The sequence below is a fragment of the Lemur catta genome, chromosome 5 (genome assembly GCF_020740605.2).
Source record: "Lemur catta isolate mLemCat1 chromosome 5, mLemCat1.pri, whole genome shotgun sequence".
NCBI lineage: Eukaryota > Metazoa > Chordata > Mammalia > Primates > Lemuridae > Lemur > Lemur catta.
The window spans coordinates 25157661-25279556 of NC_059132.1; the positions used below are offsets into that span (position 1 = coordinate 25157661).

A 121896-nucleotide genomic window follows, 5' to 3' on the forward strand; every position below is an offset into this window, starting at 1 on the left:
TCTTCCAGTTGTGACTGTTGTGTAGTTTGGGAGATGGATTCCTTGTGCTTCCTACTCCACCATATTCTAATAATCCTCTCATCTTTCTTCCTAATCTCATATGAAGTCTTACAAATAATAAGTGTTCCAGAAGTGTTTCACAAAGGAATGGCATCCTAGCCTTCAAACTGTTGAAGGTCCCCAGAGATAGCACCTTCCCCAGATCCATCTCCAGTGTCCTGGGCTAAATTGTCCCCCCTCCTCTATCAAATTCATATGTTGAAGTCCTAACCCTCAGTACCTCAGAATGGCTGAATTTGGAGATAGTGTATCTAAAGAGTAACTAAGTTAAAATGAGACCATTAGAGTGTGCTCTAATCCAATATGACTGGTCTCCTTATAAGATCAGCACACAAATACACACAGACCATGGGAGAACACGCGGTGGGTGGGGGAAGATGGTCACCCACAAACCAAGAACAGAGGCCTTGGGGAAACCAACTCTGCTGACACATTGATCTTGGACTTCAAGCTCCTAGAACTGTGAGAAAATGAATTTCTGTGGTTTAAGCCACCCAGTCTGTGCTATTTGTTATGACAGCCTCCGCAAAACAATACACCCAGCCGCTGTCTTCTCTCCCATCATCAAAATGCTTCCCCTTCCTATGTGAAACCCTTCAATGTTTTGCCAGGTCCCTACTTCCCTATTTGTGCCCCAGTATCACGGCTCCCTGTGTGTCAGTGGTCCTTCTCCTGGGGGCTTTAAAAATACCTTACCATGGACTCCCATACCCTTAGCCCGGTGTTTTTCAGAGTGTGTTCCAAGAGACATGATTAGTGTTTCAAATAAAGGCATTCCCAAGGTCATGTCCATGTAGGAGACGTGGTATTAATCCGGACTGATTAGGTTCTGCAGGACTCCACAGAGCATTATGGATCTTGCAGAGGGGAAAGGGCATGGAGCGTTCCTCAAATTTATGTTTCATGGAGCCTTCTTTTCACTGAGCATCTCTCAAGACTGACAGTCCTCTAACCACTCTGGCTTAAATACATGACTCCTAATGATGGCAATTGTAGGAGGTGGTGACATAGGTTGAGAAAGATTTTGAGCATGAGAAAGGAATCAGGCCCTCAAAGGACACCAGTGGGAAATTACCTAGAATCAGGCTATCAGAGCTGGGAGGGATTAGCTTGTCTAACTTGACAGAAGAGGAAATGGCCCTAACACTCACCTTAGTGGCTGGCCTTTAGGACAGGCAGTGCTCTGTGAAGTGTGAGGCTCCCAGCATCCTTCTAGTGAACATTTCTCTTATGAGTGGGAGAGGTTCCCAGGCACCAGCCTTTCCCCTTCAGCCTGGGGACTCCTCAGCCAGCACACTGCACGGGCTCGCTCCTGATACCAGATTTTGCTCAACCTTACTGACTCAAAGCCCTGATGAAAGGTCCAGTGACCAAATACTCAAGTCTAGTTTTTGTGTTTGGCCTGGCTGATCAGTTCATTGCAGTGTGACAGCAAAAGCCCGGGCTTTGGAACTGGCTTCAAACCCCAGCTCTGTCACTTAGTAACTGTGAAAATAGACACTCTATGGCCTTCTTGTAGAATGTGGAGTATACCACAGAAAGTGGTTGTGGTTGATTAAAAGGAATGGATGGCTAGGATTCAGCATGGTGCCTGTACACATTAGGCCTCATTAAACATTAGTTCCCATTCTTTCTCTTAGAACTAGGGATGTAGTGTGCACGGTTACACTCAGTGAGACTATGGCATCACCAAGCGTAGGAACTGTCTCCTGCATCTTGCCCAGTGCAAATAATTTGCAAAGATGTAATTCCCCCCAGTGAGAAAGCAAGCTAAGCCCTTAGTTTAGAGAGTACAGACCTGCTATATTTTCATTCTCTTTCACGTTCTTTCCTTAGTCATTAGTTCTAATGTGGCCTTCCACAGATAATGAGAATCGGAATGTGACCAGGAATCAAGACCAAGTCGCTAGTTTTACTGGTCTGGAAGCAGTTTTAATGGAGATGAAAATGTTTATCAGTTCAACACAGGTACCCCCAAAATACAAATCAAAATATCATCTTCAGCTGCATAGCAAATATGATTTAAGAATTTAACATCATTATTTGATCACAAGCGTAAATATAAGTCACCATAAATAAATGTAAATTCATTGTACAAAAATTCCCAACAACTCTTAATACAAATATGGTACATTTGACGGTTTCTGAAACAGATATTTTTAAACTTTTTAAAACCTAAGCTTTTTTTTTTTTCTGGTTCTTAGACACACACAAAAAAATCAAAAGGTGGGGGTGGGGAGGCAGTAATACCAGGGAGGAAAGAATATTAAATTTGTCTGATGTTCATAAATAAGTGCTGCTGGCCAGCCAGGGAAATGAAATCTCTCTTCTGAAAGTGAAGACCTCAATTTACTGGGATCAAGTCTCCTGAGGATAATGTGACTCTGCCCAGAGGGTCAAATTCTGGGTTATGAATGCAGGGAGGGAGGGGTGGGTAGTTGCAATAGCAATCTTATCAAACAGATGATCCAAATCTCCGCAAAGCAATGGTCAAGGATTTGGGAAGAACTCTGGTCATCAGACAGAGCTAGCTACTGTCCCCAGACAGCACTGATCTGGGAGGCTCAGGAGCTTAGAGATTTTATGTGTGTTTTGGAGGCATGTTTTACTAGTAGTTCTGCCATGGGGCGTGACCTCTCTCTTTTGCCTCTGGGACACTTCTGTGGCCACCAAGAGGGAAAAAGAAATCTAAATAGGAAGTGGTAGCTCCAGACAGGAGGGTCTGCCAGCTTCCACTCTGAACCACCTTCCTTCCCTACACGTATTTCCTTTCATGGCTTAGAGGTAGCTCAAAGCCCAAGGTTAAGCAGAATGATTCCTTTACAGCAGTGGTTCTCAAACTTTGCTGCCCAACAGAATAACTCAGATAGCTTGTGGAAAATGCAGATTTCCTGGCTCTACTCCCAGAGATTCAAATTAGGCTTGAGGTGGGGCCCAGGAATCTGCACTCAAATGTGCTAATCTCAGGATCTGACGTAAGTGGCCATTGGACCACATTTGGCACCAATTCCTCACTGGAGGGAGGAGTGTATCACACAAACCTCTCGCCGTGGACACTTCCTTTGCTCTTACCATGGGGTTAGAAATGGGGCCATCTGATTAAAGGTAACCATTTCTTTATTCTTTCCATTTTCTCTTTTCTCTTCCTCCCTGGGCTGGAGGAGACATGTTAAATATCACACTTTGTATGTTCTTAAAAGCTCAGTGCTGCAGACTCCCTTTGAAGATGATGTGCTCTGTAACAAGACATTTATATTCCAAAGGCCTCTGTCCTTCTCAGTGGTCTCCCCACACTTGGCAGAAGATTTTACAGAGGAATTTTAGTTCAGTCGGGAAAATGGAAGTAAATATACCCCTGTGAGAGAAGACATACCCCAAAGTCTAACTTTAAGGAACACTGAGAACAGGAAGTTGAGAGCAAAAGATGAAATGTTCCAAGACACTTTCAGCATCTAGGACAATGAAAGTTCTGACTCACTAAAACAGGAGTCCCCTTTGGGGTTTATCTTGGTATTCAAAGCTCATTGACAAGTATTATTTTTATTTTGTACCTCTCTGTCCGCAAGATGTTTTTGGCCTCTGTTGTACAAACCCCTTAAAAACCCTTGTCATGGGGGGTTTTCCTCGATGAGAAATTCTGTGCCAAGAAGTGGTCCCTAATTTGGTCGCTGGCTAATGCTATGGGCAGTGCTGTGACTGACTTGTTCAACGCTGCATCTCCTGTGTGCCTGGTGCTAAGCGCTTGCTTAAGGAATGAAAGAACTATCTCATCGTTAGGCTGCTGTGATGGCATAAGAGTGTTCTGTCTTGGGCTGCGGAATCCTGGTTGTGAATCCTGCTTCCCCCCAGGCCTGACCATTCTCCTACCCCAACTCCACTCAGTGGGATACAGCTATGAAACCTTTTCTGATTTCTTTCTTGGACTGCCCTGGGGGGTTGGTTAGGGTGGGGTTTGGGGAGCCTACACGTGGAATCCCTGGCACCCACTGCAGGAGGAGATGCCACCTGGGGCCCTGGAGGGGAGCCAGGGAGAGAAGCAGCAGTAGGCTGACTCATGCCCTCTGGGCCGGGCTGACATTGCAGTTCTCTGAGCCTTCAGTCCTGGGGTCACACATGGGCACTGGGTAGGCAGTTGCTGTTTTGGGAGGAGTTCTAGGGAAGCAACCACAGATGGGTGGAACTAGCGGATGGAGAAAGGGTGAAACTAGGAGCTCTTAATACAGCTGAGGGAAGAAAAGAAAAAAAAGCACACACTGCCCTGTTTTCTTTTTTTTTTTTTTTTTTTTTTCATTTATGCTATGGACAAACCACCATGGAGATGTCATGGGAGAGCATGCACAGGCCCCGCCCTTGGGAATGGTGCAGATGTGTTTGGGGAGGTGCTTGTTTGCTTCCGGGTCCATCCCACACGCTGTCCGGTCGTGCCCTATGGCAGGCTGGCTGTGGCTTTCTCTCCCCTGCTCCTCCTCCTCTTCCTCTTCCTCCTGGTCAAGGGTCTGTGGGACCTTCTGCCTAGCAGGTGGTGGCCAAGGACTGGTGGATGGGCGGCTGGAAGCAGCGCACATGCTCCACGGTGGAACTGTCTGTCTCCACGGACTTCATGTACTTGTTCAGGATGGCAAAAACCTCATTGTTCAAGATCTGGTACTTCCTGATCCGGTCGGCCATCTTCTTCAGGGGCTGCAGAAGGACGGGGATGTTCCGGTTGGGGAAGCAGGGGGTGGAAGGAGGGAGGACAAGAGAAGAAGTCAGTGAAGTTGGGGTTCAGGGTCCGGAAGCTTCAATGATCATGTCACTCTCTTGCTTAAAGGCCTTCTGTGGGTTCCAGAACTCTTGCAATCAAATGTTAACTGGACCATAAAAGCCCTCTGCAAGTTTGAAAACTTACTACAGAGCTAGAGTAATCAAAACAGTGAGCCACCGTGTGACTCAGACAGACATAGAGACCAACGGAACAGAATAGAGAGCCCAGAAATACACCATGACATGTAGGTATATCAAATGATTTTTGACAAAGCTGCCAAGACCATTCAATGGGGAAAAAAAACAGTCTTCTCAACAAATGGTGCTTGGAAAATGGACATCCACGTGCATAAAGCTGGACCCTTGCCTTATACCAGATACAAAAAATTAACTCAGAATGGAAGAAACACCTAAATGTAAGAGTTAAAACTATAAAATCATTAGGAGAAAACAGGGAAAAATCTTCACAGTGTTGGATTTAGCAGTGATATCTTGGATGTGACACCAAAAGCACAGGCAAGAAAGAAGGAATAAATTGGATTACATCCAAACTGAAAACCCTTGGGTGTCAAAGAACACTATCAACAGAAAGAAAAGGCAACCCATGGAACAGGAGAAACTATTGCAAATCATATCTGGTAAGGAATTAATATCCAGAATATATTTTAAAAAGTCAACAAAAGAAAAACCCAATTAAAAAAATGAACAAATGACTTGAATAGACATTCCTGCAAAGATATACAAATGGCCAAGAACACATGATGTGACGCTCAACAGTAACAATCATTAGGGAAATGGAACTCAAAACCACAATGAGGTAACACTTCACACCCATCAGGATGGCTACTATAAAAAATGGGAAATAACCAGTGCTGATGAGGATGAGGATCAGAACACGCACTGCTGGTGGGAATGTACAATTGTGCAGCTGCTATGGAAAAGAGTACGGCCGTTCCTCAAAAAATCAAACAGACTTGCTATAGGATCTAGCAATTTCACTTCTGGATATATCCTCAAAAAACTGTAGAGCAGGAATTCGAAGAGTTATCTGTACACCCATGTTTCTTAATAGCCAGAATTAACCCTTTTCCACAATATCAAGAAGGTAGAAACCACACAAGCATCCACTGGTGGATAAATGGACAGACAAAACGTGGGGTATGTACATGATGGAATATTATACAGCCATCAAAGGGATGGAAATTCTGACATCTGCTACGTGGATGCACCCTGAGGACATTATGCTAAGTGAAATAAGTCGGTCACAAACAAATACTGCATGATTCCACTTACACGAGGCACCTAGAATAGCCAAATTCATAAAGACGGAAAGTAGAATGAATGGTGTTGCCAGGGGCTTGGGGGAGGTAAGAGTGCAGAGTTATTTTTTAATGGGCACAGAGTTTTGGCTGGGGAAAAGGAAATGTTCTGGAGATGGCTGGTGGTGACGGCTGTACAACAGTGTGAGTGCACTTGATGTCACTGAGCCGGATGCTTAAAGTTTTACGTATATTTTATCACCATTATAAAACCCTTTGTGAGGTGGCTCCTGCCTCTTTCTCCTGTCACTCTCTGATCCACCCTCATGCCTCTGCCTTTGCTGGGGCTGTTCCCTGTGTCTGGATCATCCTGGAAAGCCCCACACTCCAGTCCCGCCTGCTCTTTGCTGCCGCTGGCCGTGCAGGACTCGGCCCAAGCACCATCCTTCATGGGACCCCCTTCTCTGCCACCTGCTCCCTGCCCTGCAGCCTGGTTTTGAGGGTGCTTCTCTCCCCTCCCACGGCAGCCCCGCTCACCCCACACCAGCACCCATCCCAGCATTCGGCACGATGCCAGTGCTCAGGGACCATCTGCACAGGTGAGGAACCAGCGCCAGCAGAGTCTGGCTGGGCCCTGGAAGGTGCATTTCAGGGCTGGGGCCCAGCCCTGCCCTCTGGGGTGACCTGATTCATGGCAGTAGGTTATGAGCAAGTGACTCACAGCTTCCGCCAAGCAGGTCCCTGGCCTCGTGAGCAGCGCACCCTCCCCTGCCTTTCTGGTGAAAACCTGGCTGTCGCCACCCCCTCCCCGCCCAGGCCCAGCCACCATCCTGCTCACCACGTTCTTTATGATCTCATCCTTGCCGTCCTGCCTCTGCACCTTCAGCAGGTGGTAACAGAAGTCAAACAGGTCGAAGCGACGCTGCTGGCCCAGCAGGACGATGATGGAGCAGCCGGCCCAGTTCAAGCCGTCGCCGAAACACTGCCTGGGAGCAGGGAGAAAAGGCAGCTGGGGTGAGGGGCAGAGGAGGAGTTGGGGGGCAGGAGCCTCATGTGAGGCCAAAAGCACAGCCAGTAAGCATGCCCGTCTTGGGGCCCAGTCTCTTAATCTGTAAAATGGGTACAAGGGAAGCCGTGATGGAAGATTCATTAGTTCCAGGGACTGTGGTTATATTTTAAGCCCTTCCAACCTCAAAGAGGTGTCAGCCTGCTTGCGTCTCTGACACAAGAAAAATCAGCTCTGAAGACGACACAAATTTCCAAGGAAAGACCCCAATGGAGGGGCCCTTGAGACTTATGTGGCTGATTATTTCAGGCAGATCAAGCAGAATCTGTCTTGGCTCTGTAGAGAAGCCAGAGGGATGGCTGTGGGGTGAAGGGCCATTTCAAACCAGGGGGCCAACCGGCCAGAGCAGGCTGAGGGAAGGCCCAGGGCATGGCGGGCACACGCTGCTAGGCTTGGGAGGCCGAGTCCCCCCGGGTCTGACGTAGCTCCGACCGCAGCTCCCCAGCTTGAGAGACGTGCGCAATTTGGATGGCAGTGGGGTCAGCCCTTGGCTGCCTCTCTTGTCCTCAAGCAGTAGCCCCAGCCTGTGCTGGAAGCGTGTGGGCCCAGAGCTACCCTGAAACAGCCTCGTGCAGCGCACTTGCCTTCCCGCCCCGTCCCAGCACCCCTTCCGTGGGGAAGGCTTCTCGGCGCCCCACTCTTCTCAGCATTCTGGGCTTCTGGAGTGCCGGTCTCATCTGCCTTCCCCCTGCTGTCCTTGACACGTAGCTGGGTGACTGCAGGAAGAACCGTCTTTCCTGTTTTCTCTGAGACTCCTAGAGGCTCCTCATTTTCCAGGAGTAGAGTTTGGTGGGAGGCGAGGTAGGCGGTGAGGTTCTTACTGCCAGCCCCTCACTGGGCTCCCTCCGGCCCATGCAATCGGCCCAGCTTCTAGCCTTGGAAAGACGAGGCCCCGAGAGCTCTCGCAGCCCCATGCTGCACCCTCGTGCACAAACTCTGGTTCTGCCTCAGCCGTCTGCTGCCTTTCCTGGACTGTCCCCTTCTTCCTTCTGTTGATTTGAATGCCGGGCATTGCTCAAGGCTCAGTTCTGGTCTGTGAACTGAAGCCTGATAACCCCCTCACCTCTCTCCCCTGGCATCTGCCACCCTGCCTACCCTTGCTGCCAAGCAACCTCCTTTCATGTCCTTTACATTCACATTTCTTGTCTCCTCCTTGGCCACGTAAGCTCCGTGAGGCCAGGGACTGCCTACTTTTGCTCAGCACTGTTGAATGTCTGGCACCCAGCACAGGGACCAACAAATAAAATGAACAGCTGTCGGCTGCCCCCACCGCTGCCCACCTTTTGGGTTGAACTCTGGCAGCCTGGTGACACACAGGGGCACAAGCAGGTTGGGGTGACCCTGCCTTCCTGGGGGTACTCACTCAGCGGTGAATTCGTTGGTCCCCACGGGGATGCAGTAGACGAACTGCATGGCGCTCCACAGCCGGTGGAACTCCACGCACTCATCCACGTGCATGACGCCGTTGGTGGGTGGCGGGCCCCGCCAGATGGGGTCCTGCAGGTAGCTCCGGATGCGGGTCAGGATGACCTCGAACATGGACAGGCCACAGCACAGCCGCTCCTTGGTCAGCAGGTCACCCTCCCGAGCGATGGCGATTTGCTGGGAATGGAACGGTATGTGAAGCTTCTGTGCACATCTCAGGCCCCATCCGCCACCTCCCACCAGAGATGCCCAAACGCTGGAGCTGGCCGCACTTGGAATTCATTCATCAGAACTGATATCTTGCTCAGAGCAGGGTACTCACTTTATAAACCTGACTGCAACAGCAGGGAAGCCTGGTAGTAAATCTTATTTATGTTAAGTAAAATCCAGAGACCATCAGTAGAAGAATGATTTAAAAAAAATTATGATAGATTCAATGCAATCCCTATCAAAATGCCAATGTCATATTTTGCAGATCTAGAAAAATTAATCATAAGCTTCATTTGGAACCAAAAAAGAACCCAAATAACCAAAGCAATCTTAAGCAAGAACAAATCTAGAGGCATCACATTATCTGGCTTCAAATTATACTACAAGGCTGTAGTGACTAAAACAGCATGGTACTGTTATAAAAGTAGAGACATAGACCAATGGAACAGAATAGAGGACCCAGAAATAAAACCATCTACCTACAACCAACCGATCTTCAGCAAAGCAGACAACAACATACACTGGGGAAAGGAAGCCCTATTCAGTAAATGGTGCTGGGAAAACTGGATAGCCACATGCAGAAGAATGAAACAGGACCCCTATCTCTCACCATATACAAAAATTAATTCAAGATGGATAAAAGACTTAAATGTAAGGCATGAAACCATAAAAAATTCTAGAAGAAAATGTAGGAAAAACTAATCTAGACATTGGCCTAGGCAAAGAATTTATGACTGAGACCCCAATGGCAAATACAGCAACTACAAAAATAAACAGATGGGACCTAATTAAATTAAAAATGTTCTGCACAACAAAGGAAATAATCAACAGAGTGAATAGACAACCTACAGAATGGGAGAAAATATTTGCAAACTATACACGTGACAGAGGACTGATATTCAGAATCTACAGAGAAATCAGCAAGAAAACAACTCCATCAAACAGTGGGCAAAAGACATGAACAATTTTTTTTTAAAGAAGATAGACAACTGGCCGAAAAACATGAAAAAAAAAATGCTCAACATCACTAATCATCAGGGAAATGCAAATTAAAACTACAATGAGAACAGCACCTTATCCCTATCAGAATGGCCATAATGAAAAAGTCAAAAAACAACAGGTGCTGGTGTGGATGGAGAAAGAAAGGAACGCTTATACACTGCTGGTGGGACTGCAAATTAGTACAACCTCTATGGAAAACAGTATGGAGATTCCTCAAAGAAATAAATGCAGGCCTACCATTGGATCCAGCAATCCCACTGCTGGGTATCTACTCAAAGGGAAATGAAGTCAGTTTATTAAAAAGACATCTGCACTTGAATGTTTATCACAGCACAATTCACAACTGCAAAGATGTGGACTCAACCTAAGTGCCCATCAATTCATGAATGGATAAAGAAAATGTGGTATATATATACTACGGAATACTACTCAGCCATAAAAAGGAATAAAATAATATCGTTTGCTGTAACTTGGATAGAACTGGAGACCATTGTCCTAAGTGAAGTATCTCAGGAATGAAAAACCAAACACATGTTCTCACTAACATGTGGGAGCTAAACATGGGCACACACAACGCAAGGCAATGCAAAGGACATGAGACACCAAGGAAGGGGGGAGGTGGGGGCTGTGGGATAAAAACTTACCTATTGGATACAATGAACACCATTCTGGGGATGGGCACACCAAGAGCCCTGAATTAAGCATTATACAAGGTATCCATGTAATATTTGACCCCATTAATTAATATTTTGAAATAAAAACAAATAAAAAAACTGCAATCTACCCTATATCATTTAAAAAAAAAAAAAGAAAAACGCCGCCAGGTTGCCATTGAAAAGACTGAAGTGATACTACTAGTAGTACCACTGCAACTACTGTAACTACCACTAATTCATGCCACTGAGTGCAATACACCAGGCCTTGTGCTAAGCACTTGATAAGTATTAACTCCATTCACTCCCATGAGGTTGATGCCATTATTATCCCCACTTCACAGATGATGAAACTGAGGTTCAGAGAGGCAGCCAGTGAGTGGGAAAACTGGGATTTGGTTCCCAGTAGCGTAGATCTATGGGTTAAACTGTAAAGTGAACAAGAAAAGGATATGTACTATAATCCTAGTAAAAACCACCGACAACACACAATCCCACAGACAGAAGTATATGTGGGGTGTGTGTATGTGTGTGTAGAAATCTTTTAGAAAGATTAACATCAGTGGTGGGAACAGATGGGCTTGGAGAAGTGAGTGGGATTTTCACTTTGTACTTGAAACACTTCTAATACAGTTGAATGTGTTACAATGAGCATATGTTAATCTTTCAAAATTTGCCACTGAGTTAACAGAATTATTTCCTCTAGTTTAGAAGTCCTTCTTTGACAGTTGCAAACGATCCCTATTAATTATGTAAACTGGCTTCTCATCTGGCTCCTGCAGATCTAATAATCAGCTGACTGGATGTCAAAACACATTATTGTATGTATGCATCATGAATCAAAGCATCTAGGGCTAAAGGTCCCTCCATCTGCAAGGTAAGATGAATATTAAAATCTAAGGTCAAAGTAACGTCTCTAAGTCTGAGGACAAAGCTGAAGGGGGCTGGCTTCTGAGCCTGAGAGATCCTCAGGACCCCTGTGGGATCAGCTCCCCAGTTGACAGGACTTCCCGAAGAGCCCCTTCTGCAGGTGGCTGGGAGGCACCTGCCCGACTTCCCCCAAAAGCTCCCTTCCTGGAGGCCCCTGGGAAGAGGACGACCTCTAAGTGAATCGTGGAGGGCAATTAAGTCAGCAAACACCAATGTGGGGGCCTGTGACAAATGTGGGCCATGCATGTAGTTGTCATGACAACAGTAAGCCAAAAAAAGTCTAGGAAAAAGATGAATTGGAGAAGAAGAGTTTGCCAATGTGTGTTTTAAACACAAAGGAGAGGGAGCCCTGATGCGCGGTGACTCAGCTCGGTCCCACCGGCGGAGCCAGCTGGCAAGCAGAGGAGGATCACTCCAGCGGCTGCAGCTAGCTAGAGTAGCGAGAGCTCTTTTAAAAAATCTCCAGCCTGTGCTCATGCCTGTTCTTACTCTCTTTTTTCGGATTCTGTTCTTTTTGGTGGCTGAAAGGGCTCTGCACTTCAGAAAGACAGTGTCTGCCGCAGGGGAGATTCTCAGTAAATAAAGGGCCCCAATTTGTTCTCCAGTTGGGAATATTCTCTCTTACAAATTGCTACAGAGTTCTGGTTTACTCATCAATCTATCGTGCATTTAGTTAGTTGGAATCAATCCTCAGGGCCAGAGAGTCCTGGTGGGGGAACTAGAAGAACTGGCAATTGAGTTTATCAATCTGCAGACAGACTCTGAACTCCAGTGACCCCCACCTACCCCAATCAACGCAAAGGGCCTTGGCTACGGTTAGGGGCTTCATTCCTTTCCTTAGGAAAGTGTTCACCCTCACAGATCTTTCTGTGAACTGCAAAAGTCATACTTAATCATTGGGTAAAAACTTAGAAAAAATTTTTAAAGTTATAAGAAAAGAAAACACCCCTTAACCCCATTACCCAGAGATGAGCATTCTTAAAATATTGACGTGTGATTTGTTTGTATTTATGTATATGTGTGTGCATCTACGTATTAACAAAATGTGGATTCTATCGATATTGCTTTTTCCTCTTAATACACCAATAATTTAAAAACTCACTTCTGCAAATATTGTCATGATTTTTTAATGGCTACGTAAAATGGCCATTGATGATACACAATGATTTACTTAGCCCTCTACTTTTGTTGGTTATTTTAAATTGTTTACAAATTTTCACTATTACCAAAATGCTATGGCAACCATCCTTATAATTTTGTGAACCTATTTCTCATCATTTTATTAGGATAAATGTTTAGTCACAGAAGGGTCAGTGAGTATAAATATTTTAAAAAACTTTTGCTACACAGTGACAAACTTGTCTCAGGAGATGCTGACCCCCGTCCGTCTACCTTGGTGACGCTTGTTTCGTGACCTCTCATCAGTACTCTATTATTTTAAAAAAGTTCTTTAACAACTCGAGATATGAAAAATTGTATCTCATTCTTTGAATTTGCATTTCATTGATTACTAGTAAGGATGAATACTTTTTCTATGTTTGTTGGCATTTTATTTTTTATGTTGTAAGTTTTCTTTCATTCTATCTGTATGTCTAGCCTTTTCTTTTTGCTTTGAAAAAGTGTTTTACAGATTGTTTATTGTAAATACCCCCAGTTTGTGTGTGTGTGTGTGTGTGTGTGTGTTTGTGTGTGTGTACAACATAGATTTTATCCACTTCTTTTCTATTCCACTCAGTGGGGGAGTTTTTCTCTCTCCTTCTGCCACTCTTTTCTAAGTTAACAAGGGAACAGAGAAAACACTCGGGAAGCCACGCTGAAGTCATGCCTGCATGGGGTGCTTTGATTCCATTTAGTGTCCTTTGGAGGAGAATGATATCTTAACATTCCTTCTTTATATAATCCTTTGGTTTTTAGAATTTTCATGCTTATTTGTTCATCATAGCAATCAAGAAAGGTGGCTCAGTTCAGGAGGTAGAATAGCTCTTATCCCATTTCAAAGATGGGAAAACCAAGACTGAGAAATTCAATGGCTTGCACTAGATAATTCAGGGGCGGATCTGGGACAACGACCCCTGTCTTTTGAAACCGAGAGTCTTCCTTCCATGATAGTATGGGGCAACAAACCAGGTCATCTCGATTTTTCTCAGCAACAAATGCCAACGATGCAATACTGCTCAAACTTCCTGGCTTTAAATCTGTTGCGGAGTTCCTGTCACTGAGCTGGATGTTATATGATCATCCTGAGCCCCAGAGAGCTTGGAAGTTAATATTTTGTTAACTTTTCTTTGCTCTGTGGAATGACTAAGTTTTGGACTATTTCTTGAGGAGGGGAGACTTATAAAACTGGCATTTCCTCTCTCACGGACTGTCTAGGCTTTTGTTTGTTAAATACTCGGCAGTTGACAAATGGAGATTTCTATCAGTCCTGAGGAAGTGGCCGTTCACCAGAACAGGGATGGAATTCACAGTCCTCTAAGTGGAAACACATGCCAGACCCTGGGCACGAGAGGCTGGATTCCTGCAGGATGACACCAGCAGCGGAGCAGACATGTTTACATGTCACTGACTTGGGGGATTTCTCCCTAAAAGGAAATCATTTGAGAGGATCTCCTCTGCTCAGCCTCTGAAGGCCAAAATAGAGAACACGTGTCTTGTACAGTAACTCAGCTCTCTCTGCAGGTGAGTCAAAGAACCCAAATGTCACTTGGCTTTTAGTTACCATTTGCAGTAGGTGGTTGGTGGTATGCACGGGGCCCCGCTAGGGTGGCTTCACCAGCATGAGCCCTGTGCAGAGCGGACTCTGCATCGTGCTCCAAATACTTGCCATGCTTTTCCAAAAGAGAAGCCACCTTCTGCCCTCTGCTGAGGCTGTGGGTGCTTCTGCCCTTGGTGATAGCACCAGACAACGTGAGTCTAAGAGCAGATTTCAATCCTAAATCTTTTCTATAGTCTCACTACGGTGCCCTGTTTCCCCTCTTTCCTCAATTCTTCCCCTGCCCCCCCCCAAAAATGTGAAGCTTGCTGAAATCAAGTGGGAAGGACAGAGCACATACTTTTTGTTGCCCTTCTCTGCCCCCATTTCGTTTCCTTCCTGCTCCCTGCATAGTCCGTGAATTCTCTGCAGGTGCAGGGGTCCTGTCTGACTACAGAATGAACAGATGGACTCATTCACCTTGGAAAATATGAGAACATTACAGGCAAAGCTGAAGTTGTCTTTGATTCCCTCCCGCTCTACCCAGTCTCTGTCCCCATCTCTCTTCAGAGGTTGCCGCCTTGATAAACTACGTGTGTATCATTCCAGACATTTCCAGGAAAAGTTTTACTTATATGGTTTTGTTGTATGTATTTAAAAAAAAAAAAAAACAAATGGCATCATTCCGTGTGAATTTTAGTGCAACTTGCTTTATCTACTTACCATGTGTTTACGATCGATCCACACTTAAGTGCTTAGATCTACTTTTTCCTTTTCATTATTATGTATTCAGTGATGACTATACCATATTTTATTTAGTCAGTGCTTCACTGATAGATGTTTAGGTTGTTTCCAGTTTTTGCTTTAACAATGTTACAGTAAAGCATCTTGTGTTCCTGTGTTTCTTTAGCAAAAATATCCAGAAGTGAACTGCTGGCTCACAGGGTGCGTGAAGAGAGAACACGGCAGAATTATGATACCTGGCAGGGGAGTAGCAGATACCTGTTTAAATGAGCAGCTTCTTTTTTGGCAGGATACCTGACACAGGTAGAGAAAAAACACCCGGACCTGGGATGTAAACCTTATTCCAGACCTGCTCCTGCCGCTAACCAGCTTTATAGTATTGGACACTCTCTCTCCCTCTCTGGGCCTCAGTTTCCCTACCTGTCAAATGAAGAGGTTGGGCCAAATGCTCTCCTGCTAAAGTTCATTTTGATCACAGAGCCCATTATGCAAAGCTCATACCTGAGGAGTCCCCAGCCGCTCTATCAGAGGTACCAGGTGCAGGGGGGCGTACTTGGCTTCCAGACGCTTCATCCGGACCTCCAGGCGCTCCCCCTCTGGAAAGGAGCAGCAGACAGAGAATGAGACTCAGGGCACCCGGGGTGACTGCGGAAGGTAAGCGCTCAGAGGACTTGATGATGGGTATGTGTTCCAAAACTTGCATGGAGCAGGCAGAACTACTCTCCTCGGTTCTAGAAAGTGTGATGAGGACTCCCTACAAGGAAACATTTTCTGTGATCTCTGTCCAACAATGGAATTATCTACTTTGGGACTGGTGAGTTCTCTATCACTCAAGGAATTTCTTTTTTCTTTATTTTTATAGAGTTAGGGGGTGCAAATGCAGTTTTGTTACATGGATGTAGTGTGCAGTGCCACACTCAGGAATTTACACCAATGCTAGATAGCAATATACTATGGATATTCCAGAAGGAACAAGGCCTGGAGTGTCTTCTAATTCTGTGATTCTGTGGCTGTTCAATAGATGTCCAAAGCTCTAACCTCTTCCTTGCTGTGCAGATCTGAGTTGACCAGGTTGGGAGGTGAGAATAAGGCTATCCAGCTGCTGCCAGTGGCTTCTTACCTTTGATGTAGACTCTGGGCAAGATGTTCTGGAAGGGTGCGGCGTGGAGCAAATCGCAGACTTCCTCCTGAGACTGCAGAGACGGATGGAAAGGAAGAGAAAACAATTTTCATGTTAAACCAGGAGGACTTTTCATTCCTAAAAACTTGAGCACTGGGGTTAGCCAGACCTAGATTCAAATCTTGGCTCTTCTACTCATTAGCTGTGTGACCTTGGGTGAGTTACTCAGCCTTTTAGGGTCTTATTTGTTTATCTGCAAAATGAGGATGAGAACAGTACCTATTCTAATGGGTTGTTGTGAGGATTAAATGAGAGAACGCATAACCTCATAGCACATTCCCGGACACATGAGGAGAGCTCATAATCTTCTAAGGCATCTGTTGAAGAATCAGAATGAATAACAGAGGAATCACACAGAGATGATGGGCCTTAGACTTTGTGTCTCTTGGTCATGGGGTCTGCAGGCTTGAAGCGGGCAGCTGGGCCAATCTTCTAATCCATTAATCCAGGACAACTCTGTGCAAAGGCCCGTGTCTGATTGGTTTTTTCCACACCAGACCTCAACTAGAGAAAGAGGGACTAGAACCCAGGCCAGATTGGTTTGGATGGTGACTTGTTATGCACAAACATAGGCTTAAAAGCAAATATGCAATGGTTGGAGGAGAATGTTTGGTAAGGGTCAGATGGAAGATGCGTTCTCATGATCTTACTGTCCTGGGACCAGCTCATGATGACTGGATTTAAAAACAGAGCGGAAGAAAGGGACCCAGAGAAGCCACCCTCCACGGGGGCTTGCTTTCTCTTCTTTAAACTGTGGGCATCTGGATTAGGTAAGTCCAGGCTCCATTCAAATTGTGACACACTGGGATTCTGAGCATCTGAGAAAATCAGGACCGTGAGTACCCTTGGCTCCCTCCACCCCAGGTGTGGCTGGAACACTGCCACCCTGGGAATCTGAACGGCTGGCTGCTTGGGAGGGGACCCCCAAACTCCTGCTTTTTAACTGCAGATCTGTCTTTGAAATGAGGATACCAGAGGGATAACACGCTGGTCTGGTCCCTGCAGAGGAACCCACCGGATCTGACTGTAATTCTCAGTTTCTTAGCCAGAGGGGAAACTCCCCCTTTCTTAACTGATCTGCTTTTCCTGTTTCCAGGAAATCACACAACCTGGTCTTCATTGCTGTGTCTAAGCTTAGATCCTTTGATTCGTCATGTAACCCGAAAACCTGGCTTATTGATCCTTCGGCCTATTCTTTCATATTCACATTGTGAATTAGGTTGATGGATTTTTGAATGACAAACCACCCTTGCATTCCTGAAATAAACCCTACTTGATTATGATATCTTATCCTTTTTATGTATTGCTCAATTTTATTTGCTAATATTTTGCTGAGGATTTTTAATCCATACTCATGAAGAAGGATATTGATTTGTAGTTTTCCTTTTGAATGTCTTTGGTTTTGGTATTAGATATCTCTTGGGAATGACAGTGGATAAAAAAAAAAGAGGAAAAAAAAGATACCTCATAAGATAAGTTGGAAAGAATTCCCTTCTTTTCTGTTTTCTATAGGAGATTGTGTAGAATTGGTACTATTTCTTCCTTAAATGTTTGATAGAATTCACAAGTAAAAACCAGCTGCATCTGAAGGGTTTTCTAATTAGAAATTTTTTAATAAGTAGGAATGCTACTTCTTTAATAGATACAGAACTATTCAGCTTGCCAGTTTTTATTGAATGAGTTTTGGGGGTTTATGTCTCATATGGACCTGGCTCCTTTCATCTAAGTTTAATTTATGGGCATAGAGTCATTGGTAGTATGTATTTAATGTCCTTTTGATGTTTGTGGGGTCCGTAGTGATGTCCCTCCTTCATTCTTGGTCATTTGTGTCTTCTGTTTTTTTCTTGGCCAATCTGGCTAGAGGTTTATGCATCTTATTGATGTGTTGCCCGCCCCCCAGCAAAGAATCAGCTTTTAGTTTTATATTTCTCTATTGTTTTCCTGTGTTCAATGTTACTGATTTCTGCTCGTTGTTATTTCCTTCCTTCTGTTTGCTTTGGGTTTAATTTGCTTGTCTTTCTCTAGTTTCTCAAGGTGGAAGATTACCTATTTGACACCTTTATTCTTTTCTAAGAGAACATTCAGGCTATTCTCCCATAACGCTAGCAATCGAGGGCTCAGTTCTTCTGGAAACAGCCCAATCCATTTTTGAACAACTCTAATGGTTAGAAAGTTTGGTTTCGTATTAAGCCAAGGCTGCCTCCCAATAGTTTCTACTCTGGATCCTTGTTCTGCCCTTCAGAGCATCACTGAATGTATTTATTTTTCTAGCTAGCATCTTCTGCCACCCATCTCTCTCATTTCCTTCAGGGTCAGATACCTTCTGAGAGCTTTCTACATCTCTCTCCATTTCCTAGTCTTCACTTCCCTCCTCAGCAAACAGAAACATGCCCAGCCATACCATGCCATGGCAATGGCTCTAGCAAAGATGACCAAGGACTGCTTTGTCACCAAGTTCAATCGGTACTCTTCCTCATCTTACATGTTATCTCTAAAGTATTGGGCACTGTCCTCCTCAGCTGCTATGACGATGTGTTCTTTTGTTTCCACCATTTTGGTTTCTCCTTTTCAGTGTCTGCAGGTTTTAAATTCCATTTCTTAAATGTTGGTTTTCTTCTTACCCTATAGGCCTGGTTTATATCTCCCACTCCCATGACTTGAAATACCACTCATTGCCTGTGATTCATCAAATCTGTATTTCCACCTAGACTGTTCTCCCAAGCTCCAGATTTGGATACCCAACTCCTTGCCGCATGTCCCCAACTTGGATATTCCACAGCTCAACATTTCTAAAGATGATCTTCTCCCCTTACCACCTGGGGTTTCTTTGTCACAGTCATCTCCTCATCTGCCCCAGCCTAGAACCTGGAATACATCTTCTCTCTTCTTCACTTCCCAAGACCAATTAGTCTTTATGTCCAGTTGATTGTCATTGTCTCTTTTTTTTTTTTTGAGACAGAGTCTCACTTTGTTGCCCGGGCTAGAGTGAGTGCCGTGGCATCAGCCTAGCTCACAGCAACCTCAGACTCCTGGGCTTAAGCGATCCTACTGCCTCAGCCTCCCGAGTAGCTGGGACTACAGGCATGAGCCACCATGCCCGGCTAATTTTTTTGTATATATATTTTTAGTTGGCCAGATAATTTCTTTCTATTTTTAGTAGAGACGGGGTCTCACTCTTGCTCAGGCTGGTCTCGAACTCCTGACCTCGAGCGATCCACCCGCCTCGGCCTCCCAGAGCTAGGATTACAGGCGTGAGCCACCGCGCCCGGCCATTGTCTCTTGATTCTTTCCACATTTCTCCACACTGACTGCCATGACACTAAGAGCTCCCAAGGGCAGGGACAGTGTCTCTATTTTGCCTCTTATCCCCAGTGCCTCACATATAATAGTTTCTTAATAACTGTTGATTAAGTGATAAGTGTTACCCCATAAATGTTTCCTGGCTGAGTAAATAAATTTATTTGTCCATGTGACAGTCCTCCAAGTATGAGAATGCTGCTGTGACATCCATCCATCCATCCATCCACCCAACAAATTATTTATTGAGACCAAGCACTGTTTTAGGCTTTGCAGATATGTTGTTAAACAAGTTAGACTAGATCTTTGCCCTCAGAGAATTTACATTCTAGTTGACAGAGACAGATAAAAAAGTAAACAAGGTAGTGATAAAACATAATAGGCAATAGGCTGGAGAGTGACTGGGAGAATGGAGGGGGCTACTTCAGGTGGTTGGAAAAAAATCTTTTTGAGGGGTGACATAGGAACAGAGAATGGAATGAAGTGAGGGAGCTAGGTGTGTAGATATGAAGTAAGGGCATTCCAGTGCAAAGGCCCTGGGGCAGGGAATAAGCTGGAGTCTAGTGATGATGAGAGTTACAGTCTATACAGCAGGAGGCCCTAACGGTCTGGAGCCACCGGATCTTGCAGAGCCTTGCAGGCATGGTACTAAGTCTGGATTTTATCTGAAGTGTAATGAAGAGCTACTGAAGTTGTTCCAAGCAGAGGACTAGTTCACATAGCCCCACTGCCAACTTTTCTTGTCTTTCTCTCTTCCAAACATTTCCGCTACTTCTCAAAATGTCTTATTACTAGAAGGTTGCCCATTGTATGAACCATCAACTTTATGTTGTTAATTATGGGTAAAGTGATCTTGGGAGCCACGTTACAGGTAAAGGGAGGGAAGAAGGCTCCGGTGGCCTTCAGCAAGAGCAATGCTGCTGCTTTATACATTTTACATGGTGAGCTTCTACTGCACATTTCTTTTGGAGAGAAAGAGTGTTCCAGAGGTTCTTTGGGGGTGCTTTCTGCTCTGGGTGTTCTTCATTTTGTAATGTCATTTATGAATGAAGGTGCAGAAGAAGAGAAGGATGTGATTTCCTAACAGGTGGGAAAGCATCTGCCTGGAAGGTACCAAGAGAATGAGCTACATGACTATTTACACAATGAGGTGGCAACACCCTCTGCAACATCTTTTGTGGAAGGTATTTGTTTGGCTTTCATTAGCTGAGATCACTGTGACTGATAAAAACATCCATTTTTGAGCACACAAAGGCCTGTGTAAGGGATCCAAACAAGCTTCTACTGTCGGAGCCTCTGCTAACGCTGACTCCCTCTGGTCTGATCTTAAAGGATCCACACTAGGTCATCCACTCTGCCTAGGAACCCAGCAAGCCACGCCCTGACAGGGAAGCTCCTTGCCTTGGCCTGTGAAGCCGCCCCAGCCTGGGTCTCTCCCCACTATCCCCCTGGCTCTGTCTGCTTGTCTGTGTGCCATCATAGAATCTCTGCTTTTTCTCTGGACTCCTCCTTCATCCATCTCTTTTCCCCTACTGCTTCAGCTTAGTAAATCCCCACTCTTCTTTCAGATCTCAATTCAAGCATCATTCCTTCAAGGACCACTTCCCTGACCCCCTCAACACCTCTCTGCCCATGTACGGTCTTTTGTTAAATGTCCTAAAAAGAACCCAGTTCTTTTCCTTTTCAGCATTTGACCTTAATCTATGTTATATATTCCTACACGTGACTATTAATATCTACCTCCTTCCACTGGAATTTAACCTCCTTTAACGTAGCGGCAATGTTTATATTTGACCATATTTTATTCCCATAGTATACAGTGCGTGGTATACGAGAAATGCTCAATAACCACATAGGATAAAAGCTGAATGTCCCAACATGTAAGGGAATTGAGACTTAGAAAAGAATTTCTCCTATTTTGGGTCTGGATGTTTCTTATTAATAAGAGAAGTATTTTCCTTTCAATTTTACTGATTACTCTGTACGAATGACATGAAGTAATTTTAAGAAATGCTCTATGTAGAATTTTCAGGTGTTTTAAATTTCTATCCTAGTCTCCCTTTCTTCCTGTTTTTTCCTGCTTGTATGTATTTACTAAGTTTTCTACATGAAATATATATTACTTTAAAAATTAATTTAAAAGAAAAAACCAAAAGCACCTACTTCGTAACTTTAAAGAGCTTTTGGAGTCTTGCTGCTGGAATCAGAGGGAAGGAAATGAAATCCTAGCATGCCACTTAGTCCAGCAAGAGAAAATATTTGCTTAGGCTTCATGCAAATAGTATGTTTTTGTTTTGTTTTAGGCTAGACTTCAGGACAAATCACAGATGCAGAACAATATACAAATATTATAGAAAATATAGCTGGGATGATATAAAAGTGTAGCTGACAAGAGTAGGAGGTGGAAGTGCCAAGAGTGGTAGTTTCCTTGGTCATTTGGTCTTTCATGGAAAAGAGTTAAGATACTGAATCATGTTACCCAAAGAAGTATATCTGTGATGACAAGGGAAAACAACAGAAGCAATAAGTAATATAATCAAATATTGAGAGGAAGGTGGGGAGAGAGAAAAATGAGCTGAAATCTTATCTTTCCAAGCAGGGAGTCAGTAAGTATTGTCTAAAGTTGCTAATTAAAGCATAGAGGTTACCCTCATATTATTAGGTGTTATGAGGATAACAACTAGCAGAACTGGAAACAGACATGATTGAGATGGGCTGCCCTGGCGACTGGAATGCAGGTGGGGGGAGGTGCAGTGCTGCCACGCTAAGAGTGATGCTTTGCATCGTTAGTTCACCTGTGTCATTTGATTTGTTCTCATGTGCAATTAAGAACAATTTAAATGGAACAAAATGAAGAGGTTGGATTAAATGGTCTCTAAAGGTCCTTCCCTAGAACTGAGAGTCTATAACAATATATTCACTGTGCTCTTTTGGGAAGGAGAGGCAATGAGCATTTACTGAGTGCTAACTGTTTGCCAGGTGCATTTTATACCTGTTGTCTACTCTACATCCCTGTGAGGTGGGGCTCACTACCTGGCCTGAGGATGAGGACATTGAGGGTCTTGTGGGGTGCAGTTTCCTAACCAGGTCCACACCGCTATTAAGTAAGCAGTAAGGCTGATCCATAGGCCCAGGTCCATCTCACTGCGACACCCATTGTTTTTCCAAGATGTCTAAAAGGCAGCTAGGGATAAGGCCTGGGCCCTGCAGAGTCTGGGGCGCAGAGCTGAACTTGGGAGTCATCAGCATTCGGATGGAAACGGACCCCAGAGAATGGACATGCACAAGTGCAACGGTCTGTACGGGTGGGCGCTTCTCAAGGTGACGAGGCCCCGCCAGATATTTCATTTCCTTTGACTCTATGAGACCCAAGGAAGGAAAGGCACAAAGTGTCCCTTGTGATCAAGGGGAGACTGGTAAACTCTGGGCACTTCCATATCTACTAAGTATTAATATCACACCACCTGAACAGGGATGCAAAGCCACCATTCAAGTCAGGTGTGGGGAAGAACGCCACTCCTGTGCAGCTGGTGCTACCTCTTTATTCCTTCCTTCCAGCCACCAAACACCTGAGTGCTGGCTCTGTGACCTGGCAGACAGGCCGAAGACACAGAGACAGGACGATGTGTCCCATGGAGCTGGAGAGGGGCCTGGGTGCTGCAGGAAACACGAGGACAGGTAGGACTCTGTAAAAACTAGATTTTAGTGAAGTTTACCATCTAGTGGGGAAGAGAGCCACAGACCCCTGTGTCTGTGAAATAAAACAGAATCGACTAGGCACAGTAGGAGACGTTGCCAGAAGGGGCTTTGGAGACTGAGAGGAGAGAGAAACACTGTCGCGTTCCTTGCAGAGAAAGGCATTTGATAAAATATGCACTGAATAAAAGAACGAAAGTAAGAGAATGACAGCTGGGAGAAATGTCTGAGAGGATGGGCAGGGTTTTGACCCGCGGGAAAGGTGTAAAACCAGACAGAGGGAAGATGAGCCGGCTGCTGTGAGGGGCAGGGCATTGTCGGTGTGGGCTGTGGGGAGACGGGGGCTGTGGGTCTTGGGAACCAGGCTCTCAGCTGAGAGGACCCCCAGAAAAGGCCACTGCAGTCTGCTGTGGGAAGAGGGAGGGAGCACACGGACATCAGAAACTTAACTTGTCCAAATCTGATCTCCGCTGCCTCCTGCCTGCAAACCCACTGTGTGCCCTAACTCCTTGAATGGCTCCACTGTCTTACAGACGCTTGGCTTCGGTGTCCTTTTCTTCTCTGCCCCCACGTGCAGTCAGCGGTCAAGTCCATGGCCTCTGCCCACGCCTGTCCGTCTCCACTGCCACTACTCCTGGCTCTGCTCCCTCCTGCCTGGACCATTCCAACACCCCTTTTGCCCTTCCCCCCAATCCTCCCTCTCCCCTGCAGCCAGAACGTGAAACTGGAGATCTGATAGTGCCCAGTCTGCCCCTGCACACCGCTCCTTCCGCATCCCATATCACTGCTTCCCAGCTCTGAACGCTTCAGTCGGCCTTGGTTCTCAGCCCTGGCCCGCCATGGCCTGTCTTGCTTTGGGGCATCTGCACTGTTCCCCCTCACCTGTCCAACACTTACCCCGGTTCAGCTCCCAGCATGTCATTTCCTCCCGCAGAAAGCCTTCCCTGTCATCCTCCCCAAACATGTGGATTGGTTGCCTTGGTAGCCCCACAGACCCCAGGCATACCCCAACTGGAGCACTTACCAGAACTGCCCTTCGCATGACTCTTAGTGGTGGATAGAATTGCTCATTTACTTGTTTTATCTCATTGTCTTGCATCAGGTCTGCCTCACCGTTGTATCCCCAGCACCTTGCAGGGAGCCTTGTGTGTAGTAGATGCCAACTGTTTGTTATATGGATGGATAAATGACTTAATCTCTGCTCAGGCTCTATCCTAGTCAGAATGAATGTGTGCAGAATGTGGTACCTCCTTGCTTGATGTCTAGATCCTGTTATACCCAGTGTTCTCTGTTCTTCTCATTGGCCCTCTCATATCAGGTAAAATGCAGGTTCTGATTGTGGCTGGTCCCTCCGAAAAGACTCACTCTCACCATGTTTGCATGAGATGTGGATCACTGTCCAGCTGCCCTTGTTTCCCAGCAGAAGCTCAGACTTTAGGACCCTGGGCTGGGACTAGATTAGGCAGCTCAATCTGCAGGCAGCTTAGTGGGGGCCCTGAATAAATAAGGACTCTGATCAGTTTTTTTAAAGAAAAGGCACTATACAGTGGGACGCCGTGGCTCATGCCTGTAATCCTAGCACTCTGGGAGGCCGAGGTGGGTGGATTGCTCGAGGTCAGGAGTTCGAGACCGGCCTGAGCAACAGCAAGACCCCGTCTCTACTAAAAATAGAAAGAATTATCTGGCCAACTAAAATATATATAGAAAAAATTAGCTGGGCATGGTGGCGCATGCCTGTAGTCCCAGCTACTCGGGAGGCTGAAGCAGTAGGATCGCTTAAGCCCAGGAGTTTGAGGTTGCTGTGAGCTAGGCTGACGCCATGGCACTCACTCTAGCCAGGGCAACAAAGTGACACTCTGTCTCAAAAAAAAAAAAAAAAAAAAGGCACTATGGACTAGAAGGGCTTGGAGTCCCAGGAGGTGAAAATTGAATTTGCAGGGTAAATAAGATTGGGTGGAAAGCTTTGATTTGGGGGGAGTCAGGCAAGAAGGACTTTGTGGGTGTAAACTGACCACATGAGTGGTCCACTTCTATACTTTGGAATCACACCAGCAGATCTATAAAAATTAGTTAGCACCAAAGACGTTATTTATACAAATTCAGGATAGAGGCTACCTCTGGGGGTTGTGGATAGAAGTATCAATAATTTTTTATTTCTTTGGCTAGAAGGAGGTTCAAGGCTCTTATTCTTCTTCAAACTGCATATACTTGTCAATTTTTTAAATTTAAAGAACATTAGTTACTCTGACCAAAAACCCAGTAAATCAACAAGTGATATATATATGATCCTATCAGTTATGAGTGAGACTAAAACGTTTCTCAAGTGGTGAGATTTTAAGTGATTTTTGCAGATAACAGATGTCCCACTAATGCTGCTTATTCCCAGGATAAGACAACCACTAACATATGATCGTGAGAGAAATAATCATTAGGTGATTAATAAGAACCAAGGTCTACTGTAAAACTGTTCTTTGTTAACAGGGTAAATAATATCAAAAAGGCTTTTGGACTCAGGATGCAAAACTATTTTACAGTAAGAAACCCACATCAAAATTCTTTGTAGGATTGGTATTTTATATTTGCATTGCTTTCAGTCTTAAAATTTTCCTTTTGTAGTATACTTAATTTAAAACTGATGGACCAGGATGAGGGATTTCCATAAAATACCAAAAACCCTTGAATGTTCCCAACTCAGTCTATGAGGCTAATTGGGGACTTGATTTCTCTTGGCTAACGGACACCATAAAGATTCTGCGTATATATATAAAAAACCAGAGTCAATGTGATCCTAAAAATGGCCAATTTATGTAGATTGGCATTAGACTCTACCTTTATGCTCTGTTTCTGGGTTAAAAATGACCATTTTTAGCTGATTTCCTAAAGGGAATCATCAAACCAATCTCAAAACAATAATTTCTTAAATAACTTTTAGCTTGGATTTTGGAGGAAACAAAAAGACAACACTAATGCATTATGTTTTTGTCTTTGTCAATTAAGTGCAGAGAAATGAGCTGCAAAAATGGAGGTCGAGGCACCGCCCAGGCATCACTGCTCTGATTTTCTGGCAGGAGGGGTTTAGGGGAGGCTGGGCCTAACCAGAGAGCCCAGGGTTCCCTTATATGGGTGCACATAGTGTGCGTTTGCTGTATACTGATGTTAAGCCACAAGGATACAGGGCCTGTGGAGCTGGCAAGAAATCAGGCTTCTCACACCCACCAGGACCCTCCTTGGCACAGAAAGTACAAGCTGCAGCTTCCAGCCCCTTGGGTGGGACTCTAGGTACAGTGCAAAGCTCAAACGAGATAGGCTGCATCTGCTCCTGCTGCATTGGGCCTCCCTTCCAGCAGCTCCCTGATGCCCTGGCTAAATAAATCAGTAACTTAATCTTACCTGATTGTTGGGGGAGGGGCAGGGCAGGGTTCCCACCAATCTATGCCTCCTCCTCTCCACTGTCAAGGGGATAATAGAATTATTATTCTGGATCAGAATCATGTCTGGTCAACTGGGAAAGATCTATTAACCAAGAAACTGTGGCCTAGAAAGTGACTTTTCCTTCCTCCCAAATGTATGCCAATGTCTTCCAAGGTTAGCATTTCCTAAAGCGGGAATTGGGGATACAAGGAAAGGGTACCAATAATGGCGAGCCACACGGTGAGAAAGTTCTTTCCTTTTCCGATTCCTATCAATCTTTCTGATGATATTAAAAAGAAAGTCTCTATTTGGAACCAGCACACGTTAACACCTCTCTTAACATTCGATAGTCTTGTTTTTGACAGAGGGAGGGAGCAGGTTCAGAGGTCTGGGCAGGCTTTATTTTTATTGAATTTATTATCCCAGCTGCATTCTCATAATGGCAAGAGATAATGATTTTTTTCTTTAGGGAGGTGATAATTAGTTTCTTTTTAAAGTAAGTTTCAGTTAAAAAGTTGATTTAAATTTAAAAAGATTATATAAAGAACCAGTGGTCTGCAGATAGGGCACAAGTTGTGACAACGAAGCATCAATGCCAAAGCTTTGGCAAGTCTTGTCCAAGAAGGCTGCTTCCAGATCAGGGGCTTCTCCACTCCGGCTGCACATTAGAATGAAGTGTGGAGTTTTTAAAATATCTGGGCCCACTCCCAAAGATTCTGTTTTCCCTGGAGTGGGATGAGACTCAGAAATCAGAATTTTGGGGGGAAGCTTTCCAAGTGAGTTTAATGAGCAGCCGCAGTGGAGACCCCTGCACCACACGGTGCTGCCTCCTGGCGTTTGGAGAAGTCCGCTCTACACGACTTCTCAGCAGAACAAACTGCATTCTGATCGCCAAGCCCTCGGCTCCCAGGCACTGTGTCCATTAGGGTCTCCTCACAGGAAAATTATCAGTACAGAATTATATAACCAAGGCTCTGATTTCTTGGCAGTTACTGGCAAGACTAATAAAATCAGCAAGGACTGGGCTGGATTTGGATGAAGGTGACTGATGGCCCCTGTCTCAAATCGAGTGGTCGTATCTTGAGGATTTTAGAGGACAAGCAGGTACATTTTTGCTTATCAACTAAGACTGAGCTGAAGCGTCCCTCCCCTCATTCCTAGTTGCTGAGCCCTGTGTTAGGTGCTGAGGGTACGATAATGACCCTCACCAGGGAAACCTTTCCTGTCACTCCCCCCCCCCCTCTGTTTCTGTAGGTCAGTTCTCATTTTACGCTGTTTTTCACTCTATTCTTGTATCTCTAGGCTGGTGGTCTCCAAACTTCTTTGATTACAAACTTTCATCCGTAAAATTTTGAGCAAACACCTGAACTGACACATATTTCATCAACTCTTTATAGCTGTCATTGTCAAATGGTGTGTTAATAAACAGTAAGGCTTAGTTTCTTTCTTTTCTTTTTTTTTCTTGGTAAATAAAGAGTTAAAAGCTCTGAGATCATCTTGTCCGGCCCTGGAGGGCTAACCCCTAATGCCGACAACTGAGGGCATAGGCGGTGAGCAGTGACCTCAGGGATAGGACGCATGGCCAGATCTCAGAGCTGGGCTCTCACATCTGCAGAACCAATGACTCTTACCTCTCAGACCATTTTTGCCAGGTCTTGACATGTGGATGACCCTAGCATGTTTGTTTTTCAGATTAGGCCATGTCTGCAACTAGTAAATATACTTAAAAATTCGTAAAGGCATGCAAAGAATGGATGTTACTGGGAGTCAAGATGCCTCCATTCCACAGGTTGTGGCTCATTTTCAATCAAGAACACAATCTGGCTCCGGTCTGGGCTGGCAGAGACACTCATACAGCAAGGCCGAGGGGCACTGCCTGTGGGTGTGTGGGCGAAGGGACAGGACACACTTCGTGGGCGGCTGGAGGCGTCTTTTCTCAGAGTGATGGGCAAAATAATCCCGATCAAGTATAGGTGGGGATATGGAGTGAGGGTCTGAGAAGGGTGGTAAAAAACTTCAGCTTTTTACTTTGCTTGCATCTGGGTTGTGTACATTTAAGTATGCAAGTATTTCCTTTTAAGGAAAAGAGTAACAAATGTTTATTGCAATAAATTCCATCGGTAATTTAGAGTGTAAAGTAGAAAGTGAAAGACCTCTCTTCCCTGCCCCCATCACACCCTGTAGAGGTAACCGCTCTTCTTAGCTTGATATTACTTTTATAATTCAACTAACAACTAATTTTAGATAAGAAAAATTAATATGCTGGGACAAAACAACTGGAAGAATATCCTTTGGAATGTGAACAGTGTACCTTAGTGTGACAATGTGGTTTTGCTTTCTTCTTTCTGCTTCTCTGGGTTTTCCATCAATGAATTTATTTCAATTGTGTAATAAGCAAAACAGAATTCGAGGAAAGGGACTATAAAGTTGGAAGTAGGAGACAGAGGGTGAGATGTGGGGCTGGAACCATTAAAAAACAACACTGTAAATAAAAAACGATCTGTGAAGCTCAGCTGAGCATCTCTCTGCACCTCAGTGTGCTGATCTGAAGAATCTCTGGACTCTGAGTCACGTCTGGTTCTCATCCCAACTCCTGCACTAGCTGTAACCCTGGGAAAATCAGCTCCCTCTTGGGGCCTCAGCCTTCCCATTTACAAAATGTGGGGTTGTACTAGATCAGTGGTTCTCAACAGGGGGAGGTTTTCTCCTCCGAAGGAATAGCAGGCACTATCTGGAGACATTTTTGGTTGTTGCAACTAAAGAGGGTGCTACTGGTACACCTAGTCCAGAAATGCTGTTCAACATCCTACAAGGCACAGAACAACCTCCCACAACAAATGTTTATCTGCACCCATATGTCAGTGGTGCCGAGGTTGGGAAACTGGCCCTAGGTAGTAGTCTCTGGGGGCTTTCCCAGATCTGACCAGCATTTGAATCTGGAACACGCTCAGATGACTGGAGTGTTACTGTGGCCCACTCTACTGTAAGGAGGAGAGAAGAAATAAACAACAGGGACAAAGGCAGAGGACACTGTCCAGTCCTGGGAGGGAGGCCCTGCAGTAACAGGCAGACAGAACGGCTGTCTCCTTCCCAGGGATGCAGGCTCTCCCTCACTCACACGCACGAGCAGGGCCCTCTCCTGGCGTGTGCCGGCATAACCAACAGGGCCCGAGCTCTCGAAAACCATACAACATTTGAACAAAAACTTGGTGATTCCTATCTTCCTAATGACCACATTATGATTTCTCAGGGTAGGAAACACTAGATAACATAATTTCCTTCCAAAACATAAGACACACACACATATATACTTAACAAATGCTGATTCATTTCAGATTAGATTCAACAAACATTTATTAAGAGTCCGCTATGATCAGACCATTTACAGACACTTAATTAACCACAGACACAGCGCTGCCACGACAGATCAGGGCAAGGAGGTCTTTAGGTAGTGCTGGGAGAATGTGGGAAGAAATGAGATTGGATTTCTACACCCCATTAAATAAACACAAAGATCAATTCCAGGTGAGTAATAGACTTAAAGTGCTATTTAGCCTTGCGAGGCTAAGCTCTATAACTTTTAGAAGATAACATATCTTCATGACCACTCATATCTTCACAACTATAGATTTTCTAAAAACAGTCCAAGAGCACCCATCATAAAGGAAACAATGATAACTACACTAAAGCTTAAGAACTTCTCATCAAAAGATAAACCACGGTAATGTATTTGTAATATATATATCCATAATACATAAATAATGCCTAAAATAGCAAGAAAAATACAATTTAAGAAACAGGCAAATATGTAAACCATACTTCACTAAAGAGGATGAGCAAATGGCCAGTAACATGTGGAAAAGGGCTCAGCATCATTAGTCATTAGGGAAGTTGAGGCCATAATCCACCAGAATTGCTATGATTATCAAGATGGACAGGCCGGGCACAGTGGCTCACGCCTATAATCCTAGCACTCTGGGAGGCCAAGGCAGGTGGATCGCTTGAGGTCAGGAGTTCGAGACTAGCCTGAGCGAGAGACCCCATCTCTACTAAAAAGAGAAAGAAATTAACTGGCCAACTAAAAATATATATAGAAAAAAATTAACTGGGCATGGTGGCACATGCCTAGAGTCCCAGCTACCCGGGAGGCTGAGGCAGGAGGATCGCTTAAGCCCAGGAGTTTGAGGTTGCTGTGAGCTGGGCTGACGCCACGGCACTCACTCTAGCCCGGGCAACAAAGTGACACTCTGTCTCAAAAAAAAAAAAAAAAAAAAAGATGGATGGACAAATTCAGCTGTTCATGAGAGTATGAAGAAATTAAAACTCTCATCCATTGCCGAATGGGAGTGTAAATTGGCACAAACAATTGGTAAAACTGCTTATAAACCTACTGAAGCTAAACTACTAGGTTTAGTATATTAGGTCGACTATTTTTACCTAATAAAAATGGGACATACCCACCAAAAGACATGTACACGAATATTCATGACATTTTTATTCATAATAGCATCAAACCGAGAACCAGCCAAATGTCCACTCACAGTAAAACGGAGGATTCAGTTAGTCTATTCATGCACCGAGAATGCTACGCCGTAACACAGACAAACCTCACAGACATAATACTGGATGACAGGGGGCAGACAGGAAATGGAAAACATACTAGATAAATCCACTTATATGAAATTCAAGGGCAAGCAAAACTAATCTCTGGGAATAGAAGTCGGGTCCATGGTTCCTTTTGGAGCACTGACGGGAAGGGGCAGGAAAGAACCACCTACGATGCTGTACGTGTTCTGTATCTAGACCTTGGTGGGGGTTACATGGGTGTGTACGTTTATCAAGCCGCACACTTGGGATTTATGCATTGGACTGCATGTATATTTTAATTAAAACCACCAGAACACTCAACAAAAACCATAAAAACAACCCCACAGGTATATGGGTTTCTGTACTAATACTGAACACTGAATTCTGAGAAACATTCATAAGCACCCAACTTAATGAAGAAAATATACTTTTGTGCAATTGAACTTTTCAATGTATATTCCCTCTACTTACATATTAATGATATATTAACAATCTCTCTGTTAAAAGAAAAAGGCAAGCCACAGAATGAGAGAAGCTTTTGTAGCACATACACCGATATGGAACCCACAACCAAAACTCTGCAGATCTATTAGAAAAAGAGACAAAAAATGAAAAAGAGAAAAATAGGCAGAAGACTTCTCACTTTCCCCTTTGCACCTGCCAGTATCCTGCCAGTTTTTCTAAAACTAGCATATAACTACTTAAATTCTTAAATTTTAGGTCAATAATAATAAATATACTTTCCTTGTGAAAAATGAAGACATTCTCGTTAAAGCTCGAGGCCCTGTTGACCTCTAATCCTGGTTTCCTCTCTCATACAGAGAAAATGACTGTTAACTGCTTCGTACACTTTTTCTTCTAGATTTTTTTCAATGTGGTGTTACTTTGTGGGTTTTATTTTCTATTTGTTTACATGTGTGGCATCATAATGTGCGTCTTGTCCTAGAACTTGCTTTTTCATGCTCAACATTATGTCTTTCACCAATGTTATGTCATTACATGCAAAGCTACTTTATCACTGTGTTCTTTTTAACTGCTTCAGAGCCTTCCATAAGAATGAATGTTCCATGGTTTATAGCCCTTCCTTTGTGGATGGCCGTCAGGCATCTTTCTTTCCTTTTTTATGCCATTAGTTTTCCTCTTTTATTAGGAGCAAGTGGTATGTCACTTAAATATTTATTTTCAGCTTCCTAAACTAAAAAACTCCAGAAAGTTCATGCCTCATTTTAATCTCAGAAAGCGTGGTCTTGGCTTGGAGATCTCCCTGGTCGTTTGAATAGAGAGCGGAGAGCCCACTTTGGCCATCTCTGATCCCTGCCCTGTGTGCCCTCCCTTGCCCCCAAGGACTGGGATCAATATTGGAAACCTATGTTCAGTTCTTCCATCTCTGCTGCTGTGCTGTGTGTGACCTCAGGTGAGCTGCTCTTCTCTCTGGTTTTCTATTTCCTCACGTATGAGTAGAGGGGGTTGGAGTATGCATGCTCTAGAGCAGCGGTCCCCAACCTTTTTGGCACCAGGGACCAGTTTCATGGAAGACAATTTTTCCACAGACGTGGGTGGGGGATGGTGGAGGTCTGCAGCCCAGGGCTTGGGGACCACAGCTGTAGGGGCTCTCTCAGCTCTGAGGCCCTTTGATCCTGAGTGTCCTATAGTTCTCAGTGTCTATGCAAGCGGCCACTCAGACCATGAGTGCCTGAGAAAAGTTTTTCCTTCCCTTGCAGCCCTCAGCAACAGCCTGCCTTCCGGAGTCTGCACAGGGGAAGCTGCATGATGCTCCGAGTCCCAGCTCCTCATGAAAGAAAGACACGCAGGAGCTGAGCCTTCAGGGACCTGCCCTCCCCACCTCCACCAGCTCCTGGTGCCCCTGAAGCCACGAGCAGTTGTTCCCACTTATCCCTGTGACGTCTGAAGGCTAAGTTGCTACAGCAACCCAGGCCCACTGAACCGTGTTAAAAACCTGTTATCATAAAGGGAACAATTAGCTGTCTCCAGAGTCCATTTAAAGGGGTGACAGAGACGCAATTATTCCTTGCAGAGGAACAGCAAACAGTCCCCATTTCAGAGCCTCTCTGGCGGGGAAGGGTCTGAGACAGCAGCTGGTCCAAGTCCCCTGTTTTAGAGATGAGGACACTGAGGGGTGGAATGAGCTGGCTCGCCCGAGGTCGCACAGACAATTAGAGGCAAAGAATCCTTTCTGGCTCTGACTGGGGAGCTCTTTCTACTATTGCCGCCTTCTTATCTCTCTTCCATCATTCTGTCTCCTTCCTGTCCCTTCCCCTCTCTTCTCCACGTACCCATTGCCATTGCCTCCAAAGATGGTCCCTGGACTGCAACCAGCCTTGTTCTCTACTCGCTTTCCAGTGGGTTCTCTCAACAGCCCACAGTCACAGCTCCCAGGCCGTCCTGCGGTGGCCCGCGAAGCTCGGTGCCCTGCCGCCTGGCCGCCTCCCACCACGGCTCCAGCTGTCTCCCCTTCCCTGTCGCACCAGCTCACTCTGCGGTTCTTTCTGTTCCTTAAAGGCATCAAGCTCCATCCTCTCCAGAAACAGCATGTCCCTCCCTGACACGGCCACCCTCCCTCCATCCCGTTACCCTGTTGCTGCCTTCGCGGCTCACATCCCATCTGCAGTCATGGCTGGCTATGCGCAACGGCACTTGCCTCCCTCTCTGGGATAAAAAGGGTAACGCTTTGTCTCTTTTATTCACGGCCATTTATCCACAACCCAGAACGACGCCTGGCGACGCTGAGGGAGCCTATGGATGGATGGATGGATGGTTGGGCGCTGGGAGAGATTCCCACTGCGTCCCGGGAGTTATGCGTCCCCAGAGCGACATCCTTCTGCTGCTCCAGGCGGGACCGGTTACCCCATACCTGTGGGACTGGGCCCGCCGGGGCACCGCAAGCCGGGAACAGAGGCCTGGGAGTGCATCGGGGAAGGAGGTGCAGGACACAGCCCCTGGGGGGAGGCCACCAGAGCTGGTGGGCACAAATGGTCACGCGGGAAGAGTGGGCTGGCTCTGTGTGGTCCCGAGGTGTGGACATGCGGCAGGTGTGCTTTTTGCTCACTATGACAACTACCACCAACTGCTCAGTTCTTAGTGCATGCACTCTACACTTGTCTTCAGACTTCAAACTACCCTGCAGGGAGAAACCACCGTCTCCCATCATAAAGCATGAAGATAACACAGCATGCTCTTCCCTCAGGCTCTGGAACAGCCTCACCAGGACAATCCCTGCTCATACTCCAGGCCACCTCCTTGGGGAAGTCCCCCCTCCGCCCCGAGGCCACGGCGGGTTCTCTGTGTCATGTTCCCATGGGACCCTGCACTCATCCATCATGGCTCTTGCCGTGATGGTAGGCACAGCATTTCTGTGTAAATACAGACAGGACACAAGGCAGGGACTGGCTACTGCCACGTCCCCCAGCACAGTGCCTGGCCCCTGGTAGCCAAGGAGTAATTATTTGTTTGATAAGCGCATGGAGAACTAAGACCGAGACGCCCACAGTGAGATCTAAGTGCAGCTGGTGAATGGGGAAGCCCGGACTGGAATCCAGGTCTGACTCCAGGGCCAGTGCCCCTTCTAGGGGTCCCACGGTCACAGCTGTCTGAAGATGGATGGAGAAGCAGCGTGTGAGCCTGCACTGGGAGGGCACAGATCAATGCTGCAGGGCCTCCTGGCCAGGGGCCTCAGTGTCTGGCTGGGGCGTGGGGGGTCCCTTCTAACCTGGAGACTCCCCGATTCCTCTGGGCTCCAGACTTACCAGAGCTTGCTCTATGAGGAGGCAGAACAGGATGGCATTGCCCACTTCCCTCAGGCTCTGGAACACGTCTGTTTTGAGCTCTGCATACTCAATGATGTCCTTCAGCTGGTGGTGGAAGAACTCCAGTATCCCTGGGAGATAAAGGGGGACGGTCAGCAGGAAGTTGACACTGTCTGGCTGGGTTTATGGGAAACACCGACCGCGCAGCTCTGGGGTAGCTAAGAGCCAAGCCACACGTCCCTCTGTACGTGGGCCCAGCGGTGAGATTTCCTCCAGGGCTCAGTACTAGAAAAAGCTTGGGAAGCCGGCTCAAATCTTTTTCAGAACAAAACAAAACACACACAAATGGAGCAGCCCTGGATCTTTCCCCATCCCTCCAAAAGGTTACCTGAATTTCTAATGATAGAAATTAATATTTATAGGTGTCAGATATTGTGCTAAGCACTTTATCAGTAACATCACTTTTAATATTCATAACAGGAGCACGAACTAGGCACTATTACCCCTGTTTTCAGATGAGGCTCAGAGAGGGTAAGTGGCATGCCCAAAGTCACACAGCCAGTAAGTAGGGTAGCTGGAATTCAACACCAGAGCTTTCGGCCCCATCCCTTTCTTATTCTTGAAGCATACTGATCTCCACACCTGACATCTTGGTTTTTGGATAAAAACTCCTGTTGCCAAGCTCATGGTCTCCGTCTTTCCCTGTTCCCCAGGCCCCGTATTTAGTCCTTTCACTATTAGGAGGGGAAAGAAAGAATTATTCCTCTGCCCAGAGGTCGAATGGCAAAGATGCCCATTTCCCAGCTGACCTTAGATATGTCACTTGGCGCCACCACCTGGGGCCCCAGCCTCCTACAAATGAGCTGAGGGCGGGATTGCTCCTGGAGGTGCTGAGCTAAGGAAGACCTTTCCCAGTAAACCCTGCTATTCACTATTTAAGCACTCTCACATTTGCTGTACTCTCCCAGCTTCCCTGCAGCCTGCTGGAGATCGTATCATGGCTCAGGGGGATCAGCTAGTGGCAGGGTAGGATGCAAAGCCAGTGTTCCTCCAGCTCGCTGGCGTGTTAGAGAAGCAAACACTCCAAGGTGGATGGCCAGAGCCCCCTCCCCACCGTGGCATGGGTTTGGATTATTTTCCTATCACCAACCTGGGGAGCCATACTCGTGCCGGGGCAAGCGGCATATCTTGGGCATGACCTCTATCAGCGTTTTCACATACTGGAGAATCGTGCCTTGGAGCTGACAAGAGAGGAGAACAGATGAATGAGATCATGCACTGCTTGCACGCGTGCCTCTTGGGGTTGAATGCTGGGCTACAGGGTCTGGGGTATGGAGGTTCTGCTGCGACCTGTGGGTAAGGAGGAGCAGCTTGTTACCTAAAGGTGGGGGACAGCCCCACTGTTCTTTATAAAGGGAAATGAGTCTTTATGAGACAGAAAAGGGAAAGGGAGCTCTCATTACTCTCTTGGGCTTACAGACTTCAGGAGGGCACATTTCTAGGCATGGGGTCCTTCCTGGGGTTGGGGATGCTTATGTAATATTCACACTAACAGCTAAAATGAAATGGGGCCAGGGAACTGTGGAGATTGAGAGACATAACCCAATTTCAGCCTGGAAGATAAATGACACATTTATCCCTTCTCTGTCCAAGGCAGACATCTTTAATCAATTACCACATTTTCCTGTTTTACTCTGGATTTAGCTTTACCATCCTTAACAACCCATGGCTCCTCATAGCTGCTGCCATGGAATTGGAGTTAGCAGGTGAATCCTTTTTGCTATTCCTGAGCTGGTTCTATATTACTTTATTTCTCTTTTGTCATCTGAATTTCTCAGGAAAATCTTGGTTAAATGTTTTGGCCTTGCTTCAGCAGTGTTGCAAGGAATTGAAGCAAGCTTCAGATGACTGTACTTGGGGCAGATTCAGAATGGTAGTAAAGGGATACAGTTGTAAAGGGATACAGAATTCTCTTGAAGCCAGTGCAGTATTGGGAGCAGTGATTGGTGAGAAATCTCGAGGGGAAGAAGTGTGGTGATTGACTAGAGATGTCTGCCATGGGCATGGGCATGGACAATAGTAGCAGGTGTGTCATGGATTTGCTGTGTTCTCATTAGATAGTGCTGCAGAGGCAGGAGGAGGAGCAATCATTAGCAGGCTCTGAAGGTCAAAATCAGGATTGCTGAGTTCAGTCATCAAATCAAGGGTTAGTTCAGGGTCAGAAAATGGTAGGCACAGCTACAAGTCAAAATGTGCACGGAAATGAACGGAACAGAATGATGGGTAAGACCAACCAAGGGAAGGGCAAAAGACTGTGTGTGATCACTCTAGGCAGAGCTGGAGTGCCTGAGATTTGTCTTCACAGGCTAGGTTGAAAGTGAAAGCAAACCCCATTCATATCAACCCCACCTGAGCACACCCCAGGCGCACTGAGGCCCTTCCTCACCAAGCTCTTGACGATCTTCAGCAGCTCCTCCATGACCACGGCGATGCCCTGGTAACCCAGGAGTCTGCAGATGGTCTTGAAGTGAGGGGGCCCCACGAAGTTCCTGTAGGAGCTATAGATGTGGCTGTAGGCAATGTTGAGAGGCTGGAAAACAGAAGTTGTGGCACAGTAAGTGGCTGAGTACCGAATGGATGCTGGAGCCAGTCCCGGCAGGAGATGTCTTGCTGGTAGAAGGGATGGAAACTTGACGTCACCAGCTCTCTCACTGGGACCCCACAAATATGTTGCAAGATACTGGCCCTGGAGAGAGGTGTGGCCAGTGATCACAGGATGGAGCAAAGGTCACCAGATGGAGCAGCTGTCCCCTAGCAGAAGGGGAGAAAGGGCTTCCAGACAAACGTCCCTTTCACAGGGATTCCTGCCACCCATGGCTGTCCACACACAAACCAGTCCTTTTACACACTGAGCTATGGGCGGAAGGGTAAAACGGCTGATTTTCATTCTCTAGAGGCATTTCTGATACTAGAAATTGGCTGGAAGAACCATGTGAAAACTCAATAGCTGGTTCAACATCCTCTTCTTTCTTCTACTGTTAGTCGTTTCCATCTGTGACACAGTGGGCACCTGGGAGTCAGGAGACCTCTGCTGAGCACACGGGACAATCACTCAGGCTTCTGAGCCTCAGATTCTTCATTTAGGAAATGAGGGGGTTGGATTAAATCAGTGGTTTCACGACTTGGAGAGCATCAGTCTGCAGAAGATATTGTGGAGGTGCTTGGGCTTGGTGCTGGCTGGGGGCCCGGGGCCCTGGCCACTGACCACCTGCCACCACTGTCCCCTGGACTCCATGGGATACCCTAACTGAATTAGAGGGATCTCTTTAAGATCCCCTTCTGTCTGAGAATATATGACCAAAATACAGGCCTCCAAATTGGTCTCACTTGGTTGGTGAGAAAGTTATCATTGACTTGAATGCTGTGTTTCTGAAATGGTATCACTTACGGAGCACCTCGTGCCAGGCTCTGTGAAACTCTCCGTGTGCATTCTCATTTAATCCACACAGCAAACCTATGTGACACGTACCATTCTTAGCCCCATGTCACAGATGAGGAAACTGAGGCTCAGGGTGGTAAGTAGCTTGCTCAAGGTCACATAATTTGTAGATAACTGAGCCCCAACCTCAACCAGGTAGAGCCCGTGCCCTGCCTATAATGGTATACTTTGGAAGTTGAATTCTTAAATAAATCATCCTAAGATTTTTAGATCAGGTTTCAATTCAAAACTTAGTTCTGAGTACAGTTCTCCCACCTGGAATTGTAAAAATATTGTACATGGCACAGGCAAATCTGGCAAGACCACATCTGAGAGTCTCTTTACTGAAATTCTCTATTAAGTTGGCTAATTAGAAATTCCACATGAATTAAATAGGAATTATAGTGATGCTTTCGGAGGACTGCAAGATTCTCAACTCCCTTTGGAGCCATCCAGGGAAGATTTAATTACGTTCAGTCTAAGTTTTGAGTTAAGTATGTTTTACTACATACAAATTATTCTCAACTTTACAAAACAAGCATCGCAATTAGAGTACGTGCTAATAACAAGGATACACGAAGAACACAATTGGAGTTCCCACTAATAACAAGGATTTGTGAGGAATTAGAACACCCACTCGTTCACTGAGTGGAATGGCAGTTTGGCGAAGCTCATGACTCCACATTGGGAGGCTGGGAGTGGGAGGAAGAGCAGCGTTCCGTACACAATACTGAGTAGCTGTCACGTTAAACTCTGCCTGAACCTAGGGAGGGACATATTTTATGTAGTTTACAAATGCATGGGCCAGGAATGGTTTATGTAGGGAGGGAAAGTATAACTGACTTAAAAGTATACAGTTCACTGATGTTGATGTTCAGCAAATCCTGGAAGTGTGTGACTTGCTGAGTCTGATGTAGCCACCCATGTGGCCAGGCTGTGTCATTTTTTTTCCTGTGGGGAGAAAATCTATTTTAGTGCCCCTGTAACAGGCCACCCTATCCAACAGGGCTGGGACTAGGTGGAGGTGAGTGAGGCCTGTAGGACAAAAGATGCTAGGAGCTGCCTTCTCTCCACAGTGAGTGCGGCTCGGTTCTGGCCCTGTTATCAAAGCTCCACTCTCATGGTTCCCTCTCCAGGGCTGAGGAGCATATGGCAGACATCAGACAAACTGCAGCTTCCCTCTGGTGGGCGAGGACTGTCTGGAGGGGCATGAGAGCTTTCTTGGGTGGTAGAAAAGCTCTACATCGTGAGTTGTTGATTACATAGATGTGTTTGTTAAAACTCCTAAAACTGTTTGTGCACTAATGATCTGTGCCCATATGGACTGAATGGTTGTGTCCCTCCCAAGTCTGTGTGTTGATATCCTAACCCCCAATGTCATGGGATTAGGAGGTGGGGCCTTCAAGAGGCAGTTAGTCATGCACGTGGAGCCCCCGTAAACGGGATCAGCTCCCTCATAAGAAGACTAGAGAGCTCGCTGTCTCTCTCCTCTCCGCCACGGGAGGATACAGAAAGATGGCCATCTGCACACCAGCAGGTGGGTCCCCCTCAGTCGCCGGATCTGCTGGCACCTTGATCTTGGACTTCTCAACCTCTACAACCGTGAGAAATACATGTTCGTTGTTTGAGTCACACAGTCTATGGTATTCTTGTTCTAGCACAACAGACAAAGATAGTGCCTTTTCCCCTATAGGATTACACCTCAATAAAAAATGTGAAAACCCCACTGGGCTATGTCACAGCCTAATTAAATTCCTGACATTATTTTCAAAGACTAAAAAGCAGAACCATGCTTTGAACTTTCTCCTGAAGTGGGCCACAGCTCAGGCCTGCACAGGCATGAGGGTCATTACCTGGCTTTGCTCGCAGCCAGGGAGCAAGAGATGGAGCTCGTGGACTGTCCAAATTGCCTTGTCATCCCCACCCACACCAGGGACACTGGGCTTCCCCTGAAAACCCAGTAAAGCCCTCAGCACATTCTCCTTTGCCCCCTCTTCAAATATCCTTTGAAAGGAATTTTTTGAGTAGCAGGGAGCTTTCAAATGGATCTCTCTGGAGAGGACAAAAAGCAATCAGCTGCTTATTTTATTTTTCCTGTCTTATTCTCTTACTTCTTTTCTAGCTTTATCTGAGTTTAGAGGATGGGCTCTTGGGGTGGGTACACCTGAACTCAAACCTGGGTCCATAAATTTACTAGCTAGATGCTCTTGTCAAATTACTTAAACACTCTAACCCTTGGTTTCCCCCAAGTAAAGATAACATCAAATCTAACAGGGTTGTTAAAGGTTTAAAAGTTATATAACATATGTAAAGCAGTCAGCATGGAAGCAACCACTGAAATAACAGCCATTAATATTACTTTGTTTAGTAACTTGGTAAGTAAAGACTAAGAAAAGTCTTTGACCAGCTTCCTGGTCAAATTTCCCCCAGTGGCTTTGGCTACAGCTACAGCTATGATTCCGTGGAGAGGGAATGCATATCTAAGGTATAATTTTATATAACACAGTGTGTATCCCATGGGGGGATATGACAGACGTCAGTGCTAGGACCAGCTGATGGAAGGCACCCAAAATGCACATTTTTCTCACTATTAAGATCATAAAAATGAGAGATGCCCAGCAACAAGCTGTGCTGGGGCAGAGGCCTCCTCGCTGCAGGTGATGGAGTGGAGGTGGAGACAGATGTGTTCTCATGCTCCCTCCAGAGGCTCAAGCCCCAGTGCTCTCTCCTGGATGCTCACCCTCCTTAGCAGTCTCCTAAGCCCTCACCCCCACCCAAGGAGCGCCTAGTACAAAGCTTCCCTTAATATTTTCTGGTGAGCACAAATAAATATATGTTCCCACATATGGAAACTGTTCAACAGGTTTGCCCAGTTCTGGGCAGAGGAGGAGAGTAATTTTGCAATTGTTTTCCCACACAATGGTTTAAAAATGACCCCTACAGACCCAGAGGGTGCACTTAGGCGGCCTCCAGTTGATGTTCCTACGTCAGTCTTAGATTCTGATCTACACGGGAAGTCTAGGCCTCAGTGGATGCCCCAAGCTGCATTTCATGCAGGAAGAACTCGCATGAAATAAGGAGAACTCAAATCCTCCTTCTACGTGAACAAGCTCCCCCCACCCCTTATTCCCCCCAAATAACACCACACGCATGCAAGAGGAAACGCACACGCATGCGGAAAAACACATGCACACGCACCCCCGGAGGGCAAACTTCTGACCTGCTGGCTCAGGAGGCTTGGCCCTACTGAGAAAAGGTGGGAATAGGGGAGCCTGGGCATTTTCTGAGGTTTGGCAAAGAAAAACAGGAAGGCAACACGACTTGAGACATCGGAAACTTGCCACAAATCCCTTACACTGAACCAGTACTGCTAACTGACTCAAGTTACCACCAACGGACCTAACAGGAAACTGATTATGTATCCTGTCTGTTTTGGACGGCTCACTTAAAATCAAGCTGTTTAAAATCCACACTACACAAAATAGGCGCCTTTATGAGACTTCAAGAAATAAACAATCCTGATTCAGGAATTAGAGTCATGTTATTACTGTATGACACAGACCTGCACTTTCTAAACAAAGCAAAACAGTATTTTAAGGAGAGAAAAAATATGGTGAGTTTGATCTGGCAGATCCTGTAATATTATCTGTAGATGGACTTTTTTAAAATTATGGTAAAATATACGTAACATTAAATTTAACGCTTTAATCATTTCAAGTGTTACATACAGATTTTAATCACAAGGCCTCTCTCTCTCACCAGCTGGTAAACACGGCCAGTCACTCCAGACAGCGAGGCCTATTTATTTGGCAATCTGTATTTGTAAGCAATTTGCATCTCTGCTGTCTGGAATTCTCAATTGCTGTTTTCGGAAATCCCAAGAGGAATTAAAACAGTTTCTAATTTCCTGCTTTCATTACAATTTCTCTAATGAACACCATCAGACCACAAACACAAACACAGCTCTCTAATTCAGGTCGGAGAGCTGCAGCTCGACTCTCTGAAATCACCGCAGGTAAATGAAAGGGGCGTGTGGGGGGGGGGGGGACAGTAAATGAATAAAACAGCAATACCTTCCTTGTTGGGAAGGTCACAGAGCAAGATCGTTCAAAGGACTGACCAATCCTCAGTTACAAGTTCAGATATATTGCTAGAGCTTGGGTAAAACTGCTGATGTGTTTGTCTGTCTCTTCCTGACATTTGGTGAGCTGTAGGGCTGGGTGTCCAACGTCTGGGCTCCTTCTTGGCCTTCTCAGCTCAGAGGCTGAAGGATCCAAGGGAGTTGCTATAGAGAGCTCAAGAAATGATGCTCCTTCCTTTCCTAAGCCATGAATAAAGTGCTTTGGAAAAGTCAAGAGGGTGAACAGGAGCGGAGCCTTCCAGTTCTGAGGTATCGTATCAACACTATATTACTTAGAGAAGCTAACATTTTTTAAGGAAATCAGTGTCATCACTTTTCTTTATAATTAGTACCCATATGATGACACATGTGTATATAATGCTTCTCAGTGAATGGTTTTCATCCACTAATTCCTTCCTAACTACCCATGTAGTTTTCTGTGGCCGTAATAAATTATAACACACCTGGTGGCTTAAAACAACAGAAACGTATTCTCTCATACTTCTGGAAGCCATAAATCCAAAATCAGTGTCACTGGGACAGAATCAAGGTGTTGGCTGGGCCACACTCCCTCCAGAGGCTCCAGGGGAGAATCTGTCCCTTGCCTCTCCCAGCTAGCGGTGGCTCCAGCATCCCCTGGCTTGTGGCTGCATCACTCTAATCTTCACACCTCTCTTTGTACTCCCCTTACGCATGTAACCTCCCTGTTTCTCTCTTATGACACTTGTGCTGGCATTTAGGACCCACCTTGATAATCCAGGATCATCTTCCCACATTAAGAGCCCTCACTGAATCACATCTGCAAAGATCTTTTCCAAAGCAAGTTACATCAACAGCTTCCAGGATTAGGACCTGACATCTTTGGGGATCATTCCCAGCCTACCAGCTCACACCAGGTCAGGTAGTACCAATCTCCCCATTGAGCAAGGGAGGAATCTGAAGCCCAGGTGAAATGAAGTGACTTGAAGGGGAGATACAAGATGAAATTCTGCCGTATGTACCAGCTGCCAAAATAACAACAGCCTCTGGACTGGTGGGTAAATGATGTCTGATCACGGTACCATGTAGACACAGGGTGTGGTGGGGGCAGGAAAGAGGGTGCTACTGGTGTTGTCACAGGGGCCAAGGGAAAAGTCCCCCAGTCAGCCCACGTGGGGAATGTTGGCATCTAGGTAGGTGCCCAGCTGAGCTGTATCCAGCTTGCTGCAGCAAAACACTGGGTTGTAGGACCTAAGAATTAGGACCTTAACCAGGAAGGCACTGCAAGAATATGATGAATTTCCCTGAGCTCAGACCATGGCTCAGATAGGGCCACCATGGCAGCTAGTGATGAACATGCTAAACAAAAGATCACCCCAACAACTCCAAAAGGCCAAAAAATTACTGGGAAATTACTGGAATAATTGAATGAATGATTTATACCACAATCTATTAATATATCACTTGGAAGACAGTTTTAGGATAAGACTCTATATACTTAGAGAATATATTTCTACAGTTTCAATTCATATATTAATTTTGATTACTAGACCAGTTGTTAAAGGCTTTTTTTTTTTTTTTTAACATTTAACATCTCCCCTAAGCAACAGAGCTCTTAGGCAGGTATACTTGGGCTCCAGAACAGGGGACGTTCAGAAGAGGAGACACTTGTGGATTGTCCAAACAAGTTGATGTCTTTCCTGACACTACTACTACATCAGGTGGTTGGATGTTCTCTGCAAGGCCTTTTATAGTTCTTTACTTGTTCCCATCCTTCTGGAGTCTACTATGCTACGAAATCCTGTCCCTGCCTCTCAAGAGAAGCTAACCCAAGGCAAAGAGCTGTCGTGGACTAAAGAATCACAGGTTGCAGGACGGCACGTGCAGAACAACAGCGCGTCAAAGAGCCCAGTCAGGGCTCAGGCTCTAGTGACCAACACACCCAGGATTAAAGTCCTGCTCTGCCACGACCCCTCTTTGTGACAGGGTCAGGTCAGTCAGCCCCTCTGAGCTGCAATCTCTCCCTTTGTACAAGGGGATGAGAGGGCCGATCTCAAAGAGTTGTGCGGGTGAGGGTAAAATGAGCAAGCACATGTAAAACGCACCAGAGTTACACAGTGGTTATTTCTGAGTCGTATGATATGAGTTTTACTGTCAACTTTGAACTCTTTTATATTCTTTAACTTATGTACAATGAACATGTACATTAAAAAAATAAAACCAATAAGGCTGACTTAAGGGCAAAAAAAAGCAAGGAAGTACAATGCAACGTGGGGTGCAAATCTTGCTCATCATAACCTCTGGAGGAAGCTATGACCAACTTAGGAGCCGGCTCTGATGCACTGACCTTTTCTTAACTACAATAGCTACTCCTCCCAAGCCTGGCACTTTGCAGACATGGCTTCATCTCACTGATACAACCACACTGTAAGCCAGGTACTACGATATTCCCATTTTACAGAAGAGTAAACCAAGGCACAGAAAAGTGAGGGAATCTGTCCAAGGCCACCCAGTCAGGATTTGAATCCAGCTTGGGAATTCCAGGGCCTGTTCTCTGAGCCACTCACTTCCCTGGACGCCAACCCAGCTTTGGGACTGAGGGATGCCCACAAGCAGTCCCTTCAGAAAAGGTGCAGGGACCCCGCTCTTGGCTGATTTCCTCTAGCAGTAACTTACTACTGGTTTACATTGCTGGGGACCCCCTGGCCTGCCAGCTGAGGCAGCTACAATGTGGATACACTGTGGAGGGTTGTCCCTGCTGGAGAGCGAGCTCAGCTGGGGTGTCATCTGCTGGGGCAGGTGTCCCCAGATACTTTATCCCATCCACAAAGGCCGCACTGGCTCCTCTGGGGGCTGCTGGCGAGCGGTGACAGCTCAGAGGAGCAGGGCAAGCTCTGGACTCAGTTTCCACTCCCCGCTCTGTCACGGATCAGTCAAGCGGCTTGAGGAATGTCACATCTTCTCTTGGGACAGTGAAATGAGGGCTTCTAGGCCTCGCATTCTTTGACTGTTTTAATTCCGCAAATGAAAAACTCACAGTTAAAAACGTCATCCAGAACATTAAAAATAAATTCCCACTTTCTGTGGAAAAAGGCCGGAGTTCTACCTTGTCCCTCTCTCCTCAGGGCCCCCTAACTCTGGTATTTTTATTCCCCTGAAAATAATCTTTTCAAAAGGCACCTGCGAACCACTGCACTGGCCTTTCTGTGGAGAGGACGCTTTCATTCTCCGCAGGGCGTCGCCACCAGCGACGAGACACGCTGTGTGCACCACGGCAGACGGAAGACGGGCCCCTGGGAAGGCTGACTGCCATGGGAAAGCCACAAGCAACAGCCTGATCAAGGACACTGGGTGTCCCGAGACTCCGTGCCTCCAGGAGACCCCTGGCCAGGGCAAGGGTCGTGTTTGATTATTATTGACGTGAATCACAAGGAGACCTTCGTGGGTTCACTTGAATACTTTGGCCAAGAACCAAGAAGGAAAAAGCTAACTTTTAAAAACACATAATTCGCATAAAATGGCTCATGTCTAAATCTATGCGAGCTACTGTCCATCCTCTATTGCAGACAAGCTCTGTGACGTCCTCAATCGAATGGTGGCTATGTGTTCTTCCAAGGCTGGGGGGACAGGGAAGGGAAGGAAGCTCAGAGGGAGACCGACCTTTGTGGGAGTGGAAGAGGGCAGGGAAGCAGTCTGGACTCCTGAAAGGAACGCTGGGGCCTATCCAACCCAGGAAGAGGAAACTGTCCCCATTTCCAGCGTCAGCGTGGTTGACCGACGGGTCGGGCAGTTTCTTGGGAGGCCGGGGCGGTTTCTGAGCCCAGCTGGAGGCAGTGCTGCATTAGATTCCTGGGGCCGCTATGACAAATTACCGCAAATATGTGGCGGTTTAAAATGACAGAAATGTGTTCTCTCACAGTTCTGGAGACCAGGAGCCTGAAATCAAGGCTCTGGCAGGGCCACGCTCCCTCCAAAGGTTCCAGGGGCGAATCCTTCCTTGACCTTTCCAGCTTCTGGTGGCTCCTGGGCTTCCCCGGCTCATGGCAGCGTCACTCCCGTCTCTGCCTCTGTCCTCACCCACCTTCTTCCCTTCGTGTCTCTCCGTGTGGACTCTCCCTCTCCTTCCTCTTATAAAGACACCAGCGTTGAATTTACGGCTCACCCTAAATCCAGGATGATTTTACCTTGAGATCCTTCACTAATTACATCCACAAAGAGTCTATTTCTAAATCAGGTCACGTTCTGAGGTTCTGGGTGAATATATACTTTGGGGGTACATTCTTCAACCCAGTACAAGTGATATGATGGTTTAGCAAGCTTGACACAGGTTGCAGGCTGGGCAGGGATAATGCTCATGTCCTTCTACCTGCCATGCCCATCTAGCCCAAGCCCACAGCTTTACAGATGATAGAACTGAGGTTCAGATAGTGACACAGTCTTGACCACTGCCATATAACTAGGTAATGCCACAGAAGACAAGAATAAAGAAGGAAAAAGATACAGAGGTAGGGTAGGAAGTGGTGATGGTGGGTGTGGGCTTGGGAGGGGATGAGGGTGAATGTTACTTTTTTGGTTGCAGAATAACTGAGAAGAGAATCTTTGCGTTGGAAACCATTGTCCAAAGAGGATCTAGTTTGGGTGAGAAAATGGTAGATTAGCAGCCAGTTAGCCAGAAAATGTAAGAGCGTCAGAAGAATCAGTACCGTACTAGGGATTGATTTGCAGGAGACTGTTTGCCTGTTTTTGGCAAAAGCAGTGAGAGCTCCTCTCACTGGGCAAAAGCCTTTCCAGTCTGGTCCCTGAAAGCATCGTGCGTACAGATGCCTGCTGGTTGCCATGGTGAATGATGCTGATCTGAAGAAATGAATAATGCGAGCGTTGGGGGCGACAGTGGGATTACTCAGTGGTGACAGAGGCATCCAGGAGAGTCCGGAGCGGAGGAGGGAGAAGGCACATTCTTCCGGCTTCGGTCTACTCTGCCTCAGAGAGCAGAGATCTAACCAGATACACCGCCAGCATCAGGTAAGAGACATGGATGGCTCTTCTCAGACATGGAAATGGCTTTTTCTTTCACACTCGGCTTGGAGAAGGGCCAGGCAACGGTAAATGAATAGCTAATAGGGGGAATTTAGAAACCAAAACAGAGGAAGAAAAACAAATAAGGGAGAGGGATTTGGTCCTAAAATCTGAGGATGCTGCTAGCGTCTTGACAGAAAGCTCTTAAAAATGTCTGCTGTAGGGAATTCGGTCTAGAAAGACGGCCAAGGGCAGATACAAGGTAAACAGAAGAACAGATTTGTGAGTGACAAGAAACAGGATCCCGATCCGTCCTGACGGAAGGGTGTACAAAGGTGGTTGCTTATGTATCATAAGCAATGCATTAAGCTCTGTCCACTGTGGTGGGAAGTGTTTTACAGGGCCATGTGGGGACCTGGGGTGGGGAAGATGAGTGTGTACGGGGAGACCAAGGAAGGAGCACAGACATCAGTCTCCTTCACCATGACCTTCCCTGGAAGGATCTGAGCACACCTGTCTCATCCTTTCCATCCCCCGTTTTCTGGGAAGAAATTTCCAGCAAAATGCAAAGGAAATACTCCCTTTCCTGAGCATGTTAATTCACTGTCATCCTTAGAGAAGAAAAACAAGGATCGGGAGTACTCGATGCTGTGCCTCTCTCTCTGCAGCTCAGCCCCCACAGGAATACGGGCACAAAACCAGGAGGGTGGGGGTGCAAGGGAGAGAGGAAGGCAGGTCATAAGAGAAATCAGTTTGGCTTAACAGCCAATTCAGGCTAAAATCCGATCGACTACTTTTTCACTATGTCGCTGCAATGTAAAATGAAACCCTGTGTTTCACGTCAGAGAGGAGGGCAGGTAACAAGGCAGGCTGAGCCCTGTAAGTGAACGTACACAGGTTGACGATGGCTGTCCCTGGGTGTTTGATCCGGGAAATACAGTGGGGGTGGGGGTGGGGCTAGATTGCCCAGATGAAAGAGAAACTAAGATACTCAAAAATGGCTCTCTCTTGCCAAAGCAGGAGCCAGGCCACCTGAAGAGGGCTCATTTCATCTGTCCGGAAAAACAGCAACTGGGTCTCAGGACCGGCACCTCATTTTGCAATAACGTTCCGTTACGAAATCCAGCAGCCTTGCACTGGAAAGTGCAGTGGTTTAGTGGCTTTGAGTCTCTTTTCTATGTAGGAGCTGCATGACCTCGGGTTGCTCATCTGTAAAATGGGAATCCAGCTCCGAGAGTGGGGTGAAGAATAAAGTAAATTTGTCACTGTATATGAAGCACCTAGCGTGACCTGTGACACCGCACCTGCCCACCAGCTGTCAGTGGTTATGCCCACGATGAACAGTCATGGCTCCAGTCATTTTAAATAGTAGTCATTAACTGGTGTTACCATCTTGACCGATGTAACTAATTACCCAGTACCTTTGGCTTTGAAAAAAACAAATAAAACATGAGCAGAAGTTTTCGGGCAAAATCAGCTGCCAGTGAGTGATACAGTAAATCCCTGCTCACCATGGGCAACAGAACTGGGAGACAAAAAAAAAAAAAAAAAAAAAAAAAAGCTGTGGGCAGAATGTTCTAGATCAAAGAGCTGACAGCACTGGGGGCAGAAGTAGGAGGTGAAGAAAGGAAATGTTAGGTGTATCAGTGGCTAGAGGGGAGAGATCCTATGACGACTATGGTGGGGCCTCTGAGGTTCTACTGATTTCTCCTTTTATTACTTTTTCTTCTTTGTTTTTTAAGGGGATGAGAACAAGGTTGCATCCAAAGATCCTGGCCAGGGTGGGACGTGGCTGGGGTAACAGAGGTGCATCTTTTTAAAAGGCTCTAAAGGCTCTAAGGCCACCAGGTTTGGGATGAGACAACCCCGGCTTGCAGTTTTGTCCTGCCAGTTCCTTTGCTATGCCTAGCTAAGTAATGTCACCTCTCAGCCTCTATTTATTTGTCTGTAAAATGGGGGCAATATTAGCATCCATCACAAATGCTCCACAAATGGTGCCTATGATTATCATAAATAATACTGAAATAGGGGGATGTCACTCTTCCCTTTGATTCCAGAATCGGGATGAACATCGAGGTTGGGAACGTTTCTTACACGGGAGCCATCATCTCCTGGTCGTCCTCGGAGCCCTGCCTGGAGGACTATTACCACATTATGTACAGGCCCAACTGGAACAGCATCTTCTCCGGCTATCTGCGCTACAGCTTCCACCACGAGGAGAAGGTGCCTCGAACCATCAGCTCCGTGGTGCTGGAGCATCTCGCCCCTTCCACTCTCTACTTCCTGTGCATCAGCTGTAAGAAGGCTGCTTTTCCTTACAGGCACTACTGCACCATGTTCCACACCCTGGATAAGAGCCCGCTGGCTGCTGGAGGCTCCCTGGTGGACCCCCAGATCTCGCTTTGGGTGCTGATGGCCATCCTGCTGGCCTGCTTCACAGCCGTCCTCGCCTTCATCTGCCTCCAGTTCTGGTGCATCCGTTGCCACGAGCCTCGGTGGTCTTACAGAGCCGGCCACATGGAGGAAGCCAACGGGCTGGTGCGATGGCCGGAGGAGGCCCCGGCTCTGGGGCAGAGGGAGGAAGACCTGCAGGGGCTGCCCCTGGTGGGGATGCCACGCAAGAACTCCGGAGCCGAAGCTGCACCAGAAGCCGCCGCAGGCCCGGAGGCCCCCGACACAGGTGACTTACAGCGGGAGGGCGCTGACCAACCCGCCGTCCTGCCCTGTCCTGGGGAGTGAGCGGAAGAGGAGACGGCCCGCACCATGGAGCCTGAAGCCCTCCACTCAGTAGGTCTTTTGTAAAAATGTGTCTAAACACCACCCGCTTCTCTCCCGTCAAATGTCAGTGCTACCGCGGATCGCCTGGGTTGGACAAATGCCCGATGACGAAGCTCTCAAGCTGGAAAATGTACCCCCCAGCGTGTGCCAGGGACAAATAAGCATCTTTTCAGCAGTGTCCATTTGCACGGGGGCCCAGTTAAGAGCTGAAGGCATTATTTAAACATCAAAACACACATGGATGTATTATAGAGTAGAAAATAAAAATTTGCATGACTTAAACGAAACATAATACTTGAAAGAAATTTTTGAGTGGCAGGTGGGCTGCCTGAGGCACGCGGTCAGTCGGCTAAGGCAGACGTCCTGTGTCCTCTGCCGCTGGGGGCGATTCGTTGGAAGTGTCAGAAGCCTTGATCTGGAGTGTTTTCCAGTTTTTAGGCAAATCACACACCACCTCACATCCCATCTCCATTTTTTTTTTAACACCACTGACTCTCTTTACTATTATTAATAATACTTTTCTTTAAATTGACTCATTCTTTAAACTTAAACCTATTTTCAAACATAGCCTTATATTACTCCGTAAGTGAAAAACCGGCGCCCTCCTGCTATAAATAGTAGGGAAGAGACATAAGAAATAATATAATAAAAACAAAATAGTATTAAATTTGACTTAGTTACTATTGCCTGCCGACGACCCTGAGTTAGGCCTGCTCTCTTGTCTTTGATAGAAAGGGAGACTCACCATTGTTGGAGATGCATGAATGTAAGTCTTTCTCCTTGATGTAGCGTAAGGTTTGGAAGAGGATTGGAAAGGGAGGTGCTGTTTTTACTTTGGGAGTCAATGTTAGTCAATGCCATGTCTGTGGACCACTTCAAATGCTGTCTGTGAGCTTCCCTTGGTTTGAGACATCACCTTGACCAGGTTGGCTGTACAGAGACACCTGTACTCTCCCTGCATCATCCTAAGACCTTCCAAGTGCCCCCTTACACTCGTGGAGCACAAAATCCCACCATCACAGGGCGACACTGCCAAGAATCCGCTGAGAAACAGCAAGAGCTGCGAAGCCAAATGAGAAGCCCCAGGTCCCCACTTCCCCGCCTGCCTCGGTGACATCCTCACCTAACTGACCCTGCTCCGCACCCAGCCCCCCCAGGTCTGCTTTCGCCCCCGTCCCTGCTAGTTGTGAACAAATAAAAATGAATATACTCGCAGTTGTTTCTGCCTGGAGCTCACTGTTGCCTTTATCTCCCCGCCTTCTCGCCATTCCGATTCAGGGGACGCTTTTCTATTTGCTTTTTCTCTGCAACCCTCTTGTAAGTAGGACAGGGCAGGGCTCCTTACCTTGGACCCATAGAGGTAATAAGGCTGGACATTGGCAGGTTTGTCTCGTTGCGGTTCTTGGGTGAAAGGAATGGCAGTTCGGACAAAACTGGAAGAAAAGAGATGGTGACAGAGTTAACGGGGTCTTAGCATTATTCTTCACAGGACACGGATAGCAGGAGCCCTTCGTGACCAGGTGAAGGTTCACATTGGAACAACTACAGTTTCTTAGGTGGCTGCCTATAAAGGGACTAAACTCTTCTGACAAACTCCCAGCCATTTACTGTCTCCTTTCCACAAATGGGAAAACTGCACCCCCGGTCCCCAGTCTTGACTTGGGGCTGGTGGCTGCTGAGGACGCTAGTGAGCAAGAAAGTGAGAACGGGCTGGGCTTGAAAACGGCCCCATCCCTCCACCTCCAGTTTGCTTTCTCAGCAGCAGGGCTAGCAAACCCTTTCTCTACAGAGCCAGGCAGCCACTATTTTCGGCTTTGCAAGCCAGATGGTCTGTCACAAGTACTCAACGGTGCTGTTATAGCACGGAAGTGCTCACAGACAATAACAAACAAACGAGCATGACTGAGTTCCAGTAAAACTCAATGAATTTCAAGTTATTTTCACTTGTCACCAAATATTATGCTTTAGGTTTTTTTCCCCCCAAACATCCAGAAATGTCAATACCACTCTCAGCTTGCGGGCTGATCAAAAGCTGTTGGCAACTGGATATGGCCTGTCGTTTGCTGCTCCCTGCTCGAGAGAGTTAAAAATCCTAAATCTTTACAGACTTACTAGAAGTCGATTTTGCTCAGTGTGTGGATTCAGGAGCATTTGTGGATTGTTCCTGTATCCTTCCATTCATTCAACACATACTCATTTAACAGTGGCCCCAGCCTGGGCCCTAGAGACGCTGAGGACCTGCATGATGCAGACATTTTCTTACATCCTTATGTACTTGTTTTGTATGTGAAGACAAACATGTCTTACCTCTTCCACCAGGTTATGAACTTCTGCAGGGATAAAGAAATTGGGTCTTGTCTCTACCTGGGTGCCTGGCCCAGGGCTGTGTGCACCTCGCAGGAGGCAAGTTCCACTTTGTCATGCACGTGCGTGCTCCGCAAACATGTGTCTGTTTTGCATGCATGCATTCAGATATACGGATGTCCTTACAAATGTACAATCTGATCACGTCACTCCCCTTCCTCCAACTTTTCCAGGGTTCCTAAATGCATGATCCCGGGTGGCCTATGGAGTACTGCGTGGTCTGTCCCTGCTTCCTGCTTTATCTTTCGTGGCACCATCCCCCACGCCGCTAGTTTTACCCTCACCAACCTCTCGGTTCTTTAGAAACCTGGCCTGGCATACTCTTCTCCCGTCTTTTCACCTTATCTGCTCCTACTCATCCTTTGCGTCTCAACTCCAGTGTCACCTCCTCAGAGAAGAAAGCCTCCCTTGAGGTTTATGTCACTCCCAGGACTGAGTCAGGTGGTGCTGTTACCTCTCTCACAGCCCCGTGGGCTTTCCTTCATCTTCTCATTCACTGCTCATGAAGGTACATGTGTCCTGCAGTTGCGTAGTCACCTGCATCCTCCTCTAGCCTGAAGGCTCTAAGAGGCAGAACAGAACCTGCACTCTGGGGGGTCTCTGAGTGACGCCTGTCGCAGGAACTAACTGACACATGTGCTGGGTCCCCACCCAGCCCCAGGCCCCTCTGCACAGGGACTCCCTTACCGGTTCGTGGACCCATTGTAGCAGTAGTTGGGGAGAAAGTCAAAGTTCAGCTCCCAGAAGACGTGCAGAGTGATGCGGCCGTAGGGGGCAGACACGTTGTGATTGGCCTCCCGGAACATGGCGTCGAAGCTGTCCAGCGTCATGTGCTTGCAGAGCAGCCGGTGTGTGAGCCGGTTAATCTCCAGCAGCCACTCCAGCTCCTGCCCAGAGGGAGAACCCACAACTGCTGAGGACGTACACATACACCTCACACGCGTGCGCTTCATCTCACCGATTCCTTCCACGCGGGTGACAGCCCCTCAGCCGACCTCCTGACTAGGACCCGCAGTGGCATCTAACCCTGTTCTCTTCTGAGCAGTGGGGGGAACTGCCAGACTGTGCTGGAGGCAGGGTGGGGGGCTGCATGCAGCCCCTTGGAAGGAGACGACGGACCATGTGCAAACCCCATTTGCACCCCTTTGGGTAGAGAACATGCCTGCTTGCTTTCCAGCTCCTGTTCTGGTGAGGAAAAAGCACGTCCCTCAGAGTCACAGTAAAAGAAAGCTGTGGCCCGCATATCACCAGAGTCTGTATCTCCACCCTGCAGAAAGCAGTAACAAGAGCTACCACTAATTAAGGACTTACCATTAGGTTGAACCATATGGAATTGCTGGGATTTTTAAGGTGGAACACTTTCAGATACTGGCAATTTTGTATGGTTCAACCTAATTAATATGTGCCAATTTTATATGTGTTAACTCATTTAATGCTCACCAAACCCCTCTGAAGTCAGTATTGCTGCTGCCCTTACTTAACACTTACGGAAACTGAGGCTTTGCAAAGTTAAGTAACTTGGCTTCAAATCCAGGAAGCTGGGCTCCAAAGTGCATCCTTAACCACTAAGTATTATAACTCCTAAAGAAATTTTCTAAAGCAGCAGGGGCAGAACGCTTCTTCCTTTGGACTACAGGCCCCTCGAGTTGTCACACAGGGGTCAGCAAAGGTGTGGCTACAAGCCACGGGCAAGTGGGTCTGCAGCCCACGATGACCATGGATCTATGGGTGCTGTGGGCCTTAATGGTTTGGAATCTCACCTTTAGGCAGAGTCGAGACTGGAGTGGATAATACCTGCACATGGAAGGCCATCGCATTTGTTGAGAAATGAAATAAGAGTGAAACCCTTTCATCTCGCTTTGGTCTTTTGTTCTGCAACTTCTTGATCTTGGTATCAAAAAGAATCAAAGCACAGTCTCGTGCAGAGAAAGCAAAGGCACTCTAAGGCCACTCCTGTGTTGTTTTGGTTAAGCCATCTTTTGAGATAGATATAAATGTCCCTATTTCATAGAGGGGGGAAACTGAGGCCGGAAGGTTAATTAACTTGCCCAAGGTCACACAGGGAATACATAAGAGGGCTTGGGATGTGAATCCAGGTCTTCTGGTTCCAAATCATGTGTTCGTGACCCCTGTGACACAGTTCCCTGGAATAAGGGTACAAGAGCTGCAAAGTCCTTTGAAAGGCAAAGATGGTTTTATGTAATAATATAAAGGCTGAAAAAACAGTGGCAAGGGCAGTTCACCAGAGCGTGGACAGGTGGGGTGGCAGGGGGGTCAGCGGCAATGGCTGGGACACGGAGCGAAGCTGTCCATGGCAACAGAGGCAGCTTCACACCAGGGATTTGATGTCATTCTCATCAGCCACAAGGTCCCCATTAGCCTGGATGAAGTCCTGGAAGGCAGAAGCCTCAGACCACGCTTCCAGTTTTCAGAGCTCTGCCTTTCTGAAACTCAGATTCCGTAGCTCTCAAGTAAGGGCGAAGAACAGGCTGAAGCCTTGCAAACCGGAGGGGTCAGGTCAGTGAGAGCAGCGGGGGTCGAGAAGGAGTTGCAGGGGTGGGCTGTCGGTGGCAACTTGGAGGGCCCTCGACAAAGGTGGAACTACTACTTTTGAAATTCCACCTGGCTGCTGCCACATCAGAATGCGAGTTAATGACGGCAGATCCTGCAATTTTTCAAAAGAAGGTCAAAATCTGAATTTCAGCTCTGGAATAACATCCGGAAGAATAAGTTTCTAGTCACCATGCACCATGATGTGTATGAAGGGCAGACACAGCAAACCGGCTTTCTGCTCCTGTCTCCTGGGGGCCTAGCTAGCTGGAATGTGTCTTCTTCCCATTCTCTTAGGATGGGTCATGAATAAATTAATTAATTAAAATGGAGTAAACACTGATGAGTTTATTTCTAAGCTCACTGAGTCCCTGGCACACTGTGGTGCTCTGTTACCGAAGATAACTGCGGCTGACAAACTGGGGAACAACTTCTGTTTCAACATTCTGCGATTTCAACAGTCTCACAAGGGCGTGGCAGTGTTTACAAGAAAGACCAAAGGACAGGTGGGGGCTGCTAGAACCATAGGTCCATTTCTTCTTCCATGTTACATAATCCAAGTTGTATTTGGCATCACATTTTGGGTTTGTTCTTCTGGCCTTCGAGTCAGAAGGGGGCATTTGCCTGCTGGACGCAGGGGCTCCGGGCCCCAAGGCACGGACGGAAAAGGTTTAAAAGGCTACATGGGCCATTTAGGAGCCTTCTAAGAGGATCTCAGCTTCCACGGTAAAGCTGGCTTACTAAAGGGCAACACAGAGAAGCACAACTAGGGAAATAAAACACCCAAGTGGGCAACCTCAGAGAAGCAGGGGAAAGAGCTCTTCGATGGGACTCAGAAGAGCTGTGTGTCAGCCACATCCGACTGTCAACCGGCTCCGTGACCTCGGGCAGGTAAGAAGAGCAGGGTCTCAAACTCAGGCACAGCACGGCCTGGAAGGTCACACAAGCGAAGGAAGCCAAAGGGAGGGCAGTCCACCTAACTGGAACTTCCAGTCGTTTCCAGGCAATCTCTGCCATCTGGGAATGCTGGTGCGGTGTTGCCGGAGCTTCTGCAGTTTTATTTGAAGTCTTCCAAATGTTAAGGGTTGGTTCAAAATTACAAATACATTCTGCAACCTGAGCAAAACAGAGCCTGCTGGGTTTCAATTCAGCATCAGATCGTGCCGAGACTCTGTTGCTCAGCTGTGTAAAACGAGGGTGACTGCAACCTCTCCAAGCTCGGAATCAAGCCACTGTCCCCTGTCAGCATGGAGTTGTTAAGGTGGAGGGAAGGGCACAGGGGAGCACATTCCTTGGTGTGTTTTTGGAGGCAGCCACTTCCCAGCCTAGCAAGCGGGAGGCTGTCCTGACCCACAAGGAGAGAGCTTTCCCGGGGTCGCCTCTTCAAGGGCTTCACAGGAAGAGGGAGCTCTCGGGGGAGCCGTTGCCCCCACCTGATAAACAAGAGCTTTCCCTGCTTGTTTTGATTTTGTTCCCAGCTAAAAGAACACTCAGTGCCTTTCCAAAGGTGGGAAGAGGCCACGGAGATGCACACACCCCAGATCATTTTGTTTTCTCCGTAAGATATGCTCATTATTGGAAAACTAAAGGATACAGATAAACAAAAAAGAAGAAAACAAACATCCTACCACTTGGAGCTAATCACTGCTAACATTTTTGGCATAAACAAAGAAAAACTCTATTTCTCAAAATAGAAGCAGCCAAATGATTTCCCAGAAGAAAGTGTGCTGTACTGTAGCCTCTTGAAATGAGTGACCCGGGACTTAGGTGGGCGGTTAGGTCAAGTCCTAAGAAACGTTGCCGAAAATTCACCCTGAGAGCACTGTTTGTTTTACAGCCCCAAATTTCTCTTTTTCTCTCATCTTTTTTCCCTAAGCTATTATTTATTAACAGCTAATACTAAGCTATTATTTATTAATAGCGAATACTAAGTGTTTACTAGGTACAAGGAACTGTGCAAAGCTCTTTCCAGGCAGTATCTCATTTTATCCTCATAACAAACAGCCCTAGGAGGTAGATTCTGATAGTTCCTCCATTTCGGAGACGAGGAAACAAGCTTGGAGAAGGCCAGTAACGTACACGAGATCACCCAGTTAGCAGGTGGCAGGGTCAGGACCGGAACCCCTGCCTGCGTCTGTAGTTCCAGTTCTCAGTCACTTTGTTTTTTACCACTTTGTCCGCTTAAAAAAAAACGTTTTATGTTGAAATGATTTTAGACTTACAGAAAAATTGTAAAAACATATCCTTTGCCCATCTTCCCCAATGTTAGCATCTGGCATGACACAGTACAATTACTGAGAGCAGGAAGTTAACTTTGGTACACCACAGGCTTCATTCAGATTTCACCAGTTTTCCCACTAAGGTCCTTTTTCCGTTGTAGGGTTCAGTTCAGGATTCCACTTTGTATTTAGCTGCCATGTTTCTTTATTCTTCTCTAGTTTGCAAGTGTTTAGTCTTTCCCTATCTCTCATGACTCAGGCACTTTTAAAAAACACTGTTCACTTCTTTTTTTTTTTTTTTTTTTTTAGAATGGCACTCAGTTTGGGTTCACCTGATATTTTCTCATACTTAGACTGAGATTGTACATTTTGGCAAGAATATATGATGGCAACGGAAATGTATCTTGCTGGTGACATTAACCCTGACACTTGGTTAAGATGGTGTCTGTCAGTTTTCTCCACTGTAGAGTTACTCCTCTTCCCTTCGTAGTTAATAAATATCTCAGGGGAGGAAGTTTGAGACTATGCAAGTAACATGTTTCTTCTCAAAGGTTTTTGTTTTGTTTTTAAATTTTTTTATAGTGGTAAGATATACATAACATAAAATTTACCATTTTAACCATTTTTAAGGGTACTATGGCATGAAGTACAGTCACATTGCCGTACAACTGTCACCACCACCCATCTCTAGAACTAAACCTCATCTTCTCCAACTGAGACTCCATCCATTAAACCCTAACTTCCCTCTCCCTGGCAACCACCATGATTTTATGTTTCCATGAATTTGCTACTGCAGAAACCTCATATAAGAGGAATCATTCAGTATTCTTCTCAAAGTTCTGCCCATTAATTTTAACATCCATCAACTGATCTTGCCTGCAACAATTATTATTATGTTCTAGTGGCGATTTTCTATATCCCATTCCTTCTACTCATCTGCTTTTGAAAGCATTCAACTCTTCCTTTGATTCACTTAAAGACCAATCAAGTTTACTCTAATTCTTAGAATTAGCAGAGAGCACTTTAAATCACTGTTTTCTAGGAGAAAGGAGCAGGCCTATTCCATGCTTGTGTGTCAGGACTGGCTACATAATTTGCAGGGTACAGTGAATAATGAAAACGCAGGGTCTTCCTGTTAAAAAATTATTAAGAATTTCAAGCTGGTGACAGCAGAGCATGAAGCCAGCTGCAGAACCCTTCTGGGCCATGTACTACTGCATGCCCATGAAGCCCACCCTGTTGTGCAACCTTCCCTAGCTTCTTAGGACCACTCACCTACTTGCCTGGTTCTGCATGACCCTGAGAACAAGCAGCTGTGTCTGACAGTTTGCCATCTCTAGAGATCCCCTCCATTCCCACCCCCCTAGGCAATCAGAAGGGTAAGATTATTCTCATTCTGTGTAAGTCTTTTATTCCCTGCTTCATTCAGATGGGAAAGAGACTCACTGCATCTTTTTAACTGACCTAGCACTAGGCGAACAACAATCCCTAGCTAGGATTCTAGTCTGAGGAATCCCAGAGCAGAAATCCCACCTGCCCCCAGGCTCTTACCACGATGGAGGTCAGGTCCTCGCTCTCAAAGCGGCTGATGGCCTGGTCCAAGGACTTATACATGGCAGCAGAAATGCGCTGGGTGATGAGTCTGTTCAAATCAATTGATCTACCCAACAGCTGGAAGGAAGAGAGAAGTTACTTAAGATTCGCCCAGACACCTGACAACTAAATGCAATACATTGATAGGAGACTGGATTAAACGTAAAAAGGATATTACTGGGACATATGGGGACTGTATTTAGAAAACAGCACTGTTAAATTTCCTGAGTATGATAATTCTACTTTGATTTTACAAGAGAATGTGCTCACTTTTAGGAGATACAGGCTGAGGCATTCAGGGATGAAATCTTATGATATCTGCAACTTACTCTCAATGGGTAAGAAAAGAAAATACATACACTAGCACACACACTGTATCTGTGTGTGAGACAAAATATATAATCAGAAAGAGAAAGTGAACTAAACGTGGCAAAACATTAATAACCACAAATCTGGCTATAAGGTAGATGAGTATTCATTGTATTATTCTTTCAACTTCCCTACAGGCTTGAAATACAAAAAGTTTAGGAAAAATACGGTTTATTCAGGCTGTGGGAAGAGGCTCGGGGTAGGCTCTGGCTCCCTGTAACTGCTTCTGCTGACATCCTAAATTTAGCCCTGAGGTTCTGCCTGCATCTTGCCTATGCTCAATACAGTAATTCAGTCATCAGGAAACAGCAGCCACCTCAGCAAGGCCCAACTTTGTGTTTTTACGGGGGAAAATTTAAAAGCAAGAGGATGCAGGACTGATTACAGGATGCAAAATATAGTTTAAGATACTTTCCACTGGGGCACACGTGGGGCATTACTGCCGACACTATGCAAGTAACAGAGAACATTCATTGAGTACCTGCTGCATCCATGGCACTTCGCTAGGTGCCAAATGATTATTCTTCATTATTTTATTTTTCCTGCTTCCCTTTCGGGATAAATTTTCTACCAACTGACTAGGGCCCCTTATAGCCATCTCATGCACATATAAAACTCAGTATTTTAATACCCTGTGGCTAATTCTGGCTGCGTCATAACTGATAGCAGTAGTCTTCTGAGAGGCTAAAGAAAAAGCTCTCATCGAGCCCCTGCTGTTGGCAGAAGTGACTTCTTTCCCTCTTAACAATACTCAATTTTCCTTGGACTTCTCATAGCAATGGGAATGTCCAGGGTTCCTGGGTGAACGCTTTCCTTTTCACCTAAGGCATCATCTCAGCCTCTGTCCTGCCCCTTCAGAAGACCAGGACCATGAAAGAGACACACAGACATCACAGCATAAAGGCCATTTCGCCACCAGCCTGGCCAAAAGCAGGGCCCCAGAAGGAGGGCTCAGAGTCCGCTGGGGCAGCTCTGATTTTGTCTGTCGGGCTCACATTAACCTTTTTAACTGGGGATGTGTTTCTTAGCTCCCAGCAACATTTCCTCTACATCTGGAGTCAAATGTTAACAGAAACCAACTCCATACACATACAACCGATTTCTACCCTGCGTTTGACCTGACATGCTCCATTTCCAAGGTGCTGTGGTCCTTCTTCACTTCGACCAGCACTTGGGCCACGTTCAGGGACAGATTTACCCATCTCTGAGCAGCAGTTCCAGCTGAAAGAGTGGGCAACAGCTCGTGAAGGGAAGACATAGGCTTTGGTGGCCACTACTTGTAAGAGGTCAGCGGCAGATGGGTGGAGAAGCCTAGAACTGGAACCAAAGGGAGCCCAATGCCTCTTTATTAGCTGCAAGATTCTGAAGCTGTGCTACACCTGTGCCCAGAAATCCACACCGGGCAATGTACACAGGGCAGACGGTGCCCAGTCCTGATTTCTGATCTCTCCTGCCGGTTCCATCTCCACGGTAGGTTCCCGCCACCATACCTGGACGTGTCTCTGTTTCAGCAGCGTTTCATAGCGGTTGGACGGTGGGTATGGAATGATGACTCCATAATTCTTGCACTCAGCTCGAAAACGTTTATCCAACAGGACACTGGAAGGGATAAAATTTAAGTAAGGCCAGTAAACAGGATAGTGAATGGCTCTCAGCCACCCAGCTGCGTCTATCTTCAGAACACAGCATGTACTCATGAAGGACTATCTTTATTTATACACACACACATATATATTTGTGTCATAAAAATATTTTTATGAGACAGGGTCTCACTCTGTCACACAGGCTGGAATGCAGTGGTGTAATCATAAATCACTATAGCCTCCAACTCCTGTGCTCAAGCGATCCTCCCACCTCAGCCTCCTGAGTAGCTGGGACTACAGGTACATGTCACCACACCTGGCTAATTTTTCTTATTTTTGTAGAGACAAGGTCTGGCTATGTTGCTCAGGCTGGTCTTGAACTACTGGCCTCAAGCGATCCTCTTGTCTTGGCCTCCCAAAGTGCTGAGATTGCCAGCATGAGACACCACACCTGACTATACATCTTAAATAAAACTGTTTTCTGCTCAGGAGCAAGGTTCTTCAAATTTCTTTTCAGCTACAGAAGCAGCTCAATATGTCAAACAGAGTTTCTAAGTTAAAGATGGGCAACACAGAAGGTGAACGAGCCTCTTTCCTCTGTTGTTCATTTACCACAAAAGCAACCGAGTGCGTGCTAGGGACATCCCACAAGATATTTTAGTGCTGGGGACACACAGTTCCTGTCCTCATGGAGCTTACATTCTAGGGAAGAGACTGATGATACAAAAATAAGCAAAGGAATGAAATAATTGCAGACAATAGTGAATATCTGCATGGTGTTTGCGGTTTACCGGGCACGTCACATGCACGTGCCCACACACACAGAATCACTGGTAATCTCACAACGACCCTGTGAGTCAGGCGTGCCATTACCACCTATTACCCCCTCACTGTTAGGACCACATTCCGTTTAATCCACAGACGCGTGTTAAGTGACCGCTTTGTGAAAGGCTGTGTTCTCTGTGCGTTCCCTGAAATCCTAAGTTCCTGCTTTCTGTACTTCCATCATTTAAGAGTCATTCGCTTTACTGAACGCACACCCTGTTAACAGAAACCTGTGTGTGCTGCGTCAACTCCCATTTGAAGTGTCTCAGAGCTACTCCAGCTGTTGAAAGCAAAATGAAGCAAATCCTTTCCACAGAAAGACGAATAATTAAGGTAAGAAACTATCCTTGAAATTATTGGTTTGTACATTTGGATTTCCAATAAGAATGGACATATTAATACCTACATATAAAATTTAAGGTTTTTCTTGACCGGGACTATTATAGGTTCTTGAAACTGTGGAACTGTCACGGGCGCCTAAATCCATATATCCTGACAACACCCATGAGCCACTAAAGCTTGACAATCTCTGGCCCAGACTTCCTTACTGGCCTCCTATCTGGTTTTCACCTACTCATTCTTGCTAACCTCCAATCCATTCTTCACACTAGTATATTTTTAAAAGAGTGAACTTTCAAAAATAAAAATCGAATCGGGTCACTGTTGTACTTTTGAAAGCATTCCGTGCCGTCCCATTCATTCTAAGACAAACGCCTACGAGGCAGGCGTGATCTGGCCCTGCCCACCTCTCCAGCTTTGTCAGGCACGCCGCCCCGTCTCACGGTCATGAACGAGACATTGACATGTATTAACTCACTCACGCAAATCCTCTCAACAGCCCCAAGAGGTAGGCACGATGCTATTATCAGACTTGCGCCACGGGGACTTTGCATAAGCAGTTCATTTTGCATGCAATTTCCTGCCCACCCTTCACCTAGTTTTAGTTAACTCCTAACAGCTTGGGGTAAGAACTCAGACGCTGCTCCCTCAAGACAGGCTTTGTCGTTTCCCAACCAAAGAGCAGTTCCGGCTTGATAGTCACATGTTCCCATAAACTTTTCCTTCATAGAGAGCACGTACCCTCCCTGGTCAGTGTGCATTTACCAGTTTTTAATCAATGACTGTCTTCCCTGCTGACTGCAGGGTCCATGAGGTTAGCACCGTGTCTGCCTAATTTCCTTCCCACTACATTCTAGCACCCAGTCCAGGCCTGCGCAATGGCTCCGTTTTGCTCAGGTGCTAGGGAAGAAGGGAGGTTTTGCAACAGAAAACCAAGTCTTCCAGGCGGCAGTCTTAGGAAGGATGGCGGCTCACAGCTCGGGGGCTCTCCTACCTGCCGGCCATGGCTTTGTAGTAAGCAAAGATCTGGTCCGCCAGCTTGTAGACAAACTGATCAAAACACAGGTTCACCTGGTGAAGAAGTGGGACAGGTTAATGGTGTCTGTCCTGCTTTATCACAGACACTCAGGCAACCGGAAGAGGGCATTTGGGCAGGACTGCCCACAGCACTTTCTGGGGCAAGGTGCTTTGAAGGAAGAAAAAGAAGATTCTGTGGCCAAGTGAGTTTGGTCCCTTGCTCTTGGGGTCCTCACTTAGTCAACAGAGAAGGCAAAGTTCAAAGAGCCTGTTGCTGGGACGACCTCCTCGGCTGTCCCGCGGCCCGCCCCGGGCAACGCACCAGACAGACCTTCCTCAGATCCCGCAGTTGCTCACATTATTGGCTAACTTTGCCACCTCCCCGTCCATCTCCTCTGATAACTTTCTTGACTTCCCCTTTCAATTTATCTTACCTTCCTTTGCAAATTTGATTATGAAGTTGATAGTCATTAGACATTTAAAAGCCCTCTTTTTTTTTAACTTTGCTTAAATATCTTTGTTTTTTAATGAACACAGCCTTGCCATTCCAGTAGTAGGTCATGGTGATCCAGTGGGAAGATGATGTCCCACCAGACAGAGGGGGTCAAACCAAACCTTCCAATACTGGCAAGAGCAGGAACTGGCCGAGGGCGGAGCTGTGACTGCCCCTGGGTACGAGCGAGCGCAACACCAAAAGAGGCAGACTGCATTTACGTGATTCATCTTTGATTCTTTTCCCACCAAGTCCTCAGCTCCGTAAGTTAACTATTCAAAAAGCTTTCATTTCACGCCCCACATACTATGCAGAACGCAAAACACGGTGCTGTGTGTAGTGCTTTCCTCATACCCAGGTAACTGGGGTCTCTGCCCTGGACTTTGAGATTCAAGGGTCCCCAGTGGACCCTCTTCCGGGCAAAGAATCTACAGGGTCAAAGCAGGGGTGTTCACTCAGCCCCCATTCTCCCCTTGTAGAAGCAGCTCTGAGTAGCCCTGCCCAGATGGCTGCTATGTGGTCTCTCCCCTGGCTTCGTCTCCCTGTGGACGGGCTGCACTGCAGATGTATGAGCCGTTCTTAGCGCTGGCCAAGGGGCCACTGTTTTTGAGCAGAGGGGGTCGACAGAGCTTGGGTGTCTGTACACACGCATGTGAAGCCCTTCATGGTGCGGAACAGAGTTGGGGACAGGAAGAGAAAGGAGCAGGCCACAAGCTGGGTGCCCCAATTTGCACCTCAGCCCGTGCCCTCAACTGTTACCCAGGTCCCTTCTGAGTTTCACGATGATTATGAAGACTACTCTAGGGTAAGTCACCGATCCCCCACTTTGTGCTCATAGCCAAAGATTTGAAAAGTCGAGAATCTCAGAAGAAGGTCACAGGAACAAAAGGAGCAGCACATCACTTGCCTCGGCCTCGATTTCGTCGTACAGGAACTGCTTTTTAAACTTGGTCAGAGCGTAGTAGGCGCTGTCGTTGTACAGGTCCAGCGGGTAGAGGACGTACCTGGAGAGGGAAACACAATGGCCGGCGGCTTGCTCAGGAGCTGTCTTCAGGCACTTGCTCGGGAAATAGACACCAGCTCAGAGCTGGGAAGGACAAACTGCCGGCCCTCTCTGATGTCTCCAGGGCCTCCGGCACTTGAGAAAGCCTTACTTTACAGTGCACCAAAACCCAGATGAAATAAAACCAAGGCCTGTAAAAATCTGTCTGGGACTAAAATAATCAATAATTAATAATAAATTGGTGGTGACTAAGGATTTTTAGCGTCCTGATCCCCAGAGATGATTGTTTTCTGAGCACAGCTGTTATGAGACAGACAAAGTCTAGGGAGGGAAGTTGGGGGGAGACTTCAGACCCTGTCTGCAAGGCTGAGTCAAACGACCTCGCATGGCCTGACCCCTGGCCTCGGCTCTCCCCGGGTGGGGCAGTTGACTGCCTCATCTCCAGTCAACTCAGCACTTCCGTCTGGAAAGAACAGAGCTCGCTCGAAAACTACCCTCCCTCCACCTGCACCCCAGGAACCTCCTGCTGGCCAAATCCTGCCTCTTACTCCATCATGGAAGGTTCTTTGGTTTCCAGGATATGGTCCGTTAGAATCCAGGGCATGGACATCTCAATGGGGAACTGGATTCGCCGGCCCATGGTCAACTCCAGGAAGAACTCTCGGAACCAGAGCTGGGAGAGGTCGCAGCACTGCTGCAGGGCTTCTGCAAGCACAAGGGAACGAGCCTTGGGTTACACACAGGAAGCTCCAAAAGGCCTTGGTTCTTGTTGCTTTTATTAATGTTCATTGTTATGATTGTTGTTGTGCCTGCTAGGTACAGAGCAGGTACTAAATATTGATTAGTAGATGCTGTTCTTTTGTACTTGAAGGCGGGCTTAACATCTACTTGGAAAACAGCATTTGTAAAGCTTCAGAGACAGTGGTAGTGAGTGGGGTGGGGGAAGATGTTTTAGAGCTTTAGGTGTCCCCACAATTTCTATCATCACTCCGCAAAGCCCTCCTGAAAACTGGCAAGCTAAGCGTAAAACGTGTGGTCACTGCTCACACACAGGGTCAAGACAGCCCCCAAGTGCCGGCTCTCGGCTGGGCTGTGGCTCCCGCACCCCTTCTGTGCGGTAATCCCAGATCCCGCGCTGTTTGCAGGCCCCAAAGGCCCTTCCCAGGCTACTCCCTAACGGAAAAGTTTGTACTGTTTGTTAAGATCACTCTTTCCTGTACCAACAGTCACGTTAAGACTCTCATGTCCCTGGGATGCTACTCTTCCTCCACCCTGCCCTGTACAACCCGGACGTGCATCCTTCTAACAGGAGAGGAAGAATGGAGGACACAGGACCGGGATGCAGCCTGGGAACCCCCTCTGCCAGGAGAGCAAGTGCTAACCGGCTCCTGGCTGCCGCTAGCATCTGGGGCCCGGTGTGCCTGCACATGGGCATTCCTGCTTTTCATCCCCTTCCATTAAGGACTTCATGACAAATTGGCGACAGGCACCTCCCAGACAAATTTCACTAAGTCAGAATAGCTGGACTGAGCCTGGCCTTTCTTAGCTTCCAAAGTCTACCGGAAAGTGTGTTTCCCCCTTGGTGGCAAAAATGTGCCCCTTAGGGTCAACCATCATGTCTCTTTGCAACTTTTAGCCTGGCGGCTGCAGTCACCCTGGCAGTCCCCGTCCTCTGGCCCCGGGCCCGACCCGCGGCTCACCACTGATGTTGAGCAGGTGCGTGAAGAAGAAGGACTGTTTGTGGAAGTCCTCGATGGCGAGCACGATGGGCCCGTCCAGGCTGCTTCTCAGGGTCTTCTTGGAGCCGCTTTTGTCTGCGATGAGCGACTCCAGCATGGTTCGCACCATGTACAGCTTGAAAAAGAAAGAGAGAGGAGAGGTCAGAAGCCGGCCCTGCAACCCAGGGGGAAAAGGTTGCTTTGTGCTGTATTTATTTATTTTTTTCCTGCAGATGTCTGCTCTTAAAAAGTATTGTCTTAAGGAAGCACCAGTTTAGGGCTGGAGAAGTCACTTTGGAACCATGACAACCTTCAGGAGGGAGACTGGGAGCCCGGCAGGAAGTTCTGCCCAGCGCCCAGCGTCCCTGGGCGGGTCGTGCCAGGCCCAGGAAGAGGCTCCTGCCTGTTCTGCTCAGCCAAGGCCACGGGCATCAGAGGAGACGGCCACAGGTGCCACAGGTGGAGCACTGGACTGGGAGTCAAAAGACCGGGGTTCAAGGCCAGGCACTGCCACTGACTTGCTGTGTGACCTGAGGCAACAAAGTCCCCACTCTGGGCCTCGGTTGTCTTATCTAACACAAGGGGTTGGACTGGACGCTTTCCCACGCCAGTCCCTTTCAGCTCTGACATTCTGAGGAACTGTGATACCGGGTGGGGTAAGATCAGAATGAACCCCCCTCCCACACCTCAAGTTTCCGGCCCTTGGCGGTTTTGACTCCGTTACTGAGCGATGGCGCCCCCTGGTGGCATCAGCTGCGTTGCACAGCCCGCCGAAATCCTGGGTGGAAAGCGGGTTAACATTGGTACTTACACAGGAGGCTACTAGGCAATTAACTCCTGCTTACAGAGTGCCTTAAGTGCAAAGGATGCAAGTGCGGTGGGCTTGTTCTCTTTGCTAATCTAGATCTTTCCACATCATTTGTCTGTGAATCTTAGGGCTGGAAGGGGCCTTGAGGAGCCAGGCTAGTCCATTCCTGCTGCCTCCTCGGGAAGGGTACCCAAGCCAACCCAGCCCGGCGGTGTTATACCAGGGATCGGCAGCCTCTTCGGCCCTGTGTGCCACCAGTGGGGTGAAACAAAGCCCTCGGGGACCACTGGCAGGCCTAAGACATAGATAGGAGAGAAGGAAGAGGGATGGGAGGGCAGGAGAGACAGGGAAGAGGGAGAGAGAGAAAGAGAGAGAGAGAAAAGCAAGAGGTATTGTATACGGTGGGAATGCCGCCGCGACTGCTAGAGGCCACCTCCGAGATGCTCCAACCTCCCAGCAACCGCGATCGTCTCTGCTGCCTCTGGATCTGCTCTGGGACGGACCCCGCCACACGCCTGGCACTGCTTTAGGCTGTGCGGCCACACAAGCACGTGACACACCGTCCCTGCCGCGGGGCTTCCCTTCGCGGTAAAGGAACTACCGTGGCTGTCGGCTCATTAGACAGTGCCCCGTCTGCAGCCCCGACATCCCTAAGAATCGAGACGCGCTCTTCTATGACGGCCTTCCAGGTCCTCAAAGGATGCACAGAGTCCAGTCTGGTGTGGGTGCTGACTGGCTTATATCAAACTCTAACTGTCTGACAACTGGCTTCATCCATGACAGGGTGAACTCTGTCCCCACCTACTGTTATTTAATTCACCAGAACAGTCTACATCCCGGCTATGGGAGACACCACGTCCACTGTGTTCTGAAGGCTGTGACAGAGCCCTGGGTGGGAGTCAGGAGACCTGGGTTTTGTCCCACCTCCACCTGGGACTCACCTTGTGACTTGGACAAGTCAATTCCCCTCTCTGGACCTCAGTTTCCCCATCTGTAAAATAGGGGGAGGGACTGGGTTTTGTTTTTTTTTTTTTCCTAAGAGCTCTTGCAGCTCTGCTGTCTGGGAGTCTACTAAATATATCTATGCCACCTGGCATGACCTGGTGGTGTCTGGGGGTCACTGTTGGTGACCCTCCTCTCACACTAGCTATACAAATGCTCCTTCCTCCCCTCTTTCTCTCTGCTAATGCCCCTCCTTCATCCTCCTTTCCAGTTTTTCCTGTGCCTGGTCTGTCTCTTCCTCACTCGTGTCCTAGGACTTACAGAAACACCTGCGAGCCCGGTGCAGCGCCCCCCGGGACATTCTGGGCTGGAAAGGTCTCTGACCCTTGGTACTCCACAGATGTGTTTGTAGACGCTTCCGTGGAACGTTCCACAGCCAGCAGGTGACAGTAATGCCAGCTGGCCAACACCCACCTCACCCCTGTCCCGGCCCCCAGTCCCCTGCCAGACACAGACACACACACAGTGAGGAGGGTCAGGGGGTGGGCCTCGGAGGATCCAGGGCAGAGAGGGGCTTGAAGCAGGAGTTCTCAGCCTGCGGCTTCTGGGGCCTGTTAGACCCTTAAGGCTGCAATGGGACCCACCTGCGTTTTCAATACTTTAGCAAGACTACCGGAAACTGTTCATCCTTAAGTAGGAGGCAAGGATTCAGCTAAGATGCCCAGATTATTCACTTTTTCTCCCCTATAATTTTATGACAGTTTTGGATTAGCCACAGGCAACCTCTTATTGTACGGAAGCTCCAGCTGGCAACTGAGTATTTCTGATTACTAGATTTTCACTGAGGGGTCAAGAGCTTTGGACATTTGTGCTTTTGGGAAGATGTGAGGAATAAGGGGCGTTTTGTCAGTAACATGATCTCATCCAAAGTTTTCATTTTACAGAGAATATAATCAGAGCTCAGGGAGGTCAAGGTGCTTGCCCAAGATCACATAGCAAGTCAGAGGCAGAAATTGTGAGTTTCCAAGGTAGGATGTCACTTCAGGGGCCGGGGCTGGGGCTGATTAAAGAGAGACAGGACGGATGCATACAGATTCCACTTTCAACTCCTCCCGCACTTTGGAATCTGTACTTCACTGGGCTACAAGATAGCCAGGATAGGTGGATATGGTATTATCCCTATTGGCCAGATTAGACAACTGAGGCACAGAGAGATTACGTAACGTGCCCAAGGTCACACAGATATCTGGGACTAGAATCCAGGTCTCCTGAATCTTAAGCCAGTGGTCCTCCTTTCTATACCAAAACAAGACAGCGGAGCAAGACCAGAGCAGCTGCTCAACCCTGCCCCTCCTGACTGAGGGGCCCCATCCCCCTGTCCCACAGTCCCACCATGATGACCCGCCACGGCCCAGCTGGCCTCTGAGTCTATGAAGCTGGCCTGTGCCTGGAGCTGCTTACCTGTGTGCTGGACGGCCCCACGGCACGCCGGGGCACCTTGATGTCAAAGCCACCTTTGGGGTCCTTCTCCCCTCTCAAGCACGGGTCATTGGGGGGCTCTCGCCCTCCCTCCCAGTCACAGATGGTCTTCCGAATTGCCTGCAGAACACTGGGGAAGGAAGAACTGAGACTCAGACCAGGTCTCACCACTGGAAGGATGTACCGCAAGCCTGTGTCTCTGGGGCCCGTCGTGGCCCAGGACCACCTGCATTAGAATTCTGGGGTGCTATGAAGCATGCTCATTCCTGCTGCCCCCAAAGATTTAAGGTGAGGTCCAGAAATCTGCATTTTAACAAGCATCCCACATGATTCTGATGCCTGCTGGATATCTGCAAACTCACCTCTGAGCCCATGAAGTGAGAAAGAACTTGGGTGAGGCAAGATGATGATTTTTCCCTTTTGGTTATAGGAAATCATCAGATCCCTGTGTATTTAAAATTTTAATAATAGCTCATATGTATTGCATACTGACCTCATGCTGCCATGTGCTTAGGTCTACAGGTGGATTATTTCATTTCACCATCCCAATAGGCTATGAAGTAGATACTGTTATCATCCCCATCTTATGAATGAGGAAGACTGAGGTTCTGAAGTCAGTAAACTTGAGTAGGTTCACACAATTAGATAACGTGTAAATAAGGGCTATAAACCCAGACATGGAGGCTTAATTCATCCCTAATGTCCAATCTCCTAAGGAGAACCCCTGGAACTTGCTGGAAGGATCTGTGTGTGTTCAGAGACTAATCTGGAAGCTGAGTGGCAACTTCCTCTCCAGCCTGCACTTAGCACTGCTTGTTTTTGACATGTCCCTGAAAAGGGCCATCTGCACACCCACCTGATGAGAACATTCTTCTTCTTCCGCACTGCCTGCCGCAGGGGCTCGCGCAGTGTCACCTGGGCAAAGTCCTGCAGGGCTGCGTAGATGGTGTTCCTGATGGCCTGGTTGAAGACGCTCTCCATCCTGCCCATGAGCACCTGCAGGCCTTTGATCATGGCGATCACCTGGCCAGGCACAGACCGAGGGTCAGGGTCACCAAGCCTCAGCACACCAGCCTGCCCACCAGCCACCGCGGGGGAGGGAGGGTATGAGACATCCAGAAACATGAGGCCAGTGCTACTCAAAGTGCCAGTTCACAACTAGGTAAGAAACGAATGACAGATGGATTGCAAAGTACCAAAACAATCTGTAAGGGGAGACGAAAATGTTCTGTATCTTGATTATGTTTGTGGTTTCACAGGTATATAAGCAACTCTCAGAACTCTTTCAATCATACACTTTAAATGGATGTAGTTTATTGAATTATAAATTATACCTCAAAAGAGCTGATTACAAAAAGCTATAATATCTTTATGGAGAGATCACATTTATGACACGAGAGCTGGGTGTTGTAAAAAAGGAACATGCAGAGAACAAGACAGAACTTTTGGACATTAAAAATATGACAGCCAAAATTTAAAAATCGTAATAAAATTGAAAGTCGAATTTAAGGGAATATCCCCATAAAGCAGACTAAAAATAAGTGAGGTACAATAAAAGAGAAAAGATTAAAAAATTAGGGACTAAATTTTGGGAGCCCATCATCTGACAAACAGAAAACCCAGAAAGAAAAAAGAGAAAACAGAGAGGAGGAAATTGCCAAAATTAAAATACAAGGAAATTTCTCAGTCCTAAAGTAAGTGTATTTTCATAGTGAAATAGCCTATTTCATATCCAAAAAAATGAATGTAAAAGGTCCTCATTAAGCTTTCTCACAATGAAATTTCAGAAAAGCAGGATAAAGAGATGGGCCTATAAAATTCTAGAGATAAAAAAAGAAGAACAAAGTTGGAAGATTCACATTTCCTGATTTTCAAACTTGCCACAAAGATACAGTAAGCAAAACTCTGTGACACTGGCATATGGATATACATATAAATCAATGGAAGAGAGTTTAACACACAGAAATGACCCCTCAAATTTATGTCAACTGAGTTTTGACAAGGGTACCAAGACAATTCAATGGAGAAAGAACATTCTTTTTAACAAATGGTGCAGGGACAACTAGATATGCATATGCAAAAAAATGAAGTTGGACCCCTACCTCACACCATATGCAAAAATTAACTCAAAATGGATGAAAGACCTAAATATAAGAGCTAAAATTATAAAAACTCTTACAAGAAAACACAGGATTAAATCTTTGTGACCTTGGATTAGGCAATGGTTTCTTAGATATGACATGAAAAGCATGAGTGATAAAAGAAAAAATAAATTAGACTTCATCAAAATTAAAAACTTTTGGGCTTCAAAGGATACATCTAGAAAATGAAAAAGACAACCCACGGAATGGGAGAAAATTTTTGCAAATAATATATCTGATAAGGGACTGGTATCAAGAATACATAAAAACTCTTACAACTCAAAAATAAAAAGATAAATAACCCAATTAAAAAAGGGAAAAGGATTGGAATAGACATTGCTTCAAAGGCAGATAGCCAATAAGCACAGAAAAATGCTCAATACCACTAGTTCAAAGCTCAATATTATAAGATATTAGCTAAAACCACAATGAGATACTTCATACCCACTAGGATGGCTAAAATGAAAAAGACAATAATAAAGTGATGAAAATGATGTGAAGAAATTGCAACCCTACAGTTGCTGGTGGAACTGTAAAATGGTGCTGCAACTTTGGAAAACAATCTGGCAGCTCCTCAACATTTTAAACGTAGAGTCACCATACGACGACCCAGCAATTCCACTCCTAGGTATATACCCAAGGGAAATGAAAACATATTTCCACACAAAAACTTGTACAGGAACGTTCATATAAGCATTATTCATAAGAGACAAAAAGTTGAAACAACCCAAACGTGCAACTGATGAATATATAAACAAATGTGGTATATGCACACAATAGAATATTGTTCAACTATAAAGTAATAGAATACTGATACATATTACAGCATGGATGAATTCTGAAAACAGTAAGCTAAATCAAAGAAGCCAGTCACAAAGGACCACACAGTGTATGATTCCATTTATACAAAATCTCCAGAATGGGCAGATCTATAGAGACAGGAAGTAGGATTAGTAGTTGCTAGAGGTAGCAACTAGTAGGGGTAGAAGAGTGCAAAGTGACTGCTAGTGGATATGGGTTTCTTTTAGGGGTGACAAAAATGTTCTAAAATTAGACAGCACTGGCCTTGTCACAGTAGCTCATGCCTATAATCCCAGCAATTTGGGAGGCCGAGGTGGGAGGATCACCTGAGGCCAGGAGTTTGAGACCAGCCTCGGGCAACAGAGCAAGACCCCCATCTCTACAAAAACAAATTAGCCAGGCACAATAGCATTTGCCTGTAGTCCCAACTACTAAGGAGGCTGAGGCAGGAAGATCGCTTGAGCCCAGGAGTTCATGCCGATTGAAATGTACCTTTTAAAGGGGTCAATTTTATGGGTATATGAATTATATCTCAATAAAGCTATTATATTAAAAATTCGGCAGAGGAAAAAAACAAGGAATCGGGAATTAGAATAGAATCCAGCTTTCCAAGAGCAACATCAAAGGTTAGAAGACAATAGAATAACACTTCTAAGAACTTGGAAAAAAAAATTTATGATTGATAATTCCATATTTAGCCAACTACAAAGTGAGATCAGAATAAAAAGATTTTCAGACATTCAAGCTCTCAAACATTCCCCCCCCAAAATCCCTTTCTTAGGAAGCTATCGGCGGCTCTCTGCCACCGGCATGAAGCAAAAGGCAGACCCTCAAGATAATGATGATGAGCATCTCAGATCAGTGGCCGGGCTGGTCTGGAGGAAACCAGTGCAGATTAGAAAAAAGGAAAGAGGACTTCAGGAGGAATGGCTTTAAGGAAAAAAAAAATCATAAAATAATGATTGTGATGGATTATTTTGTAAGGAGTTCTACATTTTGTTGGTATGCTTAGGGTTGCCTGTTTGATAGGTTCATAGAAAAAACAAAAAATAAGGCTTTGTTCACTCTAGGAAAAACAAAAGCGGCACAAGAAAAATGCATTCATGTTAGACCATGTGACTTGGTCTAATAGGACAAGTAACAAGAGTTATTTGTCATAATAGTATAAGGTAACTATTGATTTTACTGACAAGTGCGATGTTACTATTATGGGAAAATGTGGGAAGGCAGCTGGGTGTGTTGGGAGGGGTAGAAAGTGGAGATGAGAGAGTTAAATCCTTATCTCCCAAAGGAGGAAATCAACAGAAAATGTCATAAATTAAAAAAACCAAGAAACAGTCTCAGAAGCCTGTTACTTAGAACTATGGTGATAAATACCAGCAGAAATAGCTTCACAACTTGAATGACGTTTCCTATTCGGGGATTCAGGGCAGAGTGGGTTGGTGCAGGTCACTACTTTTGCTTTGTTTTATTATTACAGGCCACACAGAACTATTTTTCCTTTTAAACTTTTAAACATGTTTTACTAATAAGATAAAAAATGATAAGACCTCTCAATGTACAGCAAAATAAGAACTAGAAGGAGATACAGTATAATGTTCCCAGTGTTTGTATCTGGATGGTGCTATGAAGCTGGGGGAAGGTAAAGGCAGGAGTGAGGCTGGAGGAGCATTTTCTAAATCACCGATAGAGCACGTGCATCCCTTTTATTAAGGAAAGAAATACATCAACAGTTTTACAAAGTTGCCTGGACTCTGTGACTGTAGGTCTCATTTTAAATAGGCTTGAGGGTGGCTTTCTCCACCAGTGATGATGCCTGGGAAGCTTTTTTCCAGGTTGACTATTAGCAATGAAGGGTCAAAAGGTATGGGGGCCGCTCAGGACAATCTTGAGAGTGATCAGAATGTTTCTACTTTCTGAAATAATAACCACTGAGCCTCAGCCCTTTAAAATGCAGCTTGGAGATCTGCTAAATAAGAATTCTAACCTCTTACATTTGTATGAGCCTTTAAGTTTTCAAAGCTCAGCTACCTCCATTATCTCATTTGACAATTACTGTTTGATTCTCAATAATAACCTTGGGATGGGAGAGGGCAGAGATTATTAGCTCCATTTTACAGAGAAGGAAGCTGAGGCTCAGAAATGAATGGACCATGGGGCCCAGGGCTAGGACCCAGGTCTCTGACTTCCAGACCAGTCTCTTGTAGGTTTCGAATGGTCATCAAGGAGAAAGCTTCACTCACAACATAGTCTGAACGAGTTTTCCTCCCAAATAGAAATATTATTTTGCAATCAAACAATAAAAAACAATTCAAAAGGTTATAAAGCAGGAAGAGTCCTCCCTCTAGAAATTATTACTGATAATTGTCTGGTATATATAAATATTTATGCCCTTTAGTTTTGACCAAATATACAAAAGTATATTAAATTTAATATAAAAGTAATCATTTTATATGCTGTTCCTTATCTTTTTTTTAACTTAATATACTTAGCATAGCTTTCCATGTAGGTAGTGTCTGTTTCAGAAACTGCATAGTATTCAATGGTATAGTTGTATCTTAATTTATTTACCTGGTTTCATGTTGGAGGACACTTCAGTTGTTTTACATATTTCAGTACTATAAATAATACTGTGATAAATACCCACGTACATACATCTCTGCACTGGTGACTTATTTAGCTGGGATATATTCCTAGATTAAAAGTGTCAGTAGGCCAGGCGCGGTGGCTCACGCCTGTAATCCTAGCATTTTGGGAGGCCGAGGTGGGAGGATCACTTGAGCTCAGGAGTTTGAGACCAGCCTGAGCAAGAGCGAGACCCCGTCTCTACTAAAAATAGAAAGAAATTAGCTGGACAACTAAAAATATACATAGAAAAAAATTAGCTGGGCATGGTGGCGCATGCCTGTAGTCCCAGCTACTAGGGAGGCTGAGGCAGGAGGATTGCTTGAGCCCAGGAGTTTGAGGTTGCAGTGAGCTAGGCTGATGCCACGGCACTCTGGCCCGGGCAACAGAGCGAGACTCTGTCTCAAAAAAAAAAAAAAAAAAAAAAATTGTCAATACATATGATCAGACTGCCCTTGTAGAAAGCCTGTAAAATGTAGACTGGACACTGAAGATATCTCAGAATGTCTATTTCCCACACTTCAACCTGCAGCAGGCATCACCCATCTTTCAAATCTTGGCTATCCTGATCGGTAAACACTATATCCCATCTCACTTTTAATCTGTAGTTCTTTGATCACTCATCAGTTTGGGCATTTTTATATCTCTTGTAGCCATTTGTTTTCACTTTTGTTTCTTCTGTTGGTTTCTTTTGGCCCATTTTTCTAGTCAAGTGGACATTTTTCTTTGGACTTTTAAGAACAGAATGAGTTTCCAATCATTTCTGAGTAACAACTTTTGACAGATTAATTCTGATGGGAGAAGGGGACAGGGCAGAGTATGCAGATTAGGAGGGCCAACGCTGTTATCTTGCTCGGAACGGCTTCTGAAACAGCATCTCAGAGAGGTGAGGGGAGCTGCAGTGAGTTAGCACCTACCTCGACAAAGGCAAACTTCTCCTCGCTGGTATAATTGTAGCGGGTGGCTCTCTCATACTCCTCCGCCGTGCCAGGGCAGTCCTTGTTGCAGAACTTGTCTGTGGGGTGAACCAGCTTCCAAGAGTACTGGGGAGAGTGGGAACAATCCAAAAGTCCATCAACTGATGAATGGATGCACAAAATGTGGCGTAGCCATGCAATGGAATATTAGTCAGCCATAAAAAGGGAACTGGGTACCGATTCATGCTGAAACATGGATAAACTTTGAAAACGTGAATTAAAAGAAGCCAGATACAAAAGTTCACATATTATATGATTGTATTTATGTGAAACATCCAGAATAAGGAAACCTTTATATAGAGAAAGTGGATTGCACAGGGGCTGGGGGGTAATTTGGGGTTTCTTTTTGAAGTGATGAAAATGTTCTCAATTTGATTGCGTTTATACAACTCTGTGAATATGCTAAAAACCAATGAACATACACTTTAAACGGGTAAATAATATGGTATTATGAATTACATGTCTATAAAGCTATTTTAAAAAGAGTGCTGGGGAGAGAAAGAGGCATATTGTAAGGGAACAGCGGTCAGCATGAGGCCCTCCATCCGAGGGACACCTACCACCTCCATGACGTGGGCACTCCACTTGGACAGCAGCTGCAGGCCCCGCAGGGCCAGGTCGAAGAGCTCACGATACTCCTCGTCTGATTTCTGGCTGTCCAGCCCCGAGCCCGTCACCACCTGGGGAACATTGACTGTCACACTCACTGTCTAAGTGCCTGGCACTATTACACATTATTGCATCAATTCCCCCCAAGAACACGACAGGGAAGTTCTATTCTTATATCCCCTTGACAGATAAACTGGGGCTCAGACAGGTGCCTTGCTGAAGGCCACATGGCTTGTAAATGGTTGAGGGTTCAAATTCAGGTGGTGCGATGCCAGAGCCCCACTCATACCCACCTTGGCATACCACAGGGCATTGCCTGTCGAACTTTTTTGACTGCATTCACAGTAGGAAGGGATACTATTTAGTAACTCAGGAACACATATTTACATGGAGATATTAAATAGATGTATGCAGTAATATTTTTCACAAAGCAATCTTATTCTTAATGCATGGGATTCCCTGATGTTTTATTCTATTTCATATAAAAATGCTGATCAGAAACCACTAAACTGACCTCACAATTCATTCATTAGACATGACTCACTGATTGGAAAACATTAGTACAAACATCTGTCTGTATGTGGGATATTCCACAATGAAATAACACGTATGCATGTGTGTATGTGCACAAATGTGTGCATATATGTACATGCACATATGTACAGATACAGCCAGTCTTCATTATTGGTGGCATCTGTATTTTGAATTAATCTGCTTGATAAATGTATTTGTGACCCCAAAATCAATACTTGCAGCAATTTCTCAGTCATTTGCAAATGTGCATATTCCCAGCTGAAGTTGGACAAGGTGACTCTCTGCCATCTTGTTTCAGCTGTCATACTGTAAACAAGTGTCCTTTTTGTGGTCTGTTTAATGCCATGTTGTCCATATTTTTGTGCTTTTTACTGGTGATTTCACAATTTAAAATGATCCCCTAGCTTAGGGCTAATGTACTACACAGTGTTCCTATGTGCAAGAAAGCTGCAACATGCCTTATGAAAAAATATGTGCTTTAGATAAGCTTTGCTCAGGCATAAGTTACAGTGCTGTTGGTCATGAATTAATGTTAACAAACCAACAACATACATCACATAAAGCATCTTTAAACAGAAGCATGTATAATACAAGGTTATATATTGATCGGTTGACAAAAACATGACCAGAGGTTCCCAGAAATGTAACTCTGTATTTTTTCCTTGGAATGATTCAGTATTTGCTAATTCAGAGTTCATGACCACTTTATAGAATGTAACCACTGAGAATAATGAGAATTGACTGTTTATACATACACATAAAGCATGTAATTTTTAAAAATATCCTTGGCCAGTGTAGTATACCACTTTTGGACCACACCAAAATTTGACTAGGATTAAGGAGCCCTAGCACTCAAGTTATTCCTGTAGCTTCAGTTCAGTTGATTGACACATGTGGTTAAGAAAGCTAAAAGTTTGGGCTTTATGTTGGTCCATGCGGGTCACCAGCCTAATAACCACACTGCTGCATTTGTCAGACTGTCCCCATTTCCAATATGTTGCTCTGTGACCAAAGACATTCCCTGAGTTTGGGTTTGAAAAACATGATCCCTATGGCCGCTAGCCACGTGGCGGAACCAGGAGCAAATGAGGGCAGAACAGAGCCATCCATGAGTGCTGGGGAATAAAGCAATGCAGGGGCCCTGTGTTTATCAAACAACACCCAAGTTAGAAGGGTGTACATGGGACGAGATCCAGAAGGATATTTATACCCAAACATTGATCATAGGTGATTCTGGGATGGCAGGATTTTACATGATTTTCTCTCCTTTGGCATACCTGTATTTTTTTGAGGTTTGTGCATTGATCATGTTTCCATATTTTAAAAAAATACTTACAAAAAGAGGAAAATTCAATGAAACATAATTATTGAGATTACAGGAGATTTTTATGGTCTCCTAGTTTCGCTAACTCTATTTCTGGTTTTTTACAATGATCGTTTATTATTGTGTGGTTTAGAAATGTTTAGATGGTGTTCTGAGCATGAGGGATCAGAACTCAGTTCCTCTCGCCATCCAGGGTGAAGATGGCTTGGATCACGTGCAGGCAGAACTCACAATTACTGAGCCCTTACCATTTGCCAGGCTCAATGCACGCTTCGGGCACTGTATCGTTTAATCCTTTCAATGAATGGATACTATTTTTACCCTCACTGTGCAGCTGAGGAAACTGAGGCTCAGAGATGTCAAATAACTTGCAAAGGGCAACAGCAGAACCAGTGTTAACCTCAGTCTGTCTCTAAATTCCACGCCCTCCTGCCTCTGACATGCATCCCCTCACTCCAGCTCTCCAGCACCCATGGGTTCACGTCCTTTCCCTGCTGCTCCTCACCCCTTCTGGTCCTGGGCCCACCCACGCAGCCCACAGCCCAGCAGCCAGCCACGCTCACCTCACTGTTGCTGTAGCGAGCGAGTTCGGAGATGAAGCGGATGTGGTCATCCCGGATCTGAACCATCTGCTCGCAGATGTTGTACTGGGGGCTGATGCTGCTCTGGGTGCACGTCCACCTGGGTAGACAAGCAGGGGGTCGGAGTGGGGCCCGGCCCCAGGCGCCTGAGTGGGACAGGCACGAGTTGCTCCTGGGGCTCACCCGACGTGGCCGGCTCCCCCTGGGTGGTACCAAAAGGCATCCCAGCCACCTTAGCAAGAGACCTGCTAAGTACAACGCTGTGGGGACCGCAGGCCTAGTGGAGTAGTCCTTCCTCCTCCTCCTTGGGGCCAGCCTCCGCTGAGACCCCATTGCAGGCCTTTCCAGACATGTAGTCCACAATACTTACCAGCAATACGAGAAGGGAGGAACCCCAGCCTCTCTAGGGGTACAAAGGGCTGGAATCCAAGCAAATAAAAAGCAAGGTGGGCAACCTCCCTGAACCTGTCTACTGACTCGGACAGCACTAACACTCTGCAGGTGAAGCTGGCTTTGGAGGGGTCTATGGGCCAGGACTAGGGAGACCTAAATGGGATTATGCCTCTTTTCCAACAGTGACCTGGCAACGCGGAAGCACCCCATGCAGGGAAGCTACCTGGCTGCGCTCTCTTCCCTCCTCCCTCCCCCTTCTCCACTGTTTATCCCTCTCTCCATCCTCTCTCTCCATCCCCCCCGAGAAAAAAGACAACTCCCTTCACCCTCTCCTGCCATCGGGAGCTGGTGACCCAGAAGAGTCTAAGCATGAGCACCACATAAGGCAGAAACACATTGGGGGGGAATTTAATATTTCAAAAGGGTCCCTGAAGTGGTCCTCATGAGAACAGCAGAGTGGCGATGGCCTTCCCCGGGCTAACCCTTTGGTATCACTTTCATTCTGAGTTACTCGTGTAGGATGGGGCACGCCACCTCTCAAACCTGACACCCCACCGTGTCACTCCAGCAGCCTCCATTCCCAGGCAACTTCAGGTGGTCAAGAAGTCATGCAGGAGAAAGTGAGGAAACAAGTCCAGCATTCTCGACTCCCTGCTTTTCCTACAAAACCTCTTCACACACCAGCAGCCGGAGGGTTATGAAGAGACTAAACTGGCTCTCCTTGGGGAGACGCATGGGCAGTGGCTCCAGGCGGGTGCAGCTCAAAGATGTGCCATTTGTGTCTTTTTAAGGCACTGACCCCCTCGCCCTGGACTAGGGTTGCTGGTTCCACTCTGTACAGAAAGGCCACATCTACTCAGCTTCGGGCAAGATGAACACAGAAGGAACCTCCTTGACAGTCTCAGAGACCAAAGGGGCGGCCAAGGAAGAGCCAGACGCACCCCAACTCCTGTGAGGCACTGACACCCCAGGCCTGAGCACAGGTTACCTAGGACTGCGGTTTGTAAAGTGACCCGAGGGGAGGCTGTCAACCCGCTTCATCACTGGGACCATCCAGACCACACACTCCACAATGGATTCACTGCACAGCTACGACACCTCAGCAGTGAGGAATAATGCCACCACCTCTGGCCCCGACCACCGAGGGCCAGCCACTCCTCCCCACTTCTCTAGGGAAGGAGGAAGGCTCTAGTTGTCCCACTGACGGGATCCACCGGTCACTGCTGGGCCGGACAGGGGCGTGGCTGTGCTCTGGCCCTTTTGAACCTGGCAGCAAAGGACGGACACAAAAGGGCTCAGAGCACCCTCCGCAGCTCCCCTCCGGCCGGCACCAGTGTGCTGACGGAAGCCACCTGCCCAGGGCTCTGGGGAGGGAGGAGGGGCTGAAGTGGCCCCTTGGCTCCCTGCCCAGGCTGGGTGTCCTCGCGGGAGCCGAGAGACATTACGGCAGGCACTCACTTGGACTTGTTCTCTTCATAGTGAGCACTGGTCTTAATGTATCTGGCCAGCTCTATCTGCATGTCGCCGAAAAGGGGCACCACCTGCAGCTGCTGCAAAGGAAGCAAACACAGCTCGTGAGACGCCGAGGGCGGCAGGAGCGTGGCAGTCGTCACCGCCACCCCACTGGGGGAGGCAGGGCTCCGTGTGTGCCGGGGGCCGACCCCTAGTCTCTGCTCCTGATGGTGCCACCGTGTGCCCCTGGGACCTAAAGGAGCCCCAGCCTGTGTGCAGCTCCTCCTCTGCCTCCAACCAACTGTGTTCCAGGCAACCGAGCCAGGCAAGGCCAAGTGACTTGTCTAAGGTCACCAGCCAGCAGAATGGATGAAGGCCAAGGACCAGATGGCCTGCCACCCAGTGCAGGGTCCTTTCTGCTCCAATGCTCCCCAGCTTAGAGGATCCTTGCTGCTATGTGGGGGTCCGGGTGCTGCTGGCTGGGTGTGGCCTTCCTAGAGAGTCCACATGAAAGTAATGAAAACCATGGTAACGCCTAACACCAGAGGGGAGAGAGCTCCCCACCAAAGACCAGCGCGAATGGAGGGCAGGCTGGGATTTAAGGTCTGCTTCTCACGCACTAGGTCCTGTGCCAAGCCCTTTACAGACAGTATCTCAGACCATACAGTAACCCTGCGAAGTCAGTGCTTTTATCACTCCCGCTTCACAGATGAAGAAACTGAAGTTTAAACAGCATCCGTGATTTTTCACGAAGTCAGACCGGCTGGAATTCAAGGAGCCCTGATTCTAACCCAGGGCTCTGACTTATCTATGGAATCCCACTGAATCCTCAGGGAACCCTACAGAGTGGATATCCTTAGCATTCGTATTTTTCAGACTGGGGAACTCAGTTTAGGGCAATTTGGTGACTTTCCCAAAGCCGTCCGGCTGTTACGTGGCAGAGCCGGGCTTAAACCCAGGCCTGTCTGCGGAGAGGCTGTGTCCTGAGCCACCCTCGTCTCGTTCACGCCGCCTTAAGGCAGATTTTCCGAGGGTCTCCCGAGATGAGTCCCGTTTTCATTTGGGGCAACTCTAGAGAAAAGTAAAAGTTCCAGCCTTGAAAAACAAGTGAAGAAAAGTCACAGGTCTCCTCTTGGTGGCTTATGTTCCCCTTCACCTTGAAGAGTCAGTGGGACCCAGACCCTGCCTTCAAGGGGTCTTGCTGTTCCATGTCTGACCCCTCAGGCCCACTCCATGCCTGCGGTGCCTGATGCTAGAATAAATTGATAACATGGAATGTAATTCCAAAGTATAAAATCCCCTTGCAAAAATCTCAAAGGCTTAATTTAAGTGTAAGCTTTTAAAGAGCTGGGGGCAAAAGATCAAATCTCAAAGGCACTGGAAGGGCCCGGGCGTATGGTGGACGCTGATGGGGAATTCTGCCCAGAGGTGAGGGAGGCTGGGGCAGCCTCCTGTGGACCAAGCACGAGGCTGTGATTTTGCAAATGTGAATCAATTTAAAATCCAGGTTTTAATCAGCCTATTTCTGTGAGCTCTGATTTATCCTGGAAACTAAAGCAGACACTATCTTCGGGACGTGCCTCTTTCCTTAGGTGACAAAAGATTTCAGGAAAACGAAAAAAGCAGCATGCAAAAAAGACTCACAGGGCCTCCCAGCCAAACCCCAGCTGAATCCCGAGACTCAGAAGCACGTGTGGCTTTCATGCACAGCCTTCCACAGAGCAAACTCCTCTGCTGACCGCAGCTGCGGGCCCTGTTGCTCTACTCCCGTCCTCCTGGGCTCCTTGGAGGTACAGCTCAATTAGAAAGCCCCACAGTTCTCTGGCTAATTTGCTTCCTTTCCCCAAAGACATCTTGGCTCTGGGGACCCCCGCCCTCTGCCCTGCCCCAGCCCCAGTGGCTGACCTTAAAGAATTTATCAATTTTGCTAAGATTGATTCTCTTCTTGGCATCCAGTTTGTAAATGTTACTGACATTTCCATCCATCAGGTAAAGGCCAAAGCCCATCACCTAGAACAAGAAGGGGCAGAGCACAGAAGCTAATCACGTCCACTGGAAAAGTTCACAACAACAACAACAAAGTACACACACCCACACATCTCGTAGAGACACACATTCGATCATAAAACCCATATGTCAGCCGGGCGCGGTGGCTCACGCCTGTATCCTAGCACTCTGGGAGGCCGAGGTGGGTAGATTGTTTGAGCTCAGGAGTTTGAGACCAGCCTGAGCAAGAACGAGACCCCGTCTCTACTAAAAATAGAAAGAAATTATATGGACAATTAAAAATATAAATAGAAAAAATTAGCCGGGCATGGTGGCGCATGCCCGTAGTTCCAGCTACTCAGGAGGCTGAGGCAGGAGGATCGCTTGAGCCCAGGAGTTTGAGGTTGCTGTGAGCTAGGCTGATGCCACGGCATTCCAGCCCGGGCAACAGAGTGAGACTTTGTCTCAAAAAAAACAAAAAAACAAAAAAAACCAAACAAACCATATGTCTTCCAATCAAGACAGGAAACCTAGGTCTAATTTCAAACAGAAATATAGTAAATTATTATGACAGCTAATTCTTCAGGCCTTACTATGGGCCAGAGTCTGTGCTTAGGGCTGTAACAAGCATTATTCTTAACTCTCACAACAATCTTATAAGTTCTATACAATAACCTTATTCTATCGATGAAGAATCAGAGACACAGAGAGGTTAGACAGCTTGCCAAGGTCACACAGCTAAGCCGTAGAGACAGGAGCTGAACAGATCCAGGATCTGTGGACAAAATCTGCTCACTTAGGTCCTTCCAGAGAGAAAGGACTGCTTCTAGCTCCTCGCTGTATCCCTGGGCTGCGGCACACCCGGGCAGTTGGCGACTACTTGCTGAACAGTGAGTGAATGTAAAATATCTCTCACTTCCTTCCCCACAGAACCTACAATGTAAATGCCCCCAAGGAGCCACTGGTGACTTTTTTTTTTTTTTTGAGACAGAGTCTCGCTCTATTGCCCTTGCTAGAGTGCCGTGGCCTCTGCCTAGCTTACAGCAACCTCAGACTCCTGGGCTCAAGCAATCCTCTTGCCTCAGCCTCCCCAGTAGCTGGGACTACAGGCATGCGCCACCGTGCTCGGCTAATTTTTTGTTTTTTTCTCTATATATTTTTAGTTGTCCAGATAATTTCTTTCTATTTTTAGTAGAGACGGTGTCTCGATCTTGCTCAGGCTGGTCTCAAACTCCTGACCTTGAGTGATCCACCGGCCTCGGCCTCCCAGAGTGCTAGGGTTACAGGCGTGAGCCACCGCGCCCGGCCCCCACTGGTGACTTTTTAAAAAACAAACCTCTTCGTGAAAATGTGCGGTACGTCAGAGTTTGTGATTGCAATCTACTTAAGTCTCCTGCATGCTGGCTTGCCTGCTCCTTTGAACATGCACAGCTGCAGGGGCCTGAATAGCTGTGTGACCGCGGGGAAGTCACTGCTCTCCGTGCCTCTGTTTCTCATCCGACACAAAGGAGGGAGACCAGAGCCTGCTAAGGTCGTGTCCCCCTTGGGTGCACTCTGTCCTGCAGGTTGAACGTCACGCTTTTCCGTGTGATGTGGACGGCGCCCCCTGGTGGCATCTGCGTTCACCAACGCAAATTGCAGAGAGACAGCAAATGGCGAAAACCCTGGGGAAAGCAGGGCTGAGGAGCCTGGGGAACCGAGAGGGAGGAAGGCCAGGAGGTGTGGAGGGATTACAGGTGGGCGAGAAAAAGGGGGGCCCGGGAATTGGAAGGCAGCATCTACAACTGCTTGGTGGTCACCCACCCTGTGCAGACAGCGAGCCTGGGGACAGCTACCGCACTGCGGGTGAGAGGGTGTCTCAACTTTGGGTGACTTTCCCAGATTTGTGATGGTCACAAGGAAGCCAAAGTAAACAAGTCACAAAACCACCCAGCCCTGCAAACTTAACTGAGGTGCTACGAAACGTAAAATGGGGACACCAAGGCAGGGTTGGCATTCTTAGACTAAGCAAGAGTGACATGAAGGAGAAAAAAAGTACCAGGTTTTTGAGAGGTGAAGTTCTGGGGAAGAATCTGAAGGGGCCCTGCAGTGTGTAAGGAATTGCAGGTAGGTTAGAAATCACCTACGTGGCTAACTGTAGAATAATGAAGAAATGGAGCCTTATCCACATGTTATGATTTAGCAGCTGCATAATATTCCAGATACATTTACTCACATGGGATAAAAATGACACATGCTTATGTATATTGCAAATTTTGAAAATATATAAGCATAGAAAAAATTACAAGGACATACATTAAAATGCTAAAAGTGTTATCTCTGGGTGGAAAGATTGTAAGACATTTCTTTTTTTTTTTTTTTTTTTTTAAGAGACAGTGTCTTGCTATGTTGCCCAGGCTGGACATGAACTCCTGAGCTCAAGCGATGCTCCTGCCTTAGCCTCCCTAAGTAGCTAGGATTACAGGCATGTGCCACCATGCCTGGCTACTTTAATTTTTTTTATGCTTTACTGTATGTTCCAGATTTTCCACAATACATGTGATGATAATTCTGGAATGAAACCGGTAAACTGGTAAAACAACTGTGATCATTTTGGCATTATGGAGCAAAAGCTTGAAGATTCTGCCTTCTGAGTTGACAATTTCTCTTCCAGGAAGTGTGGCTTGACAAAAAGATGTGCGCAAAGGCTGTAGGACAAGGGTGTTTAACGTAGTTCAGCAAACAAATATCCAACCATCAGGGATCTGTTAAATAACAACGTCCCCATATGATGGCATACTCAGCAGTCATTAAAGATTACACTGCAGGAATATCCTGAATGGCATGTGGAGGGTGAATATGGCATGGTAAAAGGAAAGGAGCAGGTTGCAAACTAGTATGTGCTGTAAGATCTGTATCTATGTTTAAGGAAAAAGAAATATTATTTTTTAGAAATGATTCTAAATAAGAAGGAGGCAAGAGAGCAAGCCCCGTGGCATGTGGCCCGGGGAGTTTTACCTTGAGGAGCATGTGTTTCTCGCTGGGGGTCAGGTACATCTTGTTCTCGTAGTAATCCACGCAGATGTTGACGATGTCGGCCAGGAGCTCCTCATAGCCTGGGATCACTTCCAGTTGCTGATGGAGACACTAGACAGCAGCGCCACCCTCTGGTTAGGCAGCGAACGTGTCCTGCAGCGGCACCTGGGCCCCGTGGCTGGGTGGTGACTGAGCACATGGCCCCCACTGAAGGCCCAGGAGTCATGGGCAGCCCCAGGTGAAGGTAGCCCTCAAGCCGGCCAGCACCTGACACCTGAATCCTCTCCCCAGTGTCCCCGCGGGGGTTGGTCCGCCCTCCTGCACACCTCCCCTGGCAGGGAACACACCCCACACGCGGCCCTCCGTTTTATTCCCCGGCAGTTGTGATTGCTAGAAAGTGCTTTCTTGGGCTGAGCTGAAAAGCAGCTCAGCTTTACGACAACGGGCCTGTAGTCATTTCAGCTTAGTTCTGAGGATGTGGACTCATCTGTGATGTATCCTCAGACCAGGGCAGGGGAGGAGAGTTGGGCCAGATGTTCCTGGCGGGAACATCTGCCGTTAGGGAAGGAGGCCCCCACCCCAGGCCCTTTCTCCTGCGGGACCAGGGGAGGGCGCTGCTGGTGCTCTCCACGGGCCACAGGGGGCTGGGGCTCCAGGAGAGAAAACCTGGAGCCGCAGTGGCTGAGCAGCCTTCTGCAGTTAACAAAAAGTAGCAAGGGCCCTGCCAACCCCAGGGTTTCGATGACAGGGATTTGAGCCTGAAAACCCTTGGAAGATGGAGGCCCCTCCCGGTTTTGGCCTGGGTCCTGCAGACATTCTTGCTGGTGACTGTCTACACTGCACTGACAGAGGTGGAAACGGGTTATGTCATGTTGGGCAGAACAGGAGAGTGACGGTTGAGAGGGGGTGCCCTGGCAAACCATGGCAGCTAAACAAGCTACGTCTTCTTACACTCTTGCTATCTGTCAGGCTCTGCATGATGAGAGCTTTTTATATACTAGCTCATTTATTTCTAACAACAGTCCTATGAGATGGATTCTCATAATATTCTTAAACTAACAGACCCATTTTACAGATGAGTACACTGAGGCTTGGACTTTGCTTGAAGTCTCACAATAGGTCAGAGGCAGTCCAGGATTAGCAGACAAGGCTGCCTGACTCTAGACCCCACACTGTCAACCTCTGCACAACTGTGGGAGCAGAGCACTGCTGAGAGGGCTTTTGGGGGATGAAACCTGGAACGGGGAAATGGCTGTCTGGCTGGGAGGGGAGACTGAGTCTGCAGCTTTGTCTCACTCTCACACAGGGCAGTGGAGATGGAAGGCGGGGACTGGGCTTGTCTGCTTGGGCTCGTGGCCCACGCAACCTCGAGACCCCTGCCTGTATCCCTGAGACGCCAGGCCAGGACTGATGGGGAGTCTGCCCTCACCTGGGTGATCCTGTTGTGGTTGGCCAGGAACATGGACAGGTTCTGGGACTCCTGGATAGACTGGGGGTCCGCCATCTTCCTCAGGAACTGTGCCGCCCTGGAGTACAGACAGCAGGTGATGCAGAGAGGACCGTCCACACGCAACAGCCTAGGCCACGCCTCACGGACCCCCGATCCAACCTAGCCCAGAGTGCCCCCGTCCCCGAGGTTAACGAGCTCTGAATATCCCAGGTGAGGCTCACAGCAAGGCACAGTGTGTTCTGAAGTCATTTCTTTTGGGGCCACTTATACCCTTTGTAATTAAGGGTCCCTGAAATTAAAAGGCAAAAATGTATTGAAAAATCTCTGAAATCTCAGACAGTTTAAGGGGAACTGGTATCCCATCGACCAGCCAGGAGCGGTAAGACAGGGTGAAATGAGCATCCTTGTACCTTGCCGTGACCGCCAGTCAAGCTACACAGCAAGGTGTGAAGAAGAATCACAGGTCAGGTGCTTTGTTTTTGTTGCATATTCTGTTATTTGTAGGAAAACCTCTATGTTTCTAAAGCAAAGCACTGTTTCGATAACAGAAGTCTAGTTAACCTAACGGGATTGCAGGTTAAAGGGTCAGGGCAGAGGGAACACAGGTGGGACTTGAGGAGAGAAAAACCACACCTGCTCGGGGCTTCTCCACCGAACCTGGTGGCGGTGCCACCTGCGTCCCCATGAACTGTGAAAACAGAGGCAAGACACCCCACCTTGTTCATGACCCAGCTGGGCAGCAGAGGATGCTGACTGTGGCCACGCTGGAAGCGGCTGGCCGTAACCAGGGAGAACTGGGGGGAAGATGCTATATCATGGGCCGTCTCTGAAATCTACATGAAGTTGCCACTTTGGAGTCATCCTCGAGATGAGGCCCTGCCTGCGGGGCACCCTCAGGTTTCACAGTTGACTCGGGAGGATAAAACTGAGAATCAGCCCGATCTCTCCAGCTACCTTGGCATCCCAGGAGGACGTAGTTCGAGGAGGAGGGTCCCTCTTACCAGAGACATAGCAAATCCTTCCCAAGAGATGTCCCTAGACACAGTGCAGCTCATCTGAGCCTCTGCCAACACAGAGATATCGGGTGCTTTTGACTGGCCTCCCTTACTTCTGGGTGGCTGTGGCCTGATTTCTGGGGACGAATGACGCCTCCCTCATTCTCAGTCCTCCTTTCTCATCAGCTGACACAGAACCCTGACTCCAAGCAGAGCACCCCAGCCAAGCGACTGGAGCTGGACCAGAGGCAATCCTCCCTGGGGCTTCTGCTAAAGTATTCAGGAGGAGAAGCATCTTCCCCTTCTTTAGAAGTCAGGGTTGTGATCCTGGCTAGAGGGGGAAGCTGCTGTAAGCTGCCTGAGGCCACCAGACACTTGAAAATGAAGCTGCCACAGAGGAAAGTCAAGCTGACACCACCACTGAGCACCCAGTGCAGGTAAGACAGGGCTCTCGAGGTCTGAGTACCAATTCATCCCCTTCTTTTACACAAGCAGTTTGAATTGGCTCTCTGATTCTTGCAAAACGTGACTAATGTAACCCTTTTACCATTATCTTACTGGTCCCATAATGCATGCTCCACAGACAGAAATGACGATTGTATTGCATCTTAAGACATAAACCTCTGCAAAAATCCAAGTTCCCCCAAGACCCGGCTCTGCATCCTATTCCTCAAACCACACTGACTGGGGCCCAGCCCTGCTGTGTTTGGGAATGGCTAGCATGTTACCAGAGAAGGAGCCGGTAGAACGGCTCCATCTTCTTCCTCCACTTGGTGGCCCAGGAGGAGGGCCTGGCTCGGGGAAGGGAGATGGGGGAGGGTGCCCTAACCTCTTATAGGCAGAGTGATCATTCTTGACGCTGCACTTCATATTCTTCAGCTCGTCCAGGACAGCGAACATGTTGATGAACTTGCCCAGGGTCAGGAGGTAGGCCTCGGAGACAAAGTCCTTCCTGCGCTCGGCGTGGCACAGCCGCTTCACCTCGCTGCAGAACCGCTCGATGGCCTTGCGCTGGAGGCAGAGGAGCAGCGAGTGAGGCCAGGGCAGGTTGGGGGGCTCCCTGGGCTCTCTAGTGGGGGCAGGGCCAAGGCTCCCCTGGGGCCCCATCAGAGCTGGGCATTTGGAGAAAGGCAAATCTGTCAGGCAGTCTTTCTCAGAGCAGTTCTTAAATCCAAAGCTGACTTCTAGAGTGGAGACTGGAACCTGCCCCCTAAGTGAATCAAACCAATGGATTCATTCAACACACATTCGCTAAGAAGAGTTATATCTTGTTCATTTCTTGTACCCCCAGCACCTAGGACAGTGTCAGGTACCAGCAACAAGGGGGTAGAGAAGAAGAGACATTCAGAAAGAAAAAGAGGTTCACTCATCAAATAGCTATTTAATGAGCATCTACTATATGCCAGGCACCCATCTAGGCACTGGAGTAGAGCAGGGAACAAAACAGAAAAACAAATAAATAAGCGAATTCTGTCCTAAAGAGCTATATTCTAGTAAGAGAAGACAGAAAACAAATTCTCTTTATCAGAATGTGATACATGCAATGGAGAAAAAATAACAAAGGGAAGGAGGGTGGGAAGGGCTCAGAGGAGCTGCCCTCTAAGGAGGAAATCAGAGAAGAAATCATCAAGAAGTGACTTTTAGAAAAAGAATTTGAAAGAGGAGAAGGAGAAAGACACAGGGTAACTGAACAGCCAGTGCAAAGGCCCTGAGGCTTGTTCAATGGATGGGAAGGAAGCTGGGTTGCTGAAGTAGGGTGAGCGCAGGGAAGAAAACAGAGACAGAGGGGGGCCAGGGCCACCTTGTAGGCCTTTGGGAGGGGTTGGACTTGGACACTGAGTGAGCTGGGGAGACATGGGAAGTTCCAGGGCAGGAAAACATGGTCTGAATTATATTTTAAAGCTGTGGTCCCCAACCCCTGGGCCATGGACCAGAACTGGTCTATGGCCTGTCAGCAACCAGGCCGCACAGCGGGAGCTGAGCAGCAGGCCCGCGATGCTTCATCTGTATGTACAGTCACTCCCCATTGCTCAGCATCACCACCTGTCAGATCAGTGGTGACTTCAGATTCTACATTATGATGAGTTGTATAATTATTTCATTATATATTACAAGGTAACAATAATAGAAATAAAGTGCACAATAAATGCAATGTGCTTGAATCATCCCCAAACCATCCCCCCACCCACCCAGGTCCGTGGAAAAATTGTCTTCCATGACACTGGTCCCTGGTGCCAAAAAGGTTGGGGACCACAGTTTTAAAGGGTCACAGTGGCTGCTGTGGTGAGAACAGACTGTAGGGGACAAAGACAGAAGTGGGAGAACGGTTAAGAGCTACTGTGTCTAAAGGTGGAGTTACTGTACGACCCAGCAATTCCATCCCAGGTATCTGCCCAAGAGAGATGAAAACACACATCCACACAAAACATGTACACGAATGTTCATGTTGTGTTCATAACAGCCCCAAAGTAAAAACATCCCAAATGTCCATCAACTGTTGAATGAATAAAATAAAATGCGGTGTATCCGTAGAATGGGACAGTATATAGTCATTAAAAGGAATGAAGTTCTGACATGTGCTACAACATGGATAACACTTAAAAACATCATGCTAATGAAAAAAAGCCAGACACAAAAGGCCACATGTTGTATGATTCTATTTATATGAAATGTCCAGAATATGCAACTCCATGGAGATAGAAAGTAGTGGCTACCTAGGGCTGGGGTTGGGGAGGAAATTGGGGTATTATGGGGTGATGGCTAAAGGGTTGGGGATTTCTTTTTTGGGGTGATGATGTTCTAAAATGGATTGCAGTGATGGATACGCAACTCTGTGACTATATTAAAAACCATTTAATTGTCCACTTTCAATGGGTGAATTGTATGGTATGTGAATTATATCTCAATAAAACCATTATCAAAAATTTTAAACAGCAGTTGAACAACAGAAAGAGGCTACTGCAGTAGCAGAGAGGAAGAAAGAGAGAGGAGGAGGAGGAGGAGGAAGAGGAGGAAGAGGGGGCGAGGACGGGGGAGAAATGACAGCCCAGATGTGAGCTCTGCTCTGCTCCACAGGCCTGAGGCGCCCGACAGCCGTCGCTGCTGTCCTTCCAGGACCAGACCAGGCCTCTTTCTCCTTCCAGAGAGCCAAAGGCCAGTGAAACTCTCTGCGATAATGCAAATGTCCCATATCCACCCTCTTCAGTAGGACAGCCACTTATCACACGTGGCCACTCACTTGAAATGTGCCTCGTGCTACTGAAGAACTGAAATTATTTGGTTTCACTTTCACTAATGTAAATAGCCACATGTGGCTAACGGCTATGGCACCTGATGGCAGGGCTCTAAATTATTCCAGATCCTCCCTTCTATAAATGCCTCCTGTCAGGTGGCCCTCACGTTAGCACTTAATCGATTTCTGGATGGTTCGTCTCTCGTCTCCTGTCTTCCCAAAGAGATTCCACGCTCCCGGAAGACAGGTCCCTGAAGCTAATAACAGCAGCTGCCATTTGTGGAACTGCTCTGATCGGTTCTTGACAAACAGACCTCATCTGTGCTCACCACAACCCTGTGAAGCAGGCATCGTTTCCAAGGTGAGAAATCTGAAGGTGTCAGGGACGTTAAATAATTAATTCACAGGATGCACAGTTAGAAAGTGGCAGAGCTGGGTTAGACCTGGGCTTCTCTGCCCCGGAAGCAGCACTCCCCATCCAAGGCTGCACTTGGCCTTGGCACCTTCCCCCAGACATTCCCGTCTCCTACCCCCAGGGCGCCAGGGCTTCCTTCTGTTTCTTAAACAGGTCAAGCTCCTTCCAGCCTCAGCACTTTGCCTCTGCAGTACTCTCTGCCTGGAACCTTTTTCTCCCTGGCTGTCATGGGCCAGCCTCTCTCTCATTATTCTCAGCTCAAATGCCAACCCGAGAGGCCATCTCTAAAGCGGCAGATACTCTATAACCCAGAATTATTAAAAATTTTATTTTGCTCACAGCACATATTATGCCCTGAACCCCTAACATTATTGTGTATTGTTTATCGTCTGTCTCTCTCCCTACCCAAAACACACTCACGGACTCATTGGGACGTGTAAATTCCGTGAGGGGGGTAGGGCTTGTCTGTCTTGCTCACCCAGGCATGTGTAGGGAATACTCAAAACATATTTGCTGAATGAATAACTCGGCACTAAACTCCAGAAGACAGAGAGCATGTACATCTGCCCCTCCCCCTCACCTGAAAGTACATGAACTTCATAAGCTTGGTGACCTCCGGCTCCAGCACCTCCACCGTCTTCTCGTAGATCTCCACTCGGTTGGGCTGTTCGTTGCATTTCACCTGTGGGAGGAGGTGGTAGGTGGGGTTCATACAGCCAGTTTGCCCAGGCAGTCCTGGTGCTCACCTGTCATCTTATTAATAGGGCCCTTTTACACTCTCGTTTTGAATGATAACTGACATGGTCACCCTAGTGAGCAGAGGCTGGGATCGCCCTTGTCCCACCAGTCTGTCAGGGGGCAGAAATACTCCACAGAGACTGGCTGCAGAAAACAAACCAGCTGGTCCCGAGAACAGAACCCTCCTCCCTTTCTCTCTGTTCCGTGGCCTGTCTGGGAGCCGTACACACATCCACACTGATCTGCAAGCTCTCTGTCCTTCAGCCTTTTCCCTGACCCTGCTCCAGAGGCACCTGGCCAGATTCTAAACACAGAGAAATGTTCTGTCCATTGGACAAGGCTCCCCTAGCCGTACACAGGCCACTGTTGGCCAATGTACGATGTGTCCATCAAGAAACCCATTGCCCTGGCCCAGTGGTTTGCAGCCAGTGCGCACATCAGAGTCACACGGCAGACGTTCTCACAAGACACATGCAAAGACTGCCATTAGGTAGGCCAAATCCAAAGAGTGAAGGTAAGCACAAGGACATTCTTTTTTTTTTTAATTTTTATTTTTGAGACAGAGTCTCACTTTGTTGCCCGGGCTAGAGTGAATGCTGTGGCATCAGCCTAGCTCACAGCAACCTCACACTCCTGGGCTTAAGCGATCCTACTGCCTCAGCCTCCCGAGTAGCTGGGACTACAGGCATGTGCCACCATGCCCGGCTAATTTTTTCTATATATATTTTTAGTTGTCCAGATAATTTATTTCTATTTTTAGTAGAGACGGGGTCTCACTCAGGCTGACCTCGAGTGATCCACCCGCCTCGGCCTCCCAGAGTGCTAGGATTACAGGCGTGAGCCACCGCGCCCGGCCTCACAAGGACATTCTTCACGCTATGGTTTAGAAATTCTTAAAATGGTAGCAACATGCTAAATATCCATTAGTTGATTAAATGGACAAACTATGATACAATCATACGATATCATTATGAGCTGCTAAAAGAAATGAGACAGATCTATGTGACCTGACATGAAAAGAAGCTACCGTAACCTGACGAGTGAAAAAAAGTTATAGAATAGTAAGTGTAATTTGTTCCCATTTTTGTTAAGCAAAACAAAACTGTGTGTGTGTGTTCACATATAATATAGGCATAGAAAATCTGAAAGCTTGCAAACCAAACTGTCAATAGTACTTACTGCTAGGGACTACAATTAGGAGGAAGGGGGAAAGAATAGCTTTTGTTCACTTCACATACCTGTGGCTTGTTGATTTTGTTATAATGGGACCCACTAATTATATGATGACAATGGTAATAAAAATATCTGTGTTAACATGGAAAAAGTCAGTAATTAAGTTTTAAGTGAAGGCCGGGCATGGCAGCTCATGCCTGTAATCCTAGTACTCGGGGAGACAGAGGCATGAGGATTGCTTGAGTTCAGGAGTTTGAGACCAGCCTGAGCGAGAGTGAGACCCCGCCTCTACTAAAAATAGAAAAATTAGCCAGGCATTGTGGTGTGTGCCTGTAACTCTCAACTACTTGGGAGGCTGAGGCAGGAGGATCGCTTAAGCTGAGGAGTTGGAGGTTGCAGTGAACTACAATGGCACCACTGCATACTACCCAGGACAACAGAGTGAGACTCTGTCTCAAAAAAAAAAAAAAAGGAAAGAAAAAAGAAGTGGAAAAAATTGGTAGAACAATATAAATAAACAACACACTTTTATAAATAACAATAATTTACAAAATAATGTTCATGCCAGGGAAAAGATCCAGAAGAATATGTACACAAGCATTTATAGTGATTACCCTAGGGTGGGACGTGGGTTTGGGTCCTGGGGGTGAGGAAGTGGGGATATCTTGCTTTTTACTTCATATCCTTCTGGTTTGGGTATCGTACAGCTGGTATATACTGGTTTTGAAATAAAATATTAATATATTGAACAAGTGTTTTTTTAAGCACCTGGGCATGGGTCCTTGTCAGTGTTATAGGAAGCTCTCTGAATGTCTTCAGTGTCCTCCCTTGGATAAGAGGCCCTGTTTCACACCCTGCTGCCTGGAAAAGCTCAGCTCTCTGGTTTGGGAGTGGGGGAGGGGATAGTAACGCCCCTGGAGAGGCAAGAGAGACACACAGCAAGTCTCACCTGGGGAATGGCCCGGGAACAGCTGCGCCAGGTGTACAGCATGACCGCATACTCGTGTCCTTCCTCCAGCATCTCATTCTGAAATAGTAAAACATCCTCAGCAGGGAGAAACTACGCTGGTGCCACTAGGCTTCTCAACAGCCCCAAAGACCCTCACTACTCAGTGTGATCTGGGGACCAGCTGCATGGACATCGTGGGGGTGTGGGGGGAGGAGGCCTTATTAGAAATGTAGAATCTCAGGCCCCTCCCTGAGCCTATGGAATAAAGATCTGCATTTCAACAAAATTCCCAGATGACTCACATGCACGGTAAGTTCGAGAAGAACTCAACTAAATCATCCTCATCAGACACCCAAGGACTCTACAACCAGGCCACATTTTTCAAACTGATGGATGCCCACTGTGGAAAGAATGAGGCTTATCTATATTTTCCCACAGCAAATGGCGTCCCAGATATAATGTTAGCAAGAAAATAAACAAGTAGCAAAACAGTATATACAGTAGACAGGTTAAAAAACAACAACAAAAAACTAGGAATAATTATGCACATGTATTATGTATTGAAAAAAATTTTGGGGCAACATACACCAAGCTTTTATTTTGTGACTCTTTACGTTCTATAGACGCTAATGTTCACATTTGTATGAAAGCCCATGTTACTATTTCATGAGCAGGAAAATGATTAATATCAATTTTTTGAAAAATAATAAGTAGAGCAGATGGCAAAACCAACGTGAAACGTACAGTGATGACTCATCGCGGCGAGTAAGTGCTACCGTGGAAACAGCCCTTAGCTCAGGGTCCGAATATCTGGGCTCAAATCCCAGATTCATTATTAGCCCTTTAGCCTATAGTAAGTCGCTTATCCTAAAATTCTCCATTTAGTTATCTGTTAAATGATGATGATAATAATAATCTCACAGAATTTTATGAGAATTAAAAGGATTACATACACACCCCCATACTCTCTAGGTAATCTGCAAAGTGAGTTAGGAAAACAGTTTGGCAGTGCCACAAAATGTTAACCATTGAGTTACCATTTGACCCACCAAATCCATTCCTAGATGTATACCTACGAGAACGGTATACTTTAAATGGTTTTGCATTAAAGACAGTAAACCTTGAAAAATACAATAAAAAAATAAATATTACAGGGCCATCGCCCTTTGTAAATGCTTGCATCTATATAGAAATGAACCCTTATTGATTTACTTTTAAATCCACATAGCTATTTCATAATATCTTATTAGTATAGGATCGGATTTAATTTACTCACAACAGTTCTGTTTGCCTTAGCAAATGTCACTGACGAGTCATTCTTTCAATTCTTAATTTAGAGAATTTGTTAAATCAGGAACAAGCTCTTGTCCTTAAGACCAGAGAGAACCAACATCAAGCATGTGGGTCTCCTGCAGCCTCAGAACATGTGACAAAAGGGGGAAGTAACAGGAATGTAAGCAACATGTGTTTACTGTTAGTACCAAACTCAATGCCCACCAGTAGGTGTAACTCCAACTCATTCACTCGAAGAATGTTTTAGAAGCATTTTTGGGTCCCAGGCTCTGCTGTGTGCTGGGAACAGGGCAGTGAACAAGCAGGACGTGGACTCTGCCCTGCAGAGGGCTTGGCTGGCCGTCAGCCAGACGTGCAGTGCAATTATGCCTGGAATGTAGAGGTCAGGCTGGTATAGTGCAAAGAGCCCCGAGCCGGGCCTTGGGAGACTTGAATTCTGGTCCTGGCTCTCCTTGGGCCCATCTTTTAACTTGTAAATGTCATGGTTTCCTTATCTGGAGGTAAAGATTTTGGCCTAAATCACTGGTCTCCACCCTGGCTGCACATTGGTGTCCCCTGGGAAACTGGGAAAACTGTGAAACTGTGATGCCCAGGCCATACCCCAGACTAACTAAATATTTATCCCTGGGGGTGGGGGTCCGGGGACTGGTTATTTTTTAATGAGCCCCAAGGGATTCCCTTTGCAGCCCAGGTTGATAGTTGCAGGACTAAGGATCTCTAAGGTCCTTTACATTTTTAATGTTCTGTAAGTCCATGACTTAAACTCAGTGTGAGTCTGGTTCAAGTTTCAGGGCTGTAGTGACAGATTGTCTCTCTCAGCACCCACTCACCCTCCATCTCACCCCCAGCAAAGAACCCTTGAGTCTTCCATGTACTTAGTCAATTGTGTGGTTTATGCACTTTTTCCTCCTCTTTTCTCTGGCTGTCCTGACCTTGGAGAGAGTCACCTTGCCCAAGTGTGGGCAGGAGAAAATACAAGAAGAGGAGCGCCTAGTGAAGCCACCTGTTGCTAATGAGCTACTCTAGAGAGATCGGGCAAGGCGCTAGGTGGAAACTGTTGACTGACGTGAGATTTTGGTGTTACCCAAGAATGTGAACAGTACACCCTACTCATGACTCATGTCTAAACCTGATCAACAGTATCCCTGTGTAGGCAGAACAGTGACCCCCAAAGTTGTCTGCATCCTAATCCCCAGTACCCCAATATAACCTCACGTGGAGAAGGGGACTTTGCAGATGTGATTAAGAGCCTCGAGATGGGGAGGTTATCTTGGATCATCCTGCTGAATTCAATGGAGTCACAAGGGTTCTTATACGAGAAAGAGCCAGGCAGGAGAGGCAGGAAGGGCATGTGAAGGTGGAAGCAGAGGGCAGGTGATGTGACTGCTGGCTGGCTGGAGGCCACAAGCGAAGCCTCTAGAAGCTGGAAAAAGCAAGGAAACAGATTCTCCTCTTGGGCTTCCAGAAAGGAACGCAGCCCTGCTGGCACCTTGATTTTATTTAACAAAATGAGACCTATGTTGGACTTACGACCTAAAGAAATGTAAGCAAATCAATTTTGTGTTGTTTTAAGTCATTCAGTTTGTGACAGTCTGTATCTGTTAGAGCAGCAATGGAATTGACTACTGTCACCCTCCAGACCAGCCTCTCCTTCCGACTTCCCTGTTGGTGTCCCTGACCTGGCACGTCTGGGAGAACTCAGTGAGCATGGTCACAGCTGACTGCTGAGCCAGGGGGAGCTCACCTCCAGGGCCTCTCACCCCCACATCCTCGCAGGCACCCCCAGGGCCGTCCCCTTCATTCAGACTTCAAGGCCTCGCCTGTAGACAATTTAATCTGGACTGACTTATTGGCCCCATTCACTCCTACTTACAACTCATTCTATAAATACTAACAAATAAAACTTGTCCCCTAAGCAGGGTTCTGTTTGCATCTCTCCTAGGGATGAAGATTTTCCATTGTTTTGATTTTTTTATTAACCAAATTAGAGGCTTCTGTTATGGGCTGAATTGTGTAGCCCCCCCAAATTCCCATGTTGAAGCTCTAACCTTCAGGATGTCACTGCATTTGGAGACAGGGTCTGTAAAGAGGTAACTAAGTTAAAATGAGGTCATTAGAATGGGCCCTCGTCCAATCTGACTGGTGTCCTTTCAAAGAGAGGAAAAATCTGGACACACAGAGAGACACCAGGGATGTGCGCCCAGAGAAAAGAACAGGTGAGGACACAGTGGGAAGCAGCCACCTGCGAGCCAAGGACAGAGGCCTCAGGAGAAACTATTATACATTTACGGATACCTTGATCTTGGACTTCTAACCTCCAGAACTGTGAGACGATAAATGTCTGTTGTTTGCCACCCCGTCTGTGGCACTTTGTGATGGTAGCTCAAGCAAACTAACATAACCCCTATGCACTGACCCTTCTCTAACTGTCCATTAATACTACAAACCATTTCCCTATATGTACCTTACAGTCCAAGCCCAGTCAGTCCCTGGAAATTCTTGCCTCTGTGCCTTTGCTCGTGCTGGTTCTTCCACCTGCTACACCCCCTACCCCCATTCTCAGCTCTGACTCATAAAATTCTATTAATAACTGTGTGAGACGGAAGAGTACACTGGGAAGAGATCAGGACTAAGGGTCCGTCCCAGATTTCAGGGCCGATCCCGTGACTTACTAGTTGTGGAATCATGAGCAACTTGCTTATGAACTTCTCTAGACCTCAGTTTTCTCATCCCTAAAATGGGTACAATGATCCCTTTGTAAGTCACAGGGCTGTTATGAGGCTCCAATAACACCATGTATGAGAATACCTTACGTACATTTTAAAGTGTGATACGATACAAGGTCTGTCCGGGAAGTATCCAGCCACGTACTGTAAAAAATGGAGACATTTATTGAAGAAGATATAAGAAACCCTGGACATAGGACAATGACGTCTCAGTCCTCTTAAACTAGGCACCTTGAGACCTTTGTTGATTGCATCGTTCCACCCTCTCAGGTGTTCTGCTTGTTGCAGACCTTCCAGAACGTGGATCACTTTCAAGAGATTCTCGACTACCTTTGAAGCATTTGTGTCACACTTTCATTTGAGCTGCACTCCTTGCATCGTCCCGAAAAGCCTTCTGAATCATCCGAATAGTTTCCGTGGAGGAATGTTCAAGCTTAACGTAAAATCTGATGCAGATTCATTGCTCTGCTTGCTCAGTCATTTTTGAACGCGACGGCCACACAGTGCACACGCTCACTCAATGGCGTCTAGCGCCCCACTGACTAGTACCGTGAAGTTGTCATTGTCCTCGCATTCGCATCCCAGTCCATTCTGCTTGGCTGCATTGATGTCGCGTAAACCATTCTCATTATATTATTAACAACAATGGCTGGACACTTTCCAGACAGACCCTGTACATCTGTAAGGTATAATTACCCTCCTACAAGGTTCCACTCAAAAGCCACTTCCTTCATCAAGTTTTCTCTGACCCTCTGAAGGCCCTTTCACAAACATAGACCTTTGAACTTTTACCATGATGTTTATCCTTAACTTTGTGCATTTTTATTTGTCTGAAAAGCATAGTCTACAGCACAAGTTTTGTTGTCAGACAGACCTGGGTCTAGATCTGTCACCTGTCAGCACCAGGACCCTGAGTAACTTACTGAACTTTTCTGGGATCCAGTTTTCCCCATCTGCAAAATGGATGTTATAATAGAACCTGCCTCACAGGCTTGATGTGAGCAGTAAATGAAACAATGCTTCTAAAATATCCACACAGAAAAAGTGTTCAATAAATGGTAAGCTTGTCAATTTCCAACTTGACCCACTGAGAATCAGAACTGGCCCGTATTTGACTTTTAAGAGGTCATCAGGTCATGAGGGCTCTGCCCCCATGAATGGACTAATGCTGTTATCACGGGAGTGGGTTCTTTATAAAGGACGAGTTTGGAAGCCATCTCACCCACGTGATTCCTTCTGCGACGTTGCAACACAGCAAGAAGGCCCTCGCCAGATAACGGCCCCCCCTCAATTTTGAACTTTCCAGCCAGCATAGTCATGAGCCAGTAAGTTTCTCTTCATTATAAATTACCCAGTCTGTGGTATTCGGTTATAGCGGCACAAAATGAACTAAGACACGTAGTTAGAAAGGTTTACTGAGCCACAGGCAGAGCCTATGAACAAGGAATTCGAAATTCTTCAAACTTTAGCATTGCCTGAGAATAAAATCAATGAAATCCCAAGAGGGAAGTGGATGATCCCCGCACAGATGGGTCAGATCCTAAGAAAGAAAATAATGACTGGCCCCATTAGCAAATGATACAGGCCATCAGCTTCCTCAAGTCAATAACTGTGTTACTCTAAAGCCAAAGCCAGGGTCCCTTTTTTTTGAGGAACCTTTCGCTTTGCTCAAGAGACAAAATTTCACACACTCAGAAATCTATAAAGTATTAAGACAAAGAAGGATCTAATCACACGTTAACTCAAAAAGCTATAGGAGTTCAGGGAAGTGAGTAGTGGGGAATCAAGTTGGGCCCTAATAGTGAGTAGGTTTTGCAAAGGTGGAAGATAAAGGCGAACAGGATGTCCCTGAGCACTGAGAGAGGGGAATGGGGCAGAATCTAAGAATAGGGATAGACAGATGGGTCTGACTGAAGCAGGGGGGTCTTGGAGCGGCTGAGCACAGGCCCCTGGAATGAGACGTGGCCCACGGCCCCTCCCACCCCAGCAGGCAGCATGTCTGCACATGTGCATCACAGAGACTTACCATGCTAGAGTGTACTGTGGCCTGCTCAATGTACCTTGCAATGCCCGTGACAAATGCATTCCTGTCCTCGAAGTTCGTGTCAAAGTTAGCCTGTGGAATTAGAGGACAGGAACATTTGGTTATTGGAAAACAGGTCCACAGGTGGCTGAGTATCCAAGGAACACACTGCTACCAACAAACACCACAAGCTCTCTGTGGAAACCTATCGCTGTATTACCTCTCCTCTTGCCCCTTCCCCCCCCAAATCCCACTCTTAATCACACTGGGCAGGAGCAGACTGGTGGCAGGGCCTGCGTCTGCTTCCTGTCAGGAATCAGGTTCACTCAGCTGAACTTTGGGAGTAAATCCTTAAACTCCACAGGCCCAAATACCTGCTAAAAGTCAAGATGTGCATCACTGTGTATCACTAGTTCCAGACCCACTTATCCAAGGGTGTAGATACATATATACAAGAATAATGACTGCAGCACTTTTTGTGACTAAAATAAAACTGTAAACAACCCAATGTCCATCAACAGCAAAAGGCTAAATAAATAATAGTATATCCATCAACAGACTTATTAGCACTATGACGTGGTTAAACGTAATGTGGTAGTATTGTGGTATTGTCACGGAAAATTACCCATAACAAATTTTAATGTAAAAAGCTAACTCTGGCTGGACGCCATGGCTCACACCTGCAATCTCAGCACCATGGGAGGCCGAGGCGGGCGGATCGTTTGAGCTCAGGAGTTCGAGACCAGCCTGAGCAAGAGCGAGACCCTGTCTCTACTAAAAATAGAAAGAAATGATTTGGACAGCTAAAAATACATATAGAAAAAATTAGCCAGGCACGGTGACTCATGCCTGTAGCCCCAGCTACTCAGGAGGCTGAGGCAGGAGGATCGCTTGAGCCCAGGAGTTTGAGGTTGCTGTGAGCTAGGCTGACGCCACGGCACTCACTCTAGCCCGGGCAACAGAGTGAGACTCTGTCTCAAAAATAAATAAATAAATAAATAAAAAGCCAACTCATACAGCCATATATATACATATATATGGATTTATCTTTTGGTAAAAACACATATATGTATATTTGGTAAAAAGATATTAATATATACATAGCCATAGTTATAGGGAAACTTCTGTTATACTTTTTAGTATTGCCTGTACTAAAAAGATAATTACATGATTAAAAATTTAATTTTGGTTAGAAGATGTGAAAACCAAGCTTATGAGTTGAACCTTCAAGTATGTGCTTAATAAATCTAACCACTTAATGAAATTAAAAATATATTATGCATTTATATTTACTCTCCTTTAGCAGTCCAAGAACTTTCAAAAAGTCAAATACAGCTAAAAATTTCAAATTAACGTATCCTTTTTTAATGTGGCATCTGGCCTGGCACAACCAGACAAGGGACTATTTGCAAGGTTGACTCCAGCTGCATGGACACCCCCCACCCCCCACGCCCGGATGGATCATGGTTTTGAACAATCTGATAGTGGTTTATCACAAGCTCTACTCTCTTAGGCAAAAGCAAACAACTGTGACCAGCTTCCTTGAGCCATTAGCTGCTATGGGGAGTTGTCGAGCCCTTTTCACATACATGAAGGAAAAGTAATTACCCAGGCAGGCTCTAGGGGTTTTTAAATTGCAATATTTAATTCATGAGGTCAGAGCTGCCAAAACGTTGGTTGGTACAGCAGCCAGAACAGCCAGGAAGGTATCTGGGGTTAGAGCAGATCAACAAGACTTCCCTGGGGGAGGGAAACAGTCCTGGTGCACACTCACTAGCTAATCTATTCCTAACTCTCGGCTCCACGAGCGCACAAGGGGACTCTATCAGCTCATGACCCTTCACCTTCTAGATGCAGACTCTCCTCTTCCCTCTGCCTCAGGGCAAACCTTCTTAGGGGATCCCCAGGGTTCCTGGCCCCCCTGGAGCTATCTGCTACTTGTTACCTGGTACATGATGGAGGAGGGCGGAGGCTCGATGCATGGCTGCTGGTCAGGGAGGGGCAGCTCTTCGAGCAGGTCCACGTTGGACAGGGCATCTTCCAGGGTGACGTGCGTGGTCATGGCTGCAGTTTCTGTATTCTGCACCGTGGGAAAGGAAGAGAAGGACCATGGAGAATTTCAGGGGCCTCCAAACATTTCTCCCAACCTCACCATGTTCAGGTTCCTTTTGGAGAATAAAATAGGTTAAGAAACATTGAGAACACTTCCCCCGCCACTTCTTGACAAGGTGCACTCTACCTGTGCCTTTTATATTTGAGGATCTTTTTTCAGCTAACAAAGGTCGTTCGTGTCTATGATCTTGGCTGACCCTCCCCATAACCCTCTGTGGTCACCACGGAGGGTGGCACTCCATCCACATCACTGAAGGAAAAACAAGGCTCAGAGAAGTGCCCACACGACCAACGGAAAGGGCCTCAAGGAATGCTGGGAGCTAGGACACGGGTCACGGTGAGCCCCCTCACCTTTTGTTCATGAGAAGGATATTTATGAGTTCCATTCTGAAATTATTGCAGAACACAACTATCCGTGGTCGTGACAGCTATGATAATTGACAGGAAACCACAGCCTAGGATTTTAGGCTAATTGAGTTGGGACTAAAAGAACTGAAGTCCTGCAAACCAACCTTGCTTGCAAAGATGGAAGAGCCATCATCTTCTTTGGCCTGGGTCTGTTTTGTAAGCCAAACAAGTCAACCCTAAATGGACATTTTTGTGTCTTAGACACTGGCAGAGCGCACTGCTTCGATGGTAACTTTGACGGTGAAGCTGATGAGGATCTGAACAGCGCAGTTGCCCAACTCCAGCTAATTGCAATTTTAAGAACTCAGCATCCAGCAAACAGAGTGCTTATTTTTTCCCCTCAAACATACATGAAACACTGATTGAAAACTAATTATGATTTAGGCTATCAATCAGGTTCCCATAAGTTTCCTCCAAAAATGACAGCCTAGAAGTCACATTCATTGATAACAATGCAATGAAATTAGAAATCAATAATGCAAATGATAGCAAAAAAAAGTCGCATCCCTTTGAAAATTTATAAAACACATTTAAGGTTATTCATAGCTAAAGAGGAATTCAAATAGAAATGATATAATATTTAGGACTGAAAGGTAGAGAACACTAATAAATGTCTCAAATGCATTTAGTAGAAAATAAGAAAAGTGGAACTAAATGAACTTAATGTTCCATTCAGAAATCTTGAGAATGAAAATCAACCCAGAGAAATGAGAGTAGAAGGATTGATAATTACAGAAGCAGAAATAATGCAGGAAAAAAAAAACCCAAAGGCAAGCAAAATAAAACACAAACAGTAGAGGTGAACAAAAAAACCTAAAAACTGAGTTTTATAAAAAGATTAATGATAATAAAGCCAACCCTTAAATACACACGAATAAGGACACAAAGAGAAGGGCCACCGTACTTGGTCCAAGAACCCCTCCCTCCCCAGCTCCAATCCCAGGGAGGTGTGAAACGGCATGAGGGCTGGAATTTCTCCTGTGAACGTCAGTGAGTTTGCCTTGCTGTTTAGGAAACATGGATGTCAGGGAGGAAAAGGACCATGGACATGAGACTTTGGTCCAGGGGCTGCAAAGGGCTGAAACAGCTGCAGAGGTCAGGAGGTCACGCTGTCCCTACACTAACATCTCCTTTGGACCCAAGGTTGGGAGGGCAGATCAGGGCTGAGCTTCCACGGCTGAGCAGCTAACTAGATTCCCAGTTCACCGAGTTGTCAAACACACCTTCCCGTCACGTCATGTTCTAGGGCAACAGCGAAGGCCACATTCAATGAGGGCACATGGAGCTCGGAAGTAATGTCCCCCTTTGTCCTCTGCAGAAGCCTGGCCTTCCAGGGTGGTTTCAGGTCCCCTCCACACCTAAGCAGCGTGGCATTAAGTTCTACAGCAAAACCACTTGCCAATCCATAAAAAAAAGACTGTCTTCTTCCTTACATTAAGTCCATTTTATAGGAGGAGTTAATTGTTTTTACTGGGCATAATGGTCTACAACCTCCAAAGCCTTAAGAATTCTCTTCATTAGCTCAAACAATAATGACGAAATTATTGTTTCTTTAGCCCTTGCTCTGTGTCAGACACTGTGCAGAGCACTTGACTATTTTAATCTTGCATCTACCCTGCAAAGGTTGGTACTATGATTATTCCCATTTTATAGATGAGCAAACAGAGGCTCAGATATTATGTGCCTCCTGATAGAAAAAACACACCATCTCCTCTGAAGGCTGCTGGGCTCAAAACAAAGCACCTGAATCTAATCAGGCCTTTGATGCCAACGCAAAGGAAATACAGAAGGCAGAAGAACATGATATAAAACACCCCAATGACACAATCAGTAAAATATAATCTACGACAAACTCTGCTGGACAAATGACTCAGTGTCTTCAACAAATATATGACAAGGAAAAAAAAAAATGGAGGGAGAAGCTGTAGATTTTAAAGAGACCTAACACACACTATCACGTGTTCTATTTTGAACAAACCACCATGAAAATAAAATTATAACATTTATTGGAAAATTAATACTGATTGGATATTTGATAGTATTAAGAAAATAGTGGGGGTATTTTTTTAGGTGTGATGATATCAAGGTTACGTTTTTAAGAGAGTCCTTATCTTCTAGAAGTATTTACCAAAATATGGATAACACAGTGTAGGAGTTTGCTTCTAAATAATATTAGATGGGAGAGGAGTGAATAATAGATGAAAGAAAATCAGCCATGAGTTAATAATTGTTGATGGTGTGTGATGAATACATAGGGATTTACTGTATCTTTTTCCGAATTTTATATATGTTTAAAATTTTCCATAAAACCCCCTGGAGATCAGTTTATATGCTCCCAGCTCTTATCCAACTTCTCTTCTTTTTCCTATAACTGGGTTTCTTCTGGGCTTCTCAAACTTAAAAATACTCATTTGCCAAAATAACCCTTAAGGTTTTCCCCTTTAACACAATAGTACCCCTTCACTTCCCTTGAAGAGAATTAATAAGTGAACAACCTACAAAGTCAATACATTAAGAGACTTTGTTTACATTAATGCAATCTTTCTTTTCTTCTTGCAAATACAGCTTCTCTAATGGATTTCTGTGAGCGTTTGTAGATCATTCACTGCCTAAGGGAGAAGGAAATCAGAGATTTTTAGTTCAAGTGCTAGAAGTCTCTGCCAAATCCACCGTCAATCAGAAGGAAAACATGTTCTGGAAATGTGAACGGAGGTATACATGAAAATAAGTACGTACTTCTTTTCTGCCTGAGTTGCTGCCTGTTATGCAATCTTCCAGATGAAAATAATTCAGTCTATGAACATGTGACCATTTTTTTTTCATTTTGGAAGAGAAATTAAGAAAATATTTTAAAGTTAACAGTGTTCTGGGAGAATCATTTACCAAACACAGCTGCAACTTGTCAGTGTGGGGCATTAATGGCAGATTTAAATTCTGCGTCTTTATAACAAACTCAAAGTCAGTGGCCTGGCTTCACTGACAGCAGTAATAACATTGGGCTCACGGGCAATTTGCTGCGTAGAAAGGCTTTAGGGGCTGGCAGGCTGTGCTGACTTGGCAGACCCCAAGCAAGAGGGCAATCGGCTCCACAAATGCAGGACTGGTGCCAGCAGAACCTGGTTTTGGGAATGTGGGTTCTGACACCCACACCCTGAACCCTGCTATTCCGTAAGCAGAAGATTCACATGGTCATTTTCTGTTTGTTTGACTTTCTGGAAAGAAAATGAAAAAGTAAGATATTTTTACTGAAGTAGAATACTAGGCTAGTACAGGGGGTAAACTTGTGTTTGGGTTCAAATCTGTTATCTGTCACTTACCACTTATATAACCACCGCATGTTACTTAACCACTCTGAACTCATCTTTAAACAGGTGATAATTTATAATAGCGCCTGTCCTCAGTGATTTCTTCTGAGGATTACATAACTTTACAATATGTGGAATACATAACACAGTAGCCAACAAAGAATAAGCATTCAGGAAATGTTAGTGTCAAAAGGCAACATTACAAAAACATGTAGATCTAATTGGCTTTTATTGTCGATTGATGAATTGGGCAGCTGCTATTCCACAAAATAGAATGAAGGCTCCCATTGGGCGATAGCAAGAAAGTGGGTTTGGTAAGGTGGGAGCAAGGAAATAAAACAACAGGGGAAAAATGCTAATTGGTTAACATCTGCTTTTTGTAAGGATTAAAGCAGAGGGGACTTCCTTATTCTGCCGACTCAGGTAGACTTGAATCTTATTTTCAGAAAGAACTATCCTGTTTGGGAATCTATCTGCTTCCTTAAAGTTTCAATTTGATTATGAGGCATTTAGTATGAGTGGCTCCATTTTGGTTTGGTCTGGTCTGTTGGGGCCTAGTGCAGGAGCTCAGCCCAATGGCCTCTCCTATAATTTTGTTTAACATCAGCTAGTCCATAGCCTGTTTTTAATAGCATGGATGAATTAAACATTGCAACAATTCTCCTACAAAAAAGGGACAGCATTATTATTATTATAGGATATTATTGCACTAATATCCCAATTCTATAGATCTTTCACATTGATTTTCTCAATCATAGCTATCCGGCAAATTTGAGCATGCACTTGCTATTTTTGCTGTTGTTCTGAGAAGGACACTGTGTTACAGAGAAGTAAATGCTTTCATTCAAGGTCACATGGTCAGCTAGTGGCAGAGGTAGCGCAGAAACGGGATAGCTCGACTCCCAGTTCTGTGCCATTTCTTTCAGACCACACCTGTTTTTCTACCTTTTGAAAGGTGCCAAGCACTTTTTTTTTCTAGTTTGACTGCCTTTTCCTTCCTCAAGAAGAACAAGACTCCACCAAGCTAGAAAGATTCGGTAACTATCACCTTTGGGTTTCATGAACAAGAGGCCAAGAACTATTTTCCCCTGTGTGTACAGCTTTGTAGCTAGAGGCTATATACACATATGTACACACATACAATATCCACACACACATACATATACATGTATATTTATATAGACAAAGAAAATATTATGTAAATAGATATATAAATATAAAAATAAAAGGGAGGCTTAGATTGTTCCTATTAAAAAAATTTCAGCCATGTGTGGCGTAATGACATTTTGGTTAACAACAGACTGCATGTGGTCCCATAAGAGTATAATACCATATTACCACTGTGTTACAACTGCCTACAGTATTCAGCACAGAAACATTGTATACAGGTTTGCTGCCCAGGAGCAATATGCTATACCAGATAGCCTGGGTGTGTAGAGGCTATACCATCTAGGCTTGTGTGAGCACACCCTACGACGTTCTCTATGAGAAATCGCCTAAAGACGCATTTCTTAGCACATCTCCCTGTCATTAAGTGAGGCATGACAGTATTTAGGGTGGCATCTGACTAAGCAAGGAAAAATCCAAAGAAGGAATCTGGATCATAGCCTGCTGTTCCATCATGGGTGTGAGCCGGCTGTGTTTGGAGATTGTGTGGGAAGTGAAGTTTGCTGTGACCCAGTGTGACTCCACAGGTCACAGGGTCTCCCGTGGAGCCGACCGCCCTTCACTCATTGAAGCCAGCTTCTTCACAGGTGTGGGAGCCAAGCAGGAACATGACTGTTTGTGTTTATCTTAAAAGAATTCCAGAGAGTGCACCAAAATGGGCCATGCAGCTTGTACTGAACAGGCTGGGAGTGAAAAGTTTTATAGGAATGATCCACTTATCCAACAGTCAGACCCTGTAGCTTCAAACCCCACCTTAGCCACTTGAAGCCACTTTTAAGGTATTACCTGTACCAGTCTGTAAAATAAAGCCACAGGTTAGGAGCCGCCTAGATGCTGAGAGCGGCAGGCCTAACAGTGGAGAGAGACAGAGCTATATGAGATGGAGAGAAGAGCCATATAGGTCCAGGAATCAGGGTCCCCGAGTGTAGAAGCAAGAGCTCTACATAGCTCAATAGCCCGTAGAAATATCACCGACATCATGGTACAGAACAGAACCCCAACACAAACACTTCATATGCCTCCAAAATGATCCTAGAGCTGGAAGAGACCTAAGAAAATGATGAACTCTTTAAGAATTCTTTCTGATGCCAAGCCCTACCTGAATCCACTTTCTGTTGGTCCTCACTGAACATATGGTGTTCCTTCTTTCGTAGCATCTATAATACTTTATCACGCGATTTATCGTGTTTTCTCTGCTGCCCTATACTATAAGCTCCTTGAGGGCAAGCACTGTGCCTGACTCACACCCAGTTTCTATGCTGAGCATGCATTTATAACTCAGTAAAGATCTGTTCAATGAGTGGATGACCAGGGAGCCCAAGACATCAAGAAAGGTACACTAGGTCCAAGATGGTAGGTTTGTAAAAAAGTGAAGGGAGAGAAGAAACATAAATGCCAAAAAACCATTTATATTTTATAAAGAACTCCATCAAAATGGCTGCCACATTTAATGTCTGAGTACTTAAAGTTACATGCTTTAATATTTTATAAATGGGGAACTAAGAAATAAAGTCTCTTTCCTAATATTGCATGTGCTATTTTCATCCATCCTTCAAGGTCTTTCCTCTCTACGACACGTGTACCTCTTTTCCGATGTTTTCTGCCTCAGTACCCAAGTACTGCTACTTCTCCTCCCATGCCAGGGCAGACATTGCTAATTGATAATGACTCTATGTCACACTGAGTCCACAGCCAGCCTCGCAATCCTTCTCATGAAATACTGAGCTCCAGGCAGACACTAGCGATCAATCTGGGTTTGCTCCTGAAATAAAACATATATGCCCTCCCTAGAGTAGACCCAGGGAGCTCTCAAGGTCAGGGACAATTTTCTTATGCATCACTGAAAACCTCAATGCCCTTGGCACAGTGCCATAAACACATTAGGCACTGGGGAAGTAGCAAATGAAAGAATGCATGAATATACCTGAATCTCCTGACAACGTAGGAGAAATCAGATGACCTGAAGTTGGCCATGTCTTCATTTCTAGTTTTCCCGCTCCTTCTCCTTCACTATTAATAACATAGATAATTTAAATCAGAATGGAGGCCGGGCGCCCCTGGTGGCTCACGCCTGTAATCCTAGCACTCTGGGAAGCCGAGGCAGGAGGATTGCTCGAGGTCAGGAGTTCGAGACCAGCCTGAGCAAGAGCGAGACCTCATCTCTACTAAAAATAGAAAGAAATTATATGGACAACTAAAAAAATATATAGAAAAAATTAGCCGGGCATGGTGGCACATGCCTGCAATCCCAGCTACTCGGGAGGCTGAGGCAGTAGGATTGCTTGAGCCCAGGAGTTTGAGGTTGCTGTGAGCTAGGCTGATGCCACGGCACTCTAGCCTGGGCAACAGAGTGAGACTCTGTCTCAAAAAACAAACAAAAAAAAACCTAAAAACAAACAAACAAACAAAAACTTAAATCAGAATGGAATATACAGTCTATCTGTAAACTTCCAGTATAATTATTTACTTAATAATTTTTTCTAAGGAAACTCTTTTTTTGCCACTTTATCAACATACTTTAGAAGGAAGCTTTATGTCACAATCACAAACAGAAAGCCAGTATCACTTGCCATAAACAGAGGGGAATCATAAAAAATAAAAGTAATGAAAACAAGCACAGGTCTGAGTACATCTGAAAATTCTCTCATGCCCACCACTGATAAGCATACGAGAGGCGTTTTAATGTAGTGGTGAACTGGATGGATTGGGTTAGAATCTTGACTCTGCTAATACCTGGCTGTGTGATCATGAGTACGTTACATAATCTACCTGAGTGAGCATCACTTTCCTTATCTTTGATATGAGGTATAAAAATAGTTCCTATCACATAGGCTTTGAAAACCAAACGAGTTAATCCATGTAAATGGTTTAATAGGTCGAAAGTACTTAATAAAAGTTAGTGTCCTGGCAAAACTGTATCCAGCAACATGTAAAAAGGCTTATACACCACGACCAAGTGAGATTTATCCCTGGAATATAAGACTGGCTTAACATTAACATCACAAAATTAATAAGCCATATCAATAGAAGAAAGGACAGAAACCACACGATCATCTCAATACACACAGAAAATGCATTTGACAAAATCTCACACCCGTTCATGATAAGGACACTTAAAAAACTAGAAATAGAGAACATCCTCAACCTGATAAAGAGTGGCTGCAAAAAACCCTTGCTAACTCAGACTAAATGGTGAAAGACTGAATGCTTTCCTCCTCAGATCAGGAACAGGACAAAGTCTGCTCTCGCCATTGCCATTCAACATTGTACTGGAGATTCTAGCCAAGGTAATTAGGCAAGAAAATTAAATAAAAGCAATGAGATCAGAAAGGAAGAAGTAAAACTATTTCTATTTGGGGATGACATAATCTTACATGTAGAAAATCCTTCAAAAATTCCACCAAAAAACTATTAAAATTCTGAACAAGTTCAGCAAGTTTGCAGGATACAATATCAATGTACAAAAACCAGTTGTATCTCTATACACTAGCAATGCACAATCTGAAAAGGAAATTAGGGAAACAATTCTATTTATAATAGCATCAAAAAGAATACAATACTTTAGGAACAAATTTAACAAAATAAGTACAAAACATATACTACATAAACTATAAAACAATTGTTTAAAAAAATTAAAGAAGACCTAAATAAATGAAAAGATATCCCATGTTTATAGACTGGAAGACATACTATTAAGGTGGCAATGCTCCCCAAATTGATCTACAGATTTAACACAATCTCTACCAAAATCTCAGCTGGCTTCTTGCAGAAATTGAGAAGTTGATTCTAAAATTCATATGGAAATTCAAGGTACCCACCTAGGACAGCCAAATAAATCTTGAGGGGGGGAGAAAAAAACAAAATTGGAGGATTCACACTTTCTGATTTCAACACTTACTACAAAGTTACAGTAATCAAAACAGTATGGTGCTGGCATGAAGGCAGACAATAAACAACAATAGATCAATGAAACAGAACTTAGAATCTAGAAATAAACCCTCACATTTATGGTCAATTGATTATTTACAAGAGTACCAAGAAAATTCAATGGAGAAAGAATACTTTTTTCAACAAACAGTGCTGGGACAACTGGACAGCCTCATGCAAAAGAACAAAGTTGAACCCTTACCTCATACCATATAACACATTAACTCAAAATGGATCAAAGATTTTTGTAAGAACTAAAACTATAAAACTCCTAGAAGAAAACACAGGAGTCAATCTTTGTGACCTCTTTAATTATGTAATAACACCAAAAATACCAACAAAATAAAAAACAAACCAGATATCATCAAAATTAAAAACTTTCATGCTTCAAAGGACACCATTAAGAAAGTGAAAGACAATCTACAAAATGGAAGAAAACATTTTCATATCAAATCATATATATATGCTAAGTATGTGGAATAAAGAATTCTTAAAACTCAATAATAAAAAGACAAATTACCCAATTTTAAAAATAGGCAAAGGATCTGAAGAGACTTTTCTCCAAAGAAGATACACAGATAGCCAATAAGCACATGAAAAGATTAGTAATTTTAGTCATCAGGGAAAAACTACATGATACCACTTTACACCCTTTAGGATGGCTATAATAAAAAGGACTGACAATCACAAGCATTGGCGAAGATGTGGAGAAATTAGAAATACCATTGCTAGTGGGAATGCAAAATGGTGCAGCAATGTTGGAAAAAAGACTGGCAGTCCCTCAAATTTTTAAGCATAGAGTTACCATATGACCCAGCAACTCTATTTCTAGGTATAACCCAAAGAGAAATGGGCACACAAAAACTTGTACATGGATGTTCATAGCAGCATTATTTGTAATAGTCAAAAAGTGGAATAACTCAAATGTCCATCAACTGATCAATAAAATGTGGTATATTCACACACTGGACTATTACTCAGCCATAAAAAGGAATGAAGTACTGATACTTGCTACAACATAGAAAACCTTGAAAATATTATACTAAGTGAAAGAAACTGGTTCCCATATTGTAATATTCCATTTACACAACATGTCCAGAATAGGCAACTCTATGGAGATATAAAGTAGATCAGTGGCTGCCTAGGGCTGGTGGGGGTTGGAGGAAACAGGTGGTACCGCGAAAGGGCATGAGGTTTCTTTCTGGGGTGCTCTAAAACCAACTGTGATTACGGTTGCACATCTCTGCAAACATACTAAAAATCACTAACTGTATGTTTAAAATAGAATTGTATAGTACGTGAACTGTATCTCAATAAAGCTATTGTCAGAAAATGTTAGTATTTTTATAACTTCTGGGAAATTTGGGGTATAACATAAGCAGGAGGGGTACAAAGAGAGGTGGAGGTGGAGGAGGAGCTGGGGGAGTTTGGGGATTATGATGCCTCCCCTACAAACAGAGGCTGTGGAGAGCAAAAATCAACAGGGGACAGTGGAGAGAAACAGAGAGCCACAGATACACTGACGCTGCCCCACTGAGTGGCCCTGTAAACTGCAGGGGTGAAACGAACCACCCTGTGGCGGGGCCCAAACTAGCCTGCTTGGTCCCTCCCATGCCTGTTTTCGTTTTGCTGCCATCTGTCAGGTCCTGGGACTGCCCCACCCTGCAGAAAAGTCTTCTTTGATGATAAAACACTTTGAGGTGGGTGGGGTTATGGGCTTTGAGGTTTAGAATGAGAACAAGAAGGGAGTCTAGGCTCTGCTCCCATTGACGAGGAAATCGAAGCCTGGAGAAGAGAAGGGACTTGTGCATGGTCACTTGGCTGGTTAGGGACAGAGCTGGGGCTAGCAATGCAATTTCCTGAGAAGACAAGGGAACACAGTACAATAACTGCTAAGACAGAGCTTGAAAGAAAAAGACAAATATTAGAAAGAAAGAAAGAAAGAGCTCTAATTCTGCAACAAGACGAAAAGCCATACAAGAAAGGAAATACAATCACAGGACATGACTTGGCCCTCCTGTGATCATCATTTACACATCTTAATAATGCAGATGCTTTAAAAAGGATTCAGGATAAAACAGAGCTCTTCCTAAATCGGGAGATGGGGGCAGGGGAGTGAGGCGGATGGTGTAAGAAATCGTCATCCATCACAGCAGGAAGTAAACAGACAATGTGCAGAATAGATGAATCGAGAAACAGCAGTGCAAGCATATCGCTTAGCGACCTGAAGGCAGCTACTGGAAGAAACGGCGAGTTGAAAGAGGCAGCCTCTAGGGAAGGTGGGCACTGGGTGGTGGTTTTTTTATTGAGTCTTTCAATGCTACTTGCTTTTTTAAAAAGCGTGTGCATGTATTGCTTTGATCAAAGTTTAATAATTTACCTCAAAAGACAACAACCCCAGGCCTTCTCTCTAGCAGCTCAGACAGCTGGCTGGTACACGGCACTGACTGGCAAGGCAGTCTTTACTGTTTAAGTCCCTTACTGCCTGTCTTCTGGGACCAGAGGCCCTGTCACCTGCAGCTTCTCTCCACCCAGGGGACCTGAGGTCAGAGCAGAGAAGTCCAAGTCAGCCTCAACTTGAGCCTCCAGAGAAGGCCTACCCTCCTGGTTGTTTATGGAGAGGCAGAGAAAAAGATCTTGGTGGGGCTCAGGGCCTGGCCACTTCATTTGCCGTTTTACTCAGGTGCTTCCTGTGTTGTCAGGGTTGAGAGGCCTTTCCGGTGAAACCAACCAGACACTAGCAGCTCAGGGGTAGGCCCTCATCCTCGCAGGACGGAAGGCCCTGCCACCCAAGGTGGCCTGCTGATTCGCTCCTGTTGGGGCCCTGACAGGCCATCACATGAGGGACAGCAAAGTGACTTGTAACCCCGAGAGAGGAGCTGCCCCTCAGAGGCACCTGCTAAAACTCAGAAAGGGAAGCCACCGCACCTGCTATGGAGACACAGAGCGAGACTTCTGGTTTGGCCATCAGATCGGAACATGCAGGCCTCTGCTTCATCAGTGTGAAACTGCAATTTGAACATGGCTCAGTCTGAAGACTGAGACCCCTAAATCACATTTTCACTCACTTTAAAGGGGTAAATTTCTCTTTCTGTCAAATAGGGAGGTTGGCCTGGCAATGGTTCTCTCTCAACTGTGATGGCAAAACCTTCATTGTGAAGTTTGTCGTAGGTACTTTCTGGTAATAACGGTTTAAACACTGAGGTTTGCAAACAAGTACTTTGGATTATTTGTGAGGCCAGGGTTCAAGGTTCCCCCATAATATCTTGCCTGTCCACCAATGGGGTGGAGCCAAAGGTGTGGCTGCAGGGTGTGATGTGTTGAGCTTGTCAATACCGTCTATTATGTGTACTAAACAACAAGAAAACCAACCAGGTGAGAATCACTAGACGCGAACTTCTCTCAGGGCCCTTTCAAGTCTAAAGCAAATGGCCATAACTATAGCTGGGACAGTCCATCTAAAGGGCTGCCTTAAAGACCCCACTTTAAGGACCATGTGGACCATCCACTGTGGCCAAGATGTACAGGGGCATCAGAAACCTGTGTGAGGACATTCTTGCTTTGTGCCTTTGCTCAAACTATCTCTACTCCCTTGTGGGCTGTCCTTTCTTCTTCTCAAATCCTACCTACCATCTGTCAAAGCCCAAGCCAAGATATGCCTCTTCCACAAAGGTTTGACCCGCCAAACCCCTCAATAACTTTCATTTCTCTGACTTCCCATAGCACTCCGTCTAGAGTTCACAATTTCCAACTGCATTATAAACTTTCGTTTTGCTAATTCTCTGGATCACCAAGGATGCCAGGAGAGTCGTCTTTTCTGGGTTTGACCCATAGCAACCAGCACAGAGCTAGGCACATACCAGGCATTACTTGATTAAAACTTCAGGAATGATTTGTTGAACGCATGAGCCAGTGGCCAAAATACATGTCTTCTGGTTTAAAACAAGAGGAAGAAGTTAAAACATCACGGTTCTCTAAGGCCCCGTACCTGTCAGCCTTATTACTATAAGAATCTGAGGAGACTTCTCTAGAAAATTCTTCTGCCATACAGCTTCCACCTGAAACCATAAGAGGCGGGCCCTCAATTCTCTTTCCCATATGGAGACGTAACAGATTTGGGGGCTGAGGGCTGACCCCCAGTTTGAATTCTTGTCTCACCATTCATACGTCACCAAAATCAGCCTTCAAGCATCACATTTTAAAAGCACAGATAGTTCTCGGTATCCTTCACCTAACACTGAGTTACTGAGTGTCTTCTCTGAGGCTCAGTCCTGAAGATTCTCTTTGATTGCAGCCAGGTCTTCAGTGAAGTCAGACAATTCTCTCATTCACCCTCAGCTGATTTCTTGTTCCACCCACAGAGGCAGCTGTTCCTAACCCTGGAAGTCTCCTGAAGTTTCCTAACTTACTCGCTGCAGAGGGCCTCACCTCCCACCTTACTGAGAAAACACGGACACACTAAACATCCCTCTGTTCCACCTAGAAGGTGAAAGTCTGAGAACCGCTGCTCTACAAGGACCTAACGATGACGTAAACACACAGTCACAAGGCCTACTGATGTCATCGCTGGGTGTCTCTCGGGTGTCTCGCCTGTTTACGTTCCTCTCATCGTGCTGTTTCGGAGTTGCCGTAAGTCTACCAAAATGCCACTCGCCCAGAATGATCTCTGTGAGAAACTCTGCCTGAACTCCAGCTCTGCCTTCCCTAAACAACCTCTTTCAAGAATTTGTACCTGCGGTGGCTCACGCCTGTAATCCTAGCACTCCGGGAGGCCGAGGCGGGAGGATCGTTTGTGCTGAGGAGTTCGAGACCAGCCTGAGCAAGAGCGAGACCCCGTCTCTACTAAAAATAGAAAGAAATTATATGGACAGCTAAAGATATATATAGAAAAATTAGCCAAGCACAGTGGCGCATGCCTGTAGTCCCAGCTACTTTGGAGGCTGAGGCAGGAGGATTGCTTGAGCCCAGGAGTCTGAGGTTGCTGTGAGCTAGGCTGACGCCACGGCACTCTAGCTGGGGCAACAGAGTGAGACTTTGTCTCAAAAAAAAAAAAAAAAATTTTTACCCAATTCATTTTCTCCCCTGTGGTCAAGGCCCAAGAAGTATGGCAGCTCACACACAGCCCTCGGCGTAACGGCCGCGACTAGGAAGCCAATATCCAAACTCTGCGTCCTGGGAGGCATCCCCCACCCAACTGACTGAATTCTGAAGTGTCTTTGTGCAGATAAGGCCATGCAGGGGCCTTGACAAAAATCTGTGAACCACAGAGTGCCTTTCAGTTTCCCATTAGCTTCATGGTACAGAGAAACCACAGATTCGTCTTCTTAAACTGCCACACAACATATAATTAATCAACTGTTCCTTCAGGAATGGAGGCCACCTACCCAAAACAGCCACACATTCAGGAGCCTCCTCTATTTCCGTGGCCTTCTCTTCTCAGACTGGGATTAATAGACATGATCTCATCCATGGACTCCCCTGACGCCAGGCAGGTAACAAGCTGAGCAGACTGCTTTCCGTGGCTCAGTTTGTAAAATCAGAGAGGTTGCAGCTGGTTTCAAGGCACACAGCAAGCCAACGATAAATCCTGTGACCTAAGTTCACTGCACTTCTCTGTCTGCCTTGGAAGCAGAGCATGCCCTCAACATCTTCGGTGGGTTGCAAAATGCTGAATATATACAGAGGAAGAGGTCCTCCCCCGGCTCTGCGTGTTGAACCGCCAGGATGGCTCTAGTCTTCTGCTCGGCCTATTCTCGCCCCCTTCTCACGGCCTACTCAGGTTCTACCCACCTGCCGCTGCTACTCAAGAGCACTTCCCACCTGAAACCCCTCTGACGCCATGTGTTATCATTCTTTCCTTTCGCTTCCTTTGGCAGGAAAACCTGGGGCTCAGTTGATTGGTCCCAAAGACCAGCTCCCCTCCCAAAAGCAAAATCGAGGAAAGCTCTGGAGGCAGAGGGGTTGGTGAGAGCTAAGGGCTGGCTGCACACATGAGCCAAATTCTTAATGCTTATGTAATTAATACACTATAACAATAAATAAAAATATAATAGTACTTACTACGTGCTAAGCACTCTGCTTGGCACTTTCACGCATCTTTCACTTAATAAAAGATCCTCTGAAGATGTTCCAGCTCCCTGTCCCCCATCACAGCTGGTCTCTTGGGGCAGCCGCATGAGCCAGCCCCTCCCGCCACCTCCATGACTGCTGCAGGGGCCATCCTCTGGACCCCAGACATGGCTTCGCTCCGCAGAATGACAAGACCAAAGGCCTTTCACAAAGACTCCAATGAGGTGACTGATGTCTGGATTCGTCAACTACAAGTGAATAATTAATACTTGCCAGTGAAGAAATAGACTCATTGTCATGGTGGCCACACGAAGGCTACAAAAGCCCACTTTGTGAAGCCCTTGGTGGACCCCTGGGGCCAGCAGTGGTCCAAAGAAGCCTCTTTGAGAGCACAGTCCGATCCCTAAACGTGGGGACGGGAGCCCTGCACTGTGTTCCAGGAACGCCGTTCCCAATGTTAATTAGCTTGTTGCCTATTCATCACCCAATTTGGCTCTCTGGTCAATGACAGCAGCAGAGGCCCACTCAACACCCGAGAAGGTACGATTTATCAGAAGGGACATGTAGTGTTCTCCTGGGGCCTTTTACTGTTTTTTAAATTCATGCCTCCTTCTTTCTCTGGGCCAGAGAAAGATTTGATTTGATTTGAGGCAAACTCTCCAACCCTACTGGATTGTATACCCCACTCTTGGCCTAACGCCTAAAGCAAGTTTTTCCCTTTTCATTTTCCAGCTGGGACTGAACAAGGCAGCCTTGGGTGCCTACAGAACCGGTCGAAACTAGCCAGGAAATATAATAAAGCAGCTTAGTGAGCAGGCAGCTAATGCCCCCAGCCAGAGGCTCAGTGTGCGGAACTAGCTAGAGGCGCTGGCTTTGCAAGCAACAACATGACTCTTCTTGTGGCCTAATAACTGCCCTGGCAGATGGCAGCCAGTGCTAATGAGTAACACTCTATGCAAAAGTGTGTCACATCCCACAGGTGGACACTGGGTGCTCAACAAATGCCCCTTTTAGTGACAGTTACCCCTGACCATTACACACACAGACACACACAGGTGTACACCCTTATGGTATTCCTGCCCTCAGGGCCAAAGCTGCCCTTGCCAAATACAGAGCTGTCAGCTGCTAGATATTGTCATTTCAGGGGGCTGTTCCCCAAAAGAGCTCCCCAGCGCTCCCCTCCCACGTCCAGCCCACTATCTGAAATTCCACCATTAGAGATAGCAAATATTTCTGTTGCTTCCCATTAAAAATGCCTCCATCCCCTGTTTCCTTTCAAGTGACTTCTAAAGCACCTGCTCTGCATCCAATGGGAAATTCTTTTGTATTCCCATTTTGTATTTTAGCTGCTCTTCAAGATAAACACATTCACTAGCTCCTTTCCTGAAAACCATTTTGATACTGGAGAATGGGGGAAGGGTGGGGCCCTGTAATGAAAGTGGAGGTGGGAGGCCTGAGGGAGGGCCACAGAGAGGGGGTCTTATGGTGGAGAAAACCACCTTCCAGGCCTTCACAAGCCTGCCGACGGGTATGGACTTCCGAGAGCTGAGAGCCCCAGGGCTGCTGGCACAGCCTGTGCCCAAGAGTAAGGTGAGACCCACTGCCCTAAATCGGACACAGGCAGGAGGTGGAAAACGAGAACACGGGAACCAACACTCTCCTGTTTGGGCCATCGTGCCTGCGGGACTGCCCCAGTGTCCGAGCCCACACTGAGAGCAACCAGAAGCTAGCATGAAAAGATCCTTGCTCCATTCCTGGCTTAGCTGGAAGGGCAGCTGATGGCTCATCAACCCCGTGAGTGATTCCACTGAGCTGGGGAAAGTAGGCAGGCAAAGGTCAGAGTCAGATTCCCTGGGCTGGGGAGGGCACCTAGGCATTCAGTGTCCTTTCCAGCCAGAGTCTTGGTAGAGAGAACCATCCTGCTGTCGGACCGTGCTACCTGCCCCCATCCCCAAACAGGGAGCACCTCCATCTCTTCCTTTGGACATAGGTAGGCTGTGCTTGGGGGCGGGAGGATAGGGCCGTCCTGAAAAGCAGAAGCCACAACAGAGAGGGAGGCATCTTCCTGGTTCTGCAGAGCTCAAGAAAACACAACCTTTCCCCCCAGGAGTCAGCCCACTCATCCCCTTCCTCCCGCCTCCTCCCTGCCCCCAGCCAGCCGGGAGGGCGATGCTAGCGTGGGCCAGAATGCTTCAAAGCGGGTCAGACGTGCCAACCCTGTCATCAAAGCCCTCCACCCCCAAACATCGCCGCTGCGTCCCTCGCCCCACCCATCTCGCGTTCCCCGCGGGGCGCTGTGTGCCGGCGACCGCTGCCGGGCGGGCCCAGGCGGCTCCGGGCTTTTGCTGGCGCTGGGGGAGGTGACGGTGGCCGCGGCGACAGAGGCGGGGGCCTGTGCTCTGCAGTACCTGGACGCGGGGATGTCGCCGCCGCCGCCGCCGGGCTCGCAGCCGCCGCAGGTGTCTCCGGTCCCCGAGATTAGCACCGCCTCCTCTCCGGCCCGCGGCTCCGGCCCGGGCCGCGCACCTGCTGCAGCTGCAGCCGCCACGGCGCCCGGCCTCCGCAAGGTGCCCGCGCCGCCCGGGCCTCCGGGGGCCGGCGGGGAGCAGGGGCCGCCCGGAGCCGGAGGCCGGGCCTCTGGGGGCTTCCGGGGGCCTCCAGGCCGCGCTAGCCCGGGCGCGCCGCCGAGCGTCCCCCGCGGGCCGGGGACCGGGGACAGTAGCTTCGCCCCTCGCGCATCCTCACGGCCGCATCCGCGTCCCCGGCAGCATTGTGGTCCCCGCGCCGGGCCGAGGCCTGCGATCGCCGCTTACCTGGGTCTGCGGCGGGTCCAGGGGAGGGGCCCGAGGCTACGGCAGTGCCCCGCGCCGGGGCGCAGGATGCTCTGCCCGGCTCCGCGCCGCCAGCCCCGCGCTCGCCCCGCCCGCCGCCCGCCCCGCGGCTCCTCCTCCGCCCCGGTGCCCGGCCCCTTCGCCGCCGCCGCTGTCACACAAAGAGCAGGAAATGGCTGCGGCCGGGGGCTCTCCGTGCGCCCCCCCATGAGGCCTTCCCACTGACGACGTGCACCTGGGCTCGGAGGGCCGCTCAGGTCCCAGGCCGCGGTCCTAGGGACAGCAAGCCGCCCGGCTCGGGAGGTGCAGAAGCGAGGACGACTTGCCCCACCGCCTCCATCACCGGGGAGCCACACCTGCCCGCGGCGGAAGGACGGAAGCTCCGGCCCTCTTCGAGCTCCTCGGCCTCACATTTCCCAAGTGCTCATTTATCCGCCCAGTCCTTACTGAGCACCCATTTTGTTCCAAGCACTGTGCCGGGACTTCGGTATGCACTGGCGTACAAAACACAGGATCCCGGCCCTCTTGGAGCTTACCATCTAGCAGGAGACACGGCATAAATTAACGCAGCCAAAGTCCAGTTCCAGCACTTCTGTGCGGGGAGGGAGCTGGGTGCAGGGACAGAAGGGACAACTGGGGGCTGGGGCTAGGGGCTTGCCACTAATTGAGACTGGTCCCTCATGCTGCTGCTTTGCTCAATAATTTCTCCCACTCCTTTTCAGTTCCCTGGAGCACAGTCCCTGAAGCTGCCCTCTCTTTATCAGTGGCCTGCCTCAACTTCATTCCTAAAGAATTGCCCAATGGACAAAAAGGTGTCAGGAAGCACTTCCTGGCAAAGCCCGGGGCCAGAAAGGAACAGAGAGGACAGGCACCTTTCTCTTCCAGGCTAATCTGCCACTCAGGGCTCTTCAAAGAAACAATTCTCATTGAGATACAGCCTGGTGCGCCTTCAAACCAGCCTGAAAGGAGGCACGTTGACACACCTAAGCAAGTGACTTCATCTCTCTGCTCCAGGCCACCGAGTATCTGTATCGTAGGCAATAGTAGTTGCACCTCTTACCTCCCAGCATAAATAATTTGAAAGCATGGGAGACATTGTGAGGCGTACATAGATATAAGGGATTAAAGTCTTGTTATAAGGGAAATTTTCTGAAATGATTACCTAGGGCCCGAAAATTTATACGTAATCTCTCAGCTGTCCCTATTAAGGGCTATTTATAGAGGAGCGATATTATCCAAGTCTCAGCAGAGGA

General features: G+C 46.5%; 2 protein-coding genes and 1 long non-coding RNA gene across 4 annotated transcripts; 2 read left to right on the plus strand and 1 right to left on the minus strand.

The window, feature by feature from the left end:
* Positions 1 to 4316: 4316 nt before the first annotated feature.
* On the minus strand, positions 4317 to 120723 carry CYFIP2 (cytoplasmic FMR1 interacting protein 2). Of its 2 annotated transcripts, XM_045551279.1 has the most exons (32): positions 120626 to 120706; positions 103449 to 103520; positions 102770 to 102904; positions 100828 to 100917; positions 94783 to 94860; positions 92503 to 92604; positions 89105 to 89286; positions 87260 to 87356; positions 85813 to 85941; positions 82735 to 82839; positions 80836 to 80927; positions 78967 to 79084; positions 76497 to 76616; positions 75877 to 76002; positions 70249 to 70415; positions 69375 to 69522; positions 66146 to 66299; positions 64994 to 65150; positions 64350 to 64446; positions 62927 to 63003; positions 60676 to 60784; positions 58775 to 58894; positions 53142 to 53341; positions 51436 to 51523; positions 37166 to 37309; positions 35870 to 35960; positions 34720 to 34850; positions 15905 to 15977; positions 15286 to 15380; positions 8492 to 8730; positions 6901 to 7048; positions 4317 to 4740 (listed from the first exon to the last, which is right to left on the minus strand). In XM_045551279.1, exons 3-32 carry the CDS (start codon positions 102884 to 102886, stop codon positions 4573 to 4575), a joined length of 3762 nt encoding a protein of 1253 aa, XP_045407235.1. In that variant the 5' UTR covers positions 102887 to 102904; positions 103449 to 103520; positions 120626 to 120706; the 3' UTR covers positions 4317 to 4572. The 2 variants fall into 2 exon arrangements, with proteins under 2 accessions (XP_045407235.1, XP_045407234.1); XM_045551278.1 differs by lacking the exon at positions 103449 to 103520 and having other exon boundaries at positions 120626 to 120723.
* LOC123638023 lies at positions 20399 to 32322 on the plus strand. Its single transcript, XR_006735145.1, has 3 exons — positions 20399 to 20445; positions 22820 to 22939; positions 32300 to 32322. It is a non-coding gene; the product is annotated as an uncharacterized LOC123638023 (long non-coding RNA).
* On the plus strand, positions 48977 to 50225 carry FNDC9 (fibronectin type III domain containing 9). Its single transcript, XM_045551280.1, has 2 exons — positions 48977 to 49006; positions 49370 to 50225. Exons 1-2 carry the CDS (start codon positions 48981 to 48983, stop codon positions 50049 to 50051), a joined length of 708 nt encoding a protein of 235 aa, XP_045407236.1. The 5' UTR covers positions 48977 to 48980; the 3' UTR covers positions 50052 to 50225.
* Positions 120724 to 121896: the final 1173 nt, after the last annotated feature.

Coding starts and splice junctions, on each gene's coding strand:
- FNDC9 (XM_045551280.1), top strand. CDS start 48,981: ATGACGACTATGGTGGGGCCTCTGAG. Junction 49,007..49,369: donor ACTATGGTGGGGCCTCTGAG/GTTCTACTGATT, acceptor CTTTGATTCCAG/AATCGGGATGAACATCGAGG.
- CYFIP2 (XM_045551278.1), bottom strand. CDS start 102,886: ATGACCACGCACGTCACCCTGGAAGATGCCCTGTCCAACGTGGACCTG. Junction 69,523..70,248: donor AAGAAGAATGTTCTCATCAG/GTGGGTGTGCAG, acceptor TTCCTTCCCCAG/TGTTCTGCAGGCAATTCGGA. Junction 63,004..64,349: donor ACGACGAAATCGAGGCCGAG/GCAAGTGATGTG, acceptor CTTCTTCACCAG/GTGAACCTGTGTTTTGATCA.